The sequence below is a fragment of the Cervus elaphus genome, chromosome 21 (assembly GCF_910594005.1).
Source record: "Cervus elaphus chromosome 21, mCerEla1.1, whole genome shotgun sequence".
Taxonomy (NCBI): Eukaryota; Metazoa; Chordata; class Mammalia; order Artiodactyla; family Cervidae; genus Cervus; species Cervus elaphus.
Window position 1 is genome coordinate 8,400,667 of NC_057835.1, and position 144,179 is coordinate 8,544,845.

Genomic DNA, 144,179 nt, shown 5'->3' on the forward strand with positions numbered 1-144,179 from the left:
ATGCTTTGACCACCTGATGAGAAGAGCTGATTCCTCAGAAAAGGCCCTGAAGCTGGGAAAGACTGAAGGCAAATGGAGAAGGTGGAGGCAGAGGATGAGAGGTTGGATAGTGCCACTGACCCAATGGACATGAATTTGAGCAAAGTAGGAGCTTCCCCTGTAGCTCAGCTGGTAAAGAATCTGCCTGTAGTGCAGGAGACCTGGGTTCGATTCCTGGGTCAGGAAGATCCCCTGGAGAAGGAAATGGCAACCCACTTTAGCATTCTTGCCTGGAGAATCCCATGGACAGAGGAGCCTGGTAGGCTATAGCCCATGACGTCGCAAGAGTTGGACAAGACTGAGCGACCAGGAGATAGTGGTGGACAGAGGAGCCTGGTGTGTTGCAATTCATGGGGTTGCAAAGAGTCGGACACAACTTGGCAGCTGAACAACCACCTGAGGAAAGTGCTCCCTGAAGAAAGCCCTGAGCTGTGGGGTTGTCTTGGCTGAGGGAAGCTTCTTTGCTTAAGCTCATGTACCATTCCTGGGGTGTCAACCCTCTCACCCCATCTTGAGATGGCTCTGAATTACTCTGCAGTGTCAGTAGTATCCTCCGTTGGAATATGTCATTGGTGATCTTCCCTCCATCCAAGCCCTCCCAGGTGTTGGTCCCAAAGGTGTACTCCTTATACATTAATCTTCTACAAAATGAATTCCTGGGTAGTTCAGTACACAATAGCTTCTGCCCTCAAGGACTGTGACCAGTCTCATTCAAGTTCTTGAGCTCAGTCAGTCATACTTCCAGACTGACAAAAATCTGTATGATTCCAGAAATGCTGCATTTGGTGGCAGGTGTTTGTCTTCTGAAATGATCCATGACAGAGAAGTCATAGCAATGTCCATAGAGAATTAATCCTGGAGGACACAGCACGAGAGAAAAAGGGACCCCATATTCAGAGATTCAGGTGTGGACAATCATGAGACCAGAGGAATGGATGGTCTATGAGAGGGGCTGGTCTTTCTTTGACAGAAGGGCCAACACAACTCATAGAGGGAGCCACTGATGTTCTGGAAGAAGGCCCACACTTCATTCCTGAATCCTGAGATTAATCAAATCTGAGGAAAACATGGACGGGACAGCGTCTGATATGTGCCTTTCAATTACCAGGGATTTTCAGGGGGAAGTCTGAGCTTGGGTCAGGACTGTGTCCATTTTGTATGGTTGTTAAATCACACTCTACTATTGGTTCATTAAGGTTGAGAGTTGAAGCCAGTTCCACCAAGATGGTCTAATCTGTGTGCATAGTCTTGCCAAACATCTCCCAGTATTTCTCGGTTGTCCCACAGTTGGAATGCGTGACTGACAGCCACGTCCTGGCTTTGCTGATGTGAGACTCCTTGGAAGTGCACCAGCTCAGTCACATAGGTCCTACACAGTTATTTAGTTTATTCTATGACTCCCAGAAGACTTTTAAACTGATGTAAAATTCACATAAATTTCACCATTTTAACCATTTTAAAGTCTAGTATTCAGTACTCTTCAGTGGCATTTATTACATTCACAATGTTTTACTGCCATCACCACTGTCTAGTTCCAGAATATTTTCATCATCCCCAAGAGGAAATCTCATATCCACTATTTCTTCATATGGATCTGAGTTGCTGTCTAGCATCCTTTTCACTGAAGTCTGAAGGCTCCTTTTGGTCTTCATCTAGTCATTAAGTTGTATCCAACTCTTTTGCAACCCCATGAACTGTAGCCCACCATGCTCCTCTGTCCATGGGATTTCCCAAGCACTACTACTGGACTGTGTTGCCATTTCCTTCTTCAGGAGATCTTGCTGACTCAGGGACCAAACCCACATCTTCCTGCATTGGCAGGGGGATTCTTTACCACTGAGCCACCTGGGAAGCCCGAAAGCTCCTTCAACATTCCTTACAGGAGGACAGTTCTCAGCTCAGTAGCTCAGTCATGTCCAGCTCTTTGCAGCTCCATGGACTGCAGCACGCCAGGCCTCCCTGTCCAACTCCTGGAGTCCACCCAAACCCATGTCCATTGAGTCGGTGATGCCATCCAACCATCTCATCCTCTGTCATCCCCTTCTCCTCCCCCCTTCAATCTCTCCCATCATCAGGGTCTTTTCCAATGAGTCAGTTCTTCACATCCAGTGGCCGAAGTATTGGAGTTTCAGCTTCAGCATTAGTCCTTCCAACGAATATTCAGGACTGATTTCCTTTAGAATGGACTGGTTGGACCTCCTTGCAGTCCAAGGGACTCTCAAGAGCCTTCTCCAACACCACAGTTCAAAAGCATCAATTCTTCAGGGTTCAGCTTTCTTTATAGTCCAACTCTCACTCACATTCATACATGACTACTGGAAACACCATAGCTTTGACTAGTTGGACCTTTGTTGGCAAAGTAATGTCTCTGCTTTTCAATGTGCTGTTTAGGTTGGTCATAACTTTTCTTCCAAGGAGCAAGTGTCTTTTAATTTCATGGCTGCAGTCGCAATCTGAAGTGATTTTGGAGCCCCCCAAAATAAAAGTCTCTCATTATTTCTATTCTTTCCCCATCTATTTGCCATGATGTGATGGGACTGGATGCCATGATCTTAGTTTTCTGAATGTTGAGTTTTAAGCCAACTTTTTCACTCTCCTCTTTCACTTCCATCAAGAGTCTCTTTAGTTCTTCTTTGCTCTCTGCCATAAGGGTATGTCATCTGTGTATCTGAGGTTATTGATTTCTCCCAGCAATCTTGATTCCAGCTTGTGCTTCATCCAGCCTGGCATTTTGCATGATGTACTCTGCATATAAGTTAAATAAGCAGGGTGACAATATACAGCCTTGACACACTTCTTTCCCTATTTGGAACCAGTCTGTTGTTCCATGTTTGGTTCTAACTTTTGCTTCCTGACCTGCATACAGATTTCTCAAGAGGCAGGTCAGGTGGTCTGATATTCCCATCTCTTTAAGAACTTTTCACAGTTTATTGTGATCCACACAGTCAAAGGCTTTGGCAGCAGAGCCAAAGCAGAAATACCACCCAGTTGTGGATATGACTGGTGATGGAAGTAAAGTCCAATGCTGTAAAGAGCAATATTGCATAGGAACCTGGAATGATTTGTCCATGAATCAAGGCAAATTGGAAGCGATCAAACAGGAGATGACAAGAATTTGGAAATCTTTAACTTGGAATTCAATAATTTTAGGAATCAGTGACCTGAAATGGACTGGAAAGGATAGTTCTACTAGTGACAGAACACAGAATCTCATAATATTTAAGATTAACTGTACATGTGGCTAGTTTTCTGTGTCCACTTGTTTGGGCCACTGGGTGCCCAAGTATTTGGTCAAACATTCTGGGTTTGTCTGTGCAGGTGGTTTTTGGAGGAGATTAACATTTAAATGGGTAGATTAAGCAGACTGGTGGGGGACACCCAGATTAGGAAGGACAATCTGTGGAAGGTCTTTAGTAGACTGACAGACCTTCTCCCAAGAGAGAATTCTTCCTGCCCACCTGTGTTCAAATGGGGATGTTGGCATTTTCCCTGCTTTAGGCTAAAATGGAAACGCTGGCTCTTGCTGGGTCCTGGACCTGCTGGCCTTGGGCAGGAACCACACTGGTGGCTCTCCAGCTCGCTGAGTCACTCTGTGCATCTTGAGACTTGCCCACCTCCGTAAGTGCATGAGTCAGTACCTTTTACCGACCTTCCCATTGACTCCGTTCCTCTGGAGAGCTCTGACTAACACAGCATGTTGGCTGGTGAACGGTCTCTCAATAGTGTCGCAGTCCATTCAGCAATCCATTTCCCATGGGGTGGCCATTTCATCAGCACTCAGTTACCTCTTATCCTCCTCATTGACTAGGTCATTCTTTGCTCTCGTTCCAGGTTTCCTGCAGCTGGGAACAAGGACGAGTCCTTGGGATTTTATTGTTTAGGAGATTAGCACAAGGTGGGGGCAGATCCAGGACAATAGCTCAATTCCATGGATTCCCAGCATCAGGTAATAAAGATCTTTCAGCCTGAGTCAGAAGAATCTATCCCTTCTCCACCAGGAACTTGTTGTGTTACTTGAGGAAGTATAGCACCAAACCCACACGCCCTCCCCCTGGCCCTTCTGAAGTGGGACAGTGGCTTCTGCACATCTCCGAGAGAGTGACACTTTCCCATTCCCAGTCACAGCTCCTTCCCCGGTTATTTGGGACCATAGGGCTCCTGTCACCATGAATCACACAGAAGCTTTGTTCCTAAGAAAAAGATTGACTAACCACAATCCAGCTTGTCAAATTGTTTCCTTATGGGCCAATAATATTTACTTAATTACTGATCCTGAAGTTGCTATTTGTGTTTTAACAACAGTATTCTCAGTCTGGTACCCAGCCAGTACTTGGTGAATATATTGATGAAATTTAGCTGCAAGTTTTCCGCGGTCAAAGACTAAATAACGGCTGAGGCCCCATCCATGTCTTGCATCTTGGGCACAGTTAATGCAGTTTTATTCCTGAAGAGGGGCCTAGAGACAATAGCTTCCCTTTTGTTCATTTCCTCCTCAGGAGAAACATCAACCTTCAGAATTTTGGCCAGGTTTTACTGTGAGCATCCTGCCTTTTGCAGCCTCACAGGACACCTGCCACCCCATTGGTTTATTTGGATCAGCAAGTGGCACACTGGAGCTTTACGGAGATTCCTGCTGGTTGATGGAGCTGCGTCTACATCCATCACCATTAATCCTCAGAGGCCACAAGAGCTAGTGAGTGAAACTGCATCCCGGGACAGGGCCTAGCTCTCCGTGGGCACTGTGATGGCAGCTGTTTTCCTCATTATGGAGTCTTTAATTAGAGACCATTCTGCAACTCCATTTGGATCGATAAGGCTGCTTTTATTGAACAGAGGACCACACAAGACTCAGCTGTCTCTAACAACTGCCAGGTTAAACGGAAATTAGTGAGAAGAAGTTTAATAAAGAGCATCAAGAAGGCTTCAGTGCATGGTCCTCCCACAAGCACACAAGGCTCCGCCCCTCGGTATTCAGTGGTCCTCCTCTGCTCCCCCCTCTAAGCTCCCACCTGACATGGTTTCCATGGTGATGCAGAATCCCTCGGCTGCTGTTAGGCCAGTCAAGTGTTCGGCCATCTCTTCGCTGCCCTGTCCTTTTTGAGCCAACAACCCAAGCCTCACCCTGGCTTCCTGAACTGCGGGTAGTCAGTTTCCAAGATTCTTTTCTGAAGGATTGAGGAAGATTTCAAAGGAAAGAAAAGCTCTTCAAAGGGGCCTGGTTCTGGCAGGACCTCCTCATGGTCTCCTCCTGGGTCCTGTTGGACAAAGGCTGTCATGCCCTCCACCCCCTTAGGGACTTGCATGCCTGCAGTCCTGCCCGCTGCCCCCTTTGGGTGAGCAAGAGTGAAGACAGGAGAGCTGGAAAGGGAGGAAGCGAAGGAGGCAGTCAGGGTGCTTTGGGAGACTGGTTTCCTGCAAAGACAGTCATGCAGCCCTGCTCACTGCATTCCAACAGCACTTTCAGACACCCCTCCCGTTCCCTCTCCCAAGAACCTGGACCTCACAGGGTCGTGGGCCTGCTCTCCGAGGACTCAGTCCCCGGACCAGGGGAGCTCTCTGTGGAGGGACATCTTTTGCCTGCTTCCTCTGCCTTTTCCTTCCTCCTCCAATTAACTGGAATCATGAGCACCTGGGCCTGGAGCCTTTCTTGCTGGTTGCAAGTTCATGGGTTCCCTGGGATAAGGGATTCCTTTGAGGGATTGAGCCTTTGAGGATTTCTGGAGGGTGAGTATAGTGATCACTTCTCTTTGGGTGGAAGGAAGGCACCTTGAGAGTTTTTTCCTATGTTGTATTTCAAAGCGAGGAGACTACCCAATATGTGAATTTTCATGGCACATTTGGGATGTAGGTAAAAAGGAGGTGTCATCCTTTGGGACCTTGCTGGGGTTGAGTGCTAGACTTTCAGAGGAAAGAGCAGTGATATCATCTTAGGTTAAGTGCAGGAGTAGCCACTGGAACTGTGGGCCTAGAGCCAAAAGGAACATGCAGGCCCTCTCTTATTAACTATCGAGAATGCCAAATGCAGGGCCCAGGGGCTGTGACTTCCCAGGTCATATGCCCATGAAGATGGACCTGGATTAAGAGACTTGGTGTAGGGACTGGACATTTGACCTGGGTCTGAACAATATCAGTAGAATATAGACATGTCATGATAACATCATTTTCTACATTAAAGTATCTTGAGTTTTTCTAAAGTAACTATTGAGTTTTAGAAGTTACCTTTAGCTGTGTCTGCTTCTGGAGAGAAGATAGGTCATAACTGCTGAAACTAGGAAAAATTACAAAAAAAAATCTTTACAGGCATCAGAAGCACAGATGACTAGATAAACTAAGTTCCAGAGACGGAAACTGTCAGGGTGACTTGCTTACGGCTGACTATATTTTGCTGGCGGCACCTGTCAGTTCTGGGCACGGGCTGAGGATCTGAATGGCCCAGGCTGGGGCTCTGCTGGGACAAAGAGCAGGAGAGCTTCTATTGATTGTACGGGCTGCTGTGACAAATTGGAAATGTGAAGAGCTTTGAGTGCATGACCAGTTTTCCCAGGGGACATCTTCTAGGTCTTTGGGCAGCTTGGAAGGCTGGGATTGGGCTGATAGCTTATAGATAGCAGAGTGAAACCATTAGCCATCCTCTCATGCTTGAACACAGCCCCACACACGCTGCTGTCTCCTCTGAAGACATCTTCCAGGTGTCAAGGCTGTGGGAAAGGGGTAGGATTCTCTGATGGGCAGAGTGAGAGCTCCAAAATCCTTCGTGGTGAAAGAAACAAACCTTGCAAGCTCTCAACTGAAGCCCAGAAATAAGGACAACCCAGAGTCTTACTAAAAGGGCCACCTGGCCTTGATCAGCTCAGTCTTTGATGTAAGGTGAGGGGAGGGTCTCCTTACCCACACACTCAAAGATGACCCGTTTCTGGTAGGAGGCATTCGTATATTTTTTTTAATTTAAAATTCATAATGCCATTTGTTCAAGTTGTTAGACATGCAAAGAGAATATAGCCAAGATTAACAAGAAAACCTCAGCAGACCCACTGCCCATCTGATCTTAACTCTATGAAGAACGTCAGTGTTCCCCCTGGGACCCTCACATCGCCCCTTACCATCTGCGTGGGAACAATTCCTCATGCTTTATGAGCATAAGAATGTGACAAGGGACGCTATGTGCCAATTTCTCTCATGTAGTTTCAAAAGTTCTCAATAATTTTGGTACATCAGATCAGTGATCTATAAAAATAATTCAGCATGATCAAATGGGTTTTGCCCCCCAGGAGTGCAAGAGCTATTTTAAACCTAGGACAAGAACTCAGTGGATTTCACATTAACAAATAAAGCTCCAAAAGTCATGATCACTGGGATATATGTAGAAACAGTATGAAAAAAAAAATCACAACACCTTGTCGTTGTTAAAGAAAGTAGCATCAGCAGATAAGGAAGGAAAAAATTCTACAGTAAACATTGTACTTTAGTGGTGAAATATTGGAAACATTTCTTCTGAGTTTGGGAAGATGTCCAAAGTCACTACTTTCCCTGAATGATATACTGAAGGTATAATAAAGTAGACATGGAAGGCCTAAGAATTCTAGGGAAAGAAAACATGCGTACTGACTATGTATAAAATCCAAAGCAGCTACAATCTGAGAACAATTTGTTTTTTTTTTTTAACAAATCACTGGATATGAGACTAACATTTTAAAAAATCAATTGCATTTCTTCACACGGAAAAGAGGTGGGAGATGAAAAAAAAGAACCGAGCACAGGTATGTTAGCACCCCAACTAAGTTCATGTATGGTGTGTGTGCACTTTTCTGAGTGTACGTTGTACTTTTTAGTGAAAATAAAATTGTCACAAGCAGATTTCCACTAGAGGGAAAGACTGTTCTTCAGACTCAGCAAAAAACAGATCACGAAAAGGAAAAGGTAACCTATGGAATGGGAGAAAATATTTTCTAATCATATCTAATAAGGATGGTATCCAAAATACATAAAGAGCCTGTACATCAACTATATTCCAATTAAAGAACCTGTACAACTCAATAGCAAAAAGAAAACCACCAAGCTAAGATGGGGCAGAGAACCGAACAGACATTTCTCAAGAGCAGTCATAGAAATGGCAAACAGATACACGAGAAGAGGCTCAACATCACTAATCAGGGAAACACAGATCAAGACCATGAGATGTCACCTCACCCTTGTTAGAATGACTTTCAAAAAAGAAATGTGTTGGCAAGGATGTGGAGAAAAAGGAAACTTTGTGCACAGTTGGTGGGAAGGTAAATTGGTTCAGCCACCATGGAAAGCAGTGTGAAGGACTCCACCCCAACCCCAGAGGGGAAAAAAAAAAAGCCCAAGAATGGCCTCAGTGCTTGAAAACTGGCAGGGGTAGGGAGCGAGAGGAATAAAACCAATGTAAACTTTATAAAAAACCCAGCATAGGGGATTTCTGTACTTTGAGATTTTAAGATGTAGTCATGTATTTTGAACATTTCTAAAACAGCAGCAAGTCAAGCTAACAGAATAAGAATGTAAGTCTTCCTATAACATGTTTAACTCCATTAACATCAGAATTCAGTGTAGCATAATTATGACTTATGTGGGCTTAACATGTACCCACCCATGAGAAGTCCATCCATGCCCCTGACCAGTGCTGCCAAGGGACCTGATATGAGCTTTGTCTGCAGTGTCCAGCCTAGAAACCAAGATACAAGACTCCACACCTTCATTCCTAGTCATAACCCAAGCGTCTTCTCCTGACCTTGAACTAGAGTCCTCAGCAAGCAATCAAGACACCAATTGTTTCCTGGAGAACTGCCCAGCAGGACTCCAAGAGAAGGCTCTGGAGCACTGCTAGCCTGGGCCCCAACCACGTAGGCACTGTGGCTGGACGTGTGGTCAACCAGGCTCTTATTGGGGCTCTAGCCAGCTATACTTGCGCAACGCTGGGCGCTGGGTCTCTACAGCACCTTGCTCTGTGGCCCATGAGTCCAGTACATTCTTTTAAAAATTGGCAAAGAGGGCTTCCTGGTGGCTCAGTGGTAAGGAATCCGCCTGCCAGTGCAGGAGACATGGGTTTGATCCCTGATTTAGGAAGACCCCACATGCTGCAGAACAACAAAGCCTGCACACTACAGCTATTGGGCCTGTGCTCTAGGACCTGGGAACCACAACTACTGAAGCCCACAGGTCTAGAGCCTGTGCTCTGCAACGAGAGAGGCCATCGCCGTGAGAAGCCTCACACCGCAACTAGAGAAAGCCTGTGCACAACTCCGAAAACCCAGATCAACCAAAAGTTGGGAAAGAAATCAGTGGCATTCCAGATAAAGACTCACCCCACCCCCCCAGCACCTTGAGGCCTTTGATTGGGCTGTTCTGTCCCTCCAGTGTCTCGTAACATCTGAGAAACACTTTCCCTGTGCCCCACTGGGTCTCTCTCTTCCTCCTTGGAGGAGAATGACATGAGCAGAGATGGCTTTGAGGTAGGACTCAGCCTCAAGTCTTGCCTCCCTACCCCTCAAGCTTTCCCGGGCTTGGGGACCTGAGGGCAGTGAAGTACCAACGATGGAGTAGGAAGCAGGATGTGCCTGCCGTGCTGGTGACCCTGGGCTTCCAGACTGTGGTCCATATTCCGCTGGCGGTTCGTGAGATGGTTACAGTGAGGACACTGGGAACACTTTAATAGTTTTGTTCTGTTATTGGAAGAGTTATTATGCACTTGAAATAAATAGTAGTTCTTATAGCCTATGATATAATAGTTGTATCAGGAAATGTAATGTCAAACACATTTAAGGAAAACACTAATTTAAGATAGACGGGATATCATTTGGTCTATTGTGTTACAGAGGATACATTCCTCTCCTACGCCCACATCAGCACAAAGGATCCATCAGAAACTGAAAGCAGGTGGGATGTGATTGAAGAGAGAAACCACGCATCTGTCTTTCAGTCTCTTTGTGACTATCTTTCATTTCCCCTCTTCAACCTCCATTCAAGGAAGATGGTTTAGTGTCAAATTCAAGACCACATAGGAAGGGACAACCAGCCTCACGCAGCTCAGAAGCCTCCCGGGGTCCCCTCCCCACTTTTCTTCCTACACAGGAGGTGCACAGAGGAGGAGGAACAAAGAGAGACAGTCAGCCTCGACTCAACGGGTCTGTAACCTCCTAAGCACCCAGATCTAAGGGTGACACTTACCTCCAGACCAGGCCGCCCACCCCCGCCCCACTTCACCTTCAGGTCAGTGGCCAGATGGCCCCGGAGCTTGCCCTCTGGGGGAGAATCAGGTAGAACATGGCGCTTTAGAGGGGGCAGCTTCCCATGGACCACATTATGTTTCACAAGCGTGTTAACCGAAACTGAACCCTCTGCGTCAGCATTCACACAAGACACCGTCCTGGGGACACTGAGCGCTGTTCGTGACCTAGAACAGGTTCCTCTGGCTTGCGGTATGAAGACTGCAATTGGAAACTCCAAAAGCCTGTTCGTCCCTGGACATCAGGTGGCACTGAAGAATAATTGCCACTCGTTGCTTTTTGAGGGACAAATCAAGGTTCTGTCATGGTGACATTTTGTCCTTGGAGACCACCTAACGTGGGCGGAGGTCACAGATGCGGCATGATTTATTTTGGGAGAAGGTTCCAGCTGAGAAGGAAGCCAACTCAGTGGGCCTTTTGTGCTTGTTATGACATGGAAAAAAGGCACCTCTTGCTTGAAACTTCCATCAAATACAAGCACAGAATATGTGGTAGGGTGAGGAGGGTTGATGGCAAAACTTCAGCTTCATGTTTGACGTCAGAGGCCAAACAAAATGAGCTCTGGGGACAAAATGGCACTGTGGGTCCAAGGGGTCCGCAGATAACAGGACAAAAGCCAAACAGTGGGGCAGCAAGATAGCGGGGCAGCGGGACTGCCAGTGAGGAAGAGATCTCAACCCCTCTTAGCACATTCAGAGGTTCTCCAGCCCAGCAGCTTCCCCAGCAGACGGGACTGTCTTACAATCTTCCTCTGCAAGGCCTTGGTCACCTTTCTTGTGTGTCTGACACCCGAGTTGTGAGTGGGTCATTTTTCAGATGAAGAGCTGTGATTTGGTGGACAATTTAAAGATATTGTGAGCTATTTGGGGTTGTGTCTAAGATTTCCTCTGAGGTTCCTGTAGTCAAGGTCACGGCAGATGCAGACCCTGGTCCATTTCTAACAGGGGCTGGTGGCAGAAGAATTCTGCGAAGGAGACTTGCACTTAAGGCAAGTATGGTGGGCAGTGGCCAGAGCCCAGCTGATCAGGACACAAGTCACACCAGCCACCCTCAGACTCATCCCATAGAAACCAGAGTACACAACCCGGGCTTTCCTAGGTGACGCTAGTGATAAAGAACCCGTGGCCAATGCAGGAGACAGAAGAGACTCTAGTTCTATCCCTGGGTCAGGAAGATCCCCTGGAGGAAGGCACGGCAACCCACTCCAGTATTCTTGCCTGGAGAATCCCATGGACAGAGGAGCCTGGAGGGGGGCTACAGTCCATGGGGTCGCATAGGGTCAGACACAACTGAAGCGACTTAGTCCTGCCTAGCACATACATTGCTCAGATCCCACCCACCACAGCCCCAGACTGTAAGGTAAGAGGTTTCATTTGTTGCAGCTGTATGGAAATCACACCCTTAAGATGCGGAAAACACTCTTCCTGGGCGTTGTGTATACGAGATAACACCTTTGTCTGGCCCGCTCCCCAGCCCACACGTTCTCTTACTGCACGACCTGAGCGTCAAGGCTACATAGGACTGCATGGGGAGGCACACACAGACCAGAATCAACACAGAGCAGCTTCCACTTCCCACAGAGGCCAAGAGGTGGGCGCCCAGCACACCTGCAGCCTGGAGTTAGCACCGAACAGCTGTCACACCCTGGCATGGGGCTTCGGAAACGCTCCTGGGGTGGCCACAAAGGCGGCACGTGGAGACCAACTCCAAGAGATGCTTCAGTCAGAGATACAGGGAGACGGGACCCTGACCCGGGGGGGAGCAGAGAGTATCAGGCCTTGGATCCTGCTCCATACATAGATTAGGAATATTCAGGCCAAGGTTGTTTTTTTTTTTTGGTATAAAAACTCCTTTAAAAGAATGAATGTCTTTAGGTGCACAGCAAAATTGAGAGGAAGGTGCAGACATTTCCCACGTGCCTCTCCCCACCCCCACGCGCAGACTCCTGTATTATCCGTGGCTCACCCCACTGTAGGGATGTTAACACTTGTAATGTTTGGTGAACTGACACATCATTGTCCCGAGCTGACCTTAGGTTTACTTTCATGCTGTACACTGTGTGTGTTCCAACAGCCGTACAATGACATGTACCTATCGTGGTCAGAGATGGCATTTTCAGGTACATTTCATGTGTGGTGTTTTCACTGCCCTAAAAACCCTGTGCTCCCCCTACACCTCCACTTTTGTTTCTCTTGAGCAGTCTCAGTTCCAGCTTGGAAGCTGGAACTTGGAGAGACCTCCTGGTCTCTCTCAACATGCGTCATTCTACATCTTTGACCCTGAGCTTATTTGTAGTACCTTCTGGGCAACCCGCTCCAACATTCTTGTTGGGAGAAGCCCATGGACAGAGGAGCCTGGTGGGCTACACTCCATAGGGTTGCAAAGAGTCGAACAGGATCGAAGCAACTTAGCACACGCGCCGCTGGGCTCCTCTCATCCAAGTTCAGAGAGCCTGGAGTAAGGACTGTCCCGGGACATGGAGACCGTGTTCCAGGACCAGTGTTGGGAAGTCCCGCCCCACTCTGGTTGCAGGTGAATCTCTGAACACCTGCTCCCCCAGAGGGTCTTCCATGCCACCACCACCGAGGACCCTCCCCTCCACTGTAAGAGCCGGGTGTGCACTCTGAGGCTCACGCCCTTCTCTGCGGGCTCTGTCACTTTCAGCACTGGTCAGAAACGGGAGCAGTAGTGTCGCTTAGGGAACCACTCCCATAGATCAATGTCACTGTGAGAATAAGTGACTCATTGGCGGTTTCTACATTTGATGCCTCTGATGAGATGCCACGGGAAAGCGTTCTTCAATTCTGGGATGCCTCAGGAAAGGAACCCACATTATGTCTGGGAGGGTGAATCTATTTGACTTTGCTCTGAGCAACTCACCCTCCGGAATTAGGTCACTTCCTCACTCCTGGTGCTCGAGCCACTGAGAACCCTCAGTGGAAGTGCCTCTCCTGGTCCTCCCATCACCCACCGAGAAACAGCAACACACATCGTGCAGTATCTTTTCCTTCAGGGACCCCACACTGTGCTCCCAGCAAGAACGTCCCCCTACTCCCACCCTCTCCAAGCCTCCATCCTGTTGAGAGTAGGACCTCCAGTCCTTCAGAGCTGAACTGGAGTGGTTAAGCACAAAGTCCCCTGGAAGAGTCTAAGATTGATGGTGAGGCCACACCCACTTCTGCCCATGGTTACTGGACTCATAGGTTCTTCTTACTGGGACTGAGCACCGCATAGAGTTCTTCTACTTGATGTGAATTCTGAACCCTGATGATGGCACCCACCCTCCTCACGGAGCCCTGCCTGAGCTCATGTTCTGGTGACATAGACAGCAGGCCATTGCTTAATCAGGACGATTCTGGGGTGCTATAAGCAGATGGCCTGCCTTGGTTTACCACCCTGGGAACCTGCAGTGTGATTTTCTCATGGTGGTTTACCATGAGCTCCACGATGCCCCCTTCCCCACCGGTCACATCTCCCACACCCTAGGGCCTGCCTGACTGTATGGCCCAAGCGTCAGGGCTCACGCCCCACAGCCCAGACCCTCTGCAGAGCCCGTCCCTGCTCTCAGCCTCACACAGAGCTGGCGGCCTCCTGCATGTCATCCAGTGTACAGGTTGGGACAATGGACCTAGACTTGGATAGTGGCTTTTAGAACCCTGACAAGCCTAGCAGGCACAGGGTTTCTTTACTGTTCTAGAGGCAAGATACGATTTGTCTTTTTCCTTTGCAAAGATGTCCCAGGATGTCTTGACCTCTTGCTTCTAAGCATCCTTACTGAAAAGGCAAGCTCCCTAAATCCTTGGAGAATATCTCTACCACCCTCTGAGGTGCAGTGTCTTACTAAGTCCTCCTACATGCCGGCCCCCTCTAATTCATCATGCATGCTGAGCATGGCATTGATGTAATGGGATTCTTCTTCTTCAGGATGTTTGGCCATTTCAGGCATTTGAAATAAAACATAATAAGATAGGGAAGTTTACAAAGTCCTGGGAGAAAACTGGATGCATATTGTTGAAAGCTCTGAATGGCAAAGTGCTCTGATCCTCTTGCCCTGCTGAGATGTAAGTTAATGCATCTGCCAAGCCAATGGGCATACAGAACACAGCTGACACTCCTGAGTAACCCCTGCTCTTGCAAGGATGCTGTGCCTGCCACAGTGGCTAGGATCAGGACTTCTACTTCAGGCTCACGGTGATCTATTGTCATCCTGCAGAATCTCTTCAATTTCTGTTGTGGCAAATGAACAACCTGGGTGTGTAATGAAGACAGCCACTCCTGTATCTTGAGCATCCTTAAGGACGGTCTGGATCTTGGCCATTACCCTGGGATACAGTATTGTTCAGGAGCTATTTTTGCTGGGAGAAAAGACAGCTTAAGCCACTTGCACTTGGCCTTGCCTATAATGATAGCTTGTTTCACAGGCAAAGAACAACATGTGTCAGTCTACATCAAGGATGTCACATTCCCAGTTGTGGATCCAGGGTCTAGAGATAAGGCAATAAGGTGTGTCTGCAGACATAGTGCACCTAGAGAAAGCTGGGCTTTGACCAAGTGCCCATTTAAAACTTGGCCCCAAATGTCTTTTAATCAGAAGTCACAATAAAGGTGGCTAGAGGGTTTTGGGTATCAAAGAGTTTTGACTCTCAAACAATTCTTAAAGTGGCCAAGTTCCTCTTTTCCTTACAGTATTGTTTGGAGTAAATGGCCATAGGTCTGGCTTGGGAAAGACTTGGTCAAATCACAAGAAAATATATTTGTGTTGTGGATTCTTTGGGTATCTGACCACTTCTTTAGTCAATAGGTGCTGGGCCTAAAAGCCATCTTAGGTCTAGGAATTGTGAGATATTTTAACCTATGATTCCTCTGTCTCCTGTGTATAATTCTTACTTCCTTTTGATCATATTCATAGGCTAAACTAGATATGTATCCAAGTAGGATACAGCTTAGTATCTCACAGATTCTATCAAGTCATCTCTACTGTTCTTTGAAGGTCATGGCTTCTTGGTTACAACAGTTGCCTTTCCAACCATCAGTGGAGAGGTGCTGCCCTCTGGCCTCTACTGCTTGAGTTGGGGTGTGGAGCAGTCCCCACTGTGATCTGAGTTCCGTGAGTGCCGCTGCCATCAGCCCTGTCCTGCGGAGAGCCACCATTGCACTTAATGATGCTGGGCCCTTCTCAGAGCATCGTTGGTGGCCTTCCTGAAGCCGTGTCATCCAGGCCTTTGTAAGGGCATCATCTTCTGGACTCATATAGTACACACTCCCTAACGTGCTGACTTTCCCGGGCCCCTTCCATCCCTCTCTGCTGTCTGCCAGGGCAACTCAAACATTTCAGTTAGAAATCTGGGAAACTCTGGCTGAGCAAGGGGCCAGTGCAATGGGTTCTCTGTTGCCTCAGGTTTTTAGGGCTGTCAGAGGAAGGGGTAGAGATGAGGATTCCTTCTGCTTTCCCTCTTCAAGTGTGCCTCTTCCTTCTCTAAGGCAGCTGAGATACCACTGGGCTCTACAACCCATTCTTTCCACATAACCCCAGTTGACATAGTGGATGCCATTCCTTGTTGAGGGGATTGAACTTCCAAGTAAGAGTAAGTCTTGTCTTCCTAGCATCAACAGTACCATTGAGCTTGCTATGGAAGGAACCATTCTGAAACTCAAGACCATATACCTGAGATCAATGAGAGTCATTGATTAAAACATCTCACCTTGCAATTGTAGATAGCCAGAAGCCCCCAAGAGAGCCCAGTTTATCTTCTCTGATATTCACCATGTGTCCAAAGGTTGTGGCTGCTACATCACAAAGAATTACAGCTGAATAATCAAGTTTTATGGCAATTCTTCCACTGGGCGGGCAGTGGATATAGTTCTGGGTGCCATTGAATGCAGGTTTCCAATCCCATTGATAAGCAGCGTTTGGGAAGATGGGAGTTCCTCTAGAGAAAAGTCTCTCCCTTCTTGGGTGGTTTCCCTCAGTTCAGCTCCTAGCCTCTCTGGCAGTTGTCGCAACTGGTACCCTTCTTACATCTCTAGAAGTTCATTTTCCCCTAAAAATTTGCATTGCAAGATGTAGGAAAAGGGATTAAGTTGTTTTAACATTTCTATATTCTTAGTGTAAAAGCAAAGGAAAAGAGTGGCTTAAAAAATAAGACCAAGCTACCTGAGATTTCCTTCATAGAAGAGGTATTTTAAGAGTCAAGTGTTATCCTTGCAAGCAGACTGTGTAGAGATTTTAAGCTCTTTGTATCGTTTTGAAGTTTAGTTACTAGTAGGCTGTACTGTAATTGAGCACATGATCTAAACACCATCATTTAAACTCCTTTAGCATCTCAAAGCCATGAAATAGCCACCTACCTCATCTGGACACCCTCTGTGTTTATGGCAACCATGGTTACAGAGAGGGGTAGTCTACGAATGTGGAGCTGAAATCAGGAAACCCAAAGGGTTGGGAAAACTCCCAGAGTAAATTCAAAGCAACACATTCATACCCACAATCCCTACCTCTAAGGAAATAATTTCGAAAAAGTTCCATTTGTTTATTCAGCTAGCCAGGCAGCTCACATTTAGGCTTTTTGTTGGATATTTCACATAGAACAGTCCTTTTATCTAGTTCTTCAGATAATGTTAGAAGAGGCACACCTCTCTAAAATAGCTATGTCATCAAGAACAGATAATTGTATCTGAGTACGCAACTTAGTTAAGTGAAAGTTAAGTTATAAGAAGGTCATAACATCCAAGTAACAAAGCATTCCCATGAGGACAGAGCTGGGGGTGGGGGTAGTCATACATCTCAAACCATGGATTTTCATGGCATGTCAATTAGAATCAATTTAGAATTGATTCTAATTAGAATAATAGAATCTAATGATATTTATCTAATGATAATAATTAGAATCAATTATTCGAGTTGTGCAAGTGGACATGATCTTCCCTTTGGGGATGGGCACGGCACCTTTCTGGATTAGACTGTGGCACATAGGTTATGGTTAGACTAGACTTTGGCATGTAGCAAACTCCGAGACATAGTGAGGGACAGGGAAGCCTGGTGTGCTGCAGTCCCCGGGGAGGCAGAGTCGGACGTGAGCTGGAGACGGAACAATATAGGTCTAAAATCCTAAGTTACTGTGGACATGACTCTTAGCTTATCATTTTTGCATCAAGAGTGGAGGGATTTCTGGTTTCATAAGCTAGAAACTTAGCAAGTTTCATAAACTGGCTAAGGCTGCCCTTATTCCCAAATGATCAGCCTGCTTTCTTTAGGTTAATAGAGATTTTTATTTAAATCTTCCATGAATGGCTTATCTTCCAGCCACCATTTTTTTTCCAAACTGGAAACTTGATAGGGATCAGAGAACTTAATGAACCTAAGAACTCATTGCTTGTTTCAAAGAAGATTATAAAATCCATTACAGCTCCTGGGTGGTGCTGTGTGATCTGTTGACCATGGAGGCGTAATACCCAAGTTCTCATATGCTTTCTGTATCCATGAAAGTCTGAGGAGTCAGTGAATAAACTAGAAGATTCTTGCTGCCCAGCTGTGGGGAGTGAAGCTAACAAGCCACTTTCAGATTCAGCTCCTTCAGGGCTGCCTTGTGTGAAGCTGCTCTTCAAGATCACACCCTTCTCAGGGCATCAACAGCCGATGACCCAAAAGGTGGGAATGCAAGGGTCTGGCTCTTCTGACCCAAGGATTTGGATCTAGATTCAAGTTCAGTATTTCCTCTGCCTGATCCCATGTCATCCCTCTTCTTGACTCAGGTTCTGGGTCTAGTACACATCCTTTTTTAAAAAAAACTTTACTGGACTTGCTTTAGAATAGTTCCACTGTACAGCCCCAAAGTGAATCAGCTGTAAGTACACATATATCCCCCTTTTTTAAAAAAATTCTTTCCCATTCAGGGCTTCTCTAAAGGCTCAGTGGTTTAAAAAAAATAAAAGAATCCACTTGCCAATACAGGAGATTGTGGGTTTGATCCCTGGGTCAGAAAGATCCTCTGGAGAAGGAAATGGCAACCCACTCCAGTGTTCTGGCCCGGAGAATCCCATGGGCAAAGGATATTGGAGGGCTACAGTCCATGGGGTCACAAAAGAGTTGGATCTGACTGAGCAACTAAGATAACAACCCATTTAGTAGAGTTCCCTGTGCTATACAGTAGCATCTCATTAGTTATTTTATGCATAAGATAGGCATCCTTTCTATAGGACCATTTCTCAATATCTGCTCGTGGAGAAGACAACCCATGAAAAAACAGAAATACAAGATTCAGAGAGAAACCATACAAGCTAGGGAAGAGGAGGAAGGACATTTGGCACTTTGCACTTGTCCTTTTTGTCCATCTTCAGACAGCTGCAGAGGAGGTCTTGTTAATGCCTTGTTCCATCACTGGCAGGAAGCAACACTAATGCTGGTCTGCTGTGAAACTAAGTTTGGTCCCACTACCTGTTGAAAGCTATCAAAACACTTCCCACCCATCTCTCTCATAGCCTTTGGCCAAAGGCAGAAGTCATATCATTCAGATCCTAACCAGCACAGTGATTCCAGTTAGAAGCTTGAGACTAATCTGTAAAGTTACTTTTACTCTTTTCATTGCCTGGTAAGTTACAGGAATGTCTGACTTCACACACGTACTGTTCCTCTGAAGAGTCTGCATGGCATCCACCAGCCAAATGTAGCAGCGAAATAGTGCTCATAAATAGGACTAGGTTCTGATTAGGAAAACATAAGAACATGCCCCCAAATCCCGCTGGGTCTTATTGTGAGAAGTCAGGTGGTTTTTTAGTCTAGTTATAGACCTTTGTACCTGACTGAATGTACTATATGTAGCTCTAGCAAGAAGTGTTTGTGCTAGTCTAAATTCCTCCTTGCTCAGAGAGCAGGAAAAAGTGAAAAATAAAAATCAAGCAGTACACGACTGTTCATCACAACTATGGCTGATGAATTTAAACTGGATTGCTGGGTCTCCAGAGAAGAGCTTGTCCACAGGGCGAGAGTCATCAATCCCTACACTGCAGGAATCCAAGCTTGCACAGCCTGTGTTAACAGTGAGCTACCAGAAATTCTATGTAGCCATAGTCACTCATTTTGGAGGTTTCTGGATATTCTTAAAGAGAAGCAGTCCAGTGGATGGGAGGTGGCTTCTTTTTTGAAAAAAGTTTCAATTGGAGGATAATTGCTTTACAATGTCGTGTTGGTTTCTGGTCTACAGCAATATGAATCAGCCATAAGTATCCATCTATCCCCTCTCTCGAGCCTCCCTCCCACCCATCCCCTTCCTGTTCCTCTGGACTGTCACAGAGCACTGGGCTGAGCCCCTGTGTTTTACAGTAGCTGATGGGAGGCGGTTCTAAGCCTGGAAGTCTAGTAATGACCCCTTGTTCGCTCTGTTCCTGAGGGGCCCTGTGGGACAGCGTCCTCTCTGAGGCTCCGAGTATACATGACAAGTAATCTTTTGTGACTCTCATCTGTCCAGCCACATCACCATAGTATGTGTTGGGGTGGTGGTGGTGATTAAAACAATGCACATCAGTAGCCTTAGTCTGAGAAGGAACACTAAGTGTCTTTGTTTCGGCTAAAGTGTCAGAAGATGAACATGAGGAATCGGAAGTAAGAGGATGCAGATAATCACACAGAGACACGTTCAGGCAGCTGCTAGGTGGTGTAAGCAGTGGGCAAGATAGTAGATGTCAAGGGAATAGAGAGATGCTGGGGAAGTCAGAAAGCCAGTATTATTTCACTGTCTGGAGAGAAGCAGCAATTCCCCGCAGTCAGCAGCTCAATTTGACACTTCGGGGCTGGAAGCTGTCTCCTCTCTGCAGAAGTCACCTTCCAGGAAGCTCTGGAAGTAGGCGAGGAGGTGGCCTCCAGGCTAGGGACCCTGGGACGTGAGAACCGCCTGGCAGTGAGCTTCCTGGGTTTCTGTCTGACCTTCTGTACACCCTTGCCTGGGCCCCAGGGAGATCAGAAGTCAGAAGATGCCAGTGGGCACAGACAAGAAACAGCCCCAAGGAAAGCCCATCCTTTGTTGCCTGGGGAAAGGATGCCCAATGTGGCAGGAGCCCCTTAATCACACCTTTCTGGTTTTTTTTTTTTTTTTAATTGATGACCACCTAGTCTGGAAGCAAAGGAGTCACCTTTTAAAAATTCTGGCTGCAGTGGGTCTTCATTGCAGTGCAGTCTTCTCTTGTTGTGGCTCTAGAGTGTGTGGCCTTAGTATTTGCCTTGCCCAGGCTCAGTAGCCCCAACCAAGCCCTGTGGTTATGTGGGGATCCCGGACCAGGGGTCGAACCTGTAGCACCTACATGGGAAGGCCGAGTCTTCACCACTGGACCACCAGGGAAGTCCACACCTGCCTGTTCCTTAGTTGAGAAGAGTCAAGCTCCTCCCCTACCCTAGTGATCAGGGGGCTGTGGCAGAGTTCACAGAGAACCTTTTTGCACTCCTGCAGAGCAAGGGGGAGGCCCTCTCTCTCCCGGAGCCCGTGGGCACAATGCCCATGTCCACCCCACTTCCCTCCTGCGGATGGCAGCTCTCCTTCCCACCCAGAGGAGACCCTGGGGTAACACCGGTGGGATCGACCAGAACAGCATGGCAGGAGCTTTATTAACTGAACTGACATTTGATCTACAGCTCCTAAGTGTGCTGTGCTTTCTGAGCAAATGGGTTGACCACCTGCTAAAATGAAAGATCAGTAGGAATCAGTCTTAAAATATTCAGAAGCCTAAGGAACAGCCCCAAATCGCACAGTCATATCAAGATCCAGAAACATTCCTGGGCTTTCAGACCACACCAGGCCTATCTCATCTCCTAGTGTCTGGTGGAAAGACTAGGATTCCTAAAGGAACCATTCAGGATCCCCCTGCCCTGAGAACTCGGCCTTTAACCTGACACCACAGGATAGAGACTGATCCAAATTTTGTCTCTGGAATAGACGGTGAAGGCCACATGGGTGGAAGTGCCCAGTTTTCCTTTCATGGAGAAGGATGCGGAATCTAGGGCTTAGGCACAAGGCAACAGCTCCATTCTGCCACAGTTTAAGCCCAAATCCTCACTACAGGCAGGTTGCCTTCAGAAAGGACTTCTCCAGGAGGCTGATCCTTCTGATTATTTCAGGTTATGATCTAGTCCTCAGTTATGAAAGGCTGGGGGAAGATTTGACTTGTGTTAGTGTCATGGGCTCAATGCTACTTGCAAAGACTCAAGCACTGAGTCATATCAGGGACATTTGGGACTTTCCTCATTCACTGCCGTAGAATTTTTAAAACTCTTGAGTAAACTGATATACAACATATATTCTGCCTTGGGCTCCTTTGGGTTGTCTAATATCACTTCATAGCAATAATAATCCTCTCCAAAAAAAAAAAATCACAGCAAATCTGAAGCCATCTGTGTCACTTGACCGAGACCAAGAGTTGTACTTGCACCAACCAGGCTGGGGATGGAGGACTCAGTCAGAACTGGCACATCTACTTTTTAAGAAAGGTTCTTTCATGACCTGATTTCCCCCAAAACCCCTAGTTTTAGGGCTTTCACCACCACCAGGGACACAGAAACTTAAGGATGTACTTTCGGCCATGCTAGTGCGACCACCTACCTTGGAGGTCCCTCTCACATTGGGACCTACTATGACTCAGTTCTCAGGACAAAAGCAGGCTAATCTTGGGAGATCATTTCTTCCCCCTGACCATCGGGCCATAGGGAGTTTGGTTTTGTTACAGACTTAAGAACTGGGCACTTTAATGCATTTACCAAAACTCAACTTATCTGGTGGTTCACTTTTAGAGCTCTAGCTAACAGTATGCATGCTGAAGGCGATCTGTACTGATGTCTGTAACTTACTTCACATGCATCTCCCTTTATTTTTTAATATATATATTTAAAAGTTTTACAGTGTTGTTGGTTTCTGCCATACAACAGAATGTTTTGTTTTTGGGAAAACAAAACCCCGAGCAGACACCCACCCCCACGACGAAACAAAACAACGGAGGCACCTTAACTGAAACAGTTCTCATGTAGGGATGATAGCTCTGGAAGTCAGTTATCAGAACAGGGTAGGGACTTCAACGAAGATTTTTAAAAGACTTTTGATGAGGGCCATTTTTAAAGTCTTAGTTGCATTTGTTACAATGTTGCTTCTGTTTTATATTTTAGCTTTTTGGCCCCAGGCATGTGGGATCTTAGTTCCCCAACCAGGGATTGAACCCACAGCCCCTACATTGGAAGGCGAAATTCTAACCACTGGACCTCCAGGGAAGTCCCAGGACTTTATTCCTTTTAAAGGTCATTCCTCTCATCCATGGCCCTCCCCAAAGGTGCCCTCCAGTACTGGGTAGGAAGACATTGTGCTCATGAAGGAGCCGCCTTCCCAGAGCTTCCCTGTGATCACTGGGGATCTACTGGCAGGTGCCCACTTGTGTTCTTGCAAACAAGCTGCAGAGGGAGGCATAGTCATCCCCCAGATCCAGCCACAGGGATGCTCTCCACTGGATGCCATGCCATCCATGACCCAGACTAAGTGCCCAGTGGGACCTTCTGCCCCCGAGTACGTCTTGACTGAGTGCATCTTTCAGACGCACAGCTGGTACCAGCCTTTCATGTTGTTGATCTGCCAGGCTTCCCTTCACGGTGACAAAGTCTTTGTGCTGCATCTGGAAGACAGGCTTCTGGTTCAGGTCTAACGATGCAGCTTCTGAGAAAATGCTCCCAGACACCCTGTCTCAGAGGGAGAGCAGCCTAGGACTTGGAGTTCATCATTTTTTTGGTTTACTTTAAAGCAGACAGTTGCCTACCTGGGACATAAGCTGACCAAGGGGCAACTGACCCACAGATCACCCAGATTAGTGAATGCCTGGCCCTTCACGCCAGCACTGCGTTTGGTTGTCTGCACCCATTGTCGTTTAGTTGCTAAGTCGTATCCAACTCTTTTGTGACCCCACAGACTGTAGCTCACCCAGGCTTCTCTGTCCATGGGATTTCCCAGGCAAGAATACTGGAGTAGGTTGCCATGCCCTCCTCTCCAGGGGATCTTCCTGATCCAGGGATCGAACCAGCATCTCCTGCATCCGCAGGTGGGTTCTTTACCACTGAGCCACCTGGGAAGCCCAGTTTCTGCACTGGTGGTGTACTAATCCTCAATTCAGGAACAGAGGAGATTCCCCCTCTCTCCCAAGAGGGTCTCGGTATGGATGGTGGAACCAGGCTCCTTATCAGCAATGAGTCACTAACTGCAGTCAACCTCACTAGACAAGGACCAAGACCGACAGAAAATCTGCTCACAGGTAATTGAAGTCACCCCACCTGCATGGCACCAGTTGGAGGCGAGGCTCAGCAAGGACCAGCCCGGTGAAGCGTCAAGGTCAGGGTCCTTCATTACACTTCAAACTCAATTGCCGACCTCCAACCACTCAGGAGTCAGACTTAACAAAGAAGGTCCTACACCTGGAGGTTTCTCCATGGTCCCCTCCTTCTTGTAGGACTCATCCTCTAGGCCGAACACTGCCAAACTTTCTGCAGAACAGTTCACTTTGCACCCCCTGCTTCTTACTCCCAGCCTATGGGCAATGCTTGGTGATATTTGGGCCAACTTTTGGTGTTTAGTTTAAGTTACTTGCATTCTTCAAGAGCGTTCCTCCTTTGACAAACAGAATCCTTATTATCTACCAAGCTAGACTCAAGCTGAAAACTATAAAGCAGAAGAAATACAGCTCTAAGGAGTTCATGAATGTCTTAGTCTATTATTTAAAAAAGACATAGGTCACAGGGAAGGGGAGGGCAAATTGGTAAGAGCTGAATGTGAACCCTAGCAAACCTCCAATTGTAGGGAATTTGAGCCAGGTCTAAGGGCCTGCTTCATGTGCAAGGTTAGTCAGGTCAGTCTACTCAGCTTCCACTTGGATCCAGAGTGAGGCCATCAGACGCTTTGCAAGCCCGTGGTCTATTTGTGTTTTGTTCTACTGGGATCTGACATCATGATGGATTCTGGTCTTGGGTAGTAAAAGTCGCTCAGTCGTGTCCAACTCTTTGTGACCCCATGGACTGTATAGTCCATGGAATTCTCCAGGCCAGAATACTGGAGTGGGTAGCCTTTCCCTTTCTCCAGGGGATCTCCCCACCTCTGGTCTTGGAAGAAACCACTATTTCTTAATCCTACGAGGAGAGGCTGGAGCCAAGCTTTCTCCCAGTGAAGCCTGGCCTTTCTTGCTCAGGACCCTGGGATCCTCCAAGCATTCTTACCAACTTGATATTTAGACCTAATATCTATCAAGTGAGGTTTTGGAAAGATTTTGCTTTTTTGCTCTTAACTCCTATATCCTGACAAGTCTCTCAGGGAATGGAGAAATGAGGCTCACGGGAGAATGCTGGCGATGACAGCCATGGGACTTGTTCTTCATCTGAGCCTGTGCACTGTCTTCTGAATTAGGTGTTGCAGGTATCGCTGCCCCCAGGGAGTAATGAGCCTGTCCTCTGGGCACCTTGAGCCTCCCTGTGTCCATTATGGGGGCCACCTTGGCTTCCTAGTGCCCCACACGCCCACATCTAAGTGGTCCCAGCACAGACATCGTGGGACAGTGTCGGGCCCCCAGTGATGGGACCCTGCCCACTGCACAGTCTAACCTGATGAGCTTCTGAATGCTTACACCTCATGTATACCAATTGCAGCCATTCAAGGCTCAGTTTTATAACAGTCTTTAATATTGTTACTTCTCTGAGAATTAGAAACCGTCACCCACCAACATAAACCCTTACAGCTTGGGAACAGTTAAATGATTGGCAAGACCCTCAAGGGGACTTCTCTCAGCCATAATAGAGGGCAGGGCAGCTTGCAGAAGCTAGAGTGAGAAGCCAGGCTTGTGATCAATACAAGATGAGTTTAATGGCTTCTTCTAAAGAAGCACAAACTGGATTGTGGTATTTTCTTCACCATAAAGGAAGTTTAAAATGCAGCGGTATTTACAGCAGAATATCAGCAGCTAGGCAACACCCTACATTGTGAGTCTCCTCCCCAGGATGACGGTTAGAGACAATTGCTAGTCCCGTGCATTTCCATGTTCTCCACGAGGAGCCCTGACCTCACCTGCATCTGAAATGCAGCTGATGGCTATTTGCGGCAACGTTCGGGGGCTGCCTCGAGCAATCTAGTTAGCACTTCATGGCCAGCTGACTCCGCTCCTGCACTCAGTGATTTAGTCCTTGTCCCCCAGCCTTGGGCCTCTGTCACACTGTGAGGGTGCCTGAAATGCCTCAGAAGCTCTTACCTACCCACCTTGTCTTACTAGTTAGGATGCCAGCATCAGAGCAGCCTAGAAAGCCTATTCACTAGGATGGAAAGAAATCAGGCTAGAACCAAGTTCACCTAAGGTGTTTCTTAGCATAGGAGGGGATATGCCCTGTGGCATATTAGACCCAAGCATGAAGATGCTGGAAGCTGGGGTCAGGGTCTCTTCCTCTTGGAACATGAATGCTGACCAGAGAAGTGATGCAACTGACAAGGACTGTTAAACCCCTGCCCAGGTTAAGGAAAAAAAGATTGGGTCCAGTTTAGTTCATGAACTGTCCCAGTCCTAGAGGGGACTGTTAAACTGGCACAAATTCAAGTTCCACAGCTTGTAACTTGCTGACAGCCTATACCCAGGTAGCCCTTTGGCAACAGGAGCCAACACGCCCCGAGCTTCATGAGTTAGGGCGTGCGGTCCTAAGGGGTTTCTGGTGGTCAGCTCTGCTGAGCATGACCTCCTACTACTGCTCAGCCCTCCCATTCCAGGAGCATTCGGGTCTGACCTAATTATTAAAGGGGTCTAAGGACCAGAGCCTCCATTCTAGGCACCCACTGTTCAGCCAGCATCCTGAACTTTGGGAGAATGGCAGCCAGATCCCTGCCCATCCCAGGTCCGCGCCCCTTCTTACCTATGCTGTGTGCATCCCCCACCTCCCCACACGGCTGGCCCAGATGGGGAGGGAGTGGGCTGGAAGTCCGCGGCTCTCAGTTCAGGTCTGAGGAGCTGCTTGAGCCCTCCCCGAACCCCAAGAAGAGCTGATGAAGCGACCCCTAGAAGACAGTGCCCAGTACCATGCATTGGCAGTCGCTGGCACCATTGGTTATGCGGGGAAAGCAGCCTGGATGTAGGAAGGCCTGCAGCTCAGCTTAGGGGCTCAGGTTCATCCCCTTACTCCTCCACATCTTTGTTTCTTTGACGTGATGGTTGCAGTACAGTTAGGCTGGCCTGATTCTTGTGGAAGGCAGACAGCCATGGCCCCAGCCCCTCAAGTTTTTCAACTTCCAGTTCCCAAGCTTTGCAGAGGCCCTGCTCTGGCTCTCACCCTAATGTTAGTGTCTGTGGAGATGTTGGGAAGAGGGAAGTTTTTGAAACCCTGCTTTTCTGTTCCCTCTGAGGCTGAGTCATTAGGGGTCCGGCCAGCTCCTTCCTGTCCTGTTCTTCTGGATAAACCATCCGAGCTTTGCCTATAACACCCTGGACCAAGGACGTGCTGTCCCCATCCTCTTTTAAGGAGAAAGGAAAGGCCTATAAACAGAAGGGGCTCTTTGTGCAAAGAGGCGGCTGCAGACAGCACCAGTGGAGATGCCGAGATGGGCTTTTGTTGGTTGCAGCCTCTTTACACTTTAGCAGGAGAAAGAAAGAGGCAGGAGCATCTTCAGGAGAGAGAGCTGAACCCAGAGAAAGAGGTGAATTTGCAAGCTTGAAAACTGTAAGGTGAGTGCAGAGAAAAAGAGCAAGTCAGGCAAGAAAAGGAAACTTATTAGAGGGAAAAGAGAGGGTGACTGGCTCTTAAGGAGAACCAGCATCTTCCCTTTCTGACGGAGTCCTTCTTATACCCCACCAATGAAAAATTCCTTGAAGGGATGGTCACGTAGCCAGAGGTCTGGAAATCTGGTGGTCTCGCAGCTTTGAGAAGATAAACGCCAGTGAGATAACAGGATGCCAGCTGGTCAATCTCACAGATCACTGTGATTTTATTCTTTGTTTTCGAGGTTGACAAAACAAGCCATCTTACCAATGAGACCCCACAGCAACCCCACAACCCCGCCCGTCAGGGAGCAGCAGAGCCCCCGGTGCAGCTTAGGGTGGTCAGGCGCCCTCAGCCGAGAGGGGCAGAGGGCGTGCAGCCCTCCTTATGCGCCCGCGTTCTCCCTGCCCCCCACTCAGCCCGACTCCAGCCACCTGTGCCCGCAGCCCCTCACCTGCCCCGGCAGCCCCTCACCTGCCCACCTCCCATCAGCCTCCTGTCAGGTTCGGGGGCTGAGGAGGGGCACCTGGGGCCTCCAAGGGCCCAGTCTGTGAGCACAGCTAATCAGGGCGGAAGCTAGAAGCTTATTCTGAAGAAGAAAGCCTCTCATGGGCCTCCTCCTGGCCTTGGGGGGCAGCCATGGGAGAGGGATCCTTCTTGCAGATGAGCTAAGAGTCCAGGTGGGGTGAACAGCTTGTTCCTGCTGCCTGGGACCGTCTCCATGTTAGCTCTGGAAGTCCTGTGTCCTGGGAGACCCCGCAGCCCTGGGCAGACCAGAAGATGTGGTGAACTCCCCTGGGTTCTGGAGCAAAACTCCACCGGTCAGGGGTGCCTGGACTGGCCTCCCACAACTGGCAGGGGTTGGACTGGGAGCTGTAGGAAGTGTTCTGCTTTAATGAAATGTTTTTGTGTTTTTTTCTTCACCACTTAGATTTATGAACAACCTCAGACCTCTCTCAGCTCTTCCAGTTTAAACCCAGGAAGCCTTCCCTAATGCTCATAATTCAAATTGTTTTAATTTTTGGTAGAAAAGGTTGAAAGTTTTGTGAGCTTTGCTAAATGCATATTTCTGTATATGCATATGAACAAACACCAATTTTGTATGGGGAGATTTTTTTTTTTTAAAAAAGAAGTTTGATTATCCCCCATTTGAGGTGTTAAATGTCAGGTTTTTAGCATTAGGGTTCAGTCTACGTGAAAGATGCTTGTTCCAAAGATGCTTGTTCTGATCGTAAAGAAGAATGTAAGCGGCTCAGTCAGTCAGTTCACTCACTCAGTTGTGTCCAACTCTTTGCGACCCCATGAATTGCAGCACCCCAGGCTTCGCAGTCCATCACCAACTCCCAGAGTTTGCTCAAATTCACGTCCATCAAGTCGGTGATGCCATCCAACTATCTCATCCTCTGTTGTCCCCTTCTCTTCCTGCCTTCAATCTTTCCCAGCATCAGGGTCTTCTCCAATGTAAACGACTAGAGTTAGGAATTTGGAATTTTGACACTGCAGTGGTTATAGGTTTCATTGTATTTGTCCTCAGGACCGGGAAATCCAGTGAGTTTAATGAATTAAATGGGTTTTGTTTCATTGCTAGCTTTGAAATGTTAAAGCATCCTGAAATGACTTCATTTGTAAAGTTTCACTTTAATGAATATGTATTGATTTTAGCGAACACATCTTAAATGTTATGTATGCGTATATACGAAGACTCTTATTCTACTGTTTATGTGTAGTTAATTAAAATATTCCAGAATAAACACTATAAGGTATTTGAATACCTTTAGTCTATATTCTAGGGGCCCTCAGTTAACTTTGAAGTAACTTAAATGAGATTCTACCTGGAGGAGACTACCAAATACCCTCCCACTTCTAAGGGACATTAGAAGTCATTTCTCTTTGGCATAGTAAGCATCGGCCAAACCATGTGCCTTGAAAGCTGCAAGGATGCCAGGGCCTTGGGTGGACAGGGTCTAGGGACCCAGCAGCCCGTCAGCCCAGCACCTTCTCTTACACCCCAGGTTAAGGCCAAGTCATGGTGCTGTGAACATCCTTGAAGAGATGAAATCTTTGACTTGTTCTTGTAGGTATCAGTGCATTTGCCCCAGAGGAACATTTTCACCCTGTTTTTGGAACGCTTGGGGACAAAGTGTAGGGAACTCTCTGAACGTATAGAAATACCTGACTGCAGGGGGCTTGAATGCTAGTGAATGCTGGTGTGTTTATCAGAATGGGCTCTAAGCCTCACCTTGGTTGTGATGCACTCTCTGAATGTAGGGTTATGGGTGGGGTAATACTTTCCACCTGCCTCTATTGCCTTGTTATTGGTTAAAAAACACAAAAGCAACAAATAACTGATAGCTGCGGAGTGGTCCAATCGCTCTCGGTCATTTTGCAATAACATTTCTAAAGTCCTACCCACCCCCCCACACCCCTACACACATACTTGGGTGACTTGGCTTTACCCAATTGACAAAGGAGACATTTTCTGCAAATGGTTCTCTTTTTAAGAAGTCTTTGGTGATGTGAACCATTTTTTAAAAGTTTTTACTGAATTTGTTACAATACTGCTTCTGTTTTATGTTTTGGTTTCTTGGCCCCAAGACATGTGGGATTTTAGCTTCCTGACCAGGAACCAAACCCATGCCTCCTGCCTTGGAAGGCAAAATCTTAACTGCTGGACTGCCAGGGAAGTCCCTGCAAATGGTTCTTTATACCCCTGTCTGCAGGGTAACTTAACACCTGTGTCCACAGCACGGAAAAACAGTTTAGGGCATCCCGGTTCTTTAAACCCATATTCTGCGCATTTGTTGAGCACCTCTTAGATCCTGGGGAGTACCATCACTGCTGTGAATAGCAGTGAATCTAATCAACACAAACCCCAGTATTCGTGGAACTTGAGTTTTAGTGAGAGCAGGTAAATAATAAGCAATGATACTTCTTGCATGTCAGTTGGAGACTATGGCAGAAATCATCATGTCGGGTGGATGGGTGGGGGTGGGGGTACCATTTAAAATCAGGTGAAAAGGCAGAATTAAGCAAAACCTGAAGGAGCCCCTGTCCCTGTCCAGGGGAGACTCATTTAATTGGGGGAGCTACTTGTGCAAAGGCCCTCAGGTGGAACCGTGTCTGGTTTGTTCCAGAAACAACTGTGCAGCCAGACTTTCTTGGTAGTGGGGAGAGGCTTGGGGAACGAGACGAGGCAGGTAACTGCCAGGGCACCTGGGCTCTCGAAAGATTCTGTCATAACTTTGGCTTGTCCTTTATGGGACTTGGAAAAGCCCTAAATGATTTAATCTGACCTACGTTCTCAAAGTATATATGTACTTCACTGCAACCGTGGTTTTCAGCATGTGCGTAGACCCTGGAGCAGCAGAATCAGCTGACCTGGGGGTTTGTTGTTGTTCAGTCGCTCAGTTGTGTCTGACTCTTTGTGACCCCATGGGCTGTAGCACACCAGGCTTCCCTGTCCTTCACTATCTCCCAGAGTTTGCTCAAACTCACGTCCATTGAGTCGGTGATGCCATCCAACCATCTCATCCTCTGTTGTCCCCTTCTCCTTCTGCCTTCAATCTTTCCCAGCATCAGGGTCTTTTCCAATGAGTCAGCTCTTTGCATCAGGTGGCCAAAGTATTGGAGTTTCAGCGTCAGTCCTCCCAATGAATGTTCAGGGTTGATTTCTGCTAGGGGGCTTGTTAGGAGGGCACCTTCAGCCCCCACCCCAGACCTCATGAATCAGGAGCAGCAGCAAACTGGGTCTCACCAGACCCTCCAGTGAGGAGATGAGCTACAGACTGTCCAGTCATGTTTGAATATAGTTGATAAACAGTGAAAATTTTTTAGTATAACAAAGTCCCATGCAATATTGCATGCTCTTATGAAAAAAGTGCTTATCTAAAGTTCAAATTAAACTAGGCGTCCTATACTTTTACTTGCTCAGCCTGTCAACCCTACCTCTGGATGATTCTGATGCACCCTGAAGTTTGAGAACCGCTGTTCTGGAAGCTACCGATGACCCACCTAGGTGTCCTTTACCTGGCCGGAGTAACCACCCCTGAGCTCTGTGAGTGCTGTTGGCTTTGAAGGTGGAGGAAGAAGCCACACGCCAAGGAATGTGGATGTCCTTTCGGAACTGAAAGAGGCAAGGGTACAAATTTATGGGTTCACACCCAAAGCCTTGAGATTACAGTGCTGTGGCTGAGAGCCAAGGAAAGTGGGCAGCTTCTAGAAATTGGACAAGTGAAGGGAACAGATTCTCTCCTGGAGCCTACAGAAGGAAGGCACATTAGGACTTCTGACTCCAGAACTGTAAGAGCATCAATTTGTATTGTGTTAAGCCACGACGTTTGGAGTAAGGTGTTGCAATAGGACACAGAGCCAGGAGAAGACCCTCTCAGAGTGGCTTTTCCCATCTCAGGGGAAGAGAAAGCAAAGACACAGGTTCAGGGCTGCCTTCTGCCCTGCTTCCTCAGAACTTGTTGCAGGGAAGAGCCTCCCTGCTCTCTTCTGATCCCAGAGGCTACCCTTCCCCCCAACAACAGGATAGTTAAGCTGTAGCCCTTGCCTGACCCAGAGGCTCTCCGGGGCTCTCTGGTTTCGTGGTATTATAGTTCCCTCTGGAGGGACCCTGATCATGACCTGCTCTGTTGTCTTCTGGGTTGATTTCAGGTTTCTAAGTGGAGACCTTATGGTGGCTGTTTGACCATCCCCTGTGTTCGTAACACACATTATTTCTGCCTCAGGTACTATGGAGCTGAACTGCTTCACTGCAGAAGAATCCATCTTTAGAAAAGCAGCCAGAATACTAATGATCACTAATTTCCCAGGAGGATTGTCTGCAAAATTATCTAAGAGGAACTGATCTCCTTCAACACACCATTTCTTCAAGTTTCCTTAGCTACATAGCACAGAGGCACATTTTAAAGGATGCTGTTTCTCCCTACTGCGGGATGACAGTGACAAAGGAGGCTTGATTTGCAGTCTGTACAGAATGCGTTGCATGGAAATGTGGTGTAACGGAGGGGAAGGAAGCCTGGAGAACCAAGAGGTCTCAGCTGGAACTCTGCATTCCTCAGATGCACCCGTGTGGATTGAATTCACCCAAGCCACAGTTTTCTCATCGGTGAACAAGGGGTTCTCAGAACGCCCTCTTTCCCCCACTCCCTCCACGTCAGGAATGGGAGTGCCCAGCTCAGACCTCCCTTCAGGAGACAGCCCACCCTGGGGAGTGTATGAGAGAGTGGCCCCCAGCTTCTGCATCTTTGGGACTGGCTCCCCCAGCTGCCCCAGCAATGGAGAGTAGAGTGGGAACGCGGGCTGGGGCAGTTTTGTCCTCTGCAGACTCCTTTCCCGGCTGGTCCTTGCTCTGCTGTACTCTGCTGGCCTGAAGGTGAATTTTCAAGACTATGCTGGGGTCACCCTTTTTTGTTTCTTTCTAAATACTCAAGTAATAATGTTCATTAAATCAATAAGAACTTTTAAAAAATATTGAAGTACAGTGATTTACAATGTCGTGTAGCTGTGGTGCACTTTGTAACCGATCTCTTCGCTTCTCTTGCATCCCTAGAATTTTTATTTTATTTTATTTTGATGAGGAACATTTTTAAAGTCTTCAGTGAATTTGCTAAAATAGTGTTTCTGTTTTACGTGTTTTGGTTTTCTGGCTGTGACTAGGGATTGAACCTGGACCCCCTGCATTAGAAGGTGAAGTCTTAACCACTGCACCACCTTGTATGTCCCTTGTATTCCTTCCGAGGGTCTGTTTCCTGAGGGCCTGGACAGTTGGACCTACAGATGGAAAAGTGCACACTTCATCAGTGTACAAATCAGTAAGTATTTGTATGTTGAATACCTCCATGTAAGCACCACACAGATCAACAGAAAAACGACCAGAGGGCAGACAAGTCCTCTTGTATCTTCTGAAAGTCTCTATCCCCACCTAACAGTAACCACCATCCGACTTTTAACAGCATAGTCTTACTAATGAAACCTAAGAAAGACATTATAAGAAGAAAAACAACTAGCAGCTACTGTTTCTCATGAATATAAATGCAAAATCCTTAACAAACACTAGCAAACTGATCCAGCAATATAGCTACTTGTAGCCAATAATGTATCTGGAACCTTGACATCTCCTGAAACTCTTCTTTCATTATAAATAAAATTTGAAAATATCATCATGGACTTCAAGCATTTTCTCACCCAGGATTATTTCTTTTCTTCCTAACTTTTCCACTCTGCTGGAAATTTGGTTACTAGGTATCCATGAATTTGAGGAAAGCTTCTTGTCAACTTGGCTAGGTTGGACAAGTCATCAGTTACTCAATAACAACATTAACCTAGATGCTTCTGTAAATGAATTTTCCAGATGTGGTAAAAGTTCATACTTAGTTGACTTTAAATTAGAGGAATTCTTTGAGTGGGCTTCAGTTAATCAGTTGGAACATCTTTTATGCTTTTCCTGGGGAGAGAGAGAGGCTCCTGCCTTTGGACCACAAGTCTGTTGGTTCTTGTATGTTCCGCTCTTCCCTTCCTAATGGCCTGTCCTGTACCCTTCAGACTTGCATGACCACCTCCTGCAGGTGTGTAAGCCAATAAATCAGTCCGAGTCACCCCCTCCATCCCCCTTCCCTCCTACACACACACACACACACACACACACACTCTCTCTCTCTCTCTCTCTCTCTCTCTCTCACAGGGTCTATTTCACACACAGGGTCTATTTCTCTAATTGAGCCTTGACTGATACAATTACTCTGTTACTGTTGCCAAATCAATTACTCTATTTTCAATTTTCTCAAAGCCTTTGAGCAGATGATTTTCTGTTAGAAAAAGTTATCCTCTGGGTTGCTGATTTAACAACGTGGAGTTGTGGAAAGCACTGTTGTTAAGAGATAGAAGTTTACATGGTCACTTCAATTCTCCAGACCTGTCTTTCCTCGTGGGCAGCATCAGTGTTGGCTGAACCATCCCTGGGTCAGAGCCCTCCAGAGGACAAAAGTGGGAATAAGATGCAGCTTTGCCACGTCACTTGCTTGGTTCAAGGTTTCTTTCATGACCTCTTTCATCCATCAAGTCAGTCTGTCCCAAGCTAAAAAAAGAAAAAAAGATGTATTCTTAAAATGATGAGTGTAACATGGACTGGTTTGAGGATGGTAACTGGGCATCAGTGGATGGTGATAAATTACACATTTAATGCAACTGATGGCAAAGTTATAGATCTTCTTATTTCATACTTTGAATTCACTTCACCTGCTTGGAGTCTCCAGAACATGACTAATGACCCTTTGACAGTTTAAGTGTCCAATCTTTATTGGCTAAATGGCATTACATAAAGAATCTTAGGGACAATTTAAGGGACAAAGAACTGAAATTTTCAACTATGGTTGATGACCCAGGAAAATGACAAGGTCGCCACTCTCCTCTCCAATCCTGCTTGCCTACCTAGAACTCCAGGATCTTTTTCCCATCTGGGATTTGGCTCCAGCTGTTCCTTCTGATGGTGCATCCTTTCCTACCAACCCCCCGACTGTGACTTTAAGCAAGTTAACTTAACATCTCCTGGTCCCAGACTCCTCTGTGATGCAGGGCTAAGACAGATGATCCTAAAGGTGCCTTTATTCCAGCTGGGAAACCGTTTGAGCATGAAATTTAAGTATGAATTTTCAGCATCACCTTTCTTTGCAAGATGGAAAACAGAGGGATGAGAGAATGGCTTTGGCTCATTATTTGCAAATGAGGGCTTGGGAAGATTGATGTGTTTGCCCAGAAGAAAAATAAACTTGGATGTAAGGTCTGTAAAGTGTACCCTTTATGAAATTGTGAATTTTTCAAGAGGAAGAAGCTACGTACTCTCGGGGTTATTGCTTGACTTGAGGCAGAGAAGGTGTTTGTAGTCCCTGCCAGGACTCGGAAAAGCAGTGAGACAGGGGCCAGCGTCCCGCCTGCTCCATCCAAGACGCGCACCGTGGGCTCCCCAGGCTCCCGCGGCCGTAGCCTTCCTGTTCCCTCTCCCTGCCATCTGGGTCAACCTGCTCACCCTGCGTTTGACTCTTCATCCTGCAGTTATTCCCTTCGTCCTGCTGGCTCACATTCCTCTTGTTCAGGCCAAGGGAAGGCTGTCTTTTGCCAAGAACACCAGAAGTCATGGCATAGGGAGTGAGCAAAATGCCAGCTGAGGCTGCAGGGATGTATAAATGGATTTAGATTCAACCAATATTTATCGCATGCTCACTGGGTGCCAGCCCTCTGCCAGAGCTTTTACTTTATTTTTAAAATATATACTTATTTATTTGGCTGTACTGGGTCTTAGTTGCTGCATGCGGGATCTTTGATCTTAGTTGTAGCATGTGAACTCTTGGTTGTGGCATGTGGGGTCCGCTTCCCTGACCAGGGATCGAACCTGGGCTACCTGCATTGGGAGTGAGGAGTCTTAGCCACTGGACCTCCAGGGAAGTCCCTGCCAGAGCTTTTAAACCCATTGTGTCACAACAACGCTATGGTTACGTGTAGTGGGCTAAGTGGGGTTCACCCCCCGCCCCAATTACAAACACTAATCCCCTGAAACTGAACATCTTATTTGGAAAATGGTCTTTGCAGATATAATTAAGTTTAGCATCTTGGGTTATGAGAACACCTGGATTATCCGGTTCAGTTCAGTCGCTCAGTCGTGCCCGACTCTTTGCGCTTATCCAGGTGGGCACTAAATCCGATGTGAAGTATCCTCCTGAGAGCAAAGCAGAGGGAGAGTTGACACATAGAACAGAAGAGAAGGCCAGGTGACCAATGAAGCAGAGACTCCAGGGCTGCAGACACCAGCTCATACATGCCTAGAGCCACCAGAAGCTGGAAGAGGCAAGGAGTGGATTCTCCTCTAGAGCCTTTGGAGGAAGCATAGCTCTGCAGACACCTTGATTTTTGACTCTGGCTTCTGGAACTGTGATCAAATAAATGTCTATTGTTTTGAGCCACAAAACCACGATAATTTAATACAACAGTGCTAGGAAACTAAAGCTCCAATACTTGGGCCACCTGATGTGAAGAGCCCACTCACTGGAAAAGACCCTGATGCTGGGAAAGATTGAAGGCAGGAGAAAAAAGGGACGACAGAGGATGAGATGGTTGGATGGCATCACTGACTCAATGGACATGAATTTGAGCAAGCTCCAGGAGATAGTGAAGGACTGAGGGGTCAGTACTGCAATCCATGGGGTCACAAAGAGTTGGACATGACTTAGCAACTGAACAACCACCACCACAAAGGAAACTAACACACACAGGTATCCTCCATAGAGGGAATAACCAAAAAGCTTTGATGTCACTGGGTCAGTGGTCTCCTACTATTTCATTGAAAGGGGATTTCTTTCTCGAGTCCCACCTCTTCCTTTCTACTGGAAACCTGTTTCTTTGTTTTCCTGAGTGTCCCTCCTCCTCCAGGAAGCAGGGTATCACAGAGAAAGGGGTCTTATTCCCACTTCAGGGCATGTGTTCCCTCCTTGGGAAGGAACATAGGGCCTCGTCCTGGCTGCTGAGTTACCAGGTGAGGTCTGAGGAGCCTTCTGGGAAAACAGTCCTTGATCCTAATTGAGAACCAGGAAGTGACATTTCTTTCTTCCACAAGCTGTCAGTGGATCACATGTGAAGCTTATATGATTATAAGCAATCTTCCCTCTGGCTTGGGGGTGAAATAAAAAAATCTTCACCCTTGGGAGTGAGGATGGCAGAATGGACCGATTAAAAAAGGAACACCAACAGTTTTTGCAGATATCTTGAAGGCACTGAAGCCTATGTTATCTCTGGACTGAATATTATATTATGTGAGGTGATGGATGTCCTTATGTTTTTATTTTGACTAGACTTATCTCTGTATCCTACGATGACACAGTTTCTATTTAAGACAGTCTGTGTACCAGGGGGGTTTCCCTGGTGGCTCAGGCAGTAAAGAATCTGCCTGCAATGCAGGAGACTTGGGTTCCATCCCTGGGTCAGGAAGATTTCTCTGGAGGGGGAGGAAGGCATGGCAACCTATTCTAATATCCTTGCCTGGAGAATTCCATGCACAGAGGGGTCTGCGGGGCTACAGTCCATGGAATCACAGAGAGTCAGACATGACTGAGTATCTAACACTCACACACATGTACCAGGAATTGCACAGAAGCCGTTTATTTTTCAAATAGCCCAGCAAGACCTTGGCCATTTTACACATGAGAAGGCTGAGGTTCAGAACTCAAGGGTCTTGTGCAAGGTCACATGACTGGTAATTTGGGGCATCAGACTCAGATTCCAGGTCTTTGATTCCTAAGACAGACAGTTAATTAGCTGAATTAAAGTCTCTGTCCTTCACTTGCACATCAAATATTTGCAATCTATCCTTTTAAGAATCCTTTTAAGAATTCCTTTAATGGAAAATGTTTCAAAGTATTGAAAGATTTTGATAAGTTCAATATTCTGCAGAAATAAGTCAATGACCACTCATTCAATATTTATTTCAGATCGTTTCCAACAAAAGAGTGGCCAAAAAGTTTTGGGGAAAAAAAAAAAAGGGCAAGGTTGAATCTTGAAAATAGCTTGGATGTGGTCGAGTCTTATTTATCTTACCTGATAACAAGGGTGGGTGGTTACCTCTAGAGATTTCTTCCCAGCTTTGTTCTGAGGATCAAATGTGATCATACATGCAAAAATGCTGAAAAGCTAAGACAAACCTAGACAGCATAGTGAAAAGCAGAGACATTACTTTACTGACAAATGTCCATCTAGTCAAATCTATGGTTTTTCCAACAGTCATGTACGGATGGGAGAGTTGGACCATAAAGAAAGCTGAACACCAAAGAATTGATGCTTTTCAACTGTGGTGTTGGAGAAGACTCTTGAAAATCCCTTGGACTGCAAGGAGATCCAACCAGTCAATCCTAAAGGAGATCAGTCCTGAATATTCATTGGAAGGACTGATCCTAAAGCTCCAATACTTTGGCCACCTGATGCAAAGAGCCACTCATTGGAAAATCCCCTGATGTTGGGAAATATTGAAGGCAGGAGAAGGGGATGACAGAAGATTAGATGGTTGGATGGCATCACCTACTTGGACATGAGTTTGAGCAAGCTCTGGGAGTTGGTGATGGACAGGGAAGCCTGGCGTGCTGCAGTCCTTGGGGTCACAAAGAGTCGGACATGACTGAGTGACTGAAATGGGTGATGGGAACAACAGTGTTTGGGGCTTTGAGTTCTTAATCTGGGACCAGTCACCAGAGAGAAACCACGTAAATTACTTTAACAGAGAAAATACAGAGAATTGTTAATTGGGTAATAAAAGGATAGTATTACAGAGGTTGGGCTTCCCTGGAGGCTCAGAAGGTAAACAATCTGCCTGCAATGTGGGAGACTCTGGCTGGACCCCTGGGTTAGGAAGATCCCCTAGAGAAGGGAATGGCAACCCCCTTCAGTATTCTTGCCTGGAGAGTTCCATGGACAGAGGATGCTCGTGGGCTACAGTCCATGGGGCCGCAAAGAGTTGGACATGACTGAGTGACTGACACTTTCACTTTCATCACAGAGGTAGCAATTTCAGGGCTAGGGGAATCAAAGAGAAAGGGCTAGAAGGACAGATATTAAGATGTAGACGTTTGGAGGAGGGGTCATGAAGCTGAAACCCATCCTTCTGAGAAAGGGTCTGCTCTGTTGGTGCTGGTGTCTGAGGTGCCCTGAAGAAGCTGGTTCTGTGAGTGTTGGAAACAACAACAACAAGCAGATAGATTTCACAGCTCCCAGAGGAAGGAGTGAGCCACTGCCAGGGTGGAGAAACCTTGTGTCGTGAGGGTCCCAGGAACAGGAAGTCGATGGGACCTCCCTGGGGTGCGAACAAGAAGGAGTTCCTCTCTCCTCCAGCACCCACTCGAGTCCTCGTTGCCCGACTGAGCCTGGAACCAGGGAGCCAGGTAGATGTGTGGTTTGCAGTCCCAGACCCAGTATTGCAGGACGGAGGACTTGAAAGGTAGGTATAGGGCTACAACCTAATAATTTAGTAGCTGGCACTTGGTCCTCAAGTTTAAGTCCTGCAAGATCCTTGCAAAGTAGCTATTGTCATTTCCATTTTATGTTGTAGAAAATCTTAGCTGGGAGACATTCGACTTTCCCAGAGTTCAGTATGTTCCAGAACCAGGATTATAATCCAGTTCTGTTTGTCTCTGCAAAATCCTCTGAGGGTTAGCTTCTGACTCATTTTACTTCATATTCAACTACAATATTCAATAAATATTTATCAGTCTCCTAGATGCCAAGCACTATTATATAGAATGGGGATATGGTAGTGAATAAATCATAATACTTCTCCTCCTAGAATTTATAATCTCTATTAAGCATTACTAACACATACACATAGGCACTCTATTTATGGTATGTGTCTCATAATTTTAATGTCTGTGTACAAATAAAAGTTATTATTTTTAACAAGTGAGAGCCACTAGGAAGGGAATTTTAGAACAAAATATTAGTGAATTCTGAATTTTCCATAGATGTCTTCATTATTTTCTCCATTCCTTTATTTTTTGTAGGTGGTTGAATACTTGCTTACATTTACTCTTTCTTGCTTTTTTCCCCTTCTGTGATTTCAAACCACACTTTTTTGGTTCTGTTCTACTCTTTGTTGGTTTCTATTTTAACTACGGTATGGCAAGAGATTGTGAACTGTTTGTCAATTCACTGTAATGTGTTGAGACATTTTTACAAGGTTTGTGAGGGGAATATGTGTGTGCATGTATTTTTTCAGTCATAATACTGCTAATCTTTTACATTAAATCATTACATTAAAATATACCATGAATTGAGGAATTGTCATTTTTCTTTAATTTTTATTTTATATATTTTTAGACTATGTTTTGTACAGAAAGATGCAGGCAAGGTCCTGCATGTGATACCTTTTGGATAGGTAGTTTATCCTTCTATTGACTGGATCCTTTTACTCTTTCAATGTTTTTCTCTTGATTCTTCTTTTTTTAAATCTAATACTGCATGCTAAGTCGATTTAGTTGTTTCTGACTCTTTGTTACCCTGTGGACTGTAGCCTACCAGGCTCCTCTCTCCATGGATTCTCCAGGCAAGAATACTGGAGTGGGTTGCCATGCCCTCCTTAGGGGGAACTTCCCGACCCAGGGATCGAACCCGTATCTCTTGCATCTTCTGCATTGGCAGGCAGGTTCTTTACCACTAACACCATCTGGGAAGCCCAATTTAATACTAAACATTGCTAAAATAACTTTCTTGGTTATATAACTGGAAGGTTGTTTTCCATATTGAATATCTAAGTATATATCTTGAGTTCATTATCTAAGTATGTATCTTGAACTGTGTTGTTGGAGAAGACTCTTGAGAGTTCCTTAAACTGTAAGGAGATCAAACCAGTCAATCCTAAAGGAAATTAATCCTTTATATTCATTGGAAGAATTAATGCTGAAGCTGAAGCTCTAATACTTTGGCCACCTGATGCAAAATGCCGACTCATTAGAAAAGACCTTGATGCTAGGAAAGATTGAAGGCAGGAGGAGAAGGGGATGACTGAGGATGAGATGGTTGGATGACATCACCGACTCAGTGGACATGAGTTGAGCAAACTCAAGGAGACAGTGAAGGACTGGGAAGCCTGACGTGCTGCAATCCACGGGGTTGCAGAGTCGGACACAACTGAGCGACTGAACAGCAATGTCTTGAGTTAGTAGCTAACCCTTCATGGTTATCTTTGTGCTACAGGTCAGAAAACTGAGGCTGGAATGCACATAAATAAGTAGCCGAGCTGAGTTTCAAATCCACATCTTCCAGCTCCCAAGTCACACATTTAGCCACTACCTTTCACTGCAAATGCATCAAGCTTAGTTTGGATTAGAATTTGGGGTTGAAAATTACTTTCCTTTGGCACCTGAAGATATCATCTCATTCCCATCTGCATCAGTTCTCTCGTGGATGAGAAATCTGTTCTGAAACAGATTTTTGGTAAGCGATCTATTCTTTTTGGAAAGCTTCTGGGATTTTCTCCTCTTTCTTTATGTTTTAAAGTCTCTCTAGACATCCATGCCTTTTGCTTAGAGCTCAGAATATCATCCTCAAAATGAGAGTCTCTGTCAAAAATCTCCACTTTCGGAATATTTTTGGTTACTATCTCCTGCGTCAGCATCCATTCATTTCCTGCTCCTGCACCGTTACTCCACGGATGTTGGAGATTCCCCAGGTAGCCTCTGGGCTGCTTCCCATGTCTTTCATGTTCTGTATCATCTGCATTGCATTTGGGCAATTTCCTCAGGTCTCTCTCTCCACTCACCACCTATTTGTTCTACTGGATCTAGTTAAGAGTTTATCGCAATGGAATTACAAAATCATCTTATTTTTTATTTATCTATTTTTAGCTACACCATTTAGGATCTTAGTTGGGAACCTGTGAGCCTCTTGCAGTGGAAGCATGGAGTCTTATCCACTGGACCACCAGGGAAGTCCCATAAAATCATTTTATTGTGACAGAATTTATGGATCATAAATCAAACCCATTTAAAGGGTACATTTCAACTTTTTTTTTTAGCATACTCATGGAGTTACATAATTATTGCCACCATTTAACTTTGGAATGTTTTCATACCTCAGAAAAGAAACCTACTCATTCAGTCTTTCCCCATCTCTTTGCTCCTTTCAGGCCTTCAGTGCCCTGGAAAGGGAACTAATCTACTTTCTGTCTCTATACATCTGCCTGTCTGGACATACCATGTAAATGGAATCATATAGCATGTGGCCTTTTGTGTCTGGCTTCTTTTAATTAGTATAATTTTTTAACTGAGGTATAGTTGAGGTATAATATTGCATGTTTCAGCTATACAATATAGTGATTCATGTTTTTTAAAGGTTATACTCCATTTATAGCTATAATAAAATTTTGGCTATATTCCCTGTGCTGTACTATATATCTGAATTAAATAGTAGTTTGTACCTTTTAATTACCTTCATTACCATATCTTTGCAGTAAGTTTTAAAGTTGTGAATCATCCAATTTTGTTCTTTTTCAACACTATTTTGGCTATTCTGATCCCTGAACTTTCAAATAAATTTCAGTATTTTCTGGTCAATTTCTGCAGAATAAACTCTGTTTGGATTTTAGGAGATTATATAAAATCTGTAGATTACTTGAGGGATTATCACTGCTTTACCAATATTAGGTTTTCTGATTCATAAACAACAGCTTTCCTTACATTTGCATTGACCTTTACTTGGTGGGCTTCCTAGGAGGACCTAGTGGTAAAGAATCTGCCTGCCAATGCAGGAGACAAAAGAGATGAGGGTTCGATCCCTGGGTTGGGAAGATCCCTGGAGAAGGAAATGGCAACCCACTCCAGTATCCTTGCCTGGAAAATTCCATGGACAGAGGAGCATGGTGGGCTACAGTCTATGGGGTTGTAAAGTGTCTGAGCATGATATTTTATACTTGCCATGTAGAAGTCTTGCATTTCTTTTTTAAAAATGTATTTAAATATTTTAATGTTATAAATGCTATTATAGATGGAATTGTTTCCTTAATTTCACTTTAGGATTGTTCAGTGCTGGTATATAGAAATACAGTTGAAGTTTATGCATTGATTTTGTATGCTGCCATGTTGCTGAAGAAGCCTTTTATCAGCTTTAGCAGTTTTTTTAGTGGGTTCCTCCAGATTTTCTATATACATGATAATGTCATCTGCAAATAGAGATAGCTTTATGTCTTCCTTTTAAAGCGTTTCCTGCTTAATTGTGCCAACTAGAACCTTCACTAAAACGTGGAATAGAAATGGCAAGGGCAGATGACCTTGTCCTGTTCTTGACCTTAGGGGCAAACATTCAGTCTTTCACCCTTAAGAAGGACATTAGTTGTGGGCTTCTCATAGATGGACTTCCATCTGGCTGAGAATTCTCCTTTTATTCCTAGATTGTTGAATGTTTTTATTATGAAAGGACAGTTGATTTTTGTCAAATACTTTTTCTGCATTGAGATCACCATGTGGCTTTTGTTCTTTAATCTGTTAATATAGTGTATTCCATTGATTAATAAGTCGTAGTCCAGGCCATAGTTTTATCAGCAAGATGTTTAAGCCTCTGTGGATGGGGCTCCAAACCCAACTGCTAGTTCTGGCAGTGAATACGCCTTCTTACGGGGCTGGGGGAATACTCTCAGTTTCTCTTTCTTCTGTGTCCCCAGTATCTAGGAACAGGGTGTGCCTGTCATAATAACTAAAGAGAGCAAGGATGTTTCTCCATTTGTTGAAAGATGTATTCTAGTTGTCTAGAATTTGAAGAATGATTAAACACACAAAAAATGACGTTGGGAAAAATGCTTTACCAGAGATCAGTTATCCTTGACCTGCTCACTCAGACTTCTGAGATCTCAGGTCTAGGTTTCTTACTTTGAGCCGAAGAAAATTCTTGCACACATGCTAGCCCCATCAGCAAGAGTGGCTTTTCCCAGCTCTTGATTTTGGTCAATGTTGGGTCACCTGGGCTCACAGGGACTGAAGGCTTTAAAGCACTGGGTGTCTATCTGTAGTAGATTATCCAGAGCCATGGAGAGTTTATACGCACAGAAATGAAATGATCGTTCTGGTAGTCACGGGGTAGGACAGTGGTTCTCAAAGTGAGGTCCTTAGACCAGCGTCAGGAACCTCCTCTGAGAACTTGCTAGAAATGCAAATCTGTGACTCCCACCCCAGACCTCTGAATCAGAATCTCCGATCTGTGTCCTTAAAAGCCCTCTGGGTACCTCTTGTGTATACTAAAGCTCGAGTACCCCCTGGGGAAAATTAGGAGAACACTGGGAAAGGACACTGAACCATTACAGGTGAAGGCTTTATTCAAGCTGGAGGAGATGAAACCAGAGAGGAGGACAGAGAAGTTTAGGAAAGATAGAGACAGGCTGCGATGACTGCATGTGTGTGGGGAGAAAGGAGACCAGGGTGAAGAAGGGTTCTGGATTTGAGCTGGGTGACTTGGCAATGCCGTGGACCAAAATAGGGACTCAATAAAGGGAGAGAAATAGGTTTAGAGCAAGAACGGGATGGGCTTCGTACCTGACTCACCCATGTATTTTGGAGTCAGGAGACCTCGTTGAAAATCCCCAGCAAGCCACTCTTGAGCCGTGTGACTGTTACATGAGTCACTTTCAGCTCTTTGAGCCTCCGCTGCTCTGGCTGCAGAGACTGATGGTAACATCTTTGTGTTGTATCGAAAAAAAAAAAAGAGAAAGACTGCAGCTTGTGAAAGGCCTTTGTTAGGGCTACAACACCCTGAAAGGGAAAGTCTCACAGTCGTGTCTGACTGTTTGTGACCCCAGGGACTGTAGCCTGCCCGGCTCCTCTGTCCATGGGCTTCTCCAGGCAAGAATACTGGAGTGGGTTGCCATCACTCTGCGTATTTGCAAAGTCTTAAGAGTAGGAAGGAATGGAGGTCAATTCCCGACTTGCCATTTGTTACTGGGAACCCTGGGTCCACCACTTCCCACCTTGTTTCCTCATATGTTACTTGAAGGTAATAGAATCTACTTCAATGGTTGTAAGAATTAATTAATTTGTGGAGATCACATAGCACAGATCCTGACTCTGGTGGGTGCTCATAAATGCTAATCATTATTACTAGATATGACCAGTGTTACTTCTGGAGATAACATGGAACACAGTTAGCTTAATGTCAAGTTTACAATGTACATTTCCAATGCTTTAGCTCTCACAGAAGACTCAAGTTTCAGTTCAAGTCGACTGCTCACTACCATGACAACATGGCTGGTTTTGTGTGTCTTAAGAAGAGCATGCAGAGAAAAAGCTTCCGAGCCCAGACGAGCGCGCTCTGTTGCTCAGTCCTGTCCAACTCTGCGGCCCCATGGACTACAGCACGCCAGGCTCCTCCATCCACGGGATTCTCCAGGCAAGAATACTGGAGCAGGTTGCCACTTCCTCCTCCAGGGGCTCTTCCCCACCCAGGGATCGAACCGGTGTCATCTCTTGCATCTCCTGCATTGGTGGGCAGATTCCAGGCCTTTGTTAATTATGTGGATCTTATTTCTTGAGGTGAGTGTGTTTTGGATCCCATGAAATGGGATTGATAGTGCCGATGCATGAGTTCTATTTTGAGGGGGTTCCAAAAACAGACCTTAAAATTAATTATGATTATTTTTGCCACAAACAGGTGCAGGAGGAACGTTGAATCACACTATGCCCTCAGATCCGTGTTGCTGCAGCAGAAGCTTCCTGTCTCCGGCTCGCTGCCCTGCCGGACCCTCCAGAAATCACGCCCCACTGTGACATCATCATTAAAATGTTCTGTATCGCTCCCTAAAAATCACCCAGAGAACAAAGCCGGCGCCCCTTGTGCCGGGCCTCTAATGAGACTCCTAATTGGGTCTCCAGCCCTGAAATTTTCATTTAAGCACATTGTTAAACTGTTCATTCTAATCAGCATCATCCACACAGCACTTCATCTGCTATTCAACGCTCCAGCCTATCTCCCGATTCAGGAGAGGCAGATAACAAGCACTCGAGTTGCCCAGTTGGGAACACTGAGTTCTGATGATTTTCTCCCAGTGGTCTCTCCTCTGCTCTCCGTCTCCTCCTGCTGCGGGGTCTTCTTGCCGGGACCCTCCTCACACTGCCGCTGCCTCCATTCTCTCTTCCGCTAATGAGCTGCACAGAGGGCCACCAGCGATTTCTTTGTACCCAGGCCTAATCGGGCCACTTCTCCACCACCATCCCCTGTGGGGCTCTGCATTCCTCAGGGAATCAAATCGAAACTTCCTGGAGAGGATTCTGAGCTCCTGCAAACTACATTTCCATTCCCGCCTGCTTGCTTTCTTCCTCTTTTCATCTGCCCTCTGCTGACTTATCCGTCCCTGACCTGCTGCCAAGTCAGCTCAGAGCCCTTCCCCTGTGCTTCCTACCCTCTGGTTCCCCACTCTCTCTCCAGGGGGGTGTTGCAATTCTATCAGCCTTCAAGACTTGGCTCAAGCACACTTCATTCCTGACGTCTCTGTCTCCACCCCACCGCGGAAGTTAAATGCTGTTCTTTGGGTTACATCGTTCTTTTGCTTAAAAAAACTATTTTATATTGGAGTACAGCAGATTAGCAACGTTATGGTCATTTCAGGTGGACAGCAAAGGGACTCAGCCATACATAAACATGTATCCGTTACATTTTTCTTTAGAACACAAGGAAGAAAGCAGATACACCACAACATAAATAATTGTGTTCAAGGAGTCTCAGCCATTTGCTAAAGTTGTTTGGGAACAAGAACCGTATTTCCTCCCACTTTATAGGGTTCATAACTCTAGTGACATAGGACCTGTTGGCCCTCGAAGACCAGCTCCTGCCAGTTCCATCAGCAGCCTCTTCATTCTAAGGTTTGTTCCGACTTAGCTTTTCATATGGGTTTTTTTATTATTGAAAGTAGCAGTAAAACAGGCCTGGATCTGCATTACATGTACTCTGCCGTGTGAGAAGCACCGTCTCTGTGGAGTGTGGAGGGTGGGTTTTGATACGGTACAGGCTCTATCAGGAAACCTGACTCCAAGGGTCGGTGCTGAGGAAAGGGAGTGATGGTGGGCATAGACTAACTGGCTTAGGGGGGCAGGGCTGTGGCCCAGGCCAGCATCAGGAGATTGGGGTTATCCTTTCTATTTTTAAAAATTATTTATTTTTATTTTTGGCTGTGTCAGCTCTTGGTTACAGCATGTGGGATCTTTCCTTGTGATGTGCAGGCTCTTCAGTGCAGTGAGCAGCCTCAGTGGTTGTGGTGCGTGGGCTTAGCTTCTCTGCGGCATGTGGGATCTTAGTTCCCAGACCAGGGGTTGAACCTGGATCCCCTGCATTGGAAGGTGGATTCTTAACCACAGGGAAGTTGAGGTTATCCTTCCCAGAAGAACTACCAGCTTCAGCAGTGGGCCCGCACAGTGACAGCATCCAGGAAGAAAATGCATAAAAGTGCTTGGCCCAGGGTGTGGTCACTTCCTAACCCTGTGAGGCCACAGAACTCCAAGGAGTGGTTCTGGCAAGGCATGGGTCGGGTCCCTCCACTCTCTGTCTTGTAACAGGACTAACCCCATTAGAGCAAATAAGCCCCTGGACAAGAAAGAGACAGACTCACACTGACAAAGCTGTTCTGGAGGCCTCTGGGACTCGCCTTTTTCGTCCATCCTCTGCACTGCTGAGGGGGGTCCCACGCTTCACGCACTTGTCTTGATTTATTTCAAGACAATCTCATAAAGCAGGTCTCCACTGTCTGTCTAAACCCAGGTCTAACTCTTCCTGAATTCCAGCTTCAGCTGGTAGCAAGGGGTTAAAGGCTGAAGGCATATATGCATGCTCCAATCATGTCCAAATCTTTGCGACTCTATGGACTGTAGCCTGCGAGGCTTCTCTGTCCATGGAATTCTCCAGGCAAGAAGATTGGATTGAGTTGCCATTCCCTTTTCCAGGGGATCTTCCCAACTCAGGATTGAACCTGGGTCTCCCACATTGCAGGCAGATTCTTTACTGTCAGCATCACCAGGGATACCCTCAAGGCGGAATATTAAGGTATAAATTAAACAAGAGGCATCTGTCTTGCCCTGACAAACAGAAAACGCTCTGAGAGGAGCAGGCCTGATCTGCCTGAAATGCAAATGAACAGGCAGAGGCCTGAGGATCTGCCGTTTGGTCCACGGTCCTGTCCGAGCAGGGGAGGGTTCTCGCGCTCTCGGGAAGCGGCTTTCTGGCTCCAAAATGGTACTCGTCAGGCAGATCGGCCAACTGCAGTCGCACCAGAAGGGCCACAATCTGGCCCGGACGCTGCAGAGGAGACCTTGGCACCTGAACTTGACGCTTGCCGCTGGCAACGAGATCCGTGTTTGCATCAGAGTGATCCCTTTGCTGAGCACTAAGTTCTTTTCAAAGTCATTTCTCCATCAATCATCCAAGTGTTTGTGCTAATTTTTCATCAGTGAGTTGATTTGGTATATGTACGATGAGATGTTAGATAGCATCACCGACTCAATGGATGTGAATTTGAGCAAACTCCGGGAGATAGTGAAGGACAGGGGAGCCTGGCGTGTTGCAGTCCATAGGGTCGCAGAGAATTGGAGACGAATTAGCAACTAAACCACCACAGTCTCCCACTCATCCGGGCCTCTGGAGGCTGACTTTCTGGGTTGGGACCCACGTTCCAACAGCGATTACAAGGGAGGCCTTCAATAAGTTACTTAACCTCTCCTTGTCTCAGTCTTCTTATCTATAAAATGGAGTTTTTTGAGGATTAAATCAGAACACACAGGTAAAGGGCTTACGATCATGCCTGGTCTATTGTAAATTTCCAATAAGTATCACCTTTATTAAAAAGGTCAGATGGGTGTAAGATGCATGTACGAAGGTGTATCTGAAACCGTTTTGCAAACGTGTAAATAAGGAATGTTACTATGACTTGTCCTGTCTTCCTGTTGTGCAGGCCTGGCACAGATGTGACAGGTGATGTGTCCTTGTTCCACACGAAGTACCTGCCCACAGAGCAACGCATGCCACCTGGCACCTGATGGCAGGGCCCTCCCTACACTGCTGTAGTTTCTCTTGGTGCCTAATTACAGCATTCAGGCAGGGTGTGAGGCCTCCCTGGAGGCCTGAATCTCCAACGTGGGAGGCTGGTAGGCTCCCCCTATCGGGCAGGTCTTGCCATGACTTCCTTGGGTCCTCCTTTGTGCTCATCTTCGCGCGTCTGTATCAGCTTAGTTATTGGTTATTCTGAGTGAGCTGGGATGCAGACTCCAGCCCTTCACTAGCTTTCTCAATAAATACAGGTTCCTTCCAGACTTGTGTTGTTGAAAACTTCCCTGTGGGCCCAAGGAGTAACTGGGAGCGATCTCACGAAGGACTCAGAGGTTTTTCCCGCCTCCTGGCTCTCCGACCCTACACGGGGCTGTCTTTGTGATGGTTCTTACTTGACATGGTGACGTTCCTGCCTCAGGCAGGATGCTGGAAAATGCAGTCCATCACCCCACCTGCCTAGAGGTGGAAGACAAAGTCATGGCCCCTAACCTGAGCTCTGGTTCCAGACGTTTTGGGTTCAAACCCAGGCTCTGCAGTTCATAAGCTATCTCCGTGAATCTGTTCTCTTATCTGAAAAACGGGGACAAAAATGGAAGAAAACCCACAGGACAGAGATATAACAGTGCTGTCCTGATGCTCAGCCTCTGCTTTAGATTGGCAACCGCGACATCCGCCTCATAATTTGCTGCTATCGTATAAGCAAAATTCCTTCACTTGTATGACACATGATGAAGGCAGGTTCTATTCCCATTTTACAGGTAAGTTTAATTAAATTCAGAGACCCTGTGGCTCATTCTCAATGTCGTAAGTGTTACATGGTACAATTGCAACCAGAAATCCAAACTGCTAACTCTCAACTCCAAGTCTAGTACTCTATCCACCAAAGTTGTATGACCAGCCAAGCCAGGAACAGCCCAACAGTCACATTTCTAACTACAAAGACAGACAGACACACAGATATGCACATAGACATATGTGTGTATATATACACACTCTTCAATCCTATAAGGGATGAGAGAGTCCAGTTTTGAGAGTATCTCTTTGTCTAGGGTAATGCCTCTTACCTCTTGAGATAATTGGAAAGATAAGTGGTTTTGTTTTTGGAATCATTAGATTCCAACTAGCTCAAACTGGGAGCTCAAAGATTTTAATTTCTCATTTGATTTTTCTGTTGGAATTTCATCAACTTTTTTTTTTTTTTTTAAGTGATAATCTCTTGAGAATAACCCACACTTATTGGACCTATTGTACCTGGGACTAAGCCAAGTGCTTCATGTGAAACAAATTAGTCCTCACAGCAATCTTCTGGGTAGGTGTTACCATTATCCTGATCTTGCAGATTTGGAAAATGAGGCAAAGAACTTTTAAATAGCTTGCTTAAGGTCATACAGCTTCAAATACATGAAGTTTGATCTTTACTGCTAAGCAAAGTTTTCATGATTGCATGTGACTTGATACCTGGCAACGTAGTTGATATATCCACGTATTAAATGTGTACCTTTACAAAAAGCCAGGAAGGCATTGCATCAATTGGGATAAAAATCAGGAAAGCAGACACCACTCTGTGTTGGAGGAGGTTGAGAGGATGACACCTCTGGTTGACCCACGAGCTGGATCCAGGAGGTTGGGCTCCTCAGCCCCCTCCCCTGTCCTTGGAACACAAGCTGGGCCCACAGTCCCCCCAGCAGGCACCATGTTCAAGGACGCAGCCTTGAGAGAGCAGTGTGGTGTTGATTTCATCTGGATGAGGTAAGTGACTCAACCCCTTAAGGCCTCTCCATAAACTTTGAAGATCCTGGTGGGTGAATGCAGAGATCTACCATCTTGAGGCCAAAGGCTGTCCTTGTAAGTGAGCTCCCAGCTTATCCAGCTTTCTACCTTCCCATCTGGCTTCTTCCATCTCTCCTTCCCCTCTGTGCATGGGGGCCAGTTTGCAAACCAACAGTTTTGAATATTTGAAAGAGAGGGAATTAGATGTCCTGAGTTGGTTAAACGGGTAGTAGAAAAGCTGATGAATTAATAGGTGATGTTGAGCCAGCTCAGCTTTAATAACACCACAAAACCACTACCTCCCTTGTTTTGGCATCAGGAAGTACCGTCACTGGGCCCAGCAGCCAGCATCCCTTGACAAGAGTGGGGACCACCATGGACCCTCTGCCAGGAGGTGTGGCCATGTAACTTGTGGAGCTGCTGTGGAAACACTGCCTGTTTAGTTGCAAATCTCACATAGGCAGGGACCAAGTTTTTAGCACCACCCTGACTCATTACTGGGCTTCCCAGGTGGCTAAGTGGGTAAAGAAGCTGCCTGCAATACAGGAGATGCAGGAAACACGGGTTCAGTCCCCAGGCTGGGAAGATCCCTTGGAGGAGAGGATAGGAACCCACTCCAGTATTCCTGAATCCCACCCCAGAATCCCATGGACGGAGGAGCCTGGTGGGCCACAGTCCATGGGGTCCAGAGTTGTGCTTTGGACAGCAAAGCACAGCCGCACTACTCACTGCCCAGCAAAGGAACCTTGCCGGTGCAAGTCCCACCCGCTTCTTCCATGTTTGGTTCAAAGAGCGGAAAATTGCTTGTCGTCCAAGGGAAACACCAGGACTACTGGAAGGATTAAAAGTGGAGAAGGGGCATATTGAGAAATTCGATTTGTTTACCTCCTTTGCGTGTACCTAGGAGGAGATGCATTACAGAGGAGCGTGAGAGGTCCAGTCACCGTGTGCTAAACATGTACACGTTCATACCCTTCACTGTTGCTCAAGTCACCTTCTCCCCAAAACGCTCTTCTCTGTTGACTTCCATTCTCAGCCTTCCCACCAGAACAGAGTTTGTGAGTGCTTTCCCCCTTTCCCCACATTGGAACTAATTACTGGCCATTTTTGAGGCTTTGGGTAAAGTTACATTTTAGAGCATCTGTCAATTACAGATCATTAATGGATTGCATTCTCTTCCAGGGCATAAAATTCTCAGAAAATGAGGTCACTGAAGAGTCTGGGCAACTAAAACACTGTGAAATGGCCACAAAGGTAACTCAATGTGCCTGTGAGGTATCTTCATCTCCTTAACAAAAAAACTGTAAACCATATTGAAGACATTCAAAGCCGTTTGAGGCTGAGGGCAGAAAGGAAATGTTGGGGCTCATTGTGGATGAAAGGGGGACACATTTTTGCATCTGTTCTTTCCAGCTCATTATACTCTCTCCCTCAAGTTCAACAAATTAAAACTTGGCTGGTTTCCATCTCATTAGGGATCAATTTGCATGAATTACAGGTTTGCATTATTCAAGATCTGTGTTTAACTACAAGAATGCTGTTAGAAAAAAGAAGAAAAGGAAGTGACAGAAGAAGTAACCCTTACCTTTCAGCTTTTTATGTCTGTTTCACATTTGGCTTTATTGTCAAAGTATAGAAAATATTCGAGGGTTAAAAGCTGGTAGAAGAAAAGAGTAGATAAGGCTGGTCATGAGTTTAGAGCCTTCTTGCCAGCTGGACTCCCCCCTCCCATCTTCTTTGGGCTGTTCTAGGGCGACTTGTCTCCAGAGCCCTGGGTCAGGCATCTCATGCCCTGCGGGAAGCAGGACGTGAGTGTGAAAGAAACAGAACTTTCCAAGTTCACTGGGCTGGAGTCTGATTGCTGGCTCCCGTCCTAGTTGAAAATAAGTACTGTTCTAGGTGTTTTCACACATGTGTTCCTACTTCATTTTATCCTCTCAGCAAGCCCGCAAAGTGTGGCCTATCATTCTCACCTTGGAACTTGAAGTTTAGGAGGAGAAGTGACTTTCCAAATTCCCAGAACTGGGAAGTAGAGGTGCCCAGACTGAGACCTTCGTCTCTAGGCAGAGCCATTCAGATCCTGTCCACAGAAGACAAGTCGGGGTACCTTGTTCTATGGGAATACAGTCCCTTTGTGTCACCACTAATTCACACCTGAGCTGCCTGGGCCTCTTTCCTGCCCGCACTTGCCATATCCCCACGCTGTTCAAACATCTCTCTCTGCAGACTGGCCTTGTCAGTAAGAACAGTGACATACAAGCTTTCGTCCATCTATTGGTTATTATCCAGATGGAAGCAGCATCAACTGCCATTTCCATAGTTTTTTGCTGTTTAATCTTGGGCAAGTGGATTATTTCAGCCCTCTTGAGCCTCTGCTTTTACATCTGTACTTTAGGGTAAGGAGACCTATACCTTGCTGGGTTTTTGTGATCACTGATCATGATCACTGGTTTTTACTGATCACTGAATACTATATGCAAAGTCCTTAGCACAGGAACTGGCCAGTAAATTACAGTCAGGACAAAAGCACAGGATTTGATCTCTTCCTCCAAACTTTCCTGGTAAATGATGCAATCATCCCCATCTTACGGGTCAAGAAAACAAAGCTCAGAGGAAGTTAAGTCATTGATCCAGTGTCATGGGGTAGGTAGGTGGTGGGACCGGCATACAAAGTCAGGCCCCCGGGCTTCAAAGCCTCTGCAGTTCCATTATATTTCCTGTGACACTTCAGAAGGAGTTTTCCGACAAGACCCAATTCATCCCCACGCAAGAGCATCTCGCTACAGTGACAGTCCTCTTTTCTGTGAGACACCTCCTTTAGCCATCAAGCTCTTTCCTCTAAGTAAACACTTCTTAGAAAGTTGATTATTTTACAGATGAATAGAGAGTTGCCTGGGATTCCATGGTGGCTCAGATGGTAAAGAATCTGCCTGCAGTGCAGGAGACCCAGGTTCAATCCCTGGGTCAGGAAGATCCCCTGGAGAAGGGCATGACAACCCACTCCCGTCTTCTTGCCTGGAGAATCCCATGGACAGGGGAGTCGGGTGGGCGACAGTCTATGGGGGTCACAAAGTGTCAGACATGACTGAGGGACTAACAGGGAAGCTGACCATTCATGGCAGGAGAGAGAGAGAGACCCCTGCTCACTGGCCTTTTAAGACATATGTGAAGTTACTCCTGGTCAGAACACTCCAGGGCCAAGTAAAGACCCACTGATGCGGATCAAGCTTCTTAATTTCCCTAATGATAGGGCCAAGACCTGCAGAGGAAAGTGAATGGCCCAGGTTCACATGGTGATACAGGTAAGAGGACTAGAACTCCCATCTCTTGTTACTCAGTGTTCTTTCCTGCCTACTGTTTCCCATCTCAACCCACAGGGACCATGGAATGTAGACTTTTGCAGATGAAAAAGCCTGTGTGTCATCTTAGTCATGAGTCATCTCAGTCCCTTCGTTCTATAGAGAGGAGCAGATGGGTACCCCCATCCTAAGGTGAGTTTCTAAAGCTCAGCCACCTGCACTTCACTGATGAGTGTGGAGTCTATATGACCTTGTGGACATAATGAAGTCCAAATGGGCCTTGGTAGATACGCCTCCTTTTATAGTTTTAAAGCATTTCATTCTTTTCAATGCAAGTGAATATCTTTTCATGATAAGAAATCAAGAATCAAGTGTAAGAATCAGAAGCAAATGGCCCTGTTTACACCTTATCTCCCAAACCAATTCCCTAACTTAAAGGTGAGTTCCATGAGGTAGTTATGAACTTTCCAAACTTCACATTCTGTACTTACAAACACCCTCATGCTCTACAAACACATGCAGTCATACACGTGGACACTGTCCACATACACAATATTGACATCTGTCATGGGCTGCACTGTGAACCCCAAAATTCTTAGAATCTTTGAGGTTCTAACCCAAATACTTCAGAAACATGACTATTGAAGTTAGAACTTCACATTCTGTACTTACAAACACCCTCATGCTCTACAAACACATGCAGTCATACACGTGGACACTGTCCACATACACAATATTGACATCTGTCATGGGCTGCACTGTGAACCCCAAAATTCTTAGAATCTTTGAGGTTCTAACCCAAATACTTCAGAAACATGACTATTGAAGTTAGAGTCTTCAGAGAGGGAATTCAGTTAAAATGAGGTTAGTAGGGTGGACTCTAATCCAGCGTCACTCAAGTCCTCATAAAGAAGAGGAACTTTGGACACAAATAGGCACAATGAGAAGACCAGGTGAGGATATGAGGAGAACACAGCATCTACAAGCCAAGAAGAGAGGCCTCAGGAGGCACCGACCCTGAGGACACCTTGACCTTGGACTTCTGGCTTCCAGAACTGTGAGAGAAAAAATTTCTGTTGTTTGAGCCATCCAGCCTGGGTCACTATGTTACAGCAGCCCAGCAAACTAGCCCAATGTCATCTGAGAACAAACGGTATCATAGCACACCTGTTTGCTGAGGTTTGCTTTTACAGTTTATCAAGGACACCTCTGGTAGACTTATAAATCTATGTTACATTGTTCTCTCAAATACGTCAGTGTGAAGGTAATATATTAAAGTCTATTTTATAGCAGGACCACGGCAGGGATTTTGAGGCCAGCAAGAAAGGACATGTCCAAAGAACTTGTTATTTCATCTACAACAATTCTTTGCATTTGTCTATCTTAGAGCAAGTGGCAAGAATGATGGATTCTGGAATCACAAGGTCTTGGTGCTCTGGACTGAAATATGTCCCTCCAACAAATTCGTATGTTGAAGCCCTAATGTTTAATTGTTTAGGAGGTAATTAAGGCTAAATGGGGCTTCCCTGTTAGCTCAGACAGTAAAGAATGTGTGTGCAATGCAGAAGACTTGTGTTCGATTCCTGGGTTGGGAGAATGGGTCCCTGGAGAAGGGAATGGCAACCCATTCTTGCCTGGAGAATCCCATGGACAGAGGAGCCTGGTGGGTTACAGTCCATAGGTCGCAAAGAGTCAGACACAACTGAGTGACTGAACACAAGATTAAATGAGGTAATAGGACTGAAGTCTTAATCCAAGAGGCAGTGGTGGCGTTAGGAGAAGAGGGGGCCTCTGTGTCTGTCTGTGCACGTGCTTTGAGGATGGCCAGGCAAGGACCCAGCCACAGATACAGCTGTCTGAAGTGGGAGAGGGTCTCCATCAGGAGGTAAATTAGCCAGCACTGTCATTTTGGACTTCCCAACCTCTACAACTGTGAGAAAATACATTTCTCTTGTTTAAACCTCCCAGTCTGAGGTATGTGGTTCAGTTCAGTTCAGTTACTCAGTCGTGTCTGACTCATTGTGACCCCATGAATCGCAGCACGCCAGGCCTCCCTGTCCATCACCAGCTCCCGCAGTTTACCCAAACTCATGTCCATTGAGTCGGTGATGCCATCCAGCCATCTCATCCTCTGTCATCCCTTTCTCCTCCTGCCCCCAATCCCTCCCAGCATCAGGGTCTTTTCCAATGAGTCAACTCTTCGAATGAGGTGGCCAAAGTATTGGAGTTTCAGCTTCAGCGTCAGTCCTTCCAATGAACACCCAGGACTGATCTCCTTTAGGATGTACTGGTTGGATCTCCTTGCAGTCCAAGGGACTCTGAAAAGTCTTCTCCAACGCCACAGTTCAAAAGCATCAATTCTTCTGCACTCAGCTTTCTTTATAGTACAATTCACATCCATACATGACCACTGGAAAAACCATAGCCTTGACTAGACGGACCTTTGTTGACAAAGTAATGTCTCTGCTTTTTAATATGCTGTCTAGGTTGGTCATAACTTTCCTTCCAAGGAGTAAGCGTCTTTTAATTTCATGTCTGCAATCACCATCTGTAGTGATTTTGGAGCCCAAAAATATAAAGTCTGTCACTGTTTCCATTGTTTTCCCACCTATTTGCCATGAAGTGATGGGACCAGATGCCATGATCTTAGTTTTCTGAATGTTGAGCTTTAAGCCAACTTTTCACTCTCCTCTTTCCCTTTCATCAAGAGGCTGTTTAGTTCCTCTTCACTTTCTGCCATAAGGGTGGTGTCATCTGCCTATCTGAGGTTATTGATATTTCTCTCAGCAATCTTGATTCCAGCTTGTGTTTCCTTCAGCTCAGTGTTTCTCATGATGTACTTTGCATATAAGTTAAATAAGCAGGGTGACAATATACACCCTTGATGTACTCCTTTTCCTATTTGGAACCAGTCTGTTGTTACATGTCCAGTTCTAACTGTTGCTTCCTGACCTGCATATAGGTTTCTCAAGAGGCAGGTCAGGTGGTCTGGTATTCCCATCTCTTGAAGAATTTTCCACAGTTTATTGTGATCCACACAGTCAAAGGCTTTGGCATAGTCAATAAAGCAGAAATAGATGTTTTTCTGGAACTCTCTTGCTTTTTCGATGATCCAGCAGATGTTGGCAATTTGATCTCTGGTTCTCCTGCCTTTTCTAAAACCAGCTTAAACATCTGGAAGTTCACGGTTCACGTATTGCTGAAGCAAAGCAGATCAAACTAAGACACTTGGCTTGAGTTACCCTGGCTCTTGCAATATGAGACAAGGCGGTTGTTGTTTAGTCACTAAGTCATGTTTGAGTCTTTGTGACCCCATGGACTGTAGCCCACTGGGCTCCTCTGTCCATGGGATTTCCCAGGCAAGAATACTGGAGTGGGTTGCCATTTCCTCCTCCAGGGGATCTTCCTGACTAGGAATTGAACCTGCGTCTCCTGCACTGGCAGGCAGATTCTTTATCACTGAGCCACCACGGAAGCCCCAAGAGACAAGGAACTAAGTTTGAGTTTCCTCATCTTTAGGATGGAGTGAGGTAATACATAGCTTGTAATATCCATGTCTCTTGTTTCTGGCAAGTGTCTTGAATCAGAAATTGCAAACCAAGTTCCTTGCATTTCAGAAGTTTGAAAAGACACCTGGTGAACCCATCCCCTACCACGAGAAATTTCTCTCCTCCCATCAGACTTCAAACTCCCAGAGAACAAGGAATGTATACAAAAATCCTTTTTGCATCTTCAGTGTATCTTGGGTGGAATGATACATTTAATACACCAGCTCCTTCTAGTACTTAACTTCACACCAACACACTGCTGTTCACACTCCTCCTTGACCTGCTGGTTCCTGAAAAATTATGATAAGGACTCCCTTTCTGTATCCTTTCTCTTCCACTCTTGCCCTTTCTTGCTTTGTCGTTCTGTCTTGGAAAAAAAACCAAGCCTGTAAAAGAATTCTTTGCTGCTCTGTGCCTGCATCCAAGTAGCTAAATATGGTAGGAGAACCCCAGAACAACCACGGTCCCACTTAAAATATGTGACTCTGAACCTCTAAGCAAGAGTACGGGAGTGGGTAGCCATTCCCTTCTCCAGGGGATCTTCCCAACCCAGGGATCGAACCTGGGTCTCCTGCACTGCAGGGGGATTCTTTACTGTCTGAGCCACCAGGGGAGCTGAACCTCTAAGGCGTGCTCTTTCATGTAACCTCACCATCTTTACACCTTCTCCTGGTCTGGTCCCTCTCCCATGCTCTGTGTGGTGACATGCTGTCCTTCTCAGACCGGCAATCTTTCCCTCATCCTCACTGTCAGTGGATGGTGTTGCTTCTAGTTAGGAAAGTAGAATTGATAAGAAAAGAAATTCCACATGTTTTCACGCCTACACCTCCCCACTTATCAGCGTCTGTCCCTACACCTTCTGCCTTCTCTCCAAGTACCCTGGATAGATTCTCAAAGTAACATTTCGTGGCCAGCCCCTCCTCTCCTACATGCGGTCATACCCCCTTCTCCTACTCAAGGACACAGAGATGGTGATTTTCCACTCCTTTCTGTATCACCACTTCTTCACTCGACTAGATGGCTTCCCTGGGCATGAAAGCTCGCTATTATTTCTCCCACCTTAAAAACCCAGCGCTGATCTCACTTTTCCTTCCCTGCTCTGTTCCATTTTCTGCTCCTGTTTACAGAAAAACTCCCTAAAATAGTTGTCTCCTCTTGTTGTTTCAAATTCTCTTCTTCCTTTTCTCTCTTCGACTCTGAGCCCTTGTCCCACTTATAAAGACATGACTTGATAACATCAACATCTGTTCCCTGCTGTGAAACCCTGTGGTCATTCCAGAGCCTGCATCTTAGTTAAACTGTGAGTAGTGCTGTCAACTTCATCCTTCTCCTTCAAAATTGTAAATGTTTCTTTTCTTCCAGGACAACACATACAATGAACCAGCCTGTCAATGCAGGAGAAACAAGAGACGTGAGTTTGATCCCTCGGTTGGGAAGATTCCCCTGGAGTAGGAAATGGAGGCCTGCTCCAGTATTCTTGCCTTGAAAATCTCATGGACAGAGGAACCTGGTGGGGTCCAGTCCCTGGAGTCACAAAGAGTCGGACATGACTGAGTGACTACACACACAAAAACGTATATTAGTCGAGGTCTTAGCAGATATAGATAAAATAGCAAGGATTTTAAAGAGACATTTTCATGAATGGACTGTTTAGAGAAGCATGACAGCAAAGGGATGTTATTAACCTGAAGAATAATCACCCCAGGAAGCTGTTGGCATTTTCAGACCTGAAGGGGTGAAGGGTGCAAATGTTGTAACAGGAACTTGTTGGAAGTTGGAACCAAAAAAAGGGGGTGCACAGAGTATGGTCCTGGAGAATGTAACCCCTGCCAGAACTGCTCTGAGGAAGGATGGCAGGGAGAAGTGCCCATCACTCTGCCTGTATCCTCTGATGCTCATTGGATAAACCCAAAGGGGAACCAGAGGGCAAGCAAACCCACAGGATGGATCAAGTGGTGGCAGCCTTCCAGGGCACACACAGCTGGAAAAGGAGAAACGACCTAAGGATGGCAGCTGCGACTGCAGAGCAGATGACACTGACCACCTCTCCATCGGGGCTGGGTACCCCCCCCGCCCCGTGAAGCTGGACTTCCCGGTGACTCTGTCCTCAGATGCCTTCTTCCCCTCTCTAACTACTCTTCCTGTGTGATCTTTTAAGGTTGCATGGCCTCCAGTCCCATCCATTTGCTAATGACCTTGATATTTATATCCTCAGATGATACTTCACTGGGAAACCTGCTCTTATATTCAACTACTGCTCAACAGTAGCCCCTGTTCCCAGGTCCGCAATTAAATTCCTGAGCATCCACACACCATCACCCCTGACCCAAGACCTGCTCCTCCAAGAGTCTTCTCTATCTCAGGTCATGACAATTTGATCTTTCTAGTTGCTAGGTCAACAGTTTTGGTCTTCATTCTAACTTAGTTTTGTTAAATCTCACATCAAATATCCAGTTTATCAACACATAATTTTTACTCTACTTTGAAAACAGTTCAAGAATTCAACACTTCTCCTCATCTTGACTGTGAAGACCCTTGGCCAAGCAGCATTGCCAGTTACACAGACTATTGCAGTAGCCTGTGTGGAGGGTGCTGTGATGTACTTCCCGGACCCTGTGGCCCCCTCGGAACTGAGCCTGCATTCCCTCCACTGCGGAAGGGTTGGTGGCTGAAGGTTCTTAGTGAGTCCCTCACTGCGAATTGTCCTCCCTTGAAGAGAGCTGCCTAACGCAAGTCCCATCTTTGTCTTGGAGTCAGTATGCATCTAGTCTCTGGGCCCTGTGGGGTGGAAAGACCCAGCTCTCTTAAGTCTGGACAACACTAAAGGACTTGCAGCTTCCAAGATCCCTGGGATCATGTGAAACTTTCTTTTGCACCTGCATCTCTGAACAAGCCCTCCCTCTGTTAAATCTTTTTTTTTTCCCCTCCCCACACAAATCCAAGGTGATCCCTGCTAAAGTTTCTTCATTCAGATTTCTATCTTGGAGTCTGGCAGGGAAACATACCTAAGAAGGCTTCTTGGTGACCTCCCTGAGATCATTCTTGTCCTCCTGTAGTCTATCACTAAATACTGCAGCAACAGTGCTCTTTTTGAAGCTCAAGTTAATGCTATGGACAATAGTATGGCAGTTCCTTGAAAAATTAAACATAGAATTGCAGTACAATCCAGCAATTCCTCTTGTGCATGTTTATTTATCCAAAAGAGTTGAAAGGAGGTCTTAAAGAGCTCTTTGCACACCCACATTCATAGCGGCATTATTCATAATAGCCAAAAGGTGAGAACAACCCAACTGTCCATTGGTGAATAAATGGAAAAAAAGATGTGGTATATATATTCACAATGGAGTATAATTCAGTCCTAAAGAGGAAGAAAATTCTGACACATGCTATACTATGGAGGAGCCTGGGAGACATTATTCTAAGCAAAGTAAGCCAGTTACACGACCACACATGCTGTTTAATTCCAGTAATATTGAGTACCTTGTGTAGTCAAATTGATAGAGATGCAGAGGAGCATGGTGGTAGGGGCTGGGGGGAGCGGGGAGGGGGAGATGTTGTTTAATGATTACAGAGTTTCAGTTTTGCAAGATGAAAAGGGTTGTTAGGAGAGTATGTTTTATGTAATGTGTTTTTTATCACAATTAAAAAACAAGCCAAAAAACCCCACAAAACTCAAGTCAGATCATGTCATATCCTGCTCAAAACTTTCTGGTGTTTCCCCCTTTTATTCAGAGCAAGATCAAAGTCCTTAGGGTCAAGCATCTTGGTGACATGACCCCTTAACTCTCTGAGTCTATCTAGTCTCTTCCTTGGCTACATGGGTCTCCATGAAGTCCCTCCAATATGGCAGCCCTGCCGCTATGTGCCCCATCCGTGCTGCTTCTCCTGCCAGGACCCCCTTCCCTGCGATATTTGTGTGGCTCATCTCATCTCCTTCAAGCCAATGTTCAAGTTCACCTTCTCTGGGTGGGCTTTCCTTATCTATGCGATTACAACCCTCTTTCCCCCTGGCAACCTATCTCCATCCTTGGATTCACTCTTCTCCCTAAAACGTAATTATTTCTCCCATACTCTAATGCTTACTTCTGTTAATTATTGCAGGCCATTCTGCCTCCTCTAGAATGTCCTAAGGAGAGGAACGTTTGCCTGTTTTCTCATGGTTATATCACAAATGCTGAAAAGGTGATCAGCACATAGTAGGTGGTCAATAAAAACTTGCAGAATGAGTGTTAGGAACTGGGGATATATTTTATTAATGAAATAAAAGTTGCTTGCCCCTTCTCCATCTTTAGGACAGTTAGAAGTGGTTTCTAAAAACATAATACAGTTTGGAACATTTTTTCCCCATAGATTTAATTTAACCTGGGAAGGATTTAATCAGAACAGTTCGTTTTTTAAGAGGAAATGCCCCTGAGGATGGTTGTTTCTGTGCCTAGTATAAAGATGATCTTTGATTTTGCCTCAAGCGATTGAAAGAACACACTTGAAATGTTTCTGTCTCACTTTTGGATGCTAAGTTCCTGGAAAGGGAGATGGTCTAGTTAAAAAGGCAGGCGTCAGCCTAGATGTCCATCTACAGATGAATGGATAAAGAAGCTGTGGTACATATACACCATAGAATATTACTCAGCCATAAAAATGAGCACATTTGAGTCAGTTCTAATGAGGTGGATGAACCTGTAGCTTATTACACAGAGTGAAGTAAGTCAGAAAGAGAAAAACAAATATATTAATGCATACATATGGAATCTAGTAAGATGGTACTGATGAATCTATTTGTAGGGCAGCAATGGAGACGCAGAGAGAATGGACTTGTGGACAGAGGTGGGGGAAGGAGGGGGTGGGACGGATGGAGAAGTATCATGGAAATGCATATATTATCATATGTAAAGTAGAGCCAGTAGGAATTTGCTCTAGGACTCAGGGAGCTCAGATTGGCGCTCTGTGACAACCTAGAGGGGTGGGAGGGGGGAGAGAGTTTCAAGAGGGAGGGGACACATGTACACCTATGGCTAATTTATGCTGATGTATGGCAGAGACCAACACACTATTATAAACCAAGTATCCTTCAATTAAAAAGAATTATCTTTTTTAAAAGGCAGAAGAAATGTTTCTAGCGGTATGGCAAGTTTTCCAATATGAATGATCCAAGTAGTTCCCTGTAGAGTAGCGGGAAGTGAAAGGCAGCCTCGCTTGGAGGGTGGAATAGAGGGAAGTGAGGTCCCTTAGGGTAGAGGTAGAGCAGCAGGTCCCCGTAGGACAGAGGGAAGTGAGAGGCACCATAGATGCAGGGCCTCAGCTCTCACTGTGGGCTACTGCAACACCCCAGATCTATACTCACTCATGTGCTTGGCAAATATGAGAGTGCAGGGCTGTTACTTTTTCAGGAGCCATTCCAGTCATGCCTTTAAGACTAGAATCCAGTAAAAAGGACCCACTGAAGACTGCACCATGATTTCAGCTTATCCTATATCTTCCAAGCTGTAGTGCTAAGGGAGAGAGCATGAATTATTTATTTGAACTTCAAATTATTGGGCCATTTATTAAAATAAATTTAAAGTCATGATCCATTATGCATTCCGGTTTATTGTATGCTAAGGTGTTAATTGATTTCCCTGGATTCAGAGAATTTCGGCTCTGTTGGCTCTAGTGTTCAGCCCTAATTTCTGAACTGAAACGTTCAGAATTCAGCTTGCAGGCCTGTGCAAATAGGACTCTGCATTTATTAAGTGGTCTGCTTTTCTTGTGCAACACTTTCCAGGAGTACTGAGTCATAAAATCTTATACTTTGCCCCAAACCTTACTTTTATAATTTTTTTTTTCATATTTAAAGGAGAAATCGATATTTTTTTTAACCTAGTGAAGACATCTAATTTAACTCATCAGGGTTCCAGACCCAGGAGGACTAGAACAGGAGTGCTGATGCGTGAGGATGAACACAGAGAATGACGATAACAAACAAATTCAGCACTGCCCCCAAGTTTCCTTCTGTCTCCCTTAGTAACCTCTTCCTTACATGCTCCCTCATACTCTCAGGTTCCCAGGTGACCAGCAACCTACTTTTAGGTATCACAGACTAGTGAATTTTGTGTGTGTGTGTTAGTTTCAGTTGCACAGCAAAGTGATTCAGTTACACAAATATCCATCCTTTTCCAGACTCTTTTCCTATCCAGGTTGTCACAGAGCGCGGAGTAGAGCTCCCTGTGCTATACAATGGGTCTTTGTTGATTATCTGCTTTATATTTGGTAGTGTGTGTGTGTTAATCCCAAACTTCTCATTTATCCCCTCCCCCACACCGCCCCTTTGGTAGCTAGAAGTTTGGTTTCAAAGTCTGCGAGTCTGTTTCTGTTTTATAAATAAGTTCATTTGTACAAGTAGTGAATTTATAATGTGTTTTAGTTTGCTTATTTATTGGCCATGCCTGTGGCATGTGGAATCTCAGTTCCCCCACCAGGGATCGGACTCACACCCTCTTCTTTAGAAGCATGGAGTCTTAACCACTGGACTACCAGGAAAGTCCCACGTATCAGTAGTGAGCTTATAAAATGGAATCATGCAGTATGTACTTCTTTCATCTGACTTTCCTTCACTGGGGGTAGTTATTTGGAGATTCATGCATGTTGTTGCAGGCAACGATGGTTTCTTTCTCTTTGTTCTAAGCACTATTTCACTGCATAGACATCCCAAAACACGTCAACACATTTACTTGTTGACAGATATTTGGACTGGTTTCCAGTGTTTGTCTATTAGAAATGAAGCAACTAGGGGTGTTTTTGCACAAGTCTTTGTGTGGACCTGAACTTCCATTTATTTGGAGGGGCGGGGGCGACCTGTGGGTGAAACGGCTAGATGAAAAGGCAGGTGGATGTTCATTTTCCTAGGAAACAGCCTGTTTACTATCATGATTGTACCGTTTCACGTTCGCACCAACTCTTCCCTACCAGATGGAGGCATCCCTGGATCCCACCTCCATCGTGGGATCCCTCCTGGTGTCCCTCCAGTGACACCCGAGGAGGAGTCTCCTACTTACTGCTGGGTGGGATGGGGTCCTGGCTGCCCACGTGGTGTCCACTGACCTAGGGAAGGGGGATTGTGCCTTATTACCCGTGGGCGGGCACGACAGCCCTGACTCCCTACGTGGCCGTCATCCCAGTGAGACGGGGGGGCCCTCAGCACGGCTCCACAGTGGGGAGGGACTCTGGCTCCACATATTGGTGTGGGTGGGCGGCCAGTTTTTTCCGGGGGTGTTTGTAGGGCAGAGGGTGGTTATTGTCTAAAAGGTCTCTGTCTCGCTAGGCTGCCTCTTTCCTGGTTCTTTGGCTGGAAGGGCTTTCATTGGGGCATTTTGGTTGCAGCCATTGGTGTTTCTGAGTTGCTGTTTCCTTCAGCTCTAAATCTGAGATACATGAGGCAGAAAGAAAACCCAGGGAGATCCTCACCTTCTCATTCCTGGGGTCCGGAGGTTCCTACCTGGCCTGCCTTCTCTCCACGGTTCAGAATCCTTCCATGTTTGTCTTGGATATAATGTCCAAGCTCATTCTCAGGTGGAAAGTGTTTTGTTTCTGATTAGCTGAGTGTTTTTTTTTTTATTATAACAGGGTGTTAGATATTGTCAGATGCTTTCTCTGCACCCGCTGAGGTGATTATGTGGTTTTTGTCCTATATTCTATTAATATGGTGTATTACATTGATAGTTTTTGATTGTTGAACCAATCTATACTCCTGGATAAAATCCCACTTGGTTGGGTTGTATAATCCTTTCCATGTGTTGCTGATTTGGTTTGCTGGTAATTTGTTGAGGATTATGCATCTACATTCATAAAGGATATTGATCTGTAGTTTTCTTGGGATGTTGTAGTTTGATTTTGGTATCAGGATAATACTGACTTCAAGGAATGAGTTGAGGGAAGTGATCTATTATTTTTGCAAAAATTTGAGAAGAATTGGTGCTAATTCTTTAAATGACTGGTAGACTTCACCAATGGAGGTTGTTCTGGACATTTTGTTGAAAAATTTTTGATTACTGATTCAATCTCTACTTGTTAGAAGATTAGTTAGATTAGATTAGTTAGATTAGTTAGAACTATCTTCTTCAGTCAATTTTAGTAGTTCTGGTTTTGTTTTTTTTTTTAGGAATTTAACCATTTCATCTAGGATGTTTAATCTGTTGGCATAAATTTGTTCCTAGCATTTTCTTATAATCCTTTTTATTTCTGTAAAGTTCTTAGCAACATGTTCTCTTCATTTCTGATTTTAGTTATTTGAGTATTTTCTTTTATTTTTTTTTTATTGGTTAGTCTACCTAAAGACTGTCGATCTTTGTTGATCTTTCCAAAGAACAAGTTATTAGTTTTCTCTCTTGTTTTTGTGTTCTCTATTTCACTGATTTATGCTGATCTAATCTTTTGCTTGGTTCATTAACATTTACTTCTCTATTTTCTTAAGGTAAGAAGTTAGGCTACCAACTTGAGGTCTGTCTCTTTTTTAATAGCGCAGTTATAGATATAAATTGCCCTCTACAGATTGCTTTAACTGAATCCCATAAGCTCTGGTATGCTGTGTTTTTGTTTTCACTCATCTTGACGTATTTTCTAATTTCTCTTGTGATTTTTTTCTTTGATCCCTTGGTTATTTAGCAGTGTATTGTTTCATGTCCACATACTTGTAGATTTCCCAAATTTCCTTCTGCTACTGATTTCTAATTTCATTCCGCTGTGGTCAGAAAACATACTTTGTATGATTTAATTTCTTTTAAATTTATTCAGATTTGCTTTACAGCCTCACATGTGGTCTGTCCTGGAGAATGTGTGCTTGAGATGATGGTGTGTCTGCCAGGGTTGGATGGAGTCCTCGACATAAGTCTGTTAGGTTCAGTTTTGGTTTATCAAGTTCAAGTCTTCCATTTACTTGTTATCTTCTGTCTAGTTGCTCTGTATGTTATTGAAAGTGTGGCACTATTCAGCTGTTTTGTTAAATTGTCTATTTCTATCTTATATCTTTCAATTTTGCCTTATATTTTATTTTTGTCTTACCCTTCACTGCTTAATGAGAATCTCTGAAGATGAATCTCATAACTATGCATTCTTAACACGTTCATTGAAGTTTGAGAACCACAGTTCAAGTTAGAATAACATATTTTAGTGATTGACTGAAGCCCAGAGAAGGGAAGAGATTTTCTCAGTCTGTTGGCATCTAATCCAGATTACCCCAGTGAATTGCATCAGAACTGGGGTTAGCAAGGTTAAAGGCTATGCTCTTATGGACTTCCCTGGCGGTCCAGGGGGTTAAGACTCTGCGTTCCCAGTGTAGGGGTCACAGTTTCAATTTCTAGTTGGGTAGGGAACTAAGATCCACATGATGCATGGTGTGCAGCCAGGAGAGAAAAGAAAAAGGCAATGCTCTTACTTTGAGAGAATAACAAACTCCTTAATACAGCAACAGAAACAAAGAAAATTTATAGCGCAAATGCCAAAACACACAAGAAAACAATGAAATTCCAAATGACAACACTAATGTGATAGGTGAAGTTATTTTGCTGGAATGAAATACTGATTGTAACATGGATGATCACAGTTGCTACAGGACAAGTCTTGTTGAATTTTTCATGCCTTTACTGCTCTTTGCCACATACAGACTTACTTTTCTCTATGTGTCTCACTCTAAACTATTGAAAAATCTTGTCTCATGCAGCTCACTAGCATTTTCTTCTACTGATCCAGACATAAACACATTATTTACACGATAATCTGCTTTATTCTTTTCTCATTAGTCTGAGACAGTTAATGCAATATTATTAGCCACTCGGTGCCAATATGGTCATAAACAAAAATGATTATGCCTTGATAACAGGTTTCTGTAGATTAGTATTTCAAAAGTATGCCTGTATCCCCACAGCATTGGGGATGAAGAATCTAATCCTCTTTAATATATTCATGCAATCAAATCAGATATCAAAGCAGGAGAAGCTAGTTAAGCAAATGGGTATTAAGAACAAGTGTACAAACAAAAGCACAGTTGATTTCCTAACTGTTCTTCCCTTTGGAAAGCCTACATTACAAAATAAGTTTGCTTCATATATTGAGTGGCAGAATGGTTTAATCAGCTTTTACTACATATAAATCATCTCAAAATGTAGTGGTTTAGCATAACATCAATTATGGATGTTGTAAGTCTGTGGGTCAGTACTTAGGCTGGACTCAGCTAGCTTGTCTGCTTATTCATCCAGGCTTAGCTGACCTTGACTGGGACTTACTGGTGAATTTGTTCAACTCCCAGAATGGCTGGAGACCAGCAGAAATTGAACAGGGGCACCAGGATTCTCCTCCATGAAAAATCCTCCAACAACAACAACAAAAACTAGACCCGTTGTTATGGAAACTGAGGTCCAAGAGTGACAGAAGAAGCTTGCATCTCCTCTTGGGGCCCAGGCTTTACTTGACATGACATCACAGCAAAGCAAGTCAGAGGATGGAAAAATAGACTGCATTCTTATTGGGAGAAGCTACAAAGAATTGGGGCTGATTTTTTTTTTTTTTAATCTACCACAGAATTCTACCTAAGAAGTCAGAAAAGTTCTGAATTCCATGACAATTGCCCATGTGTGCTCTGAATTCTAGATTTTGAGCAGATATCAGAGGGTGGCAAACTATAGTCTGTGGGCCAAATTGAGGCAGCTGTCTGTTCTTGCAAATAAAGTTTTATTGGAACACATTTATATTGTTTATGGCAGCTTTCATGCTACAACAGCAGAGCTTAAAGTTGCAACTGAGACTGGAAGGCTACAAAGTCTAAACATTTATTATCTGGCCTTTTACAGAAAAATGTCCTGATCTCTGCTCAAGACCCTCACGCAATAGCAGGACCTGATATGCATTTTAATCTGTGACCATGCTGGCACCAAGTGGCTGGTAATAGTGAATTACCATTTAAATCCTATTTAAATTATTTTAGACTTATTACAGTTGCTACCTGGAGAGGCAGTTTCTACCGAGCATTTTTTTTTTTAATATCTTGGCTAATGTCCTATGCTTACTTTATTCCAGATAAACTTTAGAAGCCCTTTGTGAAGTTTTATAGTATCACACTAAGATTTATGTTGGAGTTGTATAAACCAAAGTCAAAAGACTTTGTCAGATTTTAGTCTGGGGGGTGCCTCTTTTGATTTCCATTATTTTGTTTGTTTTCAACTCACTTGTGTCCATTTATTTTAAGCTTGTCAAGGTATTTCATCCTCTTTATTGCTCTTAGGAGAGAAAAAAAAGTTTTAATGTACTTCATAGTAAATGTTCAGGCACATTAGAAGAAGCCATTAAGAAATACTTAATGGGGTAATTTAATTAAAGCCAGTTCTCTGAGACTCTTAACTCTGCCTCTCTTTATTAGCTTTCTTTGCATATTTGCATACATTTGAAAGTAGAAAATTACATATTACTTAAGAAGTATTTCAAAATACATATCCCTTCCTGTGTCATCAAATAGTGACAGCTAATATTATGTTCCTCAGATATCTGCACATCAGTCATCTAAACTCTTCTCTTCTGCTCTACACTCAGACATTCTCAATGTATCTTTTGGTTCCAGGTAGTACCCTCTGGTTCTTTGGCTGAATCAAGTCGAAATTCTTCAGTGATGTTTACACAAGGCCTGTGTATCTCTTTGGGCTCCAACTGAGCTCAGAGAGCATCGCCTTCCCTTTCGCTCTGTGGTGGGGACCTTGACATGGCCTTGATGATGATTTGGAATGACTTGAACCCTGGAGTTCAGGGGATGACGGCCAGGGAATGGGAAAGATGGAGAGGCTGTCACATGCCCCTCCCTACTGTTACCGCATCTCATCTCAACCTGAGCCAGCATCCTGGGAACGCTCCCCCAGCCAGGCCATGTGCTGGAGTGCATGGTGGGGATGGAGCTACCTACGGGACTCTTCTTCGCCACGGTTTTTGCGGGCACCCGTCTCGGGATTCTGCTTTGAGACAAGCCGCTTCCTCCAGGTTCCTCTCAGCGGCTCTCATTTCCACTTAACAGATGGTGATTTTCACTTCATTGCTTCATCCATTGGCAGCCTGAGTCCATGCTCTAGGTCACTCCCAATATGTCTTTGGCTCGGGGAGAAGGCAAACTGGTGGTGAATAATTTCCTGTGCCTATGAATTGGTGAGGATGCCAAATTACACTCATCTCAAATCATGCTTGTCCATTTTTTAAGGATGGCTTTGCTAATTGGACTAGGCAACTCTCTGTTGACCTAATTTTAGTGTTATAAAGAAAGAATCTGGAAATATTATCACACGAGGATGCTTTCATGATTTTGTCATTGCTTTGTTTTGAGAAGAGAGAGACAATACGGACGTAACTGTCAGCTAACGGAACTTGAAGCACTTTCCAGGGACACAAAACAAATACTTCTTCCATGCTGCTCCAAAGAGAGAGATGTAAAGAACTGAGTGAGTATTCTCAGATGACATTTGTTTCCCATATAAGGAAAATTTATTTTTACCTGCTCAGATGTTAAAAAATGCTTCTCTAATAGGTGGTGAGCTCTCTAGCAATGGAGGTATTTAAGGCATTTGGTGGGACGTTTACCGAGGGAACAACTGGCTTGAGGATCTCAACTGTTATTTCTTACAGCGCTCGAAAATGGCATCCCACACTTAAACAGCACAGAGCAGAAACAGTACACACACGAGAATCAGACTGACTTGGTTCAAATCACCTTTCATCGCTTACCTTGGGGCAAATCACTTAATCTCTCTGAGGCTTAAGCTCCCCTTCTGTCAAATAAAGGTCACCTAGAGGTCACTGCTCCTCTGTCTTCATTTGCTAGGGCTGCCATAGCAATACCAAAGACTGGGGTGGTTTAAACAGCAGAAATTAATTTTCTCATAACTCAGGGAGCCAGAAGTCCAAGATCCAGCTATCAGCAAGGTTGGTTTCCTCAGAGGCCCCTGTCCTTGCTGTGTAGACAGCCATCTTCCCTGTGTCCGCCCAGGGTCTTTCCTTCCGCTTCAGTGGTGTCTGACTCTGTGTGACCCCATGGACTGTAGCCCACCAGGCTTCTCTGTCCATGGACTTGTCCAGGCAAGAATACTGGAGCGGGTTGTCATGCCCTCCTCCAGGGGATCTTCCCCACCCAGGGATCGAACCTGCAGCTCTTACATCTCCTGCACTGGCAGGCGGGTTCTTTACCGCTGGTGTCACCTGGGAAGCCCTTCCTTTGAGTGTCTGTGTTCTAATCTCTTCTTATAAACACACCAGACGATTAGGGTCCACCCTGGCAGCCTCATTTTAACTCAATTATCCTCATAAGATTTCACAAGGGATAAGGAGGGTAGACTCCAGGATTCCACCCTGTCTGGGGCACGATTCAGAATCACGAGTCAGTGTTTCTCTTTTAGAAACAAGTGAATCCCAAGCTAATTAATCTCTCAGTGAGTAACCCTTCACTGCTTAAATGCCTCCACTACTGGTGAGCTCATCACCTAATCCAAGCAGTAACTTCCATTTCTGAACATATGACTGTATAAAAATAAATCCCCCCTATAGGAAAAAGAAATGTCATCTTAGAAATTTCACCTCGTTCCTCACCGCTCACCCTTTGGAGTGGCATGGAGGGACTGTTTCTTTCTAGCATCTGCGCCTCTTCTGGGATTGTTTAGTCATGTTTTTCCTCCGTTCTCTCCACCTGCTCCCTCAGTAACATCAATCTCTGAAGCCCCTCTTTATTTCTAGATCCCATCGCCTATTCTATTTTCAAAGTCTCCCTCACCTCTGCCATTAAGCAGAGTGGGTCTCCTCGATACTTACGTGTACAGACCCACCTGGTGTTCTGCAAACACAGGGCCCACCTCTGAGAACTGCACCTCCTTCTTGGAAGGCAATTTTCAAGGGCCTCTAGAGACTAGCCTCAGGCCCAGAAGGCTTATGGTAGGATTTCTCCTGACTACACACAGGGCTACCTCACTCTCTTACTGGGAGGAATTGTGCTGAACAAAAGTTTCTCTGTCTCCTTCAGCTTGCTACTAATTGCTTGCATCTCAGGTGGGAGAAGGGGAGGAGTGAGAATCTTAGCCATGCTCATGAGGTTTTTCCCCTCAAATGATGCATGCTGTAAGGAAATTCAAGGATTCAAAAGGGTATTGTACTATGTGAGCTGGCTCTGAGATGAATTTGATTTTCTGCTCCCAAGGAGTGTTGTATAATTTAGAATTGCTCATTCTGACTCATTTTCTTTCCATTTCTACACAGCTGTATGTTTAATAGTGCACGTTTGTGGAATACTCACTGTGGGCCAGATAGATACCTGTCCAAGAGCTTTAGTTATGTTGACTCACAGAATCTTCACAACCATCCTCTACGGTGGGTCTCTGGCTATTTCCCTTTTATCATGGAGAAACTGAGGCAGAGGAAGTTAGTAACCTACTTAAGCTGGTGAGACCAGTTAGAGGCAGAGATGTTTCAAGTTCAGACATCCTGGATCCAGAGCCCACAGGTGAAGCCAGCACCACTCTTTCCCAATGATGGCACATCCCAAATTCACTTCAAGGTCTGTCTATGATCAGGGGTTTCTTGAGTCCCAACTAGTGAGGAGCTGATTAAATGCCAGCCAAGAGGAAGCAGAGATGTTCTGGAGAAATAGATTATAAACGGGAGCTGGTTGACCACAAAGACCACAGAATCCAGGGCTCTAAAGGTACCATCAGATCACTTAGTCCAACTATCAACTGGCTGTTTGGTCCACTTGGCATGGCATCTCCTTGTAGACTGTGAGAGTCAAATCCCAAGCTCCATACTTTCCAGCTGACTTTAAGATGCCACTTACATTGCCAAGATTCAGCCACTCATCATTAAGATGATATATTGATGCCTGCCTACTGGTTGTGGTGAGCGTTTTAATGAACATAATAAAGCTATCAGTGCAATGTCTCAAATACAGCACATGGTTAATATTGCTGACTGTAATCATCATCATGCAGTCAGCACGTTGCAGTTAACATAGAACTTTCACATCTTCCAGTCTTGTTGGAAGTGAAGCATAAATCAACCAAAAAGCAATACTGTGGGGTTTCCCTGGTGGTCCAGTGGTTAAGAATCAGCCTTGCAATGCAGGGGACCTGGGTTCAATCCCTAGTCCAGGAAGATCCCATGTGTCACAGAGCAACAAACCCTGGGTGCCACCACTCCTGAAGCCTGAGGGCTGAGAACCTGTGCTTCGCAACAGAGAAGCCCCCGCAGTGAGAAGCCTGACCTGACGGTGAAGAGTAGCCCACCCACCCACAACCCCGTCACTGCAACTAGAGCATGTAACGAAGACCCACCACAGCCAAAACATTAAAGAATTCTTTTACTTAAAAAAAAAAGCAATACTGTGTATGAATATTTTCCTCATTGCAAGTAGCAACAGAATGTTATTTTTTTCTAAGGAAATCTAAGCTTGTAAGTGATGGAGCTTGTGTGATTTTAGGGCATCTGCTTCAAAAGCTGAGCCCTTTCCCCTATTTGTTGTTTTTCAGTCACGCAGTCATGTCCGACTCTTTGCGTCCCCATGGACAGCAGCACGCCAGATTTCCCTGTCCTTCACTATCTCCTTGAGTTTGCTCAAACTCACATCCATTGATTCAGCGATGCCATCCAACCATCTCGTCCTCTGTCATCCCCTTCTTATGCTGCCTTCAATCTTTCCCAGCAGCAGGGTCTTTTCCAATAAGTCAGCTGTGTCACCTTCCTCATTTGTTTATTTGATAGGTATTTATCACCAGGTGCTACCCGAGCTGTTGGAGACACAACGGTGAAGCTAGCCATGAGCCGACCTGGGCAGAGAGAACCTTAAGCTGAATGGAAAATGCCTGCAAATTCCCTGAGCTTATTTTGAGGAGCAGAAAAAAAGCAAGCCTGTCCTGGAGTTGAGTGAACAGGGTGAGCTCAGAGAGATGCAAGAGCTTGGAGAATGCAGAACCTTTCAACTAAACACTAAGAACCTGTCTCGCTGCTAAATTTGGTATATATTTGTCAAACGCATATTTTCAAGTGTCAGAACGCCAAGTCAAAGTGACTTAAATTTTAAAAAAGAGAAAAGGAATTTACCACCCCACCATGTGGAAAGCAGTCTGGGGCAGCTCAGAGAATCAGGGAGGACAGGTTGTTCCTGTCCTCCCTCTCCGCTCTGGAAGCTCCGCTGGTCTCTGAATAGCCAGTGGTCCCGGGGTCGCCCTCCACTCCATGGAACAAGTCCCAGCTCAGCACTCTTGGGGGGAAAAAGGAGCCTTTCTCATCCAGCACCTGGAATAGAGAACCCCCCAAAAGGTGAATTCTGATTGGCTGTGTGGGTCATGTGACCTGACCTTGGCCAAAGCCCTGCCTTTAAGATGTAAGTGATAAACTAATCAGCCCCATCTGCATTGGGCTATTGCAGGAGGAAGAGAGGGATGGTCAAACTGAGTGGACTATTGCAGTTGTTAAAAACAAGGCAGCAGACCCAGCAAGGAGTTGCTTCTGCTAAGTCCATGTCACCAAACTGAGACTCACCTTCATTACAGTTTCTGCTCTCCCAGAAATGGAATCATAAATCAATCAGGAATCGTCTGATCAGGACTAGTTAGGTCACCCGGCTGAGACACCCCTGCAGTCCCTTAAAGAAAAGTGACCTTGTCATAGCCCAATCTGCTTTTTTTGGTCTAGTCGAACGTTCATGTTCTGCTCTCTTCTGCCCATAAAAGTCTTTCATTTTGTACAGCTCCTTGGAGTTCTTTCTATCTGCTACATTGAGTACTGCCCGGAAATTGTTGAATGAAGCCAATAAGATCTTTAAAACCTACTCAGTGAAATTGTGTTTTTTAAGACAGTCCAGGATGACTGCAGACCAGAGGAAACCCAAACCACCAGAAGACTGTTCCATGTTCAGATACTCCGAACTGCGTCCCCTCCTGGGGGAAGGTTTGCCAGCCCCAGGAATGGGGGCCTGCTGCCCCCCAAAACTGGCACAGAGGGAGGCCAGGTGTAGAAGGAAGACAGAGGAGAAGGTGCAAACATGAATGGGAGTTAAATCAGTCCCTTTCCTCCTTAAGCCTTTAGTATGTAAATTTCTCTGGTGGGGCTCCCGGAGGGAGGGAGGGAGGGAGTCTGAGCTCCAGCTGAAGGGAGAGGGAAAGAGGGTGAGTTCCAGAAGGGAAAGCGGGAGAAGAGCGCAGCATGTTCAGGAAATCATAAATAGCCCAGGGTTTGCAGTTCTCCCGGTGTAGGTTGGAATGGTTGATGCGGCCAGATGGCGGTGGCCTGAATCAGGCCACGCTGGGGACCGTGCACTCTGCTAGGTGAGGGGGACCTGGGGCAGGGCTGCTGGTTCGATGGGATCTGATCTGTGGTCAGTTCAGTTCAGTTCAGTTCAGTCGCTCAGTCGTGTCTGACTCTTTGTGACCCCATGAACCGCAGCACACCAGCCTCCCTGTCCATCAACCATCTCATCCTCTGTCGTCCCCTTCTCCTCCTGCCTTCAATCATCAGGGTCTTTTCCAATGAGTCAGTTTTTCGTATCAGGTGGCCAAAGTATTGGAGCTTCAGCTTCAGCATCAGTCCTTGCAATGAATACTCAGGACTGATCTCCTTTAGGATGGACTGGTTGGATCTCCTCACCAGCAGTGCTTTAAAATATTGTTTTCTCCTCCCAGAAACCTTCCCTGATCGATGTTGTTTATGCCAATTTCTTAATTCTCTGTTTTCTAGGGATGCATGGTTTGCCTGAAAGCAGAGGAGAACAATTTAATGTCCATCCTTGGTTAAGAAAAATCCACACTGAGGGATTGGTGGGGCATTAAAAATAATGCATGAGTGGGTAATGCATGACGCGGCAAGGTGGCCAGGAGGTATCGTAAAGTGAGGAGAGACAATGGGGAGTGAGGGGTACGGTAAGATCCCACTTACTCTTCTGGGAAGAAAAGATGATTCCGGAATAGGAAAAGGTAAGGAAGGGGATGTGGAAACATGTGGTGAGTGGTGGACCCTGGTGGGGCCTTGTCAGCCAGCGGCCCAGGGATGGTCTCTAAGAGGCTGTGAACTCAGGATATTGACTAGGAATCAACACACATAGGAATCAACACATATAAGCTTTTTTGGGAGGTGGGGAGAGCCCTTTACCTCCATCCCATTTTCAAAGATACCGAGAGAGGCCCAGATGCACCAAAGGACTCAGAAGTGTGGCTGTTGGAGCAAGATGCCTTCCTATTCCAGGAGGCTGAGCCCGTGGGATGCTAAGAGGGTTGACCTGAGTTTCTCTGGGGATGAGGATTTGAGTGTGACAGTCTGTGGCTGCTATTCAGTACCCCATAATCGGATTATTTCAGCAGAAGGATACTTCATTGCTAATTGGCATAGGGAGAGCGCCAGGAGCCAAGGTGTCCCTCTAGAGGAGGGAGGGGGGGAAATTAGAGGAGGCCTGAATACGGAGAGGTGCCTTTGGAGACGTTTAAATGGGTTTGAGAGGGAGCCTGTCACATCTGGTTGTTGTGATAATTAGATTAGGAAGCAGAGAGATGAGGAGAGACGGCGTCCAGTGTAATCTGCACAGACTTGGCCAGAGCCCGGAGGTGGATCTGAAAATAGATGGTGTGCAGAGGTGACCTCCAGAGGACCACACAGCCTGGAGCCTGAGGCGTGCAGGCCCGGCCCTGGAGGGCATCTGTGCTGAGGCTTCCAGCCCTGTCCATGGAGCCTTCTGCGGACCGGAACCCCTGGGGTGCTTGTTTGACAGTACAGCTTCCCAGGTCCTGCCCCTGCACATCCCAGACCAGTAGACCCAGGTTTGGCCCCAGGGGTCTGTATTTTAAACAAGCTTCTGGGTGATTCTGAGGCTTGTTCAATTTAGCAGTCACTGACCTAGTTCAACAGCAGCGTCTGAGAGCGGGGTGAGGACATTCACCTGGGATCACGCCACGAGCACATCGCACATGCTCTGTGCCATGAACTGTGCATACGGTGTTCTCACTTATCCCTCCTGGGTGGCCCTGCAGCCCGAGGTTCTGAGAGGACTGGAGACACGGCCAAGGTCACAGAGCTAGTGAGCGAGGCACAGCAGACAGCAGCAGTGCCTCCAGGGCCCCTTAGGTCTTTGTTGTCCGGGCTTCCTAACCCAGTCACAGAGTCCCCCACCCATGAAATGGTACCTAGTTGATGCCAGCTGATCCAGCTGACGCCAGTTCTCCCAGCTGATCCCTGCCCACACCTCCCCGCCCCCGCCCACCACCACCCAGGATCTCAGCTCTTGACTCCAACTCTCCTGTGCCCTCACTTCATTACAGATGTAGCCACTCATGTTTCTGCTGTTGTGGTTGGGAGAAAAAATGGAAACCTCCTACTTGTCCCTCCTAGTTCCTGGCTCTCTCTGTTAAACCATGCAGCTTCCATCCACCGTGTTTTGACCCAACTTCTGTGCACGTCAGGGGCTCAGCTGCAGTCTGTGCTATCGGCTGTGGGGCATTCGGCAGCGACCGCAGCCAGGCTGGCTTTGATGAGTGTCAGCCCCAGCCCGGGCTTAATCTCCATTCTTGCCACCATGCCCTGGGCCCATGAGCCCATTGATTATAAAGACAAGATGACTAGGGAAAGAGGTCAGCAGACATCTGGAAAATGAATCATTTCATCCACCTAGTTACCAAGCTCCTCCTCTGGTGAAGGTGCCCTTTGGTGAGCATTCACTCATGACACAAACATCTTCATGGCTGTGCCCATTCAGAGAGGTCGATCTACACACATCTTCCCCAGACACCCTCATTATCAATTTCCCAACCATCTTACTTTCAAGTCCTCATCTCTCCAGCCAAACTGTTAGTCAATGTTCATGAACCAGTATAGATGGAGACCTCTTCTTTTAAGCAAACTGAATAGCCAGAGGTGTGCTTCTTGAGGTTCTGGCCACTGCAAGGCCTTCACTTTATTGCCTCAATGGCCCTTTAGGTTTTCCCTGTGGCTGAAGCTCTGCCTCTGTCCACTTTGGGCCTATTGCTAGAATCTTGTGCAGAAATCTCTGTCAACAAGGCTGCCTATTTTCTTCTTTAGTTAACTGGTCATGGGGAATTCCCCTTGAGGTGATGGGTACTAACTTGAGGGAGGGGAGATGATGTAGATAGCGGAAGAGTCCTGGGAGTCACGGTCATCTGCCCATGGACTTTGCTTGAGCCTTCAGATCCTATTAATCCAATCTGTACACACCATTTTTCTTGATGATGGAGTGCTTCAGTGCATGCCAGTGGGTTATAACATGATGGGTCAGACAACATCGGATTCACAATGGGGACATCAGGTTGTCTAGTAATTTGGTGTGTTGCGGCCAAGCATTTGTTCTCTACCAGGGCCTATATCAAGCCAGGGAATCTCAGAAGAATAGGATCTGAAGAGGATGGCATAGCTTCACTCTAAATCCTTCAAAATTTGTGCTATGATTCTTCCATGGGGCCTGCCATAGGCTCCAGAAAGCATCTGTATCTACCAGAGACTTCAAACACCATCAGATCTGCTGGTTACACGGCCTGAGGGCAGAGCAGCTTGAGTGACAGCTCTGACCTGATCCAGTGCCTTTTCTCCCTCTGGTTCTTAATCAACGTGGGCAGCCTTCATGTTACTTGGAAAAATGGGTCACCAAATGAAGCATATGTCACCTCTGAGATCCAGAGAGACCCAGGAGGCATTGTGTCTATTTCATAGTGGGAGAAGGGACCAGATACAGAAGCCTGTAGTTCACCTTGGAAGAAATATATCAACATGCCCCAGATCACTGGATTCCTAGAAATCTCACTGCATTTTCTTAGAATTTTAAAAAAAGTTTTGACCATACCACATGGCATGTGGGATATTAATTCCCTGACAAGGCTTGCCTATTTTCTTCTTTAGTTAACTGGTCATGGGGAATTCCCCTTGAGGTGATGGGTACCAACTTGAGGGAGGGGAGATGATGTAGATAGAGGAAGAGTCCTGGGAATCACAGTCATCTGCCCATGGACTTTGCTTGAGCCTTCAGATCCCATGCCCCCTGCAGTGGAAGCATGGAGTCTTAACCACTGAACCACTGGGGAATTTTCTTGGAATTTAAGATTCTGTTGTTGGTCAGCATTTTGGAATGGGCTCAACTGGGTGGCTCTTTCGCTGTCACTCCCCATTTGGCTCCGGCAGTGGCATCATCTGGCAGTTCACCTGGGGCAGTTAGTCCCAGGTGGCCTCACCCACCTGTCTGGCAGGTGGTGCTGGCTCTAGGCTGGACTTCTGTCTCCATTTGTTCTCTGATTCCCAGGGAAGGAAGTCCAGGCTTCCTCGTATGGTGCTGTCAGGGTTCTAAGAAAGAGCAGAAGCTTAGAGATCATCAGGTCCAGGATCAGAACTCCCCACAGTTTTGCTTTTGCTCCATCCTAAAGGTCAAAGTAAATCACAGGCTGGCTCAGACTCTGGGGGCTAGAAGGGGAGGGATAGGTGGAGAAATAGACTCTACTTCTTGATGGGAAGAACCACAAAGCCGTGCTGTGGTAGAGCATGGATACAGGGAGGGGAGGAGTTTGTGGCTATTGCTTGTAGTCCCCCACAGAATTCACTGATGTACAAAATTCAGGTCAGCCTCAGGGGGCACAGAGCAAGCTCCAGAATGTAGGTGACATCCAGAATAACACTTTAAGAAAACCTATGAGCATACAAGCAAGAGCGATGCTTTCACAGAGGCAACCTTGAATTTTCCCCCAAGTTATTTATGAAGTACATCACTTGAAGCACATCAGTTATTTAATGGTCATTAACCTCCAGTTGCTAGTGCTCACTGAGATACACCAGAGAGCTGACACCAAATTTGAGATCAGCTCTTCTAGATAAGAAGGAATATCCAAGAAGGAGCAAGAGAAAATGATTTTTCCTGGAATTCCTGTGTCCTGTTTTGCTCTGGACAAATAATATTTCTGGAGTTTATACCTATCAGTTTACAAGAGGGTTTCAGTTCAGTCGCTCAGTCGCGTCCGACTCTTTGCGACCTCATGAATCGCAGCACACCAGGCCTCCCTGTCTATCACCAACTCCCGCAATTTATTCAAAATCAAGTTCATCGAGTCGGTGATGCCATCCATCCATCTCATCCTCTGTCGTCCCCTTCTCCTCGTGCCCCCAATCTCTCCCACCATCAGGGTCTTTTCCAATGAGTCAACTCTTCCCATGAGGTGGCCAAAGTATTGGAGTTTCAGCTTCAGCATCAGTCCTTCCAATGAACACCCAGGACTGATCTCCTTTAGGATGGACTGGTTGGGTCTCCTTGCAGTCCAAGGGACTCTCAAGAGTCTTCTCCAACACCACAGTTCAAAAGCATCAATTCTTCAGCGCTCAGCTTTCTTCACAGTCCAACTCTCACATCATGGCTGCAATCACCATCTGCAGTGATTTTGGAACCCCAAAAAATAAAGTCTGACACTGTTTCCACTGTTTCCCCATCTATTTCCCATGAAGTGGTGGGACCAGATGCCATGATCTTAGTTTTCTGAATGTTGAGCGTTAAGCCAACATTTTTACTCTCCTCTTTCACTTCATCAAGAGGCTTTTTAGGTCCTCTTTACTTTCTGCCATAAGGGTGGTGTCATCTGCATATATCTGAGGTTATTGATATTTCTCCCAGCAATCTTGATTCCAACTTGTGCTTCTTCCAGCCCAGCATTTCTCATGATGTACTCTGCATATAAGTTAAATAAGCAGGGTGACAATATACAGCCTTGATATACTCTTTTCCTATTTGGAACCAGTCTGTTGTTCCATGTCCAGTTCTAACTGTTCTAACAAGAGGGTTTAGTGACCTAAAATTCAATTAGATGAGTTAATCTAGATGATCACCAAAGAATTGATACTGTGGTGCTGGAGAAGACTTGTGAGAATCCCTTGAACTGTAAGATCAAACCAATCAATCCTAAAGGAAATGAATCCTGAATATTCATTGAAAGGACTGATGCTGAAGCTCCAATACTTTGGCCACCTGATGCAAAGAGCTGACTCATTGAAAGAGACCCTGATGCTGGGAAAGATTGAAGGTAGGAGGAGAAGGGGACAACAGAGGATGAGATGGTTGGATGGCATCACCGACTTGATGGACATGAATTTGAGCAAGCTCCGGGAGATAGTGAAGGACAGGGGAGCCTGGTGTCCTGCAGTTCATGGGGTTGCAAAGAGTTGAATATGACTTAGCGACTGAACAACAACAAGAAAACATCTAGCTATACTCTCACATCATCTAAATATATTCTCTTAAGTTTTCTTTCTACTATAGAATTAAGAAATGATGTATTGACATAGAAAACCAAGATATGGTCACCAAAGGGGGAAGGGGCCAGAGGATAAATTAGGAGTCAGATACACACTACTATATATAAAATAGATAAACAACAAAGTTCTGCTGTATCACATAGGAAACTATATTCAATGTCTTGTAACAAAAACAATCTCAAGTCTGTTAGCCAAGAATATGCATTTGGTAATCTTACCTTTAATTTACTCACATTCTTGCCTTAAACTTGTTGATTTTGGAATTCTGTAGATATTCCTCTATTGTTTTATGACATTCAAGATGGATCTGGAAGGTTTGAGTTCTACTTGATGTTTTGCTTTCCTTTGTGATTAATTTTTTTCTGCTTCAAATGTATTGTTTTTTAACTGTTGAGTTCAATATATCAACTAAGAAATGCCGTGGAGTTGAAGAATTTGAAACAATTCCCCAAGTGATAGATCCGTATCTGTCTTCCTATATCATTTCTATATTTTAGAAAACTTCGCTTATATTTTACCTTAAACATGTCTTCTGTACCTTTGTTGGGTTTTCTCCCTTAGAGCCACCAATTATAGTTAGTTTGTCTTGTTTTTGTCCTATGTACCTACTAGCCATGTTTAGTTGCTTTATTTTTATTTATTTGTTTATTTGGCTGCAGTGGGTTTGAGTTGTGACATGTGGGATCAGGCTCCCTGACCAGGGATCGAACCTGGGCCCTGCTGCATTGGGACCACGGAGTCTTAGCCACTGGACCACCAGGACCTTTAGTTGCCTTAATATTTCTCCTTTTCATCAGAAATCACTAGTTGAAACCCACCCCTCTATGCTGATGGTTCAACAGTCAACCATGCTTATTCTGTTTAATAAACTTACTAGTTTCGTAATGTCAATTTGATAAATCTTCCATATACATTAAGAGAAAGAATAAAATGGATTCATTATTCTAAAACCTCTGTACATAAAAGGGGGAAGATAAAGATCATTCCAGAGTCTTCCTCCATAGGGATACAGCTGTTGACTTATATTCAAATTTAAGATCTAAATTGAATACTGTTACCAGGCCAACTCGGTTGTGTAATCTACATTTGCAGTCCATGGTGTCGCAAAGAGTCAGACACAACTGAATGACTGAGCAACAACCACATCCATCTCTCCACCTTTCCACTCTGCCCTGTGCCCCAGTAGGCTACCCGCTGTGGGCCATGTCCCCTCGGCTCCCTAGGACCTTCCTTCCGATTGAGTTCAGGCAAGAGAGGCAGTAGCAGGAGATCAGAGGGGAGCCGAGAGAGGTCCCTCTCTCCGGGCTGGGCGGCAGCTGGGAGGGCCGGGGCTCCTCTCCCCAGGTCACAGCTCCCACCAGACAGCCCTTCCCTACAGCTCCAATCCTTGCTGGCTTTCGGCATCAGCCTCTTCCCTGCGTCCCCTCAGCCCCCGGGGTTATACTTACCTCTTGCTATTGTTTGCACCTCTGTACTCCACCACCTCCTGCTGGTTTTTCTGAATGTTTCCCTCACCTTTGTTAATAGACTCTGCTTCATTATTTTCATTCACCCTTTTCGAGTATGCCATCTGTTTCCCGTTTAACCTTGACTGTAATGATCTATAAGCATAAAATCCTTTAGCGATTAAACTTTATATTCCTCGGGAAACGCGTTAAAGCCCTGAAATCCAGATGTCTGGGAAAAACTTGTTGTGCTTGTTTTGTGTGCTTATTTTTCCTGCCTCCCCTCCTAGGGGTGCTCGAGTGGCTTATGTGCCATTTCTTTGCATTTCAACCCCCTCTGGCTGCCTCTCACTTCTATTCACTCAGATGTAGTGAGAATGCTTCTTGACTGACTGCTCATCATACGTGAGGCAAGGCCTTTTCTCTAAAAGTCACAGGTTCGATCTACTCTTCTGACTCAGGGACTTGCCAGAGGTTAGATGAGAGGTTACGTCAGCTGAGATGGATTTGGGATTAATGTTAGAAAAAAGAGTTCAGTACCAACTTTTGGGGATTTGATGACATGTCTGGTGCCAGGTGGTACTCCAACTGTTTGGAGACAGCAACGCATTCCACGGGGGATACGTCTGGGCTTTATATTTACTTCCCCAGTTAGTTTGCTACCCTCATTTCTATCAGAGAGAGACCGAAGCCAGACCCCTCTGTGGCAGATTAGAGAGAAACACGAAGTGTCTGATACTCTTCCCACTGAAAATGGGTTCTACTTCCCTTCTCCTTGAATCCAGACTGGCCTGGGTCTGCTTTTACCATGGATTACACAGCACATAATCCGATACTCGTTCTAGAGCTGCCCTTTAAGATCGGCAACTTCTGCCTTGTTCTCCTAGAAGACAGCCACCATAGAAGGACAGCTATCCTGAGATCACCATGCTGAGAGAAGCCCGATCCGCATGCAGCAGCCCCTGCAGAGGACATGTCCCGTGGAGACAGAGGGACCAAAAACATAGAAATGCTGGATTTGTGTGTGAAGAGGCCAGCTTGGAAATGGGTCCTCCAACCCCAGCTGCATCCCTGGACACCCCATGGTTAGGAGTCCCCACAGACTTTGTGGGTCTGAATCTCTGACCCACAAAACTGGGAGCAAAATAAATCACCAGATATGGGGATAGTTTGTGATGCAGCGTGATAACAAGAATAATCTCTTTCAATGCTTTTGCCCCAGCGATTATTTTTCTAGTGCTCTTTCATCAGATGAGAAAAATTTCCACCAGTTGCATTTCCCTCTGAGCTTGTGGTTGGTTCAGCAGTTCTGCTTCGTGAATAAAGGTGGGAGCAGAAGCGGTGGCATGCTGCAGTTCTTTTCACAGATAAGGACCGGCCTGGGGGAGAGAGCAGGAAGTCATGGCTTGGAAACTGGGTCATCTTGCTGGAGACATGGGAACTGAAAGGAAGGTGGCAAGACAGCTCCTTAGTTGTCCAACATGTATGTGGTACCTGTCATGTGCTAGACAGTCGGCTAACCATGAGGATAAATGGATGAATAATGAAAAGGAATGCCTTTCAGGAGTTTACAGAGCACACAGACCCAGAAACCAATGACTAGGGAATCATGTGATAAGTGCTTTTTGTAGAGCTGTGGAGAAGAAGGGTCCTCTAAGTGCTCCCTTAGGGGACAGGCACTGAGCTGAGTCCAGGAGGAGGTGCTCACAGATGCGAGAGGAAATGCATTACGCTCAGAAGGAAGGTACCACAAAATCAAGGAAATATAGACGTTCTGGGAACTAGAACTTCTAACCAGGCACAAAGCAGAGAAATCTGATCATGGGCTACAATCTTTATATCATGTGTATAGCTTTTTTAAAAATTTTTAATTCATTGATTTGTAGTATTGGCCATTTTTTTTCCCTAGAGCAAATTGTCCTACCACAGTCAATTTCAAGCTAACAACAGTTTGACAACTGGCTTGTGAAATTCCTGAGTATTAACAATGGATGCTCAGAAGAAGATATGAACAGACTCTAGCACACTACTGGGCCAACTGAAGGAGCTTTAGAGCTTTATGTATATACAAATACAGGAACCAATTTGTATTCCACAGTATCACTGTTTAACTGTTCCAGAGCCCATTGCAATAATCTAGATGAAAGGTTCTTAGTTTAGTTATATATATATGTTATTAAATACATTAAAATAAGCATTACTAAAGTGTAACATTGTATATTAAATATAATAAATACATATGTTTTAGAGGAAAGTTAATAAGCTTTGAAGCTAGGTTAGATGCAATGAGTAAAGAAAAGGGGCCAGAGATAGGCAGAGGATTTGGAGACACGATTTGAGAATCAAATCATATGCATCAAAGGATCTTGTCTTCAGAAGACAGTGGCCAGACACTGAAAGATTTAAATTGGGGAAGGAGACAATTGGATGCATGGTTTTCTCTTGAAGACAAATGATACCTCTCTGAAAATGCTTATGTAGAAAGGCTCTCAACATGACCATGTATTATAAAAGGTTAGGGTGATTGGCTTTAAATTTTTAAAAAAATAAATTTCAGATGGCAACATCTTATCTCAGAATTGCAAAGATGGCTTAACCAGAACATTCACTAAGGCAATGAAACACCTTAACATATTTAAGGAAGAAAAGATAAAGTTATTATCACTTGGCGTAGGAAAAATGTGTTAAAAAAATTCAACACCTATTTATGATAAAAATTCTTATGGGAAATATAGAAACCAAAGGGAGCCTCCTTAACTGACTAAACAGCAATTACTTTAAAACATTTTAAGCATCATACCTAGGGTGACCTGTTAGAAGCATTTCTATTACTATATTGAAAATGGGAGCAGATACTTTCTACCATGCTTTTCTATCAAATAGCATGTCTATTTGACATTTTACTGGCGATCCTACTTAGCATAGTAAGAAGAGAAGAATAAAAAATGAGAGACACAAGAGTTACAAGGAAAGAGAGAAAATCACAAAGAAGTACAAAAGAAGAGAGAAAATTTCCCTTATTTACAAATAAGTGAATCTTCCTTGGCAAAGAGACCATATAAGGTGAGTACTATTACCTCTCATAATTTTTCCGATCTGGATAATGAGGATAAGTAATTTGTGTGACTGCAAAGAGGTGCAATCCTTCAATAAGACACCCTCCTTGCAGGCAGAAAGTTTCTTAAAACCCATTAAATGCATTACTTCCTGGGCTTCAAACCACTCAAGGGTCCCCCAACAGCTGTAGGGTAGCACTCAACTTCTTTGCATGGCGTATCTTCTGGTAATCTGGGTCCCATCCTTCTAGCCCTTCTCAGATTCTGCTACTAATGGCTCAGTCTTGGGCTTGCTTGGATGCCCTTGTGCTGTGCTTAAGTGCTCAGTAATGTCGGACTCTGAGACCCTATGGACCGTAGCCCTCCAGGCTTCCCTGCCCATGGGGATTCTCCAGGCAAGAATACTGGAGTGGGTTGCCATGCCCTCCTCCAGGGGATCTTTCCAATCCAGGGATTGAACCCAAGTCTCCCACACTGAAGGTGGGTTAACCGTCGGAGCCACCAGGGAAACCCTGGATTCCCGTGGGCACCCTTTGATCCCTTCCCAGGTGATGCTGCTCACCAGGCTACTTCACCATAATGCTCCAGAGTAGCACCTGGGAAGCTCTTTGCTTCCCCCTACTGGCCTTCATGAACAAGGTGAGGACGAGGAAGTCCATAGCCTTCCCCCGTGATAATCACCCTTGGGACTTCATGGTCGCCATGGATTTTATACAGACATTCCTGTTGTTTTGTGCTGCTCAAATTCCCCTTAATCACTAAAGGACCCGTTTTGCCAGCTGCTGGGAAGGCTGTTGGTTGACTTGTCCACTCTCTGCTGAGGAAGGCTACTCAGCCCTGGGCCACATCCCTCACCTTCTAGGCCAATTCATACCCAGTGGTTGCTCAAGAAGTGGAGTAAAGTGTGGCCCCCTTCTTCCAGCTCAGGCCAGTTCTGAAGGGTTATCCCAGCTCCAGAGTTTCCAGTAGGTTCCTCGGAAGCCTTGTCATGACTTATTACAGCCCGATCTGCACCCCGAGAGGTGAAGATCTGAGGCTTCTCCCCAGTGAGTGTCCTGTACCTTCTTCCTACCTGCTTCTGAGGAGCCAGGCCGAGGGGCAGGTAGGTTGTACTCATAGCTGGGGCCTCCAGCTGCTGCGTTGTCCGTGAGCATCTTAGGTGACTGTTCTGTTCAGGAAGGTTTGTGAAAGCCTGATAGGTTGCTGTCTGTCAGACCTGGATCCCAAATCCTGTTCTGTTGCTGTTTTCCCATGCTTGGCAAGTCAAAGGCCTAGCTCTTTCTTTTCCTGAAAACAAAACAACGAACCGAGATTTCTTAAAACCTGCCTCAGAGGACTGTTGAAAAGTTTGGATAAGATAAATGCTTGCCAATCATATATGTTGAAAAGCTTAGCAACATGTCACACGTCGATGGGGGCTTATGTAAATGCTTGCCTCTTGAGAAGTGGAGCGATGTGGGTGAATATAAATTGAAATCTAAGAGCCACAAAATACTAAATAGAACACACCAAAACCCTCTAGTCCCACAGAATCTGAGCTCAGACTGCTTGAAATTCTTTTCTTTGGCTCAAAGTCTGTCTTTCACCCCTGTTAGCATGCATATGCCCTCTGGGTAACTTCAGTTGTCACTCAGAAAATTCCTGAAGTTTTTAAAGTCCCTGCTGTCGCCCAGGCTCTGTTAATCAGATTCTCTCCAGGGCTGGTTTGAGGGAAAGCTGAGATCAAGAGGCACTAAATACTTGGGGGAGGAAGAGAGGAATGTGGGTGTGGGGCCTTGGGGAAAGCTCCAGAAGAGGAGAGAAGCCGAATACCCCTACACCTGCCCCTGGTCCTTGGAGCACCTGGCAGCTACTTCCTGGAACTCTTCCCCAGCTCCATCTCCTCCTGACTCCCTGACCAAGTCCATCCCAGAAACCTGTGGTCCAGATTAAATTCTGAGAAAATGACTTCAGTGCCTAGAGGATCATCATCACCTTGAAATGAGTGGAGTTGGCAGAGGGGAGCTGGCAGCAGCCTCCTGCCGCTCAGTGACATGACCACCTGCTTCTCATTTTCGATCCTGAGGCTACATCTCCACGCCTCCCTGAAGTCTCAGCTCGCCAGCCTCTCCCTCACTGTGGCCCGCCTGCCCCGGTGCCCAGCTCCAGGCACATCCTCTCCTGTTGGCCCCCCTCAGCCTTCTTAGGAGGATCAAGATGCCGAGTGCGGTGGGTTTTCTCCAGAGGGCAGGCCCAGGTCATCAGTCATACCCCCAGGGAACAGAGGGCCGTTCCAGCTTGATTCTTGACCCTGACACTCTGGGCTGGACCCCCTGGGAGGAGACCTTGGACCTGCCCTTGATGCTGACACTTCCACCCCAGGTTCATCCCCACCCGGTTATACCTTCCCTGATCAGGATATAGGTGGAAATGGCCAGGCCCCTGCCGGGTGTGGTCACTGCATATGATCCGCAGGTGCGAGGTGTTCCCCGCAGCTGTGCGATGGATGCCGTCAGGAGGCTGCCGCAGGAGGTGGCCGGTCCCCATGCTGTGCACCCCCTGATAGACACAGAGGAGACAGGCTGAAGGAGACAAAATCATGAAAGAGAAATAAGAAAGGGAGAGAAGAAAGATGAAGGTGTGAATGGGGTTAGCATGATCTAGGAACATGGTTATCCTGAGACTCATAGATTTCAAAGGTTATCAGGCTGGTCCCTGAGTCGACTTTAACTCTCAGCCTTCAATAGTTAGAATTCCCACTGCCTACCTAGCTCCATTATGTCCCCTGGGAAGAGCACACCAACAATTTCTTAGAGTTACAAAAACAAAGCCCAATACACGTTCAGTGTCTTATACTTTTCCAAGAACACTCACTTTCCTTCTCAGACTCCATTGTTATATGCAGTCACTTTCCCACTTAGGATGCTCTTTTTTTTCTGTGCTGTGTTATTTAAAGTCTATCAGAACTTGGAGATGAAAATAGCACCACCACATGTATATCCATTTTCAGGTGAGTGAAATTAACCAGGGAGATGAAGGAATTTGCTGTAAGCTACACAGATGTTAAGCAGCAGAACTGAACGCAGGTGCCCTTATTAAAAATCCTGAGTTTCAGTTTGTGGGAACAATTGTAGGAGCCCCCTGACCCCAGCATATGCTGTACCTTCAAGGGAGCCTGTCTGAGCCAAGCACGGTCTCAGTGCTCTCTGGGACTGAATCTCCCCTCCCAAGGGCACTCTGAAAGCATCAACATAGATTTATTTAAAGGTGGGGTGGAGGGATCCCAAAATAGTCTTGTATCTGAGTACCATAAAAACCAGATTTTTTGGGGGGGGGTAGTAGCAAGTGTTGTATTTCTAGTTCTATATGAAAGAAAAACAATAAAAAGATCATGGTGAAAAAAGACACCCAAAATATCAAATCAGTAAAAAAAAAAAAAAAAAAAAAGCAAAGAAAAAATAATAACAGCTCCTCAGTGGGGAAACTTAAAAAAAAATTCTGTCTTCATCACACTTCACTCTTTCCAAAAAAGAAAGAAAACAGCATCTGATTTTCCTGGAATAAATTTGTGAAAAAATATGTGTTTTCTATGTTTTCCTCCATCCTAGTAGGATGCCACGTTCTAAGAGGTGTCTGTCCTTGCCTCCCCAGTGAGAGGCTCTCTCTCCGTCTCTCATTCTAATTTTCTGCCCTGTGGAGCGCAAAGCATTAACTCCCTGACTTACCCGGAGCCAGACTTGCAGGATCTCCCTGCCTGCTGGCCAGAGACATCAGTTGCTCACCTTGGAGGCCTCTCCATAGGGCAGCTGACAGCGTGGCAGCTGGCTTCCCCCAGAATGAGAACCCAGAGAGCGAGAACAAGAAAAGGCCAGAGGGAGACAGAAGAAACAGTCTTTTTATAACCTAATCTCAGGAGTGCAACCCCATTGCTTTTGTCTTATTCATTCATTAGAAGTGAGTCACTAAACCCAGCCTATACGCAGAGGATATAATGCTGGGGTGTAAATATCAGGATGTGAGGTCCTTGGGGGTCATCTTAGAGGCTGCCCCCTCCCATACGCTGAGCCCTGGACTGGAAAGATTTGTGGAATCCAGCTGAATAAACCCGAACTGCAGCTGACCTCAAGACCTGCAAATGAGAAATAAATGATGGCTGTCATAAGTCAATGAGATTTGGCAAAGGGTTATTACTGCAGAGAAAGTTGGCTAAAGCACTCAGTCAAATGGAAACTTCCTTTCCCCCACTCAGGGCTTCATATCCTCTTTTTCTGATTTATTTTTCTCCATAGAATCTGTAGTATATCGTATCTACAATATAGTATATCTTATGAAGAAAAAGTTGTTCAGGCCTCTCTGACTCTTTGAGACCCCATGAACTGCAGCCTGCCAGGCTCCTCTGTCCATGGAATTCTTCAGGCAAGAATGCTGGAGTGGGTTGCCATTCCCTTCTCCAGGGGATTTTCCTGACCCAGGAATCGAACCTGGGTCTCCTGCTTTGCGGGCAATTTCTTTACCATCTGAGCCACCAGGGAAGCCAACAATGTAGTGTATCTTATATTAAATAAAATACACAGTATACATTTCAATTTTTTGTTTTATCGTTTGGCTTCACCTACTAGAATGTACATTCTGTGAGTGTTGTGATTTTTGTCAGTTTTGTCTACTGCTATATCCTCAGCAATTATAACAGTTAGAATAGTGTCTAGAATAGAATATCTCCTGATATTTGTTGAATGATGAATGAGTAAATGCTGACATAAGAGGCAGTTCTGGGGAACTGATATTAAAGGGAGTTATTCTCAGAAAGAAGAGCGGCTACTATATCAGGGGGTAAATATCAGACTATGAAGTCACTAGGAGTCATCTGAGAGGCTGGTCCTCTGCTCCGAATCCCTAGGCTTCAAGTACTTATTGTAAACCCAGGGTGGGTGACAAGTTTACATCAGTTGGTCCAACATCACAGAAGAAGTTTGCATCCAGGAGAAACAACTTAACATGTTACTGCGATAGTCACTCTCACACACACACACACACACACACACACACACACACACACACACACACACCCACCAGAAGTGAGACAGACATGAAAAGGCCCCTCTAGGCAGGGCTGGTGGATACAAGGTCAACAGTCATCACCCTTTGAGTTCCTGATGTCTATGTGATGTTGAACACAAATCACAGGTAGCTTCTGTAGTAGTCTGTGAGGGCTCCATAACTAAGTACAACCACAGGCTGGCTTAAAACAACAGAAATTTATTCTCCTATAGTTCCGGAGGCTAGACATTTCACAATCCAGGTGCCAACAAAGTTAGCTCCTTTTGATGGACTCTGGGGTCTGCTCCATGCTCCTGTCATCATTGCTGGAGGTTGCTGGCAATACTTGGCATTCCTTGGCTTATAGGCTCATCGTTCCAATTTCCACCTCTATTTCATATGTGTTCTTCTTATATGTCTCTTTCATCATGTGTGTTCTCCTTATAAGTCTCTGTGTCTCTTTGCTTCTTCTTATAAGGACTTGAGTCATATTGGATTAGGATCATCCTCATGACCTTATTTGGGCTTCCCTGGTGGCTCAGCTGGTAAAGAATCTGCCTGCAATGCAGGAGACCTGGGTTCAATGCCTGGGTTGGGAAGATCCCTGGAGAAGGAAATGGCAACCCACTCTACTATTCTTGCCTGGAGAATAAGGACAGGAACCCTGCTGTGCTGCAGTTATGGGGTCAAAAGAGTCTGACATAACTTAGCAACTGAACAACAACAACAATGACCTTATTTAACCTGATTGTATCTGCAAAAACCCTATTTCCAAATAAGGTCACATTCACAGATTCTGGGGGTTCAGACTTCAATGTATCTTTTTTGGGGGAACACAGTTCACTGACAACAGACTCTGACTTCTTGGAGGTTAAAAATGGTTGGTGAGACAGGAGGAGGATGGCAGATGCAGACACTGTGATCCACTGGTGCTTCAGAAAGCAGAGAGAATGTCACCCAACCACATGGTAGGGAGTGCTGAGTTGGAGTCTGAAAGGCGATGACGTCCAAGCTGAGGCTTGAAGAGTGAGAAGTAATTAACCAGGGGCTGAAGCTGGGTTAGGTAAACAACTATTACAGGTGGCTGTGCCAGGCACTGCTGGAGAGCTGGGTGTGATGAGAGAACATGGTCATGATTTAGTGGGAAGGTGGGCCCTGGGGCAAGTGCCCAGGATATGGAAGCAACATAAATGTCCATTGACAGATGAGTGGATAAAGAAGATGTAGCACATATATACAATGGAATACTACTCGGTCATAAAAAAGAATGAAATAAAGCAATTTGTAGCAACATAGATGGATCTGGAGATTATCATACTAAGTGAAGTCATACAGACAAAGACAAATATCATATGATATCACTTATATGCAGAATTTTAAAAAATGATACAAATGAACTTCTTTACAAAACAGAAATAGACTCACAGACTTAGAAAACAAACTTAAGGTCCCCAAAGGGGAAATGTGGGGGAGAGGGATAAATTAGGAAGTTGGGATTAACATATACACAACAAATACACATAAAATAAATTATCAACAAGATCCTACTACATAGCATAGGGAACTCTACTCAATATTCTATAATAAACTTTATGGGAAAAGAATCTGAAAAAGAATATGTAAATGTACACTTGTGGTGCTGGAGAAGACTCTTGAGAGTCCCTTGGACTGCAAGATCAAACCAGTCAACCCTAAAGGAAATCAGTCCTGAATATTCATTGGAAGGACTGATGCTGAACCTAAAGCTCCAATACTTTTTGCCACCTGGTGTGAAGAGCTGACTCACTGGAAAAGACTCTGATGCTGGGAAAGATTGAGGGGAAGAGGAGAAGGGGATGACAGAGAATGAGATGGTTAGATAGCATCACTGACTTAATGGACACGAATTTGAGCAAACCTTGGGAGATAGTGGAGGGCAGAGGAGCCTGGTGGCCACAGTCCACAGGGTGGCAGAGAGCTGGACACGACTTAACTAAACAACACTTATAACTGAATCACTTTGCCATACACCTGGCAGCAACAGCATTGTAAATCAACTATCCTCCAATATAAATATTAAAAACAATACTGCCCTTAGGACACTCAACCCCTATTAATGAAGCAGAGTTTCTGGGAAGTCCTTCCCCAGCCAAACATCCCCATCCTCTGTACTCATCTGAGTCCCACGTCCTCCAGGAAGATTTTCTAGTTGATTTCAGTGCTTACTTTCCTTTTCTTTCTCTGAAATCTTATGAAATATAAAGCCTACATCTCAGAACTTATTTTCAAGGAGATATCTAATTTGTCTATTCGTCCTTGATTCTATTATAAACCATGAGGATTTGGTGGAGGGTTAGAGAGAGGACTACTTTCAAGGCTAGGACAATCTAATGCCTAACACCGGTTGGAAGTTTAATAACTGCCTGACCCTGTTCTGCTCACTTGCACTAACTCAAGCAGTCACCTCAAATGCCCTCTGGAGCCGCCAGAGGACGATTCTGTACCTTGTTCAAAGGCACAGGGCTGCTAAGTGACAGAGCCGGGATTTGACCCTGAGCCGAGTGATTTTAGATCCCGTGTTTTTAAAGCCCTCCGCCATATCTGGGCTGCAGCCTGATACAGTCCATCATGATTGTATGATGAGGACCAGCACTTTCACGTCTTTGAGCTACAGGTTTGCACCAGGCGTGTCAGCCTGCCTGTGCAACTGACTTCTTTTACTGTGACTGTCTCTGCCCGCGACCCCAGGCACTGAGCCATTTGATGGGCAGCCGTATGTGTGTGTGAGCTGATAACTTGAAAGACTCTGCCCACGCCGAGAAAATCAGACCCCCTTTCCTTGTGAACTGCAGGAGGAAATACACAGGGCCGTTGAAAATCAGCAGGGGAAATGGCCAAGGGGCCATTGGTCTCTATGAGCCGAGGTAGAAAAGAAGGGAGTGAGACAGAGTCTGGGAATCAGAGGGCCACCCTCCTTGCTTTTCAGTACAGGTCTCGGAGGAGTCTGAAAAATCTAAATTCAAATAGCTTGGTAGATGGTTATGAATGCATATTTGTCAATGTAGGGATATTAGAAAACATGTTACTCACAGCTTGCCAAGCTTGGCTTGTAGCTTGTAAATAATTGGATTTATTATTATTGGGCTTCTCTCTGCATCCATGCCCTGGTCTTGTGCATGTTGGGGGCTGGTCTGAGTAAGCTACGAGGACAAATAAAGCAGGCTGGGTGGAGAGTAATGGTGGGGAACGGCTATTTTAGACTGATGCTCAGGCGCCCCTCCGCTGGGCACAGACTGGAAGGGAGGGAGGGAGGGAGAAGGCTACAGAGCAGCCTGTGGGAAGGGGTCCTGGCAGAGCAAGCCCCAGGACTCTGAGATGGGAGGATACTTGGGAGATTAGAAAGGGGGGAAAAACTGTCGTGACTATGGTCTGAGCAGAAGAACAGAGGTGAGGGCTGTAGGAGACAATGAGAGAAATGCATTCAGGGGCCAGATACTATATGCACCCTTGGAAAGTGGTTTTTTTTTTTTTTTTTTTGCATTCTATTCTCAGTGAGATAGGAAGCCATGGGGGTGGTTATTTTTCTTTCTTTTGTACCGTGCAACTTTCTAGTCATAAGTCAATGGAGGAGAGATAAGCCAAGTATTATAAAAGCATAACCCAACACAACAACAAAAAAACTAATTAAAGAATTACAATAGACTTTGGAAACCATGGCTTCGGCAGGCCAATTTTTAGTGGCTGGAATAGAAACGATTCCTACACACACACTGAGTTTAATTTCTTGTATCACATTGGCTAAATTAGGGGCAAGATCTTTGGCGCCAGACGACTTCTGGATTTCTCTGAGCAGCTGAGCGACCTTGGCCTCTGGGCTTCAGATTGCTTTTCTTGTTTTAACTATTTTAAGTGCATGGGAAAGAACAGAAAATAGCATAAAAACAGGTGTACACTCACCATCCAGTTCTACTCTGTTCTAACATCTTTCCAGGCCAGAGACACTGCAAATACAGCTGAGGCCTATGCTATGACAGAGTAACAACAGACAGCTCCCCATCACATGCCCCATGCCAGGCCCTTCACACCTGCCAACTTTTCCAACCCTCACCGCTGTCCTTCCAGGTGTGAGTGGGAGCATCCTCCTTTTATAAGGGGAGCCGTGAGGCACACAGAAATCTTGTGATGGCTAAGGTCATGCTTGTCTCTGGGAGGCTGGTGTCTGAACCAGACAACCAGATTCTGTGCCCTTAACTGCCATGCTCCTTTGACTTTCAAACATATAGTTTTTTTGTGTGTTTTTTTTTCACCTTTCCAAAATTGGTATCATATTGGCCTTATCATAATGCAATTGTTCTTCCTGCCACCTTTGTGAGATTCATCTATGTAACGTATTTAGGCATTCATTCAAACATTGTCTGGTATGCCAATACTGAACACTTCCAAATTTATTATTAAGGTTTCTGCTGATAAATATTGATACAAGTTCTTTTTTTATCTCTCTTATGGATAGTACAGAGAACATTCTTCTCTCCTATGAACATTTATATATATTTCCCCTGGGCAGTGTATCTCAACTCTGGCTATACATTTAAAAGAATTGTAAAATGAGAGAATTTAAAAGAAGGGAGAATGAATGCACATTCAACCCCTAGACATTCCAATTTCATTAATCTTCTTGGTTTAATTTGATTTTTAGCTTGCTAGGCAATTCTAAGGTACATCCAGCTTTCAGAACCACTGCCTGATGCCATATCCCCATGATGCCTCCATACAGGACAGAATTATCAAAATCTGTATTATATTACCAAACTGCTCTTCAAAGTAGTTTTCCCAATTTACTTTCCCATCAAGGATGTACGAAGATCATTATTTCTCCCTTTTACTTCTTGACCTTGGTAAAACATTTTCATTCGCTCACGCTTTTTTGATGGTATTGTTAGGGAATTAGCAATTCTATTGATATTTTCAAAAGAATCAGTTTTTGGTTTTGATGAACTTCTCTATTTTACATTTTTCTAATTCTATCAGTTTCTATTTTTACTATTTATTTCTTATATGCTTCCTTTTCATTTTTTCCAATTTTTTGAGATGGAATCAAATTAATTTTTACCTTCACTCCCTTTCTAATATTATGTGAATTTGAGGCTGTACATTTCTCTCCAGGGACTGCTTTAGCTGCCTTGCAGAAGTTTTGCTACCTTGTCTCTTCAATGTTCAGTTCAAAACCTTTCTGCTTTTTGCTGTGATATTTTTTCTTTGAGATGCATTATTTAAAAGCATATTGCTTAACTTATAAATAGTTTGGTGATTTAAAATTTATCTTTTGCTATATATATTTCTAGCTTAATTTGACTGTGATAATATAATAAGGGGCTTCCCTGGTAACTCAGTGGTAAAGAATCCAGCGGCCAATGCAGGAGACACAGGTTTGATCCCTGGGTCAAGAAGATCCCCTGGAGAAGGAAATGGCAACCCACTCCAGTATTCTTGCCTGGGCGATCTCTTGACAGAGTAGCCTGGTGGGCCACAGTCCATGGGGTTGCACAGAATCGGGCATGACTTAGTGACTAAACAACAACAATATAATAAGAATAATCACAATCATTTGAATTTTGTAAAGGCTTGCTTTTCAATCCATCATATGGTAAGTTTTGGAAAGTGGTCATGTACACTTGAGAAGAATGTATAATTTGGAAGGTGCAGGGTTCATGACATGAAATAATTTGTTTGTTGTTCTGATTTTCTTTGTCTGTATAGGTTTTTTTCCTGTATGATCTAGCAACTATTGTAAGGAATGTGATAAAATTGCTAATTTCCTTGTGAATTTCTTTACTTCTCCTTCAGGTTCTGTCAATTTTTGCTGTATGTGTTTTGAAGCTATATACAGGCTTGGAATTGTTATTCCTTCCAGGTGATTTGTCTCCTTTTTCATTAAGGAAATGTCTTTTTTTTCTTTAGTAATGTTTTTGCCTTAAAGTCTGCCTTAGTATAGCTAAACCAGTTTTCTTAGGGTTAGTAGTCACATGATATACACATTTCATCCTTTGCTTTGTGTGTTTCTATATCCTTATTATAAAGGCATGACCCCTGTCTGCAAAAGTATTATTGTATTTTCTTTTACATCTACTCTGAAAATCTCAGTGTTTTAAGTGAATATTTATTCCATTCACAATTAAAGTAAGCACTAATAAAAGTGGGGGTCTATCAACCTTCCTATTTGTGCTCTATTTGAGTCATCTACTTATTCTATGCTCCTATTTCTGTTCTTTGTAATTTTTTACCTTTTAGATTTAAAAAGTTGCTTTCTTTTTTCTCTGAAATTAGTTATACATCTGTTATTATTCTTTTAGTGATTACTCAGTGATTAGAATGTGGATCCTTGATATATTGTAATTTAAAATAAAAACAACAACAAAGAATAAAGGTGGTAATTAGACTATTCCAAGGTCCTACCATTATGAGAAAACCGATTTGTATTGGATTTGCAGTAAGTCAGGGGGTAACCACTAGAATGCTAACAAATATACTATTCCAAGGTCCTACCATTATGAGAAAACTGATTTGTATTGGATTTGTAGTAAGTCAGGGGGCAACCACTAGAATGCTAACAAATTCATCCTGTAATTCTATATCTAGCAAAAGTAACTTCAAAGATGAAGGTGAAACAAAATTACTTCTGAAAGAAATGAGCGATAATTTAATATCAGCAGATCTGCTCTAAATACCAAAGGCAGAAGAAAGTGATTCCTTATTAAACTAGGAAATGTGGCATGAGATGAAGAGCCCAAATTTAGCAGACATGTGTAGAACAGAAATTTCTAAAAGCCATGCAAAAGACGAGAGGAGTAAAAAGAGTTAAAGAATTTAAAATTTTGATGATTATGAGAATTTGTATGAAATACAGATAATTTTAACATTTTAGCCTCCCCTATCATGCAGCTTCAGAATTCAGCAAATGTCTTGAAAGGGCCAGAGAGTAAATGCCTGTCTAGATGGGGCCAGACTTTACTTAGGCTTTGTGGGCCATGTGGTCTCTGCTCAGCTCTGCCGTCAGCGCAGGAGAGCAGCCACAAGCAATCTGTACATGAATTGACATGGCCGTCTTCCAACAACTGGCTGGAGATGCCATTTTTGGTAGATAGAGTTTGGAAAATATAGAGAGATTTCATATCTGAGTGTGTCTATTTCTGGAACTTGTAACCATGCCTTTGGACTGTTTACTTAGGTCTTAGTTATTGTGGTTTTAAAATTAATCTTTATATCTTCAAGATTAAAAAAAAAATCCTTCCCCTTGTTATTCCTCAAAATTGTCTATGTTATCCTTGACCTTTTACTCTACTGGATCTATTTTAAGATCAGTTTGCCAAGTTCCTGAAAAGCTCTGTGAGACTTTTCCGAGTAATGGAAAGGTTCTAAGCCTTGGTTGGGGTGCTGTTTACCTTGACTTAAATGTTTGTCAAACTGTACCCTTGAAAATAAGATGCATTTTAATGTAAGTTATAGTGCAAAAAAATTGATGTTACAAAGAAAAACCAAGCCACTAATCAACCAAAACTAGTCAGGATTTGGCCTGGAAAAACAATTCACTGGAAGAACAGATGTTGAAGTTGAAACTCCAATACTTTGGCCACCTGATGTGGAGAGTCGACTCTTTGGAAAAGACCCTGATGCTGGGAAAGATTGAAGGCAGGAGGAGAAGGCAGTGGCAGAGGATGAAGTAGTAAGATAGCATCACCAACTCAACGGACATAAATTTGAGCAAACTCTGGGAGATAGTGAAGGACAGAGGAGCCTGGCATGCTGCAGTTCATGGGGTCACAGAGTTGGACTTAGTGACTGAACAACAGCAAAACCAGGCTTAACATGTGGGGAAAAAATGGCATATTTCTAAGGAAGTCACTTGAACTAGGATAACTGGATCAACTACTGTATGTCAGTCCACTTTGTAGGTCCTTCCCATCCTTAACCATGGTATATAGATCTTCATTAGTGCAGGTCATTTTATGTTTTAAATATTTTTTCTTATCTTCTTTGTGATGAACTTGCACACATTTGGTTAGATTTATTCTTAGTTAACTTAAATTTTGTTTCTTTCAGTGATTGAATCTTTTGAAAAATTCAATGTCTAATGGGTTATTAATGTTGATTTTTGAGTGGATTTCTCTATGAAATATCTGTTTCTCAGAGTTTTATTTCCTACAGTGGTAAAATATGCAAGTTGGATTGTTTGAACTGTTAAGATCTTTTTCAGCAACATGATTCTATGTTTTTTTCTTTACTTTGGGGCTGCTAAAACCTTCAAGAATGTCAAGGACACTTTTAAAATTGCATCATCAAAAGACCTTTCTATTTATGTCTAAAGCTTGCCTAGTCCCAGTCTGGGTCACATTAGGGCAATTTCCTTTGCAATTTATTCCTATTGTCTAAAGAAGGCATTGTCTGCAGAGATTTTACTTTTAGAAAGGAAAACAAAATAAACTTTATTTCCTCTCAGAAAAGACAAAATGTACTGATTTAAATATTTGTAAGATACAGAAATGCATAATAGGAAAAGCAAAATCCCCCTGAAATCCCATCTCAGAGAGGAAAAAAAAAAACAACAAAAAACAACACGCTAATCAATTCATTATCCGTTTCTCCCACATTATTGGTGTTTATACCGTTTATGCATATTTATACATTCAACAAGCATTTGTTGATTCCCTCTGAGAGGCAGATTTCAGTCTCATCTTACAACATAGACCATCATTGTTACCCTTGCCTAAAACCTCCAGTATCTTAAACAGATAGCCAATAAGCACAGGGGAAGATGTTCAAAGTTGCTAATATTAGAGAAAATGAAGATCAAAACTAGAATGAGGTATCACCTCACCTTGGTCAGAATGGCTGTCATTAAAAAGTCTACAGATAACAAATGCTGGAGAGGGTGTGGAGAAAAGGGAACCCTCCCACACTGTCAGTGAGGATGTAAACTGGGGCAGCTGCTATGCAGAGCAGGATGGCAGTTCCTTAAGAAACTAAAAACAGAGCTATAATATGATCCTGCAGTCCCACTCCTGGGCATAGTACCTGGACAAAACTCTAATTCAAAAAGGTACAGACACCCCACTGTTCATTGCAGCACTATTCACAATAGCCAGGACATGGAAACAATCTAAATGTCCATCAACAGATAAATGGATAAAGAAGATATGGTGCGTATGAAATGTACAATGGTATAATGGAATACTACTTGGTCATAAAAAATGAAATAATGCTATTTACAGCAAGGTGGGTGGACCTAGAAATTATCATACTAAGTGTAATAAGTCAGAGTGAGGACAACAAATACCATATAATATAACTTATATGTGGAATCTAAGATATGACACAAAGGGCCTTGTCCACCAAACAGGAACCGACTCGCAGACATAGAGAAGAGACTGTGGTTGCCAAGGGGTGGGAGACGGATGGGGTGGGAGTCTGGGATTAGCGGATGTAAGCTATTCTATATGGAGGGGTCCCTGGTGGCTCAGCTGCACAAAGAATACATCTGCCACTGCCTGGCACTACAGGAGATGTGTGTCCCATCCCTGGGTCGGGAAGATCCTCTGGAGAAGGGAATGGCAACCCACTCCAGTATTCCTGCCTGGAGAATTCCATGGACAGAGGAGCCTGGCGGGCTACAACTCATGGGGTCACAAAGAGACACGACGGAGCACTAACACTGTAACTTTCACCTGCACGGAGAGGTGTTCTGATGACTTTGGAGAAAGGCTATATTCTGCAAAAGCTTCTGGAGTTTAAAAAATTAGTCTAATCAATTTCGGGGAGCAAAGCGAGAAGGTGCATTGCCAAGCCCTTGAGATATGTTTGGATCTGTCTGTATTCTGCAATGACAATGGGCTTCTTGGGGTCCCAAGGGATCCCTCATTCCCTGTCCATAGGATCAAGCTTTCCTTTGGGAAGAAAGTCAGGGGAGTGAACAGTGATGTGCCCAGGAAGGCCAGGGGTCCAATTGTTGGTCTACCATTTAGGGACAGATTCCCCAAATCTGTAGCAATCTTAGAAATCATCTCACCTTATCCTTCATTCCTTGTAAACAGCTTGAGAAGGCAGCTTGACAAAGATGGCTAGCTTTTAAATTAGAACCCTTTGCAGATCACCATGCTGGAATGGCAGTGTAGGCAAAGTGTTAAATTCAGATTTTGAAGGTTAAAACTTTTTCTTTAGACCTTGGTCCCACCATATTCTAGCTGTGTGTTAATTTTTCTTATATTTATCCAATTCTTCCTGCCCCATTTGTTGAAAATTTATTCTTCTCTCCATTGAAATGTCAAACAACAGATGCTATATATGATTTACTCTATTCCTTTGACCCTATTCATCTATTTGTCTAGTGTTACACCAATGCCACACTCTCTTGGATCCTGTAGATTTCTATTAAGTTGTGATATCACGTAGTGTGAGAGTTTTAGACTTTTCTTCAAGATTGCTTTGGCTATTTTAGGTCCTTGACATTCCTACACAATTTTAGAAACAACTTGTCTCATCTGAGTAATAAAATCAGTAGCACCAAATATGAATAAATAACCAGCATTCATGTGACAAATTACTACATGTTGGATAATATGCCAAGCACTTCAAATATATGATCACATTTAATCGTCAATAAATCCTAACACTAGGTGCATGTGTGCTCAGTCGTGTCTGACTCTTTATGACTCTATGAACTGTAACCTGCCAGGCCCCTCTGTCCATAGGATTCTCCAGGCAAGAATACTGGGGAAGATTGTCATTTCCTTCTGCAGGGAATCTTCCTAACCCAGGAATCTTGCATTGGCAGGAGGATTCTTCACCATTGAGCCACCTGGGAAGCTCCAAAATAGGTACTCAGTATAATGTTATAGGTGCAAAAATTGAGAGTTAAGTATTTTTAATAACTTTTAAATTTTAAACCCAGTTCCCTCTCTCCCCACATCCGATGGTTGTTAACACCTCTGAAGGATGCCTGTAAAGCCCTTGACTTTTCCCATTAGTTCCTATTTTCACAAGAACTTGATTTTATTAGTCTCAGGTAAATAGAGCATCACAACCATCAGGGGCAGAGAAAGAGTCAATCAAATTAAACACCTTCAAGGAGCTTGCAAATAGTTATAATGAGCAAATAGATATCAACAGTGGTAATTAGCACACTTGTGGCTGAAGGAAAGTCAATGATGATGATTTGTGAATTTCACCGTGAGGATAAAACATTTTCTTTTCCTCCCCTGACTTGCTCAATATGTCTGTTTCTCCATTGTTCTCGTGTCTACCAACTTTGAGCCTACATTTTGAGACTGAATCTTAGTTCTAAATCATGGAGAGGGCTTTGGTGACAGTTCCACATACATGAACGAAGGGTTTATAGAATAAGCAGTGGCAGAAAAGGACAAGTTCTTGGAAATGACTTCAAATTAAACAGATTGGGATCTCTTTGACCCCAAACCTTTGGCTTTTACCCAGACCTCTGTTCTGTTGAGAGAGAGACAGAGAGAGAGAGAGAGAGAAAGAAAGAGAGAGAGAGAGAGAAGTAAAGAAAGAGAGAGAGGGAAAGAGAAAGAGAGAGAGAGAAAGAGCACCAAGTAAGAACTCCAGGAGAAGCAGGTGCTGGTGCCATGAGCATATTTTCTAACGAGATGTTTTGTGGGGTAGATTCCATCCCCCTGAGCTCCATGGGAGAGTGGAGGCCGTACACTGTTCTGAAACAGCACACATACTTGTAACCCAAGGAAATACTCCACTAAGGACTGCAATAGATGTGGGCATTCTATTTTCCAAGGCATACCTATCAGACTCCAAGTTTGGAAATACATGACTGACAACCAAGAGCTTGTCTCCAAAATAAACCCTAGAAGCTGAGAGCAGATCCTTGAATCTTACCACATTTTGAACTTCTCTTTCGGGACAGCTCTCACTGAGGAATTTTTTCCTTCCCATTCACCTAAGATAGGCTGCCACACAAAATTCCATCCCTTATTCTGCTCTTTTAGGTGAAAATGACAAATACAGTTCCTCTTCTAGGAGCCTGATCTTCAGCACTGAAGACCCTGATCAGAGTTCTCCAAGATACCTGTAGGACCCTTGGTCATACACCGTCACCCTTTCCCTGGGGCATTTCATTTCAGACTAAATGCTAATGGGGTGCACAGGTGGCCTAATTATGGCCCTACTGTATTGATGGAAGAGGGTGTTCTGGCTTACAGAAGGATGATGTGTGAGGAAAGTTCTAGATTAAAGAGGTAGATTTGCAAGTACATAGGGTAGAGAAGATACTGGAGTAACTTGAACCCACCAGCGTAGACTAAGGGTTTTGAGATCCCTGCATCTGTGATCTGCAATGTCACATACTCGTTAGGGCCTCCAGAGAGGATCTATGACCCCTCCCCTTCCCAATGGGAGACAAGAATACAGAGCTTGGAAGCCCGACGAGTAGCAGCACTGGAGGATCAGGCAGAACGAAGGGACTTATGAACAATATGGGAAAAAACAATTAGTTTGACCCCAAAGGCATGAAGATATTTCCACATACAGAGGAGCTGGGGGACGTGGGGACACGTGTGGCCCCTCTCAGCTCCACAGTCCCCTTTGTCTGACAGATACTAGACTCCTGATATCAGGGTTCTCTCTCTTGAGCCCCATTATTTTCTACTCTTGTGCCCAAACAGCCATTTCAAGAGGTAGAATCAAAGTTGGGTTTATTAATCAACCCAGAAGAGAATATATCTCCCACTCAAGAGTCATGGAGCTGTCTGGCTGGGGAAGATGGAAACACTCCCCACCCATGCCCCTGGCACCAGCGTCTTTATCAGTTGTGTAGGGAATCAGATTCGACTGCATTATCTTTCCTCTCACCCGGCATGGCCTGACAGAGACATGATGGATGGGAATGAACACGCTTTGAAGCAGCACTTCATCCGGCCTCCATCTTCATCATTGGCAGGCATGGCTGAGGAAAAGTCTCAATCTGCTGGGTTAGGCTGTCTGTGTGTCTAACGTTGGCACTTTCTGCTGGGTTGTGTGAGATGTTTAGAATTTAAAGCCCAAAGACTTCTGGAATCACAAGGTAAACCCTTTTCTCTCCATCAAACTCATCTGTAAGGTCAGAAACTGGACTAGAGCTTTCCTAAGGTTCCTTCTTACTCTTAGATGATATCTATTCAAGCCACATTGTCCTCAAGACACAAAAACCAGAGAGGAATGAACAACAGCCCCACAATCACACAGCAAGTTAGTAAGTGTCCGAATGGTAAATAAGTCTGACTTGTGCAAAGAAACACACTGAGCAGATAACTTTAGTTTCTCAAACCTGCTCCAGGGCTTCTCTTGCTGTCCTTGCATGCACATGGCTACCTTTCACCAGGAAGGAGGAGAGGTGTCATTGAACCACAAATCACAGCATCTAACTTCAAAGCCTCCTGTCCACAAACTGTGTTTTCCAGCAAGATGATCATCATCCTTGAAATTTCAAGAGCGGAAAGTCCTTTATTCAGGTAAGACTGTCTTTAAGGGAATTTCTTCTCATCTACCAACCGCCTCTAATTCCATAAATAAGGAAGAACATTTAATACCCAAAGCTAGGCCTTTCTGCCATTTGTCAAAGTGCGTTTATTTCTGCCGGGGCCAGTGTTGTGAGCTGTCGTCCACAATTAATCCCTCATCTTAAAAGAAGGATCTGAAGTTGGCTGAAGGGTGAGTGCCAAGTTCTGTGATGGGGTTCCCCAGAGATGGTCAGGTTTTGTCCTGGTGTGACACTGTACAAACCGATCAGAATTGATGCCAGCCAACGCCAGCCTTCAAGCCTCATAGCGGGGGTGGGCGGGTGGGTACAGAGCAGAGACCAGCCCTCATCTTCTCCACCTTTCAGAACAGGACAAACAGCTGGAAACATGAGCAAACTGCCAACCTCGCACAGAGATGCAGAGGAAAAACTCAGACCTGGCGTCTGCCTGAACCAAGCCTATGCTCTCTGCGTGTGGACACAGGCCTTCCACCTCTCCCGACATCGGGTCTCTCTCTGTCTCCCGTCCGCTCACTGCTCTGGGTCACCCTCCCCTGGGCCATCCACGCAGACTGCTGGAAAACATACCGGCGACACAGCGGAGGGGAACAGAAACCACTCAAACTGTGCTTAGCACCAGCCCCAATTTCACTGAATCCTTACCACCACCCTTACAGGATTGCAGAAATGTGTTACCAGCCTTCCGCTCCCAGCACAGACCTTAGGTACACAGAAGGCACTTAATAAATATATGTTGAATGCATCTGCTGACTCGACGTTTACAGTGAGGAATCGGAAGCTGGGAATAAGGCAGCAGCTGGCCCTTGGACCTGTGGTGTTGGATAAAATTTTGGAACTTGAATAAAAATAAAATAAACCCTGAAGAAACGTGCCAGGCACTCTTGGTAAATGTTAATTGCTTGTTTCTTACAGGAACTCAAAGAGGCGAGTCTGGTGAAGTCATCCTTTTCAGAGGTGAGGACTCGGGCACAGAGGTGGTTATTAATTGCTCAAGGTCACAGAGTAAGCGAGTAGCAGAGCCTGAATGTGGCTCAAGGGCCTGAGCCCTGATCCCTCAACTTTGCCACGGCCGTCGTTTCTCATGGCGTCTCAGGCTCCATCGAAGCACTGGCTATCATTCTCTGGACTAGTGAAGGGTTAAAGGTTGTGTTCATAGCAGTTGTTCCCATTGGTGCCAAATTCCCGGGCCTGGTAATCTGCATCAGGGCCACGTGGACAGATACAAACCTTACACCAGCAGACTGCTGAGGGGCCACTGGTCCTGGAAGGTGGTCACCCACCCACGTGGCCCCAGCGCCCACTGCCCCCGTGCAGAGTGCTCGTAAGACAGGCGCTCTGCTGGGCAGCACGTCCACCTTCTCACTCAGGCCTCTCCTCCTACAGGCTGTGCCCACACCTGCGTCTCCCAGGATGGCTCCCTGCCCTGGACAAAGCAGCACCTGACAGTGTGATGCCCTGGTTCTATGATGCGGCAAAGAGCTGTGTGGATACAGCCAATCACAGACAACCCCACAGTGGGTGGTACTGGAGGGTGAATTGCATCTCCCCAAAGTGTGCGTTGAAACCCTAACTTCCCAGTGTCTCAGGGCTTGGAGAGGGGAGCCAATCATCAATGAGAGGAAATGTCATTAAATAGAGGTCACTGGTGAAAGTGAAAGTCAGTCATGTCCGACTCTTTGTGACCCCATGGACTACACAGTCTATGGAATTCTCCAGGCCAGAATACTCGAGTAGGTAACTTTTCCCTTCTCCAGGGGATCTTCCCAATCCAGGGATCGAGCCCAGGTCTCCCACACTGCAGGCGGATTCTTTATCAGTTGAGCCACAAGGGAACTGACAAGAGGTCACTGGGGTGTGCCCTAATCTAGGATGGCTGATGTCCTTATACAGAGATGAATTGAGATGTAGACAGAAATACATGGAAGGGTGACCATCAACTACAAAGTGCCAACTATAGTCAGTGTTCAGGGTTAGTCACTCAGTCATGTCCCACTCTTTGTGACCCCAGGGACTAGCCCACCAGGCTCCTCTGTCCGTGGGATTCTCCAGGCAAGGACACTGGAGTGGGTTGCCATTTCCTTCTCCAGGGGATCTTCCCAACCCAGGGACTGAACCCAGGTCTCCTGCATTGCAGGCAGATTCTTTACTGTCTGAGCCACAAGGGAAGCCTGCCAGCTACAATACAAACTGGCAATTGTCATCGGCCTCTACAGAGATTAAATCATGAGCTGCTGCAGCTGCTGACCTCCAACACCCCCTGAAAGGAGCTCAGGGTGGAGAGGGGGAACGAGGCACTCTGTGCTCTGGGGAAAATGGCAGAACAGACCTTCAGATAGATACTTTCCAGAGAAGATTTTCTGAGCCCAATTCTTGCATCTCCTCATAGCTAGAAAAGTACCAAAATCCTTCATGGTTACCTCTGTTCCTTGTGTCCAGCAGAAACCTGCGAAATGCATGTACTTGAGTGCATGTACACCCCCTTCACCAAAATCACATGTCTACTGACCCTCCCCTACCCCCCTTCAGAGCAGTTTCTCAGAGCTATCTGAGGTGTTGTCTCCTGGACTATAGTTCTCACTGTGCCCCCAATAAATCTTAACTTACAACTCCCATGCTGTGCAGTTTTTCAGTTGACAAAACCAAGGAGAGAATCCTCAGAAGAAACTAATCCCACCGACAACTTGATCTCAGAGTTCTACCTCCATCATTGTGAGAAAATAAATTTAAAGCCCTGGAGCCCATGGTACTTCACTAAAGCAGCCTGAGCTAAAAACTGGCTTAAACAAATTCAGACTTATTTTTACCTGGAGGTAGGTTGTCCAGGGCTGGTCATCCAGAACCCAGAACATTCCTTTCCTTTTAGCTTTTCTTCCTATGGTTTCAGGATGGCGTCTGCTTTTTAGGTAGTTAGACAGGAAAAGGCATAGGAGGCGGGGTTCCTTCTGTTGTGGTTTCTCCCTTTTATTAGAGGGTTTTCATTGGCCGGAGCCAAGTCACATGACCAACCCACTACAAGGAGTATGGAGGATTCTTTTCAACTGTTCTGTGCTTTCCCCAGATAATTTAGGGCTAGGTAGGTAGGTAGCACTGGAGAAGGAAATGGCACCCCACTCCAGTGTTCTTGCCTGGAGAATCCCAGGGGCGGGGGAGCCTGGTGGGCTGCAGTCCATGGGGTCGCTGAGTCAGACGTGACTGAGCAACTTCACTTTCACGAATTGGAGAAGGAAGTAGCACCCCACTCCAGTGTTCTTGCCTGGAGAATCCCAGGGATGGGGGAGCCTGGTGGGCTGCCGTCTATGGAGTTGCAAAGAGTCGGACACGACTGGAGAGACTTAGCAGCAGGTAGGTAGCACAGGGCTTCCCAAGTGGCACAAGTGGTAAAAAAAAAATCCACCTGCCAATGCAGGAGATATAAGGGACTTGGGTTCGATCCCTGGGTCGGGAAGATCCTCTGGAAGAAGGCATGGCAACCCACCCCGTATTCTTGCCTGGAGAATACCATGGACTGAGAAGCAAGATGGGCTACAGTCCATGGGGTCACAAAGTGTTGGACATGACTGAAGAGACTTAGCACTCACGTACACTGGTAGGCAGCACATGGATGCTGAGTAGACAAATTATAGGGTCTGCAGCCTCAGTCAGGGGCATCTCCTGAAAAGCCAGCCACATGCTCCTGTCACAAGACCTTATTCTGGAGGTAGGGTCCCCTCAGCTAGCAGCACCATCTCCCTGCAAAGTGGGGATGAAACTGAGCAGGACTCTGTGAGGCTCCTGGGCACAAAAGGCTTTCTGTGTCCCCTGGTTTTGGGGATTTTTTTTTTGCTTGCAGGAAATAGGTCTCATTCCGCCTCCATGACCTTCTCTGATACCCAAAGGGCAGGTTCAAACATTTGCTAATCAGGGAAGGAAGAGGATGCAAAAACAAGGGAGAAGCAGGCCAGGAACAATAGTGCAGCCTTGGGCAGGGTCCTGGCTCCCCCTCAAGGGATACACATAACAATATCTTTGAGCAGTTTTGCAGATACTGAAACTCCCACCAGGTGGGAGAAGTTAACAGTTAGTTGGTTCAGTCACTCAGTCATGTCCAACTCTTTGCGACCCCATAGACTGCAGCACGCCAGCCTTTCCTATCCATCACCAACTCCTGGAGCTTGCTCAAGCTCATGTCCGTCAAATCAGTGATGCCATCCAACCATTTCATCCTCTGTTGTCCCCTTCTCCTCCTGCCTTCAACCTTTCCCAGCATCAGGGTCTTTTCCAATGCGTCAGGTGGCCAAAGTTTCAGCTTCAGCATCAGTCCTTCCAATGGATATTCAGGACTGATTTCCTTTAGGATTGACTGGTTGGATCTCCTTGCAGTCCAAGGGACTCTCAAGAGTCTTCTCCAACACCACAGTTCAAAAGCATCAATTCTTCGGCACTCAGCTTTCTTTATGATCCAACTCTCACATCCATACATGACTACTGGAAAAACCATGGCTTTGACTAGACAGACCTTTGTCTGCAAAGTAATGTCTCTGCTTTTTAATATGCTGGCTAGGTTGATCATAGCTTTTCTTCCAAGGAGCAAGCGTCTTTTAATTTCATAGCTGCAGTCACCATCTGCAGTGATTTTGGAGCCCCCCCAAATAAAGTCTGTCACTGTTTCCATTGTTTCCCCATCTATTTGCCATGAAGTGATGTTAACATGAAGTTAACAGTATGCAGCCCAGAAGCATGTAGACCCCAGACCAGTTGGAACGAGAAGGTGGATGATGCTGACTCCCACTTATATCTTCATGAAAACATCACGATCCACAATAGTGGTTACCCTCTCTGAACCATTACTGTAAAACTCCTCACTACCTGCTATAGGTCAGGACACACAGTTTTGAGAGCATTACCCCACTCTGGTCTCCTTTACCTGGCAAAGCAATAAAGCTATATGCTTTTCTACTTCAACCAAGCCTCTGTCTCTGAGATTCAATTTGCCACCAGTGTACAGAGGCAGAATTTTGGCTACACATTCACGTGTTCACCAGGTAGAGCCATCTGCCCACTTAGCGGGGCCATCTCATCCTTTCTTAATGCTGCAAGGCGAACTGACTCCTGGGGTTGTGTGGGATACTACGCCACGTTTATTTGCAGACGAGAAATCCAGGCATTCAATCTGCTCTGTAGGAAATGAGAATTTGTTCCTTCAGGGCTTTTGGCCGCTCATCAATTTCCAGTTTGGTAAATTATCCTCACGAGGCAGAGCTACGCATACTCTGGTGAGATGGGGTGACTGCTCAAAAGTGGGTGTTAGCCCTGGCACGACAGTATCTGTCCCTGTGCCCAGGGTGTCCCTGGACCAGAAAAATCTCCTCCCAATCCTTTCTAGGAGTGATGTGGGGAGACAGCCACTCAGCAAATAGGCGTTCACTGCAGTGCCTACTCGATGGCCAGATGATGGGGTCTAGGGAACTTTCCTACTGGGAGTTGGGAGGGGCTGGGGGTCAAGACTGGGATTTCTGGACCTTGGAGAATTTCTGCTCATTAGCCCTGTTCTTTGGTGGCTCAGATGGTCAAGAATCCACCTGTGAGGCAGGAGACCCGGGTTCGACCCCCTGGGTCAGGAAGATCCCTGGACAAGAAATGGCAGCCCACTCCAGTATTCTTGCCTGGGAAATCCCATGGAGAGAGGTTACAGACCATGAGGTCGCAAAGAGTTGGACACAACTGAGTGACTAACGCTCACTTCACACTTCACTAAGACTCATTTAAGTGGTGTTTGCGTCGCGTGAAGGGAGTAGCTCTCTGGTTGATTTTCTTTTCTTTCTGAGAAAGGTGGACAGAGCTTTTTCCTAATATGCTGGAGTCCTGTTTGTTTGCTTCTGAGCTTTTATCACCAACAAGATCATCTTCGGGCTTGTCTAGTTGTCATCCCATTCAATGGCTGGCCCAGTGTCTTAGTCTGTAGCAGGGTACTGTGGACTGTTTGTTTGGCTTATAAACAACAGAAATGGATTTCTCACAGTTCTGGGGTCCAGGCCAGCTAAGATCAAGGCACCTGCTGATGCAGTGTCTGGTGGGAACCAGCTTCCTGGTTCACAGACAACTGTCTTCTCCATGTCTCCTCACATCATGGAAAGGAAGGGCGCTCTCCAGGGTCTCTCTTATAATGGCACTAATCCCACTCAGGATGGTTTCATCTCCATTATCTAATCACCCCCTGAAGCCCTCACCTCCAAACACCGTCATTTTGGGAATTAAGTTTCAACACAGGGGTTTTGGGGGGAACAAACATTCAGTCTATAGCATCCTGTGTTCGGCTGGTCCATTTAGGACTTGAATTTGCAGTAAGTCCTCTTTCACAGTCACGACTGTCTTGTCTAAGCAAAGCCCAGGTCCTCCCTGCATCTCCAGGCTGCATTGACTGCCCTCCTGGTGCTCCCATCAGACCTTGCGGCCCCCTCTGTCGTAGCACATGCCATGCCGCTCTCACGTTCGGCTGTTAGGAGAATCTTCTTCCCGAGACTGAAATCCGCTGTGGCAACCTGGGAGGATGCAACCAAATCATGCCAATTTCCTGCATAACAGTCCCTTCACCTCTGGAATGGAAATAATAGCAAACTTGTCCTTCCTTCTCCTCTTATTGGTTTGTGAGGATTAAATAAGCAGAGTTGATGAAGATAAGTGGAGAATGAAGTCCAAAAAGAACCAATTTCCAAACTCTGAGTTGTAGTCTCATAATTTGAAGTTTGGATCTACTCATGTTTCTCAGCCGAAGTCCACATTTCACCTGGAAGAGATGGACGTGTTCCGAGCAGGGCTTGAAGTTCAGGAAAAGAAACATTTTGTGTGCTTTCATGCTTGGAGCATCCATCTTATGTGTAGATTTTTGTGGGAAAAAAATAGGTGATTTACAAATATTACCTTGATGTGAAGAATGGGCTTTGATCTGTTTGGACTGGAGTATAAAATGTGTAAGCATTTTTTCAAATAGAAGAGCATATTTGCTTGAAAGTACTTTTCTCCATTGGGTGGGTATCTCGGTGCGGCTGACCCAGATGCAGGGAGAGATTCTGCTCTTCCGTATGGACGAGGGCTTTGGAGTCGGGCCACGGGGTGCAGTGGAGCCACAGAACGCACCGTCCTCCCAGCTCCTCCTGCCAGGATTCTTCCAGGAGGTCCTTCCCATCTGTCTCTGATTGCTCCCAACCCAGCCTCGTGTCTGTCGACACAGCAAGAAGCTGCATCCTAGGAACATGAGAAGAGATAAAAATAGAGGTAGGGAAGGAGCCGAGGGGCTGAAACATTGTACTATTTGAAGGTTCCCATAAAGACCTGGCTTGGGGGACTTCCCTGCCAGTCCACTGGCTGAGACTCCTCACTCTCAATGTAGGGGCTCAGGTACCATCCCTGGTCAGGGAACTAGATCCCACATGCTGCGACTAAAAAAAAAAAGATTCTGCTTGACACAACTAAAGACCCTGCATGCTACAGCAAAGATCAAAGATCCTGTGTGCTGCACCTGAGACTTGGTGCAGCCAAATGAATACATAAAAAGACCTGAGTTGGGCGGAAAAGAAAGCTCTCCATCTTGGTGTGGGCATGGTACCTTGCTTTCCCACAGCACATACTATTTGAGAGCAAACATGAACCCAGGAGGACCTCAATATGCCCTAGGGCTGCCCAGGGTCACTGGGCTGCAATGAAAGGGGCAGGAGTCACATTGCTTGAGCATCTCTTAAGTTCAGTGCTGGGCACGTCCTGATCATTACATCGTTTAATCATCCTGTACTCCTGAAGACGTGCTGTTCCCTCCACTGGGCAGACAAGGAACCAGAGGCTCCAGGAAATTCCTTAAATCGCCCAGAGTCACACTCTCATAGATGGCGGGACTGGGGTTAAAACACACTTTGGTTTGAACCCAGAGCCCACCCACTTACCTACCTTCCTGGGATGTGCCTGGAACTTGGGTGTTTTCCATTTTAACGAGAAGTCAAATTATCCAGCATATGTCTGGCGCATAGCAAGCACTCCGTGTGTGCATCTTTCGTGATCAGCTAGAAAGAATGTGGTGGACCTGCCAATGTTCCTGCATTTGCGGTATCCGGTGCTTGGGCTCACACTTTGCTCTGTACGTGTGTAAGCATGCGTTAGTCACCCAGTCGTGTCTGTCTCTCTGCGACTGCATGGACTGTAGCCCTCCAGGCTCCTCAGTCCATGGGATTCCCCAGGCAAGAACACTGGAGTGGGTTGTCATGCCCTCCTCCAGGGGGATCTTCCTGACCCAGGGATCAAACCCGGCTCTCCTGCATTGCAGGCAGATTCTTTACCATCTGAGCCACCGGGGAAGCCCTTTATCTTTCCACCCCCTGCCTGTCCCATCTTTTCCTTCATTCAAAGTTCTGGTTGGGAAACCATTCCAGCTCCTCCAGCCCGAACACTCCTCTCCTTGGTTTATTCTTGATTTCGTGTTTTTCCAGCGTGTGTTTTCTTCTCTCTCCTGGTATCCAGCCATTCACCACATCTTGGGTCTCTTCTGTGTCGGTCACTGGAAAGGGTGTGATGACTATGAGACCCTGACGTTGTCCTGGAAGGGCACAGACCACAAAGTGGAAGTAAATACAGGGCACCTGCTGCCCCAAGGAGAGTCAGATCAGGAACACTGACTTGCAAAGCCTCGAAACTCCATCCCACTCTGTGTGTTGAAGTGTTTCAGAGCCCCCTTTTACCGACTCAGGCAATTTCACATGGTAGGCTTCAAGATGTCCTTACTGGAGATGAGGAAAGCCAGCCTTCACTAAAGTGTCACAGTCTAAACCAGAAGCTGTTCCGTGGTTTATTATCCAAATCTCTCACATGAGCTATAACCCTCGTGTTCAGTTCAGTTCAGTTCAGTCGCTCAGTCGTCTCCGACTCTATGTGACCCCATGGACTGCAGCACGCGAGGCCTCCCTGTCCATCACCAACTCCTGGAGGTGATGCCATCCAACAATCTCATCCTCTGTCATCCTCTTCTCCTCCTGCCTTCAATTTTTCCCAGCACCGGGGTCTTTTCAAATGAGTCAGTTCTTTGCATCAGATGGCCAAGTATTGGAGTTTCAGCTTCAGCATCAGTCCTTCCAATATTCAGGACTGATTTCCTTTAGGATGGACTGGTTGGATCTCCTTGCAGCCCTAGGGACTCTCAAGAGTTTTTTCCAACACCACAGTTCAAAAGCATCAATTTTTCGGTGCTCAGCTTTCTTTATAGTCCCACTCTCACATCCATGCATGACTACTGGAAAAACCAAAGCCTTGACTATAGCCCACGTGTTAGAAGAACTAATGAACAGTTTCAAAAGTATTTGCTCATTTCCTTTACTCCCTTGAGCAGCACAGACACCTTTCAAGTCACATGTTGGTACCCTTTTTCCATCAATGGTGAAGCTGGGGACATTCGGTCACAGCCAGGGTTGGTGGCAGAGTGGAAGTGGGTGCGGGGAGGGATTTCAGTCCCAAACCAATCCTCATCTCGGTGCTTGCCCTCATGCCAACAGCAAACTTCGTGGCTCACGTTTTACAAAAGCTTTCAGCCTTCACCTTACAGCACCCCTCTGCTGTATTGATGCTGCTACTGCTGCTCACTCAGGATTTTGAAATTCTCTCCTCCCCTGGCTTTCTTCCTCTCATGTTCTTCTGTTTAACTCATGTTTGTTTGTTTTTTTTTTAACTCATGTTTTTTGGCCATTTTTTCTCAGTTTCTTGGACGGCCTTTGCTATTCACTTTCTTCTTCCACAGGGCTTCCCTGGTGGCTCAGATGGTAGAGAATCTGCCTGCAATGCAGGAGACCTGGTTTCGATCCCTGGATCAGGAAGATCCCCTGGAGAAGGAAATGGCAACCCATCCCAGTAATCTTGCCTGGAGAATCCCATGGACAGAGGAGCAAGCGGGTTACAGTCCATGGGGTCGCAAAGAGACAGACACAACTGAGCGACTAACACTTTTACTTTCTTCCTCTAGAGGCTGGGGTCCCGGGCCCTATCCTGGGTCACTGCACTTCTTCCCCACAGCTGCGCTGGAGGGAGCCCCATCTGCCCTCATGGTTTACCCCTTTCCCGCTCAGCTCCATCTCCAGCCACCGCACCGCTCACAGTTCTGGTTCCGGCTCTCCAGGCACCTCTGGAGCATCTGCACCTAGTGGTACCCGAAGTGAAGTTAAGCAGTCACTGTCCTCTCTCCTGGACCTGCCATCGCTTGCCTTTCTTTGGGTGTGTAGGGGTGGGGGCCTCCAGTGGGAGGGAGCCACACCTTTGGCACAAAGTGGGAAATGAGAGACTAGCGGATTTAAAGAACTTACATGGCAGGTAGAAAAACCAAGGACAAGAAAGGGGCAGTGAGTTGTCCAAAGTCACACAGTGGAGCCACAATAATGGCACCATTTTCCACCTCATTTTTCACCGAGGTAAATTTCAGGACATTCATTCAAACAACTGTGCAGGCATCTCAAACATACCACCACGAGGCACCTGCTATGTGCAGTCCACAGAGATAGAAACAGCCAGTAGCAGAGAGAATGAGACATTATCTCAAGAAACTTACAGACACCTGGGAGAGACAGACACACACTCAGCTAACAAATGACAAGCACCATGTAAGTCCTAAATATTTAGTGTCAGTCCTAAATATTTTACAAAGCACAATGAATCAAATTTTTCAGTGTCTCCTGCTCCTCCCTCCCTCCTGCAGCTCCCAGGGATTTGTATCAAAATGTTGATATGTTTCCCCTTTATGCTGCAGTGGTGGCCCCTGGAGGGTTAGTGAAGGGGGAAGGTAAGAGGAACTTGGGCATCTCAGCCTCAAAGGCCGTTGTCTGCGGCTCCAGCTGGTCTGAGACCATGAGCCCTGCGTCTGCGCTTGGCAGTCACTTACATATTTAATTTGACCTCAGGAAAATAGCTTTCTCTCAGTTTCTTGGGAAACTTTGTTTATTCTATTTTCAAATTCCCAGCCAGGAAGAAGTTAGAGGTTTGGCAGCAGGAACGGGCAGCTTCCAGGCCATTTGGCTGTTGCGGCCTCATTTAATTAACTGACCGTCTGTGCAGGCTGGATACGCGAGGCATGGAAATGAGAGGCTATTTGTGGAACTTAGGAGAAGGAAAGGAATGAGTGATTCAGGTTTGTAGGCGTGTCCTCCTCCTTTGCTCGGAGAATGGCTATACCCTCTCCCCTGCGCTGTGTCCCTCGGAGAATGGCTATACCCTCTCCCCTGCGCTGTGTCCCGGTGTGGGCTCCCCAGGCCCTCTTCTCGCCTGCTTTCCAGGGGCCTCATGCTGCATCAGAAAAATCTCAGGGATCTGGGGGTGGCTCCAGGCTCTGCCTCTAATGAGACACTTGCCCACTGACAAGTCTCCTCACCTTTCTAGGCTCAGCTCCCTCAGATGCACCAGGAAGGAACTAGACTCTGTGATCCAAAAATTTGTCTTCATCTCTTAACCCCTCGGTGGTCTTAACCCATGCCAGGCCCCGGGCTCGATGAGTGGAGATTCTGATGTCATGTGAGTGCTAAATTGCATCAGTCGTGTCCAACTCTTTACCACGCCATGGACTGTAGCCCACCAGGCTCCTCTGTCCATGGGATTCTCCAGGCAAGAATACTGGAGTGGGTGGCCATTTCCTGCTCTGGGGGGTCTTCCCGACTCAGGAATCAAAGCTGCGTCTCTTATGTCTCCTGCATTTGCAGGCAGGTTCTTTACCACTAATGCCACCTGGGAAGCCCCTTTGCTGTCAGGGAACTTACCTTATCAGTAGGGAGACAGAAAACAAAGAAGTAAAGAAGTAGATAGGCATCCTTTGAGGATGTGATGTGTGCCCTGAATGAAGCAAAAGAATGAAAAAGGAGCCCAGAGTGTATGTATCTGATGCCACCCTCTTTCATCCCTCATAGCTCCTTCCAAGAAGAAGCCGGGGGCCCTGGAGCCATTGCTGTGATCCACGGCTGTCAGCCTTCTGGGCCGAAAATAGCAGGGAAGAGGGTAGAATAGACCTGGAGAGGCAAACAGCTTTTATTTCTCACAACCTCAAAAGAATTTGAAATTACATCAAGTGTTACACAGCTCACGGTTCAAAGAGGAAATTGTAATGTGAAATTGTCAATATCTTGTCATTGCTAATGATGAAAGTTTACTACACACCAAACCATGTATTTTATGTTGGGAAAAAAGAAAAGCTTACGACATTAGTTAAGCATCAAGAAATTTGAAAAAAGGACAAGACAGTTCTCCTCTACCTCTTTCTAACGTATAAGAGACATCTAAGTATAAAACTAGAAGATAGTGACTCAGAAAACAAAATAAAGCAGAGCAATATTTGCTCCTTTGAAGAGCTAATGTTTTACACACGCGTGTGCTCTTATACTCAATCGCTAAGTCATGACCGATGCTTTGTGAGCCCATGGACTGTAGCCACCAGCCTCCTCTGTCCATGGGACTTCCCACACCAGAATACTGGAGTGGGCTGCCATTTCTAGGGGTCTTCCCCACCCAGGGATCCAACCCGTGTCTCTTGCATGGAGAGATGGATTCTTTACCACTGAGCAACCAGGGGAGCCCAATATTTTACACAGCATCTGATGATACTCATCAAGAAAAAAAAATGACAGAGTGTAAACACAAACATTAGGATTTAAATAGGACATAACTTACCAATGCTTAGATATTAAAGATATAATGGTCCCTGATGAATGTAATATGTCATTAAATGAAAACAGATAACATGGAAATTCTCTTGAAAAATAAAACTCACATGTCTTTAGAGTGGGGCCCTCCCAAGCATGAGGGAAATATATATATAAAATTCCAGTTTGATACAAATGCCTCCAAAGAATAGAACTCAGCCCAAACTCATTTTGAGGCAAATGTACATAACCTCAGACCCAAACAGAAAAAGACAGCACAAGAATGAAAAATTGAGGCCAAGTTCCTTGTGAAAATAGATCCAAAGTCCTGAACAAGATATTGACAGACTAAGTCTAGATGAGGAAGTGAGGCAAAGTTAAACGCTCTGTCCCAAGTTCATGGACTGTAGGTGGGTGATCCAGGTCTTACCTCAACCTCTATCTCTAGAGAGAGGGCTCTGTTGACTGTCGTTATTAGGATGTGGCGTCAAGAGGTTTGTTGTTGGCCAGTCGCTCAGTCGTGTCCGATTCTTTGTGACCCTATGTACTGCAGCATGCCAGGCTTCCCTGTCCTTCACTATCTCCTGGAATTTGCTCAAACTCATGTCCATTGGGTCGATGATGCCATCCAACCATCTCATCCTCTGTTGTCCCCTTCTCCTCCTACCTTCAATCTTTCCCTGCCTCAGGGTCTTTTTCAATGAGTTGGCTCTTTGCATCAGGAGGCCAAAGTATTGGAGCTTCAGGTTCAGCGTCAGTCCTTCCAATGAATATTCAGGGTTGATTTCCTTTAGGATTGACCAGTTTGATCTCCTTGACCCCTGCTGTCAAGAGACCTAGACTTTTGCAAATCAAGAACAATGAGGGTGTTCTGGGAATAGCTAGGCAAGGACTTTGAGCACCTTCGTAGCTTTCCTTGCTGGTTCTCTTCCAGCCTATTCTGTGATCAGGAATGGGGTAACCAACACTTCCCAGCTTTCTTGAGACTGCTTCTATTTTTTTTTTTTTTCCTTTTTAGCCAGGCTACGTGGCATAAAGCTGAAACTTAAGCTCCAATACTTTGGTCACATGATGCAAAGAGCTGACTCATTGGAAAAGACCTTGATACTGGGAAATTTTGAGGGTAGGAGGAGAAGGGGGCAACAGAGGATGAGATGGTTGGATGGCATCATTGACCCAGTGGACATGAGCTTGAGCAAACTCCTGGAAATGATGGACAGGGAAGCCTGGAGTGCTGCAGCCCATGGGGTTGCAAAGAGTGGGACACAATTAGCGAGTGAACAGCAACATCAAGGCCTGCAGGATCTTCCCCCACCAGGGATCAAACCCAGGCCCCCTGCGTTGGGAGCATGGAGTCTTAACCAGAATGTCTGCTCTGTTTTCAGAATTAAAAGTCTCACTTCCCAGGAACTCCTCAGTCCTGGGCCAGTCAAGACCACCTGTCACCCCAGATGGCAACAACCTGGGATTCCTTATTTTCCCGAGAGCTCCTTCCAGCAAAGAGCATGGAGTCGGGAGGAAAGGTCAGTTTGGCCACTGACAGCTGGGGACAAGTCTCAGATTCCATTAGAGGCCTGACAGGTATAAACCTCCATCAACATCAAATCTACTGAGCTCTTTCTGGTGGCAGAACCTGAGGCAGACTCTCACTAATGCTGCATTTACCATGACAATGACCCATCGAGATAGGTGTCATCACCTCCATTTTGTATGGGAAAGTGAGAAGCGAAATGGACAGAAAGATACAAGGGAGGAAAGTGTGAATGAGTTAATGAATGAATAAAGTAATAACCTCACTGCTTCCATTAAAGTGACAGCCTTGATTAATATGGTGGCATCTTGTCTTACCCCTGCTCGCAGGGCCCACTGGAGCTTGAACAATGAGCCCCAGGCCCCCGAAGCTGGCACACGGGCTCCCTGCCCAGGTCCGGCTGTCACCTGAGTCCTCCCCAGAGCGTCCCCTCTGCACACTCCTGAAAGCAAGCAGGTGGCTTGTCCTGTTGCTGGCCGTGAGTCAGGAGAGAATGATTCCTTCTCCTTGAATGGGAGAGAGGTGGCCAGGCAGCGCTGGTGAGGCCCCAGGCTGACCCGAGACACCGGGCAGGAAGGAATTCTGTACCGTGGGCTGGAGCTGGCATTCAGAGGACTCACAGGTACTCATCTAGAAGGTCTGGGCTTGGGAATCCCTGGACACTCGAGATGGCTGGGCTCAGCACATAGCCAGGCACACAGTAGGCGATTAATGGACTTAAAAGAATTGCCTTTATAACAAGCTGGTTATTCACTTCTTTCTCCTTCCAGAGGGCGAGCACTGGCAGACGAGGAGCCCACATCGGTGCATCTCTGTGTTCTCTGCAATGAGTACCGTATCTGGTACCCAAAGATGCTCAGGAAATGCTGATTTCTTTTCCGCCCCTCTTCCCTCCTGATGCTTATGCTGGCTTGATGAGCAGCCTCCACACAATGAGGACGAGTCGTGACCTTGAACTTCTTGACTGGTCACACACCCAAGTCCTTGCTGCTGGCCTGACATCATGGGGACGGGGAGCCAAACAGACCGGGGTCAGTTTCCAGGGTCACTCCAGGCTTCATTTTCCTCACCTGCAACACGGTGGCTGCCTAGCTGGATGTTTTATAGTTAAAGGCTGTGTTGAACAGAACTGTATAAGAAGTATTCCACAAATGAATTCCATCTTCAAAGAAGTCAACTTCAGTGACACTTTTTTTAAACTGCAGAACTTCTCAGAGCTTCTCAGACTCTCTGGATGTTATCATCTCCACCAGGAGTCTGTCGTGAGCCTCACAAGTCAAATGTACCCAGTCATTTTGTCAAGGTATGTTTTGAACAACGAGTTTTCTTGGAACACAGTTTGGGAATACTGAGACATCCTTCTGTAGGCACTAAAAGTAGCTTTGGCTCGTAGTATTATTTTCAGATTACTGTTGTTTTATTACTTATTTACCAATGAAATCATACAGGGAGCCTGAATCTGAACAGCCCTGAGATCATGTTTCAAAATTCACACACCATTTTCCAAAGAGAATTTTGTACTGGATTGAGTCAGGCCCATCTCTCATGAATTTGCAGCAGGTTTAAAACATACAAACTGAAAGCAGACAAATCCCTTCTCTCTTTGCTAATTAGGATGATGGATTGTAGAGAGTTGATCCTGCCATGTCACAGCAGAGGTGATGCTGTTGCTTTTAATTAACCAAACAGGGATTTGAGGGAAGTGGGAAGAGCGGAGACCAGTCTCCAAATGGGTGCAGAAGGACTCACGCCCCAAACACACCAAATCTCTAAGGAATGGCGACAAAGTGACTCAAGGACGCAGACACCACTTAGCATCTTTAATGATCTCTTTCCACGAGGTAAGGTAAAGAAGTTCAGACAGAGAAGAAATGGCAGGTTCCCTGTGCCTGACAGCCCCAGACTTTCTCCAAGTCTTCCTGGGCATGTGCTCTTATTCCTCAGACACAGCCGATACCAAGCAGTCACTTGAGTCGTGAGTGATTTTCCATTGCTTACATGCACATTCCTGTATCCAATGAGTTCTGTTGGTCTTAAGGCCTGTCCAACACCCCCCAGGTTTCTTGGAAGCATGCTTCCGGCAACAGGCTCTAGACTGGAAGGCCACTTCTGGGTTAATTTACAGAGGGCATTTCTTTCTTTCTTTTTAAAAAATGTATGTATTTGTTTATTTAAATTAATATACTTAGTTTTGGTTGCACTGGGTCTTCATTGCTGCATGTAGGCTTTCTCTAGTTGAGGAGAACAGAGGCTACCCTCTAGTTGAGATGCTCAGGCTTCTCATTGCACTGGCAAATCTCATTGCAGAGCATGGGCTCTAGGTGAGCAGGCTTTAGTAGTTGTGGTGGACGGGCTTAGTTGCCCTGTGGCATGTGGAATCCTCCCAAACCAAGGCTCAAAACTGAGTTAATTGCATGAGCAGGCAGACTCCCAACCACTGGGCCACCAGGGAAACCCCGCAGAGGGCATTTCTGAAGGTCCCTGCTCCATTCATCTTTCCTTTCCTAGGAGTTGAATCACTTCTCCATGAGAGCCTTTGGACTGTGGCAGGCCCTGACTAGTTTCTCTCAATTCAATAGACATTTGATTATCACCTTCTAGGTTCTGGGTTGTGGTGTATATGGAGAAGCCCAAACCCACCTCTGATCTCAAGGACCCAACAGTCTAATTAGATTGGTAAACACAGACACATAAGTATAATGTACATCACACACAATAAGTCAAGGGGGACTGGGTGGTTAGAAAAGGTGTCACAGAAGAAATTCCCCCTGAGTATTTTCAGAGGATTCGTAGGAGTTCATCGGGTGGGCTTGATGGAAGGAAAGGCTTTTTGGATGGAAGAAACAGTAACTGCAAAGTAACTAAATGAAAAGGTAAAGTTTATGTAAAGAACTGAAGTCAATCAACTATTGGGACAACATGCATGTCTGTGTGTGTGTCATGGGGACAACAGGGTGGGGGACGGGCGGGAGATGGTCAGCAGTGGAGTGACCAGCTTATATTTCAAGGCAGGCATGTCTCCTAACTTTTTAACTGGAGTTGGTGCCATTTAACAGGATGGGGGTACTGATGGGGAACAGGCTTAAAGATGCTTTAGATTCAAGAGCCGCTTTGACACAAGTCAGAAAAGTCTACAGATTAGTTGCTTTCTTCCAGAACTCAATGGACCATCACAGAAGTAACTCGTTTGCAGCAAACACCTCCCCTACGTTGAAGCCCACCCATTCTCCCTTAACAGCAGACAGCGAAAGCTTGGGGTTTTGCCTTACATTCTGCCTCCTCTTTGCTTGCTGATTTTGATCAAACAGATCAGCTTCCCCTGTTAAGTTAAAGAAGAGGAGGGCAGGAAGAAGGGGTGTCTGGGAGGTGAGGGTTTATCTGCACCCTGAGGTGTAGAGACAGCAAGGTGAGCAGAGCAGGAAGCTGAGCTTGTTTTCATGAGGCAGGGGGCTGGGCTTCACCCCCAGACAGCGTCTTCTTTTACCTGCCTCCAACTCAGCGCCACAAACAGATGCTCCCAAAATGCAGTCTGACCTGTGAGTTTTTTCCCAGGCTTCTTCCTTAAACTGCTCCTCCAAGCCAGGCCCGTCTGCTCCGGACCCTGACTCCCTTCCCAGCCTCACCCCCTTCTCACCACTGACATCTGATCGTTTCTGAGTTTTGTCTGCCCAGGGCCCCCAGTGTGTCCCCTTCTCCTGACCTTTGCCCTTGATGGAAACAGCGTGTCCTAGCCCCAGGGGGACAGCCTGCAGCCAATGGCTGGCTGATACGGGACACAAATGGCTGGGCTCCCTGCCTAAGGGGACCATCCCCAACCTACCCTGTGGATCCAGGCCGAGCTTCGTCCGCTCCTCTGTTCTGCGCCCCTTTATTCTCTTTCAGGTTTCTCCTGGGAGTCCCGCCCTTAACAAGTCACATGATTCCAAGCCTCCGTCTCAGGCTCTGCTGCTGACCGGACCTTGGACAGACTCCCAAACCCATATCTGTTCCCCAGGCCACTTCCAGAGCTCTCCACCCACTCATAGTCTCTCTGTCCTGCTCCATGCCCTGCGACGCTGAGTGACAACAGTGAAACTGTCTTCAGGACTGACCGCCTCCTAGCATCCGGGTGGTTTGGCCAATGGAGGCTGGAAGTGAAGGGGCAGGGGAGAGAGAATTGGGGTGTTTGCTGCTCTGCTCCTGCCCCGTTTGGGCTCCTGTGCCTGCGGCCATCTCTGCGAGTCTCTGACTTTGAACCCAGCTCTTAACACTGAGTCCTCCTTTCCCTTCTTCATTAGGGGCGGCAGTGTCTCCCCCCACCCACTGCTGCTCCCCCGACTCTGCATCCTTTGTTAGCGCCCCTTCTGCAGAGTTCCTTCATCCAGCACGTCCAGCTGAGGGACATCTGCTCTGAGCCAGGCACCCTCACTTCTGGTTTCATCTGGCAGGTTGACGCGAATTTATTGTTAATGGCTGTCTGCAGTGCTGTTTTGAGAGGCGTGAGCGTTTAGTCTTAGCCCAGCAGGGAAGGGCACTGACATCTACTAGCGATGCCTGTCAGTGTGCAGTGTGGGGATTCTGACACGAATGCCGTGTTTGGCCATCCCTGAACGAGATGCTCAGTCCCTGACCTCCGTTCCCGCTCAGACTCCTAGTGACTCAGACTTCTGAATCACTCTGTCCATTTATGGACAGAAGTGAGCTTCCCTGACAAGAGCAACCTAAAGAAAATTCTGGAGTTAATCATTCTGGCCAACAGGCCGACAACTTACTCAAATAAACCCGTGATACCCGGGACATCTTTCCTGGGTGGTCAGCGGCAGATGGACTCTGTGCTTGACGCTGACAGTAGTGGACACCAGGGGGCAGCCTTCCACAGGCTGTTGGATGCCAGGTAGAAAAAGACCAGGTGGTTCATCGACCGTAAACCCTTCCAGTTACAGGTGGGCCGATTTAGACCTGAGAGCAAGGATGGATTTGCTCAAGGCCATGGAAGGTAACGGGAAGTCATCACAAGAGCACAAGACCAGATCCAGGAACTTTTTTTGGAATTTTGTCTCTACCCCAACTCTCTCATCTTTCCTTTAAAGTACTTCTTGACCAGTTACTGTGGGCCAATTTTTGGCATCTTCTGAGAGAACCCTCAGAATAACTCTACAAGCGTAAGTCTATGAAATGACCTGACGCTGGGAAAAATTGAAGGCGGAAGGAGAAGGGGACAACAGAGGATGAGATGGTTGGATGGCATCACTGACTCAATGGACATGAGTTTGGGTAAACACTGGGAGTTGGTGATGGACAGGGAGGCCTGGCATGCTGCAGTCCATGGGATCACAAAGAGGCAGACACGACTGAGTGACTGAACTGGACTGAAGCCTACGAAGGTAGGTATGGAGGCCCTGGGTTTCCCAGGTGGTTCAGTGGGTAAAGAATCCACCTGCAATGCAGGAGACTTGGGTTCGATCCCTGGGTCAGGAAGTTCCCCCGACAGCCCACTCCAGTATTTCTGCCTGTAGAGTTCCATGGGCAGAGCCTGGCAGGCTAAAGTCCATGGGGTTGCAGAGTCAGACATGACTGAAGCCACTGAACACGCATGCACACACATGGGGGCCCTAAGCAAAAATCACTCAGATCGATGTGAAATTGCAGAAACTGATTTCAGTTATGAGGGTGATGAATGTAGATAGGGCTGGGCTATAGGTCGAGGGACATTTTGGCTACAAAAGACCTGAGCTGCAAGGGGTTAGGAGCAGGTGGGTTAATGGTCCAGGCAGCGGGCATAGTTGACAGAAGGAACCTGGGAAGAAACAGGGATTGGGAACCAGGCTGGAGTGTTTGGACTTCAGTGGTGATGAGGCAAATCGCTGGGGAAGAGGAGGGAGAGCTAGGGCCAACCGAGAGGCATGAGGCCAGGAACACACAGTCCAGGCTGACCGAACGCACCCAGCAAAGCACTCCGTGAAGCTGGGAGTGGACGAACTGGGGGAGGTGAGGGCAGAGCTGGGGATGGTCCAGAGGGGGCAGATCAGGACCTGCGGGTCCTCGTCTGCACTGTGCAGGTACCACGCATGTCCACGCACTTTGAGGTTCCAGTGGGGTCTGAGTGGGAATGCATCTTGCCCCTATAAAGGGCAGTGGGCACGGCCCTCTCATTCCCCTAGTTGGTGAGCTAGCCTCACTCATCTCCTGCACGGCAGTAAGCGCACTGCTGCTGATGCTCACCAGCCCTGAAGCCCTGGGGCCAGGACCCCTGCCATACAGAAAGGAAGCTGTCTCCCCCTCCCTCCGGGGATCTGGCTCTGTCTCCTGGATCCTGCCTCTCCTTTGACCCCCTGCCTCACTCTTCCCTCCTCAACCCACTCTCCAACCTGGGCAGTGACTTAAAAACTCCCCTTTGGGGTCTCTGACCTGCTCCCCTCCTCAAGACCCTCTAGGGCTCCGTCTGCCCTGGATGCAGACATAGTTAAAGATGCTTCATACATGGAAGGCAGCCAGGTCCATCCATCACACTCTGTCCTCACCAGCCAGTCGCTCCCCCTACGTGGCACCTCCTGGCTCCTGGGCTCCCCTCTGGAATGCCCTGCCTTCTCCTTGACCCCCTGGGCCTTGATTTGCCCTGGAAAGCTCAGTGAATTGACCTTTCTGAATCCCCAGGGTGATGGGTCTCTTCCGCTCCCCCACCCCAGCCCTCTCAGTCCTTGCCACATCCGGTGGAACACACACATGTCTGTGGGGTCTGTTTCTCTCCTACACGGTCAGGTCTCTGAAGGTTGGGGTGTCCTGGCCCCACGAGGGCCAGCACAGGGCTCCTGCTTAGCAGGCGGTCAGCGAAGCTCATCAGAATGTGAATATGCGAGTCAAGGAATAAGGAACTGAACGCAAGTCTATGGGACGTTTCTCCTAAAAGACACATTGACAGTAGCTGCCCCCTGCCCCTCCTGCCAGAGTACAGCGGACTGAGGGGTAAGCCCATCACATCCTAGAAAGCCCCTCTCATCCTACAGAAAAAACAGTGAAAAGGTAAAAGGATCATTTCGTCTTCAGCTGTTTCTTTCTGCATCAGCCATCAAGAATAAACTAGATTCCAATTAGCAGCCAAGACCCAGAAAACGAAGGATGAGTCTTCCTGCCTGCCATTGTGAGCAAACCAACCAGCAATAAATCCCCAATTAGCAGGAAGAAAAATTGACTAAACTTTTTTTTTTTTCCTTCTTCTTCCATTTTTGTTTGGTGCTTCCTGTAAATAGGCTGTGTAGCCGGCATTCAAGAGGAAAGAAAATTGAATGCAATGTCATTTTAAGCTTGCCGCGATTAATGTCATGCCAGGTAAGCCATGCAAAGGAACATTAAAAGACTACAAAAGTAATTCGACACTTAAACACCAGCAAAAGTCATCTCCCTATATGCACGTGTATATAACGTATAGATCTCTATTTTAGCTGTTGTTGCTGTTTAGTTGCTAAGTTGTGTCTGACTCTTTGCAACCCCATGGACTTGAGTCCACCAGTGTTCTCTGTCCATGGGATTTCCCAGACAAGAATACTGGAGTGGGTTGCCATTTCCTTCTCTGTATCTTAGCTGGGGCTGTAGCCCAGGAAGCTTAAACAACAAACATTTGCTTCTCACAGCCCTGGAGGCTGGGGAGTCTGAGCCCAGGTGATGGCAGAGGGGCGTCTGGTGAGGCCTGGCTTGCAGACCCCTGCTTTCTCGCCTCTGTTTGCTCCTGGAGAGCCCTCTTTCTCTTCCTCTTGTGTGCTCAGTCGCTCGGTCGTGTGTGACTCTCTGCAACCTCATGGACTGTAGCCCACCAGGCTCCTCTGTCCATGGTATTTCCCAGATAAGAATACTGGAGTGAGTTGCCATTTCCTCCTCCAGGGGATCTTCCCCACCCAGGGATCAAACCCACGTCTTCTGCGGCTCCTGCATTAGCAGGTGGATTCTTTACCACTGAGTCACTTGGGAAGCCATATGAGTGGGTATGTATACATATATATTCAGTTTAGAACAGTATTTTTAACAACATTTTCCCCCAAATATTTTTACGCCCATTACCTGTCTAGCTATGATTCAAAACCAGGTTTGGGATTTGCAGTTGGATCTGGATTCATGATACTTGGCCTCCCTGAGTGTCAATCTCCTCTGTAAGATGGGAACATTAGAAAATCTACCATAGAGACTGCTTGTGGGAATGAAATGAGATGATTTATTGATTTGTCCATTCATTCCTCTGGTCTTCCTTTCCCCAGAGAAGAGGGTGTGTGGAAAAATGCTATGGACTTCCACCCCAAGATGACCACACCATGGGCAAAGCAGACTTGGAAAGATGCTGAGGTGCTGGTATCCGCAGGCACAGGGGTGACCATTACAGGGGTCAGCAGCTACCCTGATTGGCACTGAGACATGGTCAAGAGGCGGGCGATGAGCTCATGGAATTCTTACCTGCTGCCCAGCTCTGTCCCTTCTCTATGACATTCTGTTGTTGTTCAGTCGCTAAGGCATGTCTGGCTCTTTGCAACCCCATGGACTGCAGCACACCAGGCTTCCCTATCTTCCACTATCTCCTGGAGTTTGCTCAAATTCATGTCTATTGAATCAGTGATGCCATCTCCAATGAGAGGATATCATCTCGTCCTCTGTCATCACCTTCTCTTCCTGCCTTCAGTCTTTCCCAGCATCAAGGTCTTTTCCAATAAGTTGGCTCTTCACATCAGGTGGCCAAAGTACTGGAGCTTCAGCTTCAGCATCAGTCCTTCCAATGAATATTCAGGGTTTATTTCCTTTAGGGAAGGTATTAATATTACAAGTGACTCCACAGGTGGTAGGGGACCATGGCTTCACTCTACCTCAATCCTGAATCCCTAATGACCCCTGCTGGACTCTTGCGTCAATAGCTGACTTCAACCTGGCAGCCGGAGCTATTTTCACAAAATGTAAGTCCAATACCAGTAGCTCTACTCACACCTCCAGGGCTTTCTTTCTCTTGCTCACCAAAGAAGCTAATTTTCTTCCCTGAGGTCTGGCCTCCTTCAACCTCCCCCACGCTACATTCTCACCCAGGACTGGCCCTCGGTTTAGAGGCATGGGGACCATGTCTTGGAACCCCCGCACTGTCCCTCTCTGGATGTGGGTTGCAGCCGGGGATGGGGGGTGTTTGGGGAAGGCAGCCATCTCCAGGAAGAGCACATGTCCCGTGAGCCCTGAGATGGTGGTTCTGGCTGAGGGCTTCTCTATCAGATACGTGTCAATTTCAATCAAGATGATTTACACCCTTTCCAGGGAGGATGGGCTCCAGCGAAGTTATACTTGATGTCAGGTGGGTAGCTGACCTCTTTGAGGAATAGTCTCAGAGGCTCATTGCCGACCTTGGCTGTTGACAAAATGGACATTGTGGCTGCAGAAGCTAGGGCACCCTTGGTGAACCCAAGCATGGCCTCCCTTCCTGCCAGCTTGGTCACTTACCATGGTTATATTTATGGGAAAGTCTGGCCACCTGGGATCAGGTGTTCCTTCTCTACCAGGACCAAGGGTCACACTGGCCACTGAGTGTTGGAAAGACCTAACTCCAGACATATAAGGTCCACGCTGTGAGTCTCCTTATTAAGACGTGCCAGTAAAGAATCTGCCTGCCAATGCAGGAGACACAATCAGATGCAGGTTCGATCCCTGGATCAGGAAGATCCCCTGGAGAAGGAAATGGCAACCCACTCCAGTGTTCTTGCCTGGAGAATCCCAGGGACGGGGGAGCCTGGTGGGCTGCAGTCCACGGAGTTGCCAGAGTCAGATAAGAGAGCAGCTGAACACACACACACAAACCTCACCCAGCATCTTTCCCCGTCACAGGTACCTGTAGTACCGTAGGGTCTGTGAGGTCGTAGGGCCACGGTGACCATGCCTGACACTACAGGGGGACCTGCCACAGAGCCCTTTCCTGGTCCTGCTCAGAGCCAGCGGCCTTCTGTGCTGCAGGGTGTATGGGTTGGAGCAGCATTCCAAAGCAGGATATGCATTTCCGCTGGAACTCAGCCAGGGCTGCTAGACACCATGCTTCCTTCTTAGTGGTAGAGGAAGGGTGGATGCAGTAACTTGGCATTTTCTTTGGTAGGAAAGCCCCAGAATGCCCCAGGACAGTAGAGTCCTAAAAATGTCACTAGTCCCAGAGTGTTCCAGACCACTGGACCCTTAAATATTAACATAGTTTATTTCTCACACTTCAGAGCTCATGTTTCTTACAGAGATCTCTTCAACATCCTTGGTATTGTCTTGTGTCTCCTGTCCAATTAGCAAGATGCCACTGATGGGTCAAATCTACGGATTGTCCAGATAGTCACACTCTCATATTTAAGGGAGCAGAGAGTTAGAATCCTGGGAAAGACTAGTCACGTACAGGTGTTCTTCTGAAATAAAAAAGAAGGGTTTCAGTTGTACTTCCTGATGGGACTGGAAAAGAGTGTTTTCACAAAATCAATGGCTGGGTACCTTGCACCTAAAATACCACTGAATCAGTGAAAACACGGTCTTCAGGAGGAGGGCTTTGTGAAGTATGTATCTAAAACAGGACTTATATCTGGCATGTAAAAAGAAAAAAGAAAAATCAATGAAAACAGACTTGGAATCCAATAGAAAAGTGGGCAGAAGACTTAAACAGAGATTTCACCAATGGCTGATAAATAAAAAAGGTGGTCAATTTTGTGTCCTCAAAGAAGCAAACATTAAAGACACAATGACATAAAACCACACAGCAACCCATGAAGGGCTAGATTGATGATTATTTGGCAATACCAAGTGTTGGTAAAGAAGGGAAGCAGTGGAACTTATGTGTTACCCTGGAAGTATGAACTGATTTGGACATTTTAGACATTGGCATTCTCAAAGACACAGCAATTTCATTCTTATGTATATTTCTGAAACAATTGTGTTCACATATTTATCAAACGATGCAAACAAGCATGTTTAGAGTAGGCTATTTTATAACAGCCCTAAACTAGAAACAACCCGATGTCCATCCACAGTAGAATGGATAAATGAAGTGGTGTGTTCAGGGAAAAGATTACAGACTAACAATGGGAATGAATAACTGCAACTATAGAAAACATTGTGGGAGTATTCACAAGCTATTTTGAGGGGGCCGGGGGGAAAGCCGAACATGAAAGAGAACCTACTATCTGATTCTATTTGGATGAAGTTTAAAAAATAAACAAAACTCGTGTATGGTGTTTGAAATTAGCTGCATGATTACTTTTGGGGGATAGTCAGTGATTGGAAGCAGGCAGGAGGCATTTTTGGATTCTGCTCATGATCTGTTTCTTTACATTGGGTTGTTAGTAATGCACGTGTATTTGGCTTGAAAAATGTCATTGAGCTGGATTTTGTTCACTGGTTTGTATGTGTTATACTCTGATGAAATCTGCTATGAAAAAGTGACCTTATGCATTAAGTTGCCTTGCACTTCTCTGCTTAAAACCTTTCAGTGATTTTCTATTGCACCCCAAAGAAGAGCTAAACCCATTAGCCAGGTCTCCCTGGCTTTGAGGGCATGGTCCAGCCTGTCTCTACTGAAGGCATAATACTGAAGACAGAAGCATTGGTCAGGCTCCGGGATACACTGCCTGAGTTGAAGTTCCAGTTCTCTGCATAGTACCTGGGCAGCTGACTTAATTCTTTGCTGTATCTCCATCCACTCAATTTTGAGACTAACTCTGTAGAATTATTATGATGCTAAAGCAAAATGATGTGTATAAAGTGAAAAGTGAAAGTCGCTCAGTAGTGTCCAACTCTTTGCGACCCCATAGGAATAGTCCATGGAATTCCTTAGGCCAGAATAGTGGAGAGGGTAGCTTTTCCATTCTCTAGGGGATCTTCCCAACCCAGGGATTGAATCCAGGTCTCCTGCATTGTAGGCAGATTCTTTACCAGCTGAGCCACAACTGAGAAAATGTCTGTCCATAATGAACAATATAACCAGCCTGGTTTAGTTTCATTACTTTGAACATATCAACTCTTTTTTCCCCTCCATCTCAGACCTTTCATACTGTGCTCCCTCTAGTTGGAATTCCCTTGCCCCATCTCAAGAAACAAATCTTGTGGAAGAGTCATTACATTTGGACAAAGAGTTCCTTGAGGTTAAGTAATTCATCTAAGATCCCATGGTTTGGTGGTGTCAGAATTCAAGCTTGAACTCTCCTTGCCTGTGTTCCAGCCCAGGGATTTTCCTGGGGTCTCATGTCAGTTGCTTGAAGGAAAAGGTTTCATTGTGCCTGAGTGCCTCCTGTGGAGGTAGGGGTCAGCAGTGGCTTGCCACAGGGGCAGGGGCTCTGGGTGCAGGAGACCTGCTCACACAGCCTGTGGCATGAGACTCTCAGAGGATGTTGCCATTAACCCCACCCTAGAGCTGCCAAGCAGACAACCCGCTAACTGCAGAACAATTATACCAAAGAAATTCTCGCACTGTTAAGAAAGTTCTAGGACCCACAACAGATTTCCCAGCCTGGGGATCTGGCAAAGGGACTGAGAACCCCCAGGGAATTTGACTTTGGAGGCCAGTGGGATTTGATTACAGAACTTACATAGGACTAGGGGAAACAGACTCCTGAAGGGCACAAACAAAACCCTGTGTGCACTAGGACCTAGGAGAAAGGAGCAGTGACCCACAAGAGACTGACCCAGACTTGTCTGTGAGTGTCCAGAAGTCTCTGGCAGAGGTGTGGGTCGGTGGTGGCCTGCTACAGTTGGGGGCACTGATGCATGGGACTTTTTGAAGGAGGTCACCTTTATGTTCATTACCTCTACCATAGCTTGGTCTCAGATCAAACAACAGAAGGGGAACACAGCCCCATCTATCAACAAAAAATTGGATTAAAGATTTACTGAGCATGGCCACACCCATAAGAACAAGACCCAGTTTCCCCCACAGTCAGTCTCTCCCAACAGGGAGCTTCCATAAGCCTCTTATCCTTATCAGAGGGCAGACAGACTGAAAACCACGATCACAGAAAACTAATCAAACTGATCACATGGACCACAGCCTTGTCTAACTCAATGAAACTATGAGCCATGCCGTGTAGGGCCACCCAGGATGGACAGGTCATGGTGGAGAGTTCTGACAAAATGTGGTCCACTGGAGAAGGGAGTGGCAAACCACTTCAGTGTTCTTGCCTTGAGAACCACATGAACAGTATGAAAAAGCAAAGATATGACACTGAAAGATGAATTCCCCAGGTCGGTAGATGCCCAATATGCTCCTAGAGAAGAGTGGAGAAATAACTCCAGAATGAATGAAGAGACGGAGCCAAAGCAAAAACAATGCCTAGTTGTGAATATGACTGGTGATGGAAGTAAAGTCCAATGCTGTAAAGAACAATATTGCATAGGAACCTGGAATGTGAGGTCCATGAATCAAGGTAAATTGGAAGTGGTCAAACAGGAGATGGCAAGAGTGAACACTGACATTTTAGGAATTAGTGAACTAAAATGCACTGGAATGGGTGAATTTAATTCAGATGACCATTATATCTACTACTGTGGGCAAGAATCCCTTAGAAGAAAAGGAGTAGCTCTCATAGTCAACAAAAGGGTCTGAAATGTAGTACTTGGGTGCAATCTCAAAAATAACAGAATGATCTCTATTCATTTCCAAGGCAAACCATTCAATATGACAGTAATCCAAGTCTATGCCCCAAGCAGTAATGCTGAAGAAGCTGAAGTTGAACAGTTCTATGAAGATGTGCAATACCTTCTAGAACCAACACCCAAAAAAGATGTCCTTTTCATCATAGAAGACTGGAATGCAAAAGTAGGAATTCAAGAGATATCTGGAGTAAGAGGCAAATTTGACCCCTTGATGAAGGGTAAAATGAAGCAGGGCAAAGGCTAACAAAGTTTTGCCAAGAGAACGCACTGGTCATAGCAAACACCCTCTTCCAACAACACAAGAGAAGACTCTACACATAGACATCACCAGATGGTCAATATCAAAATCAGATTGATTATATCCTTTGCAGCCAAAGATGGCAAAGATCTATACAGTCAGCAAAAACAAGACCAGGAGCTGACTGTGGCTCAGATCATGAACTTCTTGTGGCAAAATTCAGACTTAAATTGAATAAAGTAGGGAAAACTACTAGACCATTCAGATATGATCTAAATCAAATCCCTTATGATTATACAGTGGAAATGATAAATATATTCAAGGGATTAGGTCTGATAGACAGAGTGCCTGAAGAGCTATGGATGGAGGTTCATGACATTGTATAGGAGGCTGTGATCAACACCATCCCCAAGAAAAAGAAATGCAAAAAGGCAAAATGGTTGTCTGAGGAGGCCTTACAAAGAGCTGAAAAAAGAAGAGAAATGAAAAGCAAAGGAGAAAAGGAAAGATATTCCCATTTGAATGAAGAGTTCCAAAGAATAGCAAGGAGAGATAAGAAAGCCTTCCTCAGTCATCAATGCAAAGAAATAGAGGAAAACAATAGAATGGGAAAGACTAGAGATCTCTTCAAGAAAATTAAAGAAAACCAAGGGAACATTTCATGCAAAGATGGGCACAATAAAGGACAGAAGTGGTATGGACCTAACAGAAGCAAAAGATATCAAGGAGAGGTGGCAAGAATATACAAAAGAACTGTACAAAAAAGATCTTCATGACCCAGATAATAATGATGGTGTGATCACTCACTTAGAGCCAGACATCTTGGAATGTGAAGCCAAATGGGTCTTATGAAGCATCACTACAAACAAAGCTAGTGGAGGTGATGGAATTCCACCTGAGCTATTTCAAATCCTAAAAGATGATGCTGTGAAAGTGCTACACTCAGTATGCCAGCAAATTTGGAAAACTCAGCAGTGGTCACAGGGCTAGAAAATGCCAGCTTTCATTCCAATCCCAGAGAAGCGCAATGCCAAAGAATGTTCAAACTACTGCACAATTGTACTCATCTCACATGCTAGTAAAGAATTGCTCAAAATTCTCCAAGCCAGGCTTCAATAGTATGTGAACCATGGACTTCCAGATGTTCAGGCTGGATTTAGAAAAGGCAGAGAACCAGAGATGAAATTGTCAACATCCATTGGATTACCTAAAAACCAAGAGAATACCAGAAAAACATCTATTTCTGCTTTATTGATTATGCCAAAGCCTTTTACTGTGTACATCACGAACATACTGTGGAAAATTCTTAAAGAGATGGGAATACAAGACAACTTTACCTGCCTCCTGAGAAATGTGTATGCAGGTCAAGAAGCAACAGTTAGAATCGAACATGGAACAACAGACTGGTTCCAAATTGGAAAAGGGGTACGTCAAGGTTGTATATTGTCACCTTGCTTATTTAACTTATATGCAAAGTACATCATGTGAAATGCCTGGCTGGATGAAGCACAAGCTGGAATCAAGATTGCCAGGAGAAATATCAGTAACCTCAGATTTGCAGATGACAATATCCTTACGGCAGAAAGTGAAGACGAACTAAAGAGTCTCTTGATGAAAGTGAAAGAGGAGAGTGAAAAAGTTGGCTTAAAACTCAATATTCAGAAAACTAAGATCATGGCATCTGGTTCCATCACTTCATGGCAAATAGATGGGAAAACAATGGAAACAGTGACAGACTTAATTTTTTGGGCTCCAAAATCACTGTAGATGATGACTGCAACCATGAAATTAAAAGATGCTTGCTCCTTGAAAGAAAAGCTATGGTCAACCTAGCCAGCGTATTAAAAAGCAGAGACATTACTTTGCCAACAAAGGTCCATCTAATCAGAGCTGTGGTTTTTCCAGTAGTCATGTATAGATGTGAGAGTTGGACTATAAAGAAAGTTGAGCACCAAAGAATTGATGCTTTTGAACTGTGGTGTTAGAGAAGACTCTTGAGAGTCCCTTGGATTGCAAGGAGATCCAACCAATCCATCCTAAAGGAGATCAGTCCTGAGTAATCAGTGGAAGGACTAATGCTGAAGCTGAAACTCCATTACTTTGGCCACCTGATGTGAAGAACTGACTCATTGGAAAAGACCCTGATGCTGGGAAAGATTGAAAGCAGGAGGATAAGGGGTGACAGAGGATGAGATGGTTGGATGGCATCACCGACTGGATAGACAGGTGTTTGAGCAAGTTCTAGGAGCTGGTGATGGACAGGGAAGCCTGGCATGCTGCAGTCCATGGGGTCACAAAGAGTCAGACACAACTGAGTGACTGAACTGAACTGAACTGAAAACTTGTTTTGTAAACTTTTCTTGTGGCTTAAAAAGCTTGGGAAGGGTATTGAGGAATTGAATGGCTTTCTTGAATCTTGGTCCCCGAATGAGTTTTCAGTCCTGTTTGGGGGACAATACACAAACACTCAAATCAAATAACACATTTATGTTTCAGTGTCACAGTTGAAGAACTTTCACGAAGCATGGTTAACTGCTAAGGGACCAGTGCAGACAGGATTCAAGTTCAGAGCAGGGAGGGCTCTGTGTGGGTGAGGCTCTGCAGAGAAGTTTCTGGAAGGGCTGAGACAGTGAACTTCAAGTTGGGGAGAAGCTGGAAAGTCAGAGGATGGCGCAACCATTCCTAGAGGGTTGAAGAGCACAATCCAGATAATCCCGATGGTGTGCGGTCAGGACACTGAGGACCCAACCTGTCCGGAGTCAAGTTTTACAAGCAGAGTGAACAGGAAATGTACCGGGGAGGTGGCGTTCTGGTTTTAGGGAAACTTGGATGCTGGAAAAAGAAGTGTAACTTTATTGCTGGGCTTCCCTGGTGGATGAGACAGTAAAGAATCTGCCTGCAATGAGGGAGACCTGGGTTTGATCCCTGGGTTGGGAAGATCCCCTGGAGGAGAGCATGGCAACCCACTCCAGTACTCTTGCCTGGAGAATCCCCATGGACAGAGGAGCCTGGCAGGCTAGAGTCTATGGGGTCGAAAAGAGTCGAGCACGACTGAGCATCTAAGCACAGCACAGCACAGCCCAACTTCATTGCCGATTTATAATTGTGTTGCTTTCCTTAAATGGAACTGGAAATGGGCTGGCCAGATTACAAACTCTGGTCCTGGTTTGAGGATCAGTGGAAGAGAGCTGGGCTAAAGCTATGTTAGTTTGGTGTCAGAACCAAACCTGCCGCATAGCAGTGCCAAAGACAAAAACAGCAACAACCCATAGTGGGTGAGGGCATGGTGTCACCCAGTGCTTCTCACTGGTGTTTTCTATCCATGTTCAACACATCCCTTCCAGCACATACTCCTTCCCTGAGTCCTTGAGTCCCACTTGCTCAGTCACCAGGATGGGCCATCCCCAGAGGGGCCTGGCTTCAGACATGGAAGTTCCTTGCAGCTGAGTTAAACCCCAGAGGATCTGAGAGCTGAAGGCTGCCTGCTGACCCTGCTCCCCAGTGCTGGGTGCCAGGCAGTAAGTCCACCCTTGTAGGGGTTGGTGATGGAGTTCCCGGTTTCCATGGTGATGTTTATCATGGTACCTGGAGCCGAGTACAAGGCATGCCTGGCCTGGGAGATGGATGATGCTTACAGGCTTGAGTCTTACTGATGCTGTCTTGGATGGAGATTGGAAGTAACATCGTGTTTTTAGGAAGGGCAGGAAGACATGATACAGACTCTGGGGCCCTTTCTGCACTCCTGGTCATCAATATGGAGATGTCGGCTGAAAAAAAAAATGTTGCAGAACCTAAAAGTTGAGAACTATGTTTTATTCATCAAACTTTCTGAGGACTTCAAGCCCAGGAAACAAAACTCTCAGATCACTCTGAGGAGCTGCTCTGAAGAGGTAAGGGAGGAGCCAGGATATATGGGAGTTTTGTAACAAAACCAGGTAGCTGGAATATAAAAATATTATTGTTAATTAAAGAAAACCAGACATCTCAAGCTTCCCTGGTGGCTCAGACGTTAAAGAATCTGCCTGCAATGCTGGAGACCTGGGTTCGATCCCTGGGTTGGGAAGATCCCCTGGAGGAGGTCATGGCAACCCACTCCAGTACTCTTGCCTGGAGAATCCCCATGGACAGAGGAGCCCAGCAGGCTACAGTCCATTGGATCACAAAGAGTCGGGCACAACTGAAGTGACTAAGCATAGCACAAAGAAAACCAGATGTCTCAAGGTAAGGAGCTTAATATTTTCTATGTACAGGAAGATGCAAGAGTCTGGGCTCATTGAAATCATTCCTTTGATGAGTACCTCAGCCATCTGGGGCCAGAGTCCTGTGCTGTCTCATCCTGAGTCCCTCAGGGTACCCCGTTGGGTGGGCCTGCAGTGGCTGAGGGCTTGGTGGCTCCATCAGGGGCGATTGCAAGTGCCGGCTTAATGACTGCAACATCCTTTGTTTACTGATATCAGAGGAAACACTTTTCATTCACAGAAGAAAGTCTGAGGGCATCAGGGCAGGCAGAAAATTCCCTCCTTCCTTCCTTCCTCCCTTCCTTGAAAGGAACGAACATCAGGTTAGAAGCCACAGGAAGAAGAGTAGGCCAGAGCAAGGGCCCCAGCGAGGCTAAAACATCGCATAAAACAGCCTCACTGACTATAGTTTTTGTTCCCTGACAGCCCGCTCCAAAGTCACTAGGGGTGGGGGCTCTGCAGCCACAAGTCCCAAGGTCCAGGACAATGACAAGGCTCCCTGCAGAGAGAGTGGGTTTGAGTAATGCCTCATCTACATGCAGGCAGCAGCAAGCAGGATAATTATCCACCACCTGAGCACTCTCCAGCCCCCAGGCCTTGAGCACAGACGTGCCAGGCTGGCAGGGAGAAGGCCCTGGGGCTGGCGTGTGCAGCCTGTGTGTGGCTCTGGGTCCCCCAGTGGCCAGTCCAGAGCTGCTGTCTGGAATGCAGCCTGAAAACTTTTTTTGGAAGCATGTCAGGGTCAGGGACGCTGCCAACTTTGCCCATCAAACTGGATATGTGCAGTGACCCGCAGGTGGCTCAGATGTGGCGGGCACAGCGCTGGAGCTTTGGAGCAAAATGCTAGTAAAGTTGACATGATGCACAAGCGGTCCTTGGCCCAACACAGGCTCTGAACCACACTTGTTAAACTCTCCCTATGAGAACTATGTTGTGAGTCTTGTTAATTCCATTTTAAGAGAAGACTCTTGAGAGTCCTTTGGAGAGCAAGGAGATCAAACTAATCAATCCTAAAGGAAATCAACCCTGAATATTCATTGGAAGGACTGATGCTGAATCTCTAATACTTTGGCCACCTGAAGCAAAGAGCTGACATTGGAAAATACCCTGATGCTGGGAAAGATTGAAGGCAAAAGAAGAAGGAGGCAGCAGAGGAAGAGATGGTTAGATTGCATCACTGACTCAATGGATGTGAATTTGAGCAAATTCTGGGAGATAGTAAAGGACGGCAAAGCCTATTGTGCTGTAGTTCATGGGGTTGCAAAGAGTCAGACAGGACTGAGCAACTCAACAATACTACTAAGATGGGCTGTGCTAACATTTTGGAGGGTTTATCTCATCCAACACTCACAGCTCAATGACATGAGGTGCTGCTATGACCCCCTTTCAACAAAATAAGAAAACTGAGGCCGAAAGACATTGTCTATAATTTAGCAGCTTTGGGTTCTAGGCAACAGGCTGGAAGAGTGAGGGCAGCAAAGGGTGTCACACTACACCCTGCTATCCTGGCTGAGAAGGGCAGGTGGAGCTTTGCTTTAAAGGGAGGCCTTGAGATAATTTGGCTTCCCAGGTGGCTCAGTGATAAAGAATCCGCCTGCCAAAGCAGGAGACAGAAGAGATGCAGGTTCGATCCCTGGGTCAGGAAGATCCCCGAGGAGGGCAAGCAACCCGCTCCAGTGTTCTTGCCTGAGAAATCCCATGGATAGAGGAGCCTGGCAGGGTACAGTCCATAGAGTCGCAGAGAGTCGGACACGACTCCAGCAACTTAATGTGCATGCTTGCTTGAGATAATCTAGGCCTCCTGCCTCCTTACTTGTTCACCGGAAGCCGTCACAGTTGACCTTGACATCATCAGGATGTCATGCACAGAGGGAATAAAAATATAGCAAACTCAATCCCAAGAGCAATTGCTGGTCCCTCTTGGTGTTCAGGGCAGTGATCTGATCTCCTTGAGGGAAGCAAAGACCAAATGAGTAATGCCGCAGAGCAGCGTGTGGATCAACAGGGAGACAGAAGCCATCACAGCCTCTGCTCTGTGCAGCGGACATGCAGGGTGCTTTTACAAGTTCGTTTCCCCACTTAAAGCTGGGGCAACCAAGGGTGCTGAGTGACTGATCTTAGGAACATTTTCATTGTAAGGCAACTGGAATAATAAAGGGTTCATATGCCAAATGGTAGGGCTTCCCTGATAGCTCAGTTAGTAAAGAATCTGCCTGCAGTGCAGGAGACCCCAGTTCGATTCCCGGGTCAGGAAGATCCCCTGGAGAAGGGATAGTCTACCCACTCCAGTATTCTTGGGCTTCCCTTGTGGCTCAGCTGGTAAAGAATCTGCCTGAGATGTGGGAGACCTGGGTTTGATCCCTAGGTTGGGAAGATCCCCTGGAGAAGGGAAAGGCTACCCACTCCAGTATTCTGGCCTGGAGAATTCAATGGACTGTATAGTCCATGGGGTTGCAAAGAGTTGGACACAACTGAGTGACTTTCACTTTCACTTTTCATGCCAAATGGTAGGAGAAAATGTAGAGGGATCCAGGCTTGTTTATTACCATCTATAGGAAATGATCGGAGAAGGCAATGGCACCCCACTCCAGTACTCTTGCCTGGAAAATCCCATGGACAGAGGAGCCTGGTAGGCTGAAGTCTATGGGGTCACTAAGAGTCGGACACGACTGAGTGACTTCACTTTCATTTTTCACTTTCATGCATTGGAGAAGGAAATGGCAACCCACTCCAGTATTCTTGCCTGGAGAATCCCAGGGACGGGGGAGCCTGGTGGGCTGCCATCTATGGGGTCGTACAGAGTCAGACATGACTGAAGTGACTTAGCAGCAGCAGCAGCAGCATAGGAAACAATAGCGGTGTTGATGATGATTGTGTTTGCCATATCAGCAAACAAAGCATGTTGCAGCTATCAGTCCATCAGCCACTTCAGTGTCCCCAGTGGTGCACCCTGAACGGATTCAGGATGGAAAAGAACAGGATACTGGCCCCAGATAAAAGTGCATATCAAAGGAATAATTTTCATGAGCCCAGACTCTTACACCTTCCTGTACACAGAAAAGGGCTAAAATTCATTAACTTAAGATACTTGTTTTTTCTCTAACAGTATTCTTTTGATATTCCTACAACTTGGTTTTTGTTGCAAATCCTCCTCTATATCCTGCCTCCTCCCAAACCCCTTCAGAACAGACCCTCCGAGCTATCTGCCTTCTGGTCTTAAGCCCTCAGTATGTCTGCAGAATAAAATATAATTCCCAGGTGGCACAGTGGTAAAGAATCTACCTGCCAATGCAGGAGACACATGAGACTTGGGTTAGGTTCCTGGAGAAGATCCCCTGGAGTAGGAATGACAACCCACTTCAGTATTCTTGCCTGGAGAACCCCATGGACAGAGGAGCCTGGTGGATTTCTCTGTACCAGTGTACAGAGGCTGAATTTTGGCATCAGAGACATGCGTGCAGCACGTGGAAGCAACCTAACGGGCTGGGTTGCTGAGGACGAGGCTCCAGAGAGAAGGGATAGAAGTCCTTGTCCATCCCACCTCTGGTTATGCTTCAACACCTTCATCTGAACTTCTGTGCTTTTTGCAAGAAGCAAGATTGGGGTAAAAATCTGCTTCCAGGTAAAGGCAACCGCTTGCTTGTTCTCTCCAGGAAAATGCAAGATTTGCAAAGTTGACTCTGATTAAGAATCACAGACCTTCTTAAGGAAACAGTGATTATGCATCACAATGAAAGGATAAACAGAGCCCAGGAATGGAGAATTGGCCAATTGTTCTTCCCAGCTGGGAGCACCAGTCCCCTTTTGATAGCAAGCTTATTGTCTGTGTGTATAAATTCTCCAAATTCTTCCCCAGTGGTTCAAAGGAGGAATAAAGAAGAACCATTTTTTAACCTTCTGAAATCAAAAGGAGTCCCAAACCTGCTTTGAATTTTGGCTGAGCAGACACTCCTGTCTAAGGACCACATTTATTGCTCCAGATCTCCCTCAGGAACCAGATTTATTTCAGAGGAATCTCTGTCCACAAAAGAGGAGAAACAAGGACTTGGACTTACTTGGGAAATGGCTGTCAAATCAGTTATGCCCTGAATTAGATAGGCTCAGTTGCTCAGCCGTGTCCAACTCTTTGAGACCCCATGAACTGTAGCCCGCCAGTCTCGTCTGCCCATGGGATTTTTCAGGCAAGAATATCGGAGTGTGTTGCCACTTCCTTCTCTAGGACATCTTCCCAGCCCAGGGATCAATAGCTTTATTGCTTTGTCAGGCAAAGGGGACCACAGCAGGTTAATGCTCTCAAAACTACGTCCCAACTTGGAAGGGGTAATGAGGAGTTTTACAGTAAAGGTTCAAGGAGCAGGGCATGGTCAGCTCATGGACAGTCTTCTGATTGGTTCGTGGTGAGAGTGGGAGTCAGCACCAATAACCTTCTGGTTCCAACTGGTCTAGGATCTTATGTGTTTACGGGCAGCAGGCAGTTAACCTCTTTCACCAGGTGTGAGTTTCAGTATCTGCAAAACAGCTCAAAGGACATGGCTCAGAATATTGTCTTGAGGAATATTGATATTGATAAATATTGATAAATTGAGAATATTGATAAATTGTCTTAAGAACTAAAGGTTCTTGATTTTCTTTAATGGTGAAAGCTTTCTTATTTTGTCTTCAGTTCAGTTTAGTTCAGTCGCTCAGTCAGTCCAACTCTTTGTGACCCCATGGACTGCAGCACGCCAGGCTTCCCTGTCCATCACCAACTCCCAGAGCTTGCTCAAACTCATCCATCGAGCCAGTGATGCCATCCAACCATCTCATCTTCTGTCATCCCCTCCTCCTCCTGTCTTCAATCTTTCCCAGCATCAGGGTCTTTCCCATAAGGCAATTCTTTGTATTAGGTGGCCAAAGTATTGGAACTTCAACTTCAGCATCAGTTCTTTCAATATTTTGTCTTGCTTGACTGTTTTTCTTTCTTTCTGCATTTTCTCACTTCTCTGATTAAAATCATTCTTTGACTAAACTTTTCTACAGAAAAAAGCAGGTGGAGAACATGAGTTGGGGTCTATTCTGAGAAGGCCTCATAGGGTCCTGCTGGGTTACAAGGCAGGGTTGTCTTCAAGGGCATCACCAACTCAATGGACATGAGTTTGAGCAAGTTCCAGTAGATGGTGAAGGACAGGGAAGCCTGATGTACTGCAGTCCTGGGGTCTCAATGAGTCAGCCACAACTGAGCAACTGAACAACACATTCAAATGGTAAAGAGGTTAATAGGGTTATAGCTCCAAGAGGAGTGGCCCTGGATATGGGTGTCAGATATCAAATGACACTTGGGTTGGGAGGGAGGGGCTGTGGAAATGGGGGGTCACGTGTCCCTTCTAGAGGGTTGTGGTTCCAGCCCATGCTGACCCAGTGTTCCCAGAGAGTCTTCTTTCTGAAGACGAGCTTGGCATCTGGATCCTTCTGAGAAATATTATCACCATTAAGTATCAGCCACTAAATCAGTTCAACTTTACATGCCCAAGACAAATGAGATGTAATCTGGGAGGCTAATTTGACCTTTAGGCTTCCAGCTTTCAACTTCTGTCCTAGAGGATGAGAAATGAGGTTCTGCTAAGGTGGTAAGCACCACATGCTGTGTCCCCCCAAATTTGCATGCTGAGACTAACTCCCCAGTGATGGTATTGGAGGTAGGACCTCTGGAGGGGGTTGACTAGGGCATGGGAGCTGTGAGTGGGGCCCCCATGATGGAATTAGTGCCCTCATTTGAGAAGGAAGAGAACTAGCCCTCTCTCTCCACCATGTGGGGACACAATGAGAAACTGGCCATCTATAAATAGGGGGCCCTCCACCACCCCAGAACTGGATGGTGCTGGCATACTGCTGATGGGCCCCCAAGCCTCCAGAACTGTGAGAAGTCAATGTCTGCTGTTTAAGCCACCCAGCCTGTGGCATTCTTTCTCAGCAGCCTGAACTCAGATGGGTCTACTCTGGGGCCAGCAGATCTCTTGATGACCCCCGCTCATCCACGTTGCCTGTGGGGAGAGGCTTGTCTGTTTTCTTCTTTGCTCTTCTAGGATGCTGTGAGCAGGGGTGCCTGTGAGTGTATACCTGTATGCAGCCTCCCTCAAGGTCAGGGCGTCGCCTCAAGCTAAAGAGACTTTGGTTCTTCCCTGTGCTTGTGAAAAGTGCCACAAGTGGTCCCCGAAGAGTTGCTTAATTATTCTTTTGGTTACTCCAGAGAGCATCTGGGGGGTGCTGACACAGGAGGGTCTTTAGGAGGGCTTCACACAGGTATCCCCTGCATTTTAGCACATTTTTATTGGAAATAGAGTTGCTTTGCAGTGTTGTATTAATTTCTGCTGAACCGCAAAGTGAATCAGTTATATGTGTACATAGAACCCCTCTCTTTTGGATTTCCTTCCCACTGAGGTTACCATAGCGTACCGAGTAGCATTCTCTGTGCTCTACAGTGGGTTTGCATCAGTTATTTATTTTGTACATAGTAGCGTATATATGTTAGGACTTCCCTGGTGGCTCAGACAGTCAAGAATCCACCTGCCAATGGAGGAGACATGGGTTCAATCCCTGGGTCGGGAAGATCCCTTGGAGGAGAAAATGGCAACCCACTCCAGTATTCTGGCCTGGAGAATCCTGGCAGGCTACGGTCCATGGGGTCGCAAAGAGTCTGGCACCACTGAGCGACTAAGCATGCACACAGTGTATATGTATTAATTTCCATCTCCCCGTTTACCTCCTGCTTTTTGCAAGGTTTTTTTATACCACTTCACTTTTACAAAAAGCCTACAGTAGTAGCCTTTTTTGAAAATAGAAGAGGATTTTCACTTTTACAAAAATAGCGAAAAGTGAAAATCACGTCCAGTGTTTGTTTGGCAGGGAGCTGAGCTGTTATGGAGGCCCTGAGCACACAATGCAGTGAAACTGACCCTGACAAATCTCCTTTCTTCCCCGGGAACCGTCTCACATCTCAGCATCCACCTGCGGTAAGCTTTGAACTGATTCTGTGCTTTATCTTGATTTATTTTGTGTATCCATTAGCAAGACGTGTCCTGAGGCAATCACTTCTTTGCTTTACAGCATTTTGACTTGGGAAAGATTTCATCTGTATGCTCTGCTTTTGTGTATCAGGGGACGCTGAGAGCTGACAGATTTTAATGGCACCATTCCAGTTCAGTGTATCACCGCGGACTCCGTGTGATGTAGGACTGTGCCCAGGAGGGAGTGGGTTAGTTAACAGGGAGCAGCTCAGAGGTAAGGGCAGGGGGAAGGTGGGTGCGGGTAGACCGACAGGCTTGCACCAACTTCTCCTTGCCCTGGTGATGGAGCTAATAACACGAACAGAAATCATACTAACATCTTCCCTGGTTGACTGCCCCTGTGTGTCAGTACTTGACAATGTTATTGGGATCAATCTTCACAACTATCCCCAGAGTGGTGTGGTATAGTTAGTTCCCATTTACAGGGGAGTCTGTCATTGGCTTATACCCACAGATCAAGCCAGCTGACCCACCAACCAGCCTGGTCACGTTCCTCCTCCCTCATGGGGCTCTGGCCACCCGAGCTCCTGGCGGGCCTTCAGCCCCTGCTCATCTCGCTTGGCTCTGCACTTGGTTCAGAGCAGGCGGAGGGGGGAGGGGGGACGCCCTGCACCAGGTTGCTCTGATTACACAACTTACTAACATCCACTCTTCCGGAGGGTAGGAGGGCGGATGACATGGATTGTGTAAAGTGCCCCATACAGTGAGTGCCACAATAGGTACATTTTAGGGGACCCCACCTCAATATCGAGTCTTCCCTGGTGGCTCAGTGGTAAAGAATCTGCCTGCTGATGCAGGAGATGGAGGTTCAATCCCTGGATGGGAAAGATCCCTTGGAGAAGGAAATGGCTACCCACTTCAGTATTCTTGTCTGGAGAATCCCATGGACAGAGGAAGCAGGCAGGCTACAGTCCGTGGGGTCAGAGAGAGCCAAACACGACTGAGCACAGACACACACACACCCACACACACACTAAACACCTCCAAACCTCAGTGGCTTCGAGCATCAGACATTTGTATCTTTCATCCACAGGGCTGGGGTCAAGTTCAGCTTGGCTCCAGCGTCTCTGTTTTCCTGAGACCAGTCGCCACCCACGGCTGCATCTGCTCCCCGTGGCAGGAGCACCAGCGGAGCAAACGAAGCAGAGAATGGGCAACTTTCAAAGTTTGAGGTTGAAGTGGGTTAAAATCCAAAATCCTCTGTGTCCCAAAGTCCGGATCAGGGCAAGACTCTTCCCCGGCCAGTGGGCAGTCTTGGCAAGTCACATGACCAAGAGCAGGATGCATCCCTGTCTGGGGCAGAGGCTGAAATTCAGGAGCAAGAGGAGCTTCCCCAACAAGCTAACATGAGAGAAGAATATGCCCACATGAACAGGTCCACCATCAGCTCCCCAACCCCAGCCCCTCTGCTACACT